General features: G+C 37.7%; 5 protein-coding genes and 1 pseudogene across 13 annotated transcripts; 2 read left to right on the top strand and 4 right to left on the bottom strand.

Annotated features, from left to right (window-relative positions):
• The first annotated feature begins 22,563 nt into the window (after nt 1-22,563).
• LOC121399436 (protein kinase C theta type-like) lies at nt 22,564-37,211 on the top strand. The gene is made up of 10 exons (XM_041580143.1): nt 22,564-24,718; nt 26,107-26,196; nt 26,905-27,011; nt 29,154-29,318; nt 30,907-30,998; nt 32,575-32,637; nt 32,994-33,132; nt 34,253-34,444; nt 35,269-35,397; nt 36,597-37,211. Exons 1-10 carry the CDS (start codon nt 24,670-24,672, stop codon nt 36,705-36,707), a joined length of 1,137 nt encoding a protein of 378 aa, XP_041436077.1. The 5' UTR covers nt 22,564-24,669; the 3' UTR covers nt 36,708-37,211.
• Nucleotides 37,212-49,484: 12,273 nt separating this feature from the next.
• On the bottom strand, nt 49,485-51,432 carry foxd4l1.1.S (forkhead box D4 like 1, gene 1 S homeolog). Of its 2 annotated transcripts, XM_041573791.1 has the most exons (2): nt 50,199-51,432; nt 49,485-49,545 (listed from the first exon to the last, which is right to left on the bottom strand). In XM_041573791.1, exon 1 carries the CDS (start codon nt 51,256-51,258, stop codon nt 50,200-50,202), a length of 1,059 nt encoding a protein of 352 aa, XP_041429725.1. In that variant the 5' UTR covers nt 51,259-51,432; the 3' UTR covers nt 49,485-49,545; nt 50,199.
• An 18,774-nt stretch (nt 51,433-70,206) lies between these two features.
• XB5815362.S (provisional ortholog of cytochrome P450, family 2, subfamily j, polypeptide 6 S homeolog) lies at nt 70,207-81,738 on the top strand. 6 transcript variants are annotated; one of them, XM_041575417.1, is made up of 10 exons: nt 70,207-70,590; nt 71,758-71,920; nt 72,566-72,715; nt 74,028-74,188; nt 74,267-74,443; nt 76,174-76,315; nt 76,509-76,735; nt 77,952-78,093; nt 79,435-79,545; nt 80,346-80,538. In XM_041575417.1, exons 1-9 carry the CDS (start codon nt 70,393-70,395, stop codon nt 79,536-79,538), a joined length of 1,464 nt encoding a protein of 487 aa, XP_041431351.1. In that variant the 5' UTR covers nt 70,207-70,392; the 3' UTR covers nt 79,539-79,545; nt 80,346-80,538.
• Nucleotides 81,739-87,777: 6,039 nt separating this feature from the next.
• Nucleotides 87,778-95,688, bottom strand: cbwd1.1.S (COBW domain containing 1, gene 1 S homeolog). Of its 2 annotated transcripts, XM_018239424.2 has the most exons (4): nt 95,412-95,688; nt 95,258-95,325; nt 92,592-93,567; nt 87,778-89,154 (listed from the first exon to the last, which is right to left on the bottom strand). In XM_018239424.2, the coding sequence occupies exons 3-4, from the start codon at nt 93,538-93,540 to the stop codon at nt 88,853-88,855; spliced, it is 1,251 nt and encodes a 416-aa protein (XP_018094913.1). In that variant the 5' UTR covers nt 93,541-93,567; nt 95,258-95,325; nt 95,412-95,688; the 3' UTR covers nt 87,778-88,852.
• A 7,780-nt stretch (nt 95,689-103,468) lies between these two features.
• LOC108704844 lies at nt 103,469-133,617 on the bottom strand (annotated as a pseudogene).
• Nucleotides 133,618-136,688: 3,071 nt separating this feature from the next.
• On the bottom strand, nt 136,689-142,953 carry LOC108706962. 2 transcript variants are annotated; one of them, XM_018243829.2, is made up of 4 exons: nt 142,448-142,953; nt 142,063-142,173; nt 140,502-140,601; nt 136,689-137,425 (listed from the first exon to the last, which is right to left on the bottom strand). In XM_018243829.2, the coding sequence occupies exons 1-3, from the start codon at nt 142,928-142,930 to the stop codon at nt 140,527-140,529; spliced, it is 669 nt and encodes a 222-aa protein (XP_018099318.1). In that variant the 5' UTR covers nt 142,931-142,953; the 3' UTR covers nt 136,689-137,425; nt 140,502-140,526. The 2 variants fall into 2 exon arrangements, with proteins under 2 accessions (XP_018099318.1, XP_018099319.1); XM_018243830.2 differs by having other exon boundaries at nt 136,689-137,284.
• Nucleotides 142,954-144,179: the final 1,226 nt, after the last annotated feature.

The following is a 144,179-nucleotide window of genomic DNA, read 5'->3' as shown; positions in this document are numbered from 1 at the left end:
GGCTTTTGCCCTGGTAAAATGAATGTTTATCTTTCAGACAGTATACTAAGCCCTGAAGAACAGAATTGGTGGCCCTCCTGTAGTTGCATTTTATTTGCCTATTCGCCTACTGTAGCCATTTAATGACTAGCACATTCTCTATGCTTTATACAGTGAGCAGTATGTCAGTGAAGCTGAAATCTTTTTTACACCAAAAGAAGGCTTTGGGCCTATCTCCTGTACCCTGCCAGTGGTTATTACCTAGGAACAAAAGATATTCATAACATATACAACAGAAACAGAGCTGTTGGACAAAAATCTCATTATTTACAGTATTAGGACTGGAACTGGCAGCACAGGCCTAGGACAAATGATGTGGGTGACAGTGGGACCCTAGCTATATACTTGTACTGTACTTGTGAGCAGTTGCAGGGGCGTAACTATAGAGGAAGCAGACCCTGCGGTTGCAGGGGGGCCTAGGAGTGTAGGGGGCCCAGTGAGACCCTAATTAATTAGCAATTTTAATATATCTTGGTAAAATAGGCCAACTTATAAATATTTTGGGGCCCTAAATTGAATTTGCTATGGGGCCCAGTAACAACTAGTTATGCCACTGAGCAGTTGACTGGGGGACAGGTGGTGACTGGGGTGAAAGGAAAGTCGACGACCCAGGGGAAGCGGTCACACCTTAATGGGGGTCTGAATGACCTTAGCTTTTGCCTGGCATTGGTATGTGTAATTTTTCTATAATTTCTAAACATGCAGGTATATTATAGAGCAGGAAAACAGCATCATTTCCTCTTCCCCCAAACCTCAACACTGATAAGGTTTAATTATTGGAACTAGTACACCCTAATGCACCATCAAATTGTTACAGCGCATTCTACAATGTCATGTATTATTAGCATCACACCTGCTGTTGAAGCTCATTTTCGCTTTGAATCAAAGCACATTTCAGATTTGACAAAGATACCTTTTAGCACCTCATTACCAATCAATATGCACTTTAATTATAAACAATGCCTTTATTTTATTCACTTGATAGTCCCTTATAGGTAGGAGCCAAATGCAGACTGAAAACAAAGTCTGTTACAGAAAACCTTTACAGAATATGTTGTTCTTTAAAGGAGACGTGAAGGATAAAAAACATTAGCTTAGGAATGCTGCACTTATGTTTGGGACTTCTGTATAAAGTTGCTGCAACTTCAGCCCTCTAGCAGTAAAGATTTGCGCCTCTGAAGATGCCCCAGTAGCTCCTCATCTTCTGCTGATTCAGTTGTCAGTTCCCTGAGCTTACTACTCACAATATAGAAGTAATGATAAAAGGGTGGTGAGTGATTAATTCAGACTCCATGACAGCACAGAATACATTGCTTTCTGCATATGAATTAAGTAATGATCAGCCCTGTAGCATCAGCACGTCAACACACCAACAAAGTCCTCTCAGAAGTCTAAGAGGCTGATATTTGGGGTGGGGCTGTCAGAAGTCAGGAGATTTGATCTTATCAAGTATGGCTACCCTAACAAAAATATGTTCTAAATATGTCAAGCTGTAAGATGTTACTCTGTTATACTATAAATCAGTGTAAATGGCAACACTGCATGTGAACATTGTTTCCATCAAAGTTGGAGTGCGCATGATGAAGCCAAATCTCCCGAAATAGATAATTTGCATTTAACTGTAAAATTTGATTATTTGGCCACGGTTATTGAAACATATTGATGTAGTGGGTTAATTGGTTTAAATGGTATGACATTTATTATAGCAGGGAAACTGATGTGGCAGTTTGTGCCAGATGCTTTAATTAAGCCTTCATTATATGTACAATGAATTACCCTTTATATTGTCTGAATCCATTTATATGTTCTGAATCCATGCTTGCAAAGATTATTATGAGAGTGGATAGTGATATATGATCCTCCAAATATGTGTGATGGCCATCACCTCTCTGCAGTTTCAAATTAGTACTTGTTAATCAAAGTTAAGATTAAAACATGGATATTCCCCTGACACAGCAGTTTAAGGGAATTAGAACTGCTTTCTTTTTTGGCTTTATATTCACTTGAGCAAAGATAATATTTAAACAAATGTACAAATATCTAATATTTCATAAAACAGTTCATCACGCACATGAAATACACACATTTTAAAGGAGAACTAAAGCTGAACTAAAGAAGTAGAGTATAAATATTGTATATTATGTTTTGGGCTTCTGTATCAGGCAACCACAGCCCTTTAGTAGCAAAGATCTGTGTCTCCAAAGATGCCCCAGTAACTAATCATTTTTTTGCTGATTCACTACACATGCTCCATGATGCTAAAAATACAGTACATTTAGAATATAAATGTCATCATATAAGTGGCAGCAGAGAAACCAGTGCAATTAGCATCAGAATTTAATAATCAGCCCTGTTGCATCAGCTTATTTTACAGGCCAACCTCATTTTTAACTTGATAATTTGAGAAAGTTTAGTTTCTCAACAGCTGCTCAGAGCCCACTGAGCATGTGAGTGTCACAGACACTTTCCAAGATGGTGGCCCCCTGTGACAAGTTTGAAGTCCTGGATCATTGCTGCTAATAAGATGCTGAAACTGGTGCAATAAGTTCAGTATATATCATTTTCAGGTAAATGGTTATAATCATTGAGGGGGTTCCTAACATTTTGGCACCCCGATGATTATATCTTACCTTCTCCTTTGAATCAAAACCTTGAGGAACATAATTATAATTAACTACATTTTAGCATCTGTAGTTTCAATAATACATACATTTGTAAATAATTCTTTGTAACTAGATCCGTATTTGGAAAACTGTTTACACTTTGTAAACAGATATATTGATATATTGTAGATATATTATATATTGTATTCTGATCTCATTCTACAGTGGCATTCTAACTTTTGCATTTATTCGCTTGCTGTGTCTACTGATGAATATCCTGCTCCTATTTACTCTGAAGAAATGAACCCAATCAATACACTCTAATCATTCCTTTAGAAGAGAAAAATTAGATCTAGTTGATCTTACATTTATCACTTTGGCAAATGTGCAGGAAAATGCAGACTCACACATTATACTTGCAATGTCATTATATAAATAAAACAGAGGCCCAGCAGCCTGCTTAGTGGTAGACGTGAATTGGATTTTGTTATTTGTGAAACGATAAAGGTTTATAAGAGTGGCTGATCTTTAGAGAAAAAAAACAGTATTCTTTGAACCTTTTTGGTTAACATTAGTTGCAGTTTTCACATAGAATATATGTGCTTCTATCATTTAATTCTGGGTTCATATAAACCTCTGCCTCATAGGTGCAATGATTCTATAGCAAACCATCTTTGTTCTCTTTATCTTAATATTTATATCACTTGTGAATGACTGTTACATTTTTTATGCCCAAGCCAAATTCGCGAGAAAAACAAATCCATTCAGGAACAGTAACGCCAAAAAAAATATTTTAAAGTAATAAAAATATTATGTACTGTTGGGCTGCACTGTTAAAACTGAGGTGTTTGCTTCAGAAACTCTACAACAGTTTATATAAACAAGCTGCTGTGTAGCTAAAGGGTCAGCCATATAAAGTGGAAAAAGGAGAAAAGGCGCAAGATACACAGCATATATATACATATATATATCTGTAGTATACATTGTGATTGTTCAGAATTTATCTGTTATCCATTGTGTATCCTGTCTGTGAATGGCTGCCTCCCTGGCTACATAGAATATTCTATATTTAAGCTATAGTTGTGTTTCTGAAGCAAACACACCAGTTTTACCAGTGCAGGGTGACAGTAAATTAAATTGTCATTGATTTAAGACACTTTCAGTTTTTGGCGATTCTTTTCCTTTAAGTGCAATAAATATTATCACAATGGCATTCCAGAGAATGAGAAAGAGGTTGGCGAGACCTCCTATGAGTTCCTGGTATGGCTTCTACCATTTTTCACAACTGGTACTTGTCTAGTATTGTCTTTGTTCTCGTAATAAATGATCTAGTAATTTCCAAAACTAAGAAAATTTATCAAGGTGCTGCTGGAATTTCTACCTGATACAATAGCTGGAATTTCTGCCTGATACAATACTGACCATCATGCAAGAAAAGGTATTCCATAGAAATCAACATGACACCTTTACAGCTGTATAATATACTGTAGGTTGAGCTTTCCATTATTGTGAATTAAACTGCAGGGTTTGGTCCTCATTCTTTATTCCCATGGGCCTAGTGCTGGTACAAATTGGTAAGCAAGGGGTCCCACATATTTGCTATTTTAATTCATATACTTTAGAGCATGTCTTGGTCACTAAATAAAGAATACACTGTAATAGTTATTTACTTAATTGAAAATTGAATTGCTTACGGCAGATATGGCGCATGGTTGAGTTTTGCAAGGTTGCGGGTTGACCAAGATGTTTGATTAAGAATAATAGGCACTGAGAAAGTGTGCCTCTGCAACATAATCAATCAATAAATATCAAACCTGATGCAGCTCTGGTACCAACAAATCATATACTTCTTTGGAAAGTGCCAGCTGATAGAATGGGTATAAGTTCCTTAGGATATTTGCAACAACTTCTTTATTTACTTGATTTGGGAAGGTAATGTGCTGTTTTCTTCTTTATAAAGTCTGCTCTAGCTGAGACCTACCAATGGATACAGATAGACTGTGTAGCTGCGCTTTATTGCTGTAATTAGATATCGACTGGGAACAATAAAAATTTCCAGGTTACAGTATTTGTCAGGATGGGCCAGAAAGGCTGCAGGGTATATTAGAACAAATTATCTTGAAGCTTTAACAATTACATATTTTTACTAATGGACAAAAAATACAACTGCAATTGTTAATTTGGTTCAGAGAACTGCAGCTCCTATTTAAAGCTTCAAAGAACCCCCACCCCTCTTTCCCTGCTCTTATCAGGACCATAGCAGGACTGTTGGCCACCCACATTAAAGGAATACTGTCATGATTTTTTTGGTGTGGTTTTTACTTCTAAATGACACTGTTTACACTGCAACTAATTCACTCTACCATATAAAATTTTATTCCTGAACCAAGAAGTATATATTATTTTTTACTTGTAATATTGGTGTGTAGATGTATATAAAATGTAATTCCTGAATCAACAAGTGTTTTTTTAGTTTAGTAATATTGGTGTGTAGGCAGCCATCTCAGGTCATTTTGCTTGGTCATGTGCTTTTAGAAAGAGCCAGCATGTCATGATGGAACTGCTTTCATGCAGGCTATTATTTCTCCTACTCAGTGTAACTGGAGGAGTTGCAGTGGGACTTGGATTTTTACTATTGAGTGCTCTCCTTATATCTACCAGGGAGCTGTTGTCTTGTGTTAGGGAGCTGTTATCTGGTTACCTCCCCATTGTTCTGCTGATAGGTTGCTGGGGGGGGGGAGAAGGGAGAGGGTGATATCATTCTAACTTGCACTGCAGCAGTAAAGAGTGATTGAAGTTTATAAGAGCACAAGTCACATAACCGGGGATACCTGGGAAACAATATAGACAATATGTCTAGCCCCATGTTAGATTTTAAAATTCATAAAAAAATCAGTTTGCTCTTACTCTTACTTTGTTATCAATATAAGGAATGGTTTAACCATAGTATTTTGTGTTTGTATTTAGTAAAAGGTAGATACACATAGGGGCAGATTTATTGTTCAGCAGCTCTCCAGTTTGGAATTTAAGCAGTTTTCTGGTTGCTAGGGTCAATTCTACAATATCAACAAGGCAGTGGCTGGAATAAGAACTTGGAATATGAATAGAAGCAGTAAGAATAAAATTTTAATGAAAAATGAAGACCAATTGAAAAGTTGCTAAATTAGGACATTGTATAACATACTGTATGTAAAGTTCCTTTAAAAATAAACTATTCCTATAAGGCATTTTGGCTCCCTATTGCAGTAAACGTATTTGATTAGCCCATAACAAGGTTCCAGATATATTAAACCATGTCAGCTGCAGTTAGTTTCTTATAGATGCAAGGATATCTATCATAATTTAGAAGCAATTTTTGCCTATTCAGTTATACTGGGCCTCACCAATCCACTGCTCTAGGAACCCCAAAAAACGGCATCCCCGTTGTTTGCAAGCCACTAGAGTGTAGCGTTTATCCACTGTATTTAATTTCCTGGTGGAATACAGGGCAGGAGGCAAGTTTAGGCAAAGGCTTTGAAAACTACAGAAGCCCTTTCATTAGGTGATTGTTGTAAGCTCTTGTGAGAAATACCCTGTAATTCTGTAACTCTTGTTTGTTCATTTATTGTGAGACCCCCAATTTATGATAATATTGTAAACTTGCCAACATTGGGGCAAATTTACTAAGCGCCGAAAATTCGCCAGTAACGGCTTTGCAGGCAGGTGAAAATTTTGCTCAGACAACGCTAATTCACTAACATGCGAAGTTGCGTCCAGTGCACCGAGCACTGGTGAAGTTGCGCAACCGTTAATTCGGCAAGCCGAGCGAAGTTGCAATAGAGTTGGCTAATTTGCGTACGGCGGAAAGTTTAAAGTTGAACGGACAGCGTTAGTCCCTTCGCCCTTCAGTTAGTTTGCCCCATTAGATCAATAAATATATGATGAGAGACATTTATAGTTATTTCTAGCCTGCAACATTCATTGTACCCTAACAAAACACTTATTGTATCAATTACCCACAACCCTCCATAAACTTTAGAAATGACAGGTTTCCATTGAGAAGCATTTTGTGCTAATTTGAGGAAGCAATTAACCCTGGGCTAAATGAAATACTGAATGGTAAGAACAAATTACCCAGTAACAACAGTGAAGTGAAACCCACTGTGTGAATGGACTGAATTGCCACATTTAGTCATTGAGCACATTAACATCTAGAAAGTCTTCTAACTCAGCCTTAACCCTTTATTGTGCTCCATGGCTGATGCCTGTCTAGACATTCAGGGAAGACGTTTGCTTTTTAAATAATGTTTTGGAATCTTTTCTCTATCTAGTGATGGTGAACAATCTTCAACCTTGTGATGCTCACAAAACAAGTATCCATCACCACCTTGTGGCTGAAAAAAACCCAAAGTTCTTCTTCAATACCCACAACTGAGCAATGGCTACACTTCCTGCCCATTCCCTTATTTGCTCATTCCAAACCTGACTGTCCAGCAGCTACAACTTAATAAGGTTCCTATTGTACAATAATTAGTCTCATGCAATGGAAAGCCTGCATGGCTCTCCTACTTATTACACAGAGAACAATGTTGAGAATGGACTTGTCTGCATGGGAACATGAGAAAAAATTCATTTTCCCATGTGGAAAAAATATATAAAAAACGATTGAGAATTTTTCCTCCCAGGTGTTAAGAAATCTGCCTGTCAATCATGTACGTATTTGTTACTTCTTCACAAAATAAAAAAGATATATAACTACTGTTACAATATTTTTTATATAAATAGTCCATTGTATGTAACATCAGCTTCCAATTTATATGAAAGGGCAAGTAATAATTATTTCTGATAGCAGTGTTATTAATAGGGAAACAAGACAAGACAGATCTACAGGCAAGTAATTCTTTGCATAAAGCTGACAAGTGGCAACTGTAGAACATATACAAACTAAGTGTTACCACTTCAGCCACAAGTTGGTGTATGATTCCTATTTTGCTTCATCAAACTGTTGGAAATTATTTGCCTGTATTTGTTTCTTTATGACGAGGAAAGGTCAGTCCCCAAACATTCCATATAGTGTTCTCTACAGTAACCCTTTGCAGTTTCTTTCTGTTACCTAAAGATATTACCTTACAAAATGGCCAAATCTAAGCAAATTTTCAATTGGTCTTTTATTCATAGTTTTTTAATTATTTGCCTCCTTCTGTCTCTGACCCCATCTAAAAAAATGTTCTGTAAGGCTACACATTGTGGGGTCTATTTATTAAAGGTTCAATTTTGTTTTCTCAAAAAAAAAAAAAATAGTTTTTTCCCCTAAAAAAACTTTCGAATTTTTAGAGGGAAAAAAACTCAAATATTTCAAGATTTCTAATGCCCTCAATGCTGCAAAAAAATTCTAAATCTGAAAATACCCTTTTCCATTCATATTCCAGTCTTTTATTCAAATCAATGCATAGTTGCTAGGGTAATTTGGACCCTAGCAACAAAATTGGTGAAATTGCAAACTAGAGAGCTGCTGAATAATTGTCTCAGAACATTACTAAAATGTAACTCAAAGGTGAATAACCCCTTTAAAGCATAGTTGTACTTTCTGCTCTGCCCCCTATTGTGTATTTGCATATGTGTGCATATATACAGTATCCCAGAAAGTCAGAGGTGTTTGGCTACTGACAGTATAGACATTTATCCCAGTATTCAAATCTACTGTACAATAATTACCATAAAAGCTCAATCCAATCAATCTGCAAAAAAAGTGGTGTTTTACATGTTTACATATTGGAGGTAAATGTAACTGTGCAGCTTCATGGTGTGTTTAATTGCATCATATCTACAACACACTCACTGCTTTGCTTAGCTTGTAAGAGTGCTGTGTATAAAGACTAGTTTACAGGTCTTTAGTATGAAAATATTAATTTATTTTGCAGGGCAAGATGCCTGTCTATTCACAAAAAAAGTTATACATCAAAAAAAAAAAGGTAAGGGATGGACAGTCTTTGTTGCTCTATCTGTTGCAGAACTACAGCTAGCAACACGATCATGTAAGCTCAGCTGCAGAGAACCAAATGTTCTGACCCCCTTGGTACTAATAGTAAAACCTTTCTCTCCAATGAGCAAAGCAAAATATCCTGCTGTGTGCTCTTTGGATGCTATTTTTTCTGAGGATGGATCATTTAAAGTGTTACCTGCCTGCAATGTTCATTGCCTTCTAACAAAACTCTTTGTGCCACTTACAATTACCCATTAGCCTTCGTGTAATGTAGCAGAACTGTTGGGTTTACAAGGAGCAGCACTGGGTGTAAATAGGAGGAAGTCATTGGCCTTAACACCTCAAACTCCTACTGGTAAGAACAAATCGCAAAGTAACAAAAGAGAACTGAAACCCATTGTAAGAATGCATTGGATTGCCCATATACTGTTACTAAAGACCCCTAAAATAATGCCAAACTACTAACTGCACCTGTATTTGTTTAGAGACCCCCCAAATGAACAAGTGACTTCTAGATATTGCGGAAAGCAGTATCTTCCTTATAAAAGGCACATTATAAATACTGAGGAAATGGTTGGGTATTGGTTTGTATAATATCACTTTCCCTTACATTATGGGGCAGATGCACTAACCCTCGACTGTTTTTTTACTTCGACTTCGACCTTCGATTCGAACGATCGATCGATCCTCCGATCAGGTGAATAGTCAAATTCGATAATCGAAGTGGACAAGTACGATTATCGAAGGATGTATTAGTTCGCCTATTCGACTAGACTCGAAGGATACCTTATTTATGAAATCTTCACCCGAAGTTTTATTAGTACCCCATCTTTGACCTACCGAAGTTCATTTTAGACTTCGACATTCGAATAGTCGAGGAAAAATAATCGAACAGTCGAGGTAAAAATCATTAGACTATTCGATTTTCTTCTATTTTCTTTGCTGGTGCTCTCCACTGTTGTGGGTGTATAGTGACACCTAGGGATCACTTTATAAACTGTTTCTTTAGTTCTGGCTGCACTAGAGGTTTGCTGAATTTCATTAAAATAAATACTGACACCAGAAACATGTTTGTTTTTGCATCAATCAGAATATAACCTAAGATTTTCAAGTAGCAATGGCTTAAAAAAGTCTAACATTATTTTTTAGTTCTATTTTTTTTCCACATCACTTCAAATATTAATTGGCCCTATCTATCCTTACGCTTCACTAAATGATTAAGGGGCCGATTCACTAAGCTCGAGTGAAGGATTCGAATGAAAAATACTTCGAATTTCGAAGTATTTTTTGGGTACTTCGACCATCGAATGGGCTACTTCGACCTTCGACTACGACCTTCGACTTCGATTCGAACGAAAAATCGTTCGACTATTCGACCATTCGATAGTCGAAGTACTTTCCCTTTAAAAAAATCTTCGACCCCCTACTTCGGCAGATAAAACCTACCGAAGTCAATGTTAGCCTATGGGGAAGGTCCCCATAGGCTTGCTAAACTTTTTTTGATCGAAGGATTTTCCTTCGATCGTTGGATTAAAATCCTTCGAATCGTTCGATTCGAAGGATTTAATCGTTCGATCGAACGAAAAATCCTTCGATCGATCGAACGAACGTTTAGCGCTAAATCCTTCGACTTCAATATTCGAAGTCGAAGGATTTCAATTCGAGGGTCGAATTTCGAAGTATTTTTTACTTCGAAATTCGACCCTTAGTGAATCTGCCCCTAAATGTTTAAAAGCTGCATGGAATGCTGGGAAACACTGGCTTACTTATAAACCCCCCCCCCCCCCACAAAGGCCCGTTCTATGTGGGCAAAGAATCTGGAACAAGTCATTGAGGATTACATTCCCAGAAAAATAAATAAATAAATAAATATTTAATAAAACTTAAAAGGTCTGGATGACTTCAGAATAGGTCTCTCTAGAGCTTGTCCAGCTGTCAGCTTGCTCTTTGTCATTGAAGTTGCAGCACAGCGCCCTTTGGGTTAAAATATGGTTTGCAGATACTGGCTCCAGGAATTTCTTTGCAAGATGCCTTTTGAAGGGAAAGGATTATTTGGGAAAGCCTTAGGTGACATGGTCTCCAAGTATTCAGGGGGAAGAGTACTTTTCTTTCCCAAGCAAGACAGTTCCATGACAATTCCAGGAACATTTGTAGGTCATCTCCAGAAGAAGGCAGGACTCCAAAAATTTCAGAGAATAATTTAGATTTTCATCTTGGCGATCAGGACAAGGTTCTTTCAGGTCCAGAGTTATAGTCCCAAGATCTCCCAAACCTTCCTCAAAAGCTCGTTTACAGTCACTCCGTCCAGCCTACCCCAGGTTGCTCACCTTTCAGGAAGTCTCGGCTAGAAAGGTTCAAGATTCAGGGGTGAAAGCTTATGTATCTTTCAATTATTTGTTCCTACTGCAATTCCTCAAGACGTAGGGGAAAAGGACATTTCTTGCCAGTGTTTCCAGGGCTGTTGTTAAGAGAGCAATTTCAGTGGTTCCATCTCCGAAAGAACGAAATTTAAAGCTGCACAGTCCTATAATGGATTGTTTAAATGAAATGTAATCTAGTTGGATGAGTAAAAACCTTGCTCACCCTGTAACAGACGTGATCTGGGTGTAAAGACCCCAGGTCTGGCGCTTAAACGTAATGTTCAAATAGAAGTCGCTGATGAACAAATGGGAAAAACACTCACCCGAAGTCTTGAGTGGTCCGGGTGCATCGCCCCGAACCCGTAGCAGGGGGTGTGTACACTTTCAAGTATAAGAAAAATCGGCAAGCACTTCCGGACGCCACTTCAAATAGGTAAAACTCAACTTTTATTTCAAATGCATTAAAACCATAATGTCCTGACGCGTTTCGTATCTATGCGATACGTAATCATAGGCATCTTGCCAGTGTTTCCAGGGCTGTTGTTAAGAGAGCAATTTCAGTGGTTCCATCTCCGAAATAAGGAAGAGTTTTCAATTCTCTGCTATTTGCTACTGGAGACTTATGTCCCATATTAGACCTTGAGGAATGACCAGGGCCGGAATTACCCTCCTTGCCCCCCTAGGCCCAGCTATTGTGCCGCGCCCCCCCGCGCGCATTTTCTGGATGTGAATCTTTTTCCAATCAGGACATTTATGCAAAAGTGGATCAGATGGATCAACTAGCAGTTCAGCTTGTTTGAGATATATCTATAAATATTCTCTATATATTGACACCTTTTTATACATAGATGCAGAGAGAGATGTGTCCCTTGTTTTGATAAGTTTGTCAATTGTGCTCCAGTGGGCAGCCACAGCATCAGTTAAATACTTATTATAAAATAAAAAAGTTAAATCTTGGCAGCAGCATAATCTTTGTAGTTCCTATTTCTCAGCAGACATTATCCCTTATAATACATGAGTGACACTCAGAGTTCCCTGTATAACTCAGCCTGCAGCCTTGTGCCTTTATATGGTCACAGAACAGCCCCTCAGTGACTTCTAATATCCTTATCATTTACAGTAGAGGGTACATAATCCATTATAATACATGAGTGATACTCAGAGTTCCCTGTATAACTCAGCCTGCAGCCTTGTGCCTTTATATGGTCACAGAACAACCCCTCAGTGACTTCTAATATCCTTATCATTTACAGTAGGGGGTACATTATCCCTTATAATACATGAGTGATACTCAGAGTTCCCTGTATAACTCAGCCTGCAGCCTTGTGCCTTTATATGGTCACAGAACAACCCCTCAGTGACTTCTAATATCCTTATCATTTACAGTAGGGGGTACATTATCCCTTATAATACATGAGTGATTCCTGCTTTATTTTGTAGGAAGCAGGAAAGGGACATAAAAACATCTGTAACAGGTTTAGAACACTTGTGATTCTGCACTTCCAGCAAATCTGCAAGTTGACTATGACATATTTCTCTAGATGGCCGATATACAGCAGATCTGCAGGGGAAATGTTAAATGTACAGTGGGAGGGGGCGGAGCCACAGCGGGAGATAGGCTGGAGGAGCGGTCCTAAAACCAGCCGGATCTATCAGGAGCAGCCGACTTACACAAGATGTTAGGGGGCGCCTTCTTGCCGCCCCTAACATCTTGCCGCCCTAGGCCCGGGCCTTGGGGGCCTTTCCCTAAATCCGGGCCTGGGAATGACAGATTCCCGAAGAGCCAAACTTTGACTGAGACCCTTGCTACTATAAAGTTTGTAGTTTGTCCAAGAGATTGGCTACAAACATTTATTTAGAATTTATTATGCAATTTGCACCTTATTTATTTACTAAAGTACTACTAAAATTTATCAAAGCACTGTCATTATGTTAAAATGGATCATGTCGATCCACACTAAACCGCATATGCACCTATTATTATAAGTCCCAAAACAATTGTTAAGAACCCCTGGTTTAACTCCTTTCATGCCGACAATTGTTTTTTGTGCTGCATATTGCCATGTAGACTATCGCACAGTGCTTATCAAAGAGCTGACCAGAAACATCTATTTTGCCAAGGTGGCCTTTTTGTGTGGATGCTGTAGAGTCTACTATGGAGTGTAATGCTATTGTTGGCATTGTTAAGATAGAGCATGTTATGTCCAACTATATACAGTAGAGCAAGGGTTACATTCAGGAATGGGCCTTCACTAGGTGGAAGGTATGACGGGGAGGTGAAGTAGAACTGAAACTCACTTCGGCTACTGTGTATAAAAATAAAATAAGACTCCAGGAGGTTCTTGCAGCAAACAAACACTTGCTTCCCAACTGTCTCGGTTTCTGCGGAACAGTACTGATTTTGACAGCTCAGCACCCACTTTCATTTTTATCTGAGCTGACACCAGAAAATGATACATTTCTAAAAATTAATTAAATAAGCGGCCTTTGGCCGAGAGTCCAGAAGACTCAGCACCTGCACTTACATACAAGATAAAAAAAAAGTCTCTTGGGAGAACTGTGACTCCCAGCTTAAAGGACAATTTCACCTTCATTAGCGAAACTATTATAACATATAAAACATAACCCTAATACTCCCAGAACTTTTATAACCTGTCAAATTTTGTAAAATGGACATGGCATTTAGGGGGTATGACCATAAAACGTGAGTGGATCTTTTTTAGGGATGCAACTAATCCACTATTTTGGATTTGGCCGAACCCCTGATTCCTTCGCGAAAGATTCGGCTGATTTGCAAATGCAAATTAGGGGTGGGAAGTGGAAAGCATTTTTTACTTCCTTGATTTGTGACAAAAAGGCAAGCGATTGTCCCTCCCAGCCCCTAATTTACATATGCAAATTCGGATTCAGTTTGGCCGGTCAAAAGGATTCAGCCGAATCCGAATCCTGCTGAAAAAGGCAGAATCCTGTATTCAGTGCATCCCTAATCTTTTTGTCCCTCTTTTCATTTTTCAGATGTTGGGAGGTACACAAACAAACCCAATTTTCCACATAGGCAATGCATGCCAGATGGTAAATGCCAGAACAGTCTAGCAGAGACACCATGCTGCGTAGACCACCTTGAGTGGAAAAATGGCAAGGATTGCCCCTGATGCTGTGACACCATGTGGAGACTGCTAGGGAAGTTGTAGGGGCACATTTACTAAGTTCGAGTGAAGGATTAGAATTAAAAAAACTTCGAATTTCAAAGTTTTTTTGGCTACTTCGACTTTCGACTACAACTTCGAATCGAACGATTCGAACTAAAAATCGTTCGACTATTCGACCATTCGTTAGTCCAAGGACTGTCGCTTTAAAAAAAACTTTGACCACCTACTTCGCCACCTAAAACCTACTGAGCATCAAGTTAGCCTATGGGGAAGGTCCCCATAGGCTTTCTAGACAATTTGTGTTCTACGGAAAATCGTTCAATCGATGGATTAAAATCCTTCGAATCGTTCGTTTGAAGGATTTAATCGTTCGATCGAACGATTATTCCTTCAATCGAATGAATAGCACTAAATCCTTCGACTTCGATATTCGAAGGATTTAACTTCGAGGGTCAAATATCGAGGGGTTAATTAACCCTCGATATTCGACCATTAGTAAATGTGCCCCTAAGTGTCAGTCCTAGGTTCAAGATGCCCCTTGTGGTCTGGATACCATACAGAGTCACTTTATGCAAATCAAAGCCTAGGGTAGAGCTACTCCTTGCTATGAATCCATGTTGGAGCACAGGCTTCCCATTCTATCTAGATTTGACTCTCTCACTATCCTAGAAAGTACTATAAAATTAATTAATATTATGGCTACAAATATCAAAGTGCTGGAATGGCTGCTGTTGCCTAACACCAAGGACATACACAAAAAAATCATGTAAATGTTCCACTGAAGGAGCTTAATTAAAAAGGCTGTCTTACTTGCCAGCACAAGAATAAGGAATGTGAGGCAGTAAACTGATATAAAGTAGTGTGAGAGATGAAGCAGAATATACTGTAGTTACCAGTGAGGGTTCTAAATAATGTGGAGCCCTAAACTCTTTTACTTTAGGGTCTAGCAACTGCTACTGATGTCAGTTACTTTTCTTCATATAAAGATACATCATTTCTATGCAGAAGTAACATGTAGTTTATGTTCATGAGTTCCTGCAATTCCCTGTGCAAATGAAAGTACGAGCACTATGTGCACAACTTGTGCTGTTTCTCTCCAGTTGCACTTTCCAATCCTTGCTGTATATCTCTCCAAGGAATGTGACACTTACCCTGCTGGAGAGAACATTTGCTGCTGCCAAGAAATCAACATGCCTGCAGTTGCTGATACTGTATATTATAGGAAAGGGCTCAGTGTAACTTGAAATGGTTTATACTTCCCTATATGGCTGCAAAGTCTTGCAGTGTACTGAAACATTTTGGAAAGGGGTTGTCACAAACTGCAGCTGTGAAATGAAACGACACACTGAATGAAAAAAAAATGGATATATCCAATATGATTTCACATGCCCTGGAGGGACACACTGGCATCTAAGTAATATGTACTTAATATAGTCTTTAAGGGATAGCCAAACTCTTTTCAGTTTTCTTCAGCTCAAGGAAACCATCAACCAGCATATTCAGCACATATAGTTCAGCAACTCTTAAAATTGCAATTTTTGAGAATAATACGTTTTTTTGGTGAACAGGTTGGCTAATGTTTACATGGGATCTAGTAACAATACATGGATATTGTGCAGCTTACATTTACATGCTAGCCTATTTAAATTGGCAGAGGTCTATGGTATTTGCTCCAGGTTGGCACAGAATGCCAAATGGGAGTAGGGTTTCTGAGCTGTGTGACTCAGAAGTTCCATCTGTACTGATTAATACCTTCAGTTTCAGCTCAGTATCTCTCATCCTAGAAGACAATGGCATTTAGCAGCTTTTACATGCAGAATTCTATCATCCCAGATGACATAGTTTGGAGGTCATGTATCTAATATAAATGTATCATTCTAAAAAGTATTTTCCCCTACAGCTTCCAGATAGCATGCAGGAACTACCTAACCCACAATGCATTGCAAAGTGATGTTCTGTTCCTTATTGAAATCACTTGTGCAGTGAATTGTGAGGTTTGGAGGATGCAGTCTAAGGACAGATGACTGCTGATACAAAGTAACAGTAGTCAGACAGCTCAGCAAAGTAGTCAGAAATATCAGCAGAAGAGCAGGGGGCTAGGCTTAGGGAACGGTCAGAAACCATTAAAAATCATGAAAAGTCTACATATTTTTTAATTGACGTATATTACAAAGTTGCTTGAAATTATGTTTACTTTTCAAAAAGCTTAAGTTATGTTTTTGTGGAGTTCCCCTTTAAGTAGCACTATCCAATTACAGCAAAATAATTGCTGTGTAGCAAATGTCCTGCCTGCTCTGATCCTGCTTCCACTTGCCCAGAATGCACCATTTCAACATAGAACAATGGAAGTGAATGGTTGAATGATTCTGCTAGCTTGAGGAGTTTGGCGAAATGATCAGAAAATGAATCAGAGGCAGACTATCATGGTTTCCCTCAAATATGAACTTAAAAGGGGGTATTTTTCCTTCTAAACAGATTAGACTAGGTACAAACAACAGGGATATTAGCATTTCTAGTGGCTGCTGATTTTTTAAAGAATATCCTATAGAATGGACCTGATCTACCCATTGGGTGGATAACCTGCATGGCATGATGCATCTTCTGTAAACTCCCAAACAAGGAGATAACAGAGCAGTTACAATAAACACTAAGTAAATCCAGTAATATGCTAATACTAAAATTCCGGGCCAAGACAAAGTGATAGCTACAAATTATTTTATATAAATAAATTAGGTAATGTGAAGAAGTGTAGCTACAATGTAGCCTTTAATCCTGTGAAATTGAGCTTGTACTGCTCAATAAAATGCCTCAGCTTTGTGTTCTGTGTTGAACCAAGTTTAAAGTACTCCAGATGAAGAAAATACAAGCAATGCCAAAATACTTAGACTGAATGAGAATGACTGAAACAAGCATGAAGCCAGTAATGTAATTATGCATTCACTAATCAACAATATGTTGCATTAAAGGGAAAATCAGTATAAGAAATAATAAATATTCACACATGGGGGAACAATTAAATACTGTAATCTATCTCGTGTGCATAAATACATGTCAACGCCTCTCTGAACCATGATAAAAAAAACATAATGCTTTCAGGTAAAATCCAGTGGAAAACATAAAAACGTAAATAAAAAGGGGCAGTGCTAACTCTTCAGTTCTCCAGGATTGATTTAGAATGTTCATTTGCTTCTTATTGTGTCACCTATAGAATTGACTCTAGGCCTCAACCCATTGGCTCCCCAACTGTGTTCCCATTGGCTCCCCAACTGTGTTACCTATATTTAACCATTTAACCTCTAGCCAGACTCTGCCAAGGGATACTGGTGTTAGAAGTCCAATGACAGAAAGAACTACTTTATCTGGGTGCCACATATCCTGATGTTTAGACCAGAGCATTTATCACTGTAAGTGCTGGGAGCCCACAACCCCTGGCACTGGATTGATACAAGGACAGAAATACTCATATGCTTTTACAACATTTTATCAACTCTGTAATGTGAGCAGTTGCATCCACCCCCTATGACCCATTAATTGTTAATGGGATAGTGGGATAGCTTCAAATTTCCATTACTTGCCTGTGGCATAACAACAGAGGAAACAAAGTCTGCGATTGTGGGTGAGGTCTCAGGGCAAAAGAGGTCCAGAAAGCTTCTTCCTTTCCTTTTTTTATGTGTGCAATTTATACCCCTGGTTGTATTCTACATGTAAATACAGTCATTCTAGAAGAGTAAATATTAAAACTACTGTAGCAAGTAGCCTGAGAGTCCAATGAGGAGTATAGTGGGTTATTTTTCATCTATGAGTGCATCATCAATTGAGGGACTCAGCTATGGACAAAGAAGGTTCCCTTGGTAGATTAAGTTCTGGGGGCTCAGACTGTGCTGCTGTTTAAACCCTAATACTATGACTTAAAACATTTATTCTGTGAACCTGAATTTGCCTTATTTCTGTTATTAAACCAGTAAAACTGCAAAAGCATGAGATAGAGCTAATTTTGAGTTACAGTCTGATTAGGAGGAATGTATTAGTTACGTTTTTGACACTTAGATGAGCACATATCAAAATCAAAGAAGAAATGCTAATGCGCTTTAGACCAAAGACAAACCAAATAGGTGCATACGTGCAGCGAATGGAAGAAGTAACTACTGGCAGCACAAGGGAAAAGATTGATCTACTGAGCAATATTCCATAGCAAGGGTGTTTCACAGTAATATAGGAAAAAGAAGGTGTTACTTAGCTTTCAAAGCAAGTAAAACCTTGTCCTGGTGTCACATGTCTCTTCAGATCAGGTATTTTTGTACACAGATCTGCACTCACTCAATTCTTTGCAGTTGGGGATATGACCCCTCTTTTTATTATAATACTTTTTATTATAATATCACCAACAGTATCAACATTTCAGGGGGGGTTTCAACTTTTTTTTTTTCACTGTGAGTATTGGACTGTGGGTGAAGAGACAGGGCTATGGTTTTAGGAGATTGTTGCACTTGAGATTGTATCGCGAAGGGAGGGTGAAACCCCCCTGAAACGTTGATACTGTTGGTGATATTATTATAAAAAGAGGGGTCATATCCCCAACTGCAAAGAATTGAGTGATTGCGGATCCGTGTACAAAAATTGCTGTTGCTAAGGGACCTTGCCGGGTCAACAGAGGACCAGCACCACCATTGCAGTAGGATTGAACTGCAGGAGTGTGGTAGATACAACACATTACTCTCAAAATCAGATCCCACTGGTTACCTATGATGTGGGTTAAAGCATCCGACCAAATGATCTCTGCACGAAAACCATAGGCAGAGCCCTAAAGAGATTAATCGAACAGACTGATCAATTTAGTACTTAATATAGGAAGACACGGGTAATTCCCACCCAGTACAAGTCTTTTATACCACTGCCTATAAATAAGGAAACATCCATTGCAGGAGCTACAATTTCTTCCATCCTCAGTCACATATTTGCTGATGCTTTCAGATAGCTAAAGAGCCTTGGCAGAAAAGCTGTGAAAAGATCTCAATACAGAACTACAAGCTCTTTGGGTCAGGAACCTTACACCAACTGTATATTTAAAATAACCAGCATTTGCATATTTAGTCTCACTGATTAAAGTACTGCATACGTTCATGGTGCATATAAGACAAAAAGCTGCTCTATCATAAAGAAAGGTGGATAAATGGCTGATTATATAAATGCAATGGTCCGGGTATGTAAAACTCCAAACTCTATATGCTAGGCAGCACTTTCAATTAAACTATGGCTCGCCTGATAACGGAATTGACCCATACCTCCCAACTGTCCTTTTTCGGAGGGACAGTCCCTCTTTTGACAGCTCAACCCGCCAGTCCCTCATTTGTACTGGAAAGTCCTCTTTTCTATGCACTGAACAGCCAGAAAAAGAAACAAAGTTTCTCACTTAATAGCTTTTAGCAGAGAGCCCAGAACAGCTAACAGGTGCAAATAAGATACTTTGTAACAATTTTGAGACACAAAACACAGTTTAGATGAGGAGAAATATTTTCAAACTTTCATAACCTGACAAATTTTGTAAAACAAACATGGTAATTAGGGGTGTGGCCCACAGAAAGGGGTGTGGTCAAGAAATTGCTGTGCTACGTGCGGAAAAAAAAATGTTGTCCCTCTTTTTACTTCCAAAATGTTGGGAGGTATGTTGACCTGGGTGTATGTACCCATGTCAGTCACTTTCGGGACCAATCCACTCAGAAAATCAATCATACAAGGCGTAACAATTAGAGTTCGCACTCATCAATGTCGGTGAATGGCACGGGTGCTGCGCGCCCAACCCGTAGCTTGAGGTGGCAATGCAGGAATAAATAAAATGAGCATGAACCTCTGACCAGCCAGATGAAGATAAAAACTTGACTTTATTTCATATTAATAAAACCGCATGTCCTGACGCGTTTCGTATCTACTAATATGTAATCATAGGCACATATGATTACGTATCAGTCCTAAAATGAATTCAAAACAATAAATACATAAATGGTATGGCATGATACACAATCCATTTAAAAAACAAAATTGTCTATTAGTCGTGTTATATTCACACAGCACCCCCTGCTGTCCAAATGCAGACATGTAACCACCAGTTTCCTTTCACTGTTTTATTCCTTTGTTTTTTGCACTGAAATATAAATCTACATTTATTTTATTATATAAGTATATATATTTCTTTTTGTTACTATGTAACAGCATCATCCAGGTAAATGACGCATATTAAAGACATGGAAAGTAATCGAGTAGCACTCGCACACCCTGGCCTTCAATCAGGCCCGGACTGGCAATCTGTGGGTTCAGGCAAATGACAGAGGGGCTGCTGTATGGCTCCATAGAAAGTTACCATATAGTGGGCTGGTAGAGGGCTGTTTGGGCCTCTGTGTACTTGGAATGACAGGGCCTATTTTGACTCCCAGTCCAGGACTGCCTTCAATTAGGATAATCCCTGGTGCACAGCAATGGAGGAATCGGCGTCCCACCTTGTAACAACGGATCATAAGAAATTCACTGGCACACAGGTACTGCAGTACCTGTGTGCCAGTGAATTTCTTCTGATGCATTTTAAAGACATACCATTTTTTTGTGTTTAACCCTGTGTAAAGCCTTTGACAGTTAATATGTTGCAGAGAGGCCCTTATACTTTCAAAGTTTGCATGTTACAGTTATTCCCTTGTTCCTGCAAGTATGATGAGCTTTTGGTAAGACTTAAAGTTACTGTATCCTTACAATTTAGAGCAGAATTGCTCTTAATACAAGGGGCATATAGCAAAGAACATATTTATTATAAGTAATGCCCCTGTATGCAGATCTGTCTTTCTAATGTTTTATAAGAATCCTAAAAAGTTTGCTGTGATGTGTGTTCATTGCACCTTTGGTTTCATGAGTGGGGGGTGGCCCTTTGCACATTTTTGTTTGTTGTTCCCTTTGAAAGTGGATATGTAGTACAATGCACCCTAAAGCCCCTATGCAAAGGTGGCTTCTAATAAATCATTTAAACACCCTTTTTGCATTGTGTTTGTGCAAATCTACTTTTGCAAATGCTTTGAATAGCTTGTACTTTGCCAAATTGCCAAGCAAATGTTAACTCACAGAAAAGTGTTCAGCGGTCTGAAGTTTAAGCTCGTCTGTATATGGCACATGCATGTGCCGGCGCGTGCTGAGGGGGTGTGGGGGGCCTGCCGGGTTGTCTGAGGCTCCTGCTAGCATCCTGCTCCTGTGCATTCTTTGAGGCACCTAAAAGAAGCCATATTATAACTGTTTCTGGTAGATAATTGAAGGAGGGGATAGTGCTCTGCACTTACTTCCCTAGGAGTAGAAGATACCTGCAGTATGTGAAGTGAAAAGGCCCTGGATAAATAAGTGTTGTGCCAAGGATCATAGGGCACTCAAATAAAGCATGGCACCACACCATTCCTGATTTTTTCTGCACCAGAGATGTCATTCATCCACCCCCCCCCCCACTTGTGCCTGCCTCCTCTAGTGGTTTGGCTGGACTGGGGTTCTAAGTGATAGTTGCACAATGGGTCAGGTTAGGTCTGGTTTAATAGGTGGAATTAGGGTTGCTGTGGATAGGGTGAGTTAGGGTTGATATAAATATAACCAGAGTTATATACAATTTGCTTCAGCCATCTTAGCTGTGCAGTCAGAGTGAATGGCTATTTTGTAACCTTTAGTGCAGGAGGACTTCAGATCAGTGACATGTTGAATCTGTATAGCTAGTCAACTGTTGCTGAGTGAAAACCACCTCTACAACTCTATAGTTTTCACTGCAGGAAATCTCCACCCTGTTCTTCTGAGAAGTATGTTTGCAGGCAGGAGCAGCAGCAACCATTTGAGCACTTTTTAGAAACATGTTGTGTCAGTCACAGTCAGTTCAGCCATCACAGAGTTCTAAGACCCTGCTGTACATTGGTAGCTGTGATGCTTGTCCCCTCCACTTCTTACCAGGATCTGCACCCAGTAACTACAGCCATGTACTTAGGGCCCGATGGCAGCCGTGAGTAAAAGATTCAGACTCATGCAAACGTGTTTTTTATTTGGAATAATAGTCATTCAGACATATTTAATCAGGCAAAGTGTAGCTAGCTGAGGTACTCATAATACATGCAGGCCTCGCAATAGGGCCTCACTAACTAACTTGCTAGCACAATCTGTCTAGCTAACTAAAAAGGCAAAGTCCCTTAATGTTCTTTAATAGTCTGTTTATCTTCAGCGCTCTTTAGGGTACTGTCCCTTTAAACAGGATACTCACACAAATCCTCTTGGGATACTTTAGAGCTCTCTTCAAGCGAGTCCAGCACATTCAGACATACAGTGCGACTACCAGTTCCTTTGGATGCTCAGATAGGAATCTCCTGCTGGTTGTTCCTCCAGTCTGTATTCCTTTCACAGTCTCTGTCTTTCCAGGCACAGTATGTGGCTTCCCTGTGCCAGCCTGATCCAAATGAATGCTTTTGGTGCAGCATCTCAGCTCTCTGGGCCCACCAGCAGCTCTCTGGTCTCTTTCTCTGTCCATCATGTGGTTCTCTATGCCAGGCTCTCTTCTTTTGCCAGTCTCTGTGACTTCCTCTTCCTGCCAGCCACTCACTAGCTGCTGTGTCACTTCCTACTGCACTCAACAGCTGGTTGCTAGGTAACAGCTTACATTACACAGACAAAGGCTCTGTGTTTCTGCCCTTACAGGGATAAGAGCAAGGGGTTTGCACTAATTCCCTACACATATTACAGACAGGAGTTCATGTAGTGCCTATTATCCCACTTCCCCTGTGTCATACTTGCAGGCTGGCTCCAGGCAAGCTGTTTTCTGTTTCCTGTTCCTCCTGAGGACCCGAATTATCTGTGCTGTGATTGGACAGGGGTGGGTTCTTCTTGCATTATCCAATGACTGAAGGTCTTTATTGTGCAGGCTGTAGATGAGCAGTCCAGTCTGATGCTTGCAGGAGGCCCAGCTAAATCAAGTGCAGTATGGCCGGGCCCTCCCTCAAGACCCAAAACCCACCGGGCCCGGGACAACTGTCCCCCCTATCTCCCCTTGATGGCAGCCCTGCATAACGTGATCACTCACCAGCATCGCTACTGCACCCGCTGCCAAACAAAGCCCCCCATATTAATTGGCTTTTACACTGCTCACTCTCCCAGCTCCTCTCCACTGTCTCCCACTCTCCTACATGCTTTCCCTGCAATTGTGCCTCCCCAGAAGCACCAGAGACATATACCTCTGCTGTCTGACACCCAAACATCTGTTCATTCAAAACTCCTCCCCGTTATTTGCTGCCAGCACCCCCATTCCATTGCTCCATACAGAGAGGGAGGTGAGGAAGCAGTGGGAACAATGCTATTCTCCCAAATTGCCCCCCCACTTACATTGTACCCTAGGCACCTGACTACCTGTAGTTCTGGCCCTACCCCCCATGTATGTTGTTTTAATGGAGACTTCAATGCCTCAGTCATCACACACCTGTGCAACAAGCAGGTAGAAAAGACAGATTACCATCTAAGTACAAGAAAGTGTGTGCTTCAACCACCTTTCAAAGACCCTTTTCGGGGAGAGTGCAGAGCAGTTCAAAGACCCTTGCCAGGTGGTTAAACATATAATAGAGAAGAAATCACTGCAGCACCTCTTTGTTGCAAAAGTGATAAAGTTGTGTTTATTTGGTCAGTAACCAACAGGCAATGTTTCGGGCTTAATCTTGCCTTTTCTCAAGCCTTGGCTCAAGTAAAATAAACACATCTTTTTCACTTTTGCAACAGAAAGGTTACCATCTGCCACAGCATTACTTCTGGTGAATCACATGCACGGATTGAATGGGGTTTTATAGTTTTTGTTACGCATTGATTGGAGACGGCAATGGAGAGATAAAAACTTTTAATAGGGCAAGCTTCCCATAATGGGTGAAATATTTATTAATATGACCATTGGCTCTATGGCTGATGAATGAGTATATTTCACTTATATCTAGGTCAAAGTGAAATATTTCCCAATTCACCCAAGTGTTTGTTTAATAGAAAAACCCCTGGAGAAAAATGGTTGTAAAAGAGTTGAGCAAGAAAAACACCATAGAATATGATGCCTGCAAGGCCACCAAAAGCAGTCCCACTGTGTGTTTGAATAAAATGTAAGCTTAGACTTGTTAAGAGAGATGTTTATAATTGGTTTCATAAAATCCTATATTGTTTTAAAAGTCTTGTGCAGCTCAGATTAGATTATGGAACCAAAATGATAGTTCATATGTATCCCAATGCATCACTCTATGCACTATACACTGTAAGGCTCAAGCAGCCTCATACCATGCAGGTCCCAACTGTCACTGATGACCAGTAACTGGACCAGTTCACTTCCTGACTTTGTGCCAGTGAGGAGCTTAATTCCTAGGAGATTCTCTTTGGAGATTTGGCAATTATTTTTCATTAGAGAGAGAGAGAGTGAGAGTGAGAGAGAGAGAGAGAGAGAGAGAGTGAGAGAGAGTGAGAGAGAGAGAGAACCTTCTTTTTAGCAGGAAAGTAAGAAGAAAAGGAAAAGAAGAATCTGCTGAGAAGAAGACAACATGGATTTGAAGAGGAAGAGAAGCAGTGGTCCAGAGGAGGATTTCTCTGGTAAGGAGAAAACAAGTATTGCTTTAGCATGTTTTCTTTTTTGCAAATGTAAATATTCTCCTGTTGCTCTGTATGATGTTATTAGGTATGAGAGTAATCACTGCCTCAGTCTCACTTTATACTTCATTTAATTGGGGTGCCAATAACTTCTGGCTTTACTGTTTTATATAGGTGGGGTACCAACATATGACTATATGTAGTGTATAATAACTTATTGAATTATTTTCCACTTCTAATCCAAATATAAAATGTGCTAAATATACAATTTCCAGTACCTGATACTGTGTCAGTTGCTAAGTCATCCAATGTATACTATGCCCACCAAGTACCAGTGTCAGTTGTATATACAGTTTATAACAATTTTTGGTTCAAGTAACCAACAATTCTCTTGGAGTGCTTGTGCTTTTAACTTTATATATTGTATTTGGGTGCTAGTAAATGCTGGCTTTTACTGTTTAATGTGGTTGGGGTACTATTATATGAGTTTATGCTGTGTTATAACTGCCACTTCCCACTGGTACTCCAAATATTTACTTTGCTACATTTACCATGTTGAAGTACTTCACACTGTATATACTGTGCTTTTAGTGGCAGAATCTATGTCTTCCAATATATATTATGCCCCCAGAGTGCCAGTGCCCATTGCTAATCAGTATTGCACTTGGTCTACATTTGCCATATACCTGCAATATTAATGTAACTTGGTGTAATACTTAAGGTGCTAATACCCATTGTGTATCACTGAAAATAACAATCTTATTCATTATTAGTAATAAATAATGATTTTGGGATGCTTGTGTCCATTTCATTTTACTGTAAGTGATGTATTTAGGATGCCAATAATGAATAGGCTGCGTTTACCCAGAAAAGTAGTTTTGATCAGTTTATTTTCAGTTAGAAAATAAAAGTAAGGATGCTGCAGGCTACTGCATTGGTATAATTAAGCCTAAATCTTTGTAAATTAGCCCCACTGTCTTATTGTGCAATGTAGTTGGCGGTACCCACTTCCTTTCACTTTATAAAATGTATTCGATTATCTGCTGCCTCTTACTGTGTAAATGAGGTTATAGTACTTGGATTGCAGTACCCTTCTCAGTACTAAGGTTGGAGCTAAATTGGGCCACAGTAATACATAATTGTGCTTGTGGTAGCTGTATCCAGTCAAGTGCTGCATGCTCAGTAAGGTTTAAGCTATCACATGTCACTCAGAATTTAGTTGTCACATGCCATTTATGATCAAGTTGTCACAGGAATGTTTTCCAAGTGAGGATCAGAATTTCCACCATTTTCATGAGCCTACATTTGGAGATTTAATAGCTAAACTGGACATGGAGAGTTACATACTGGAGAGTTACATAGTGCTCAATTTCACAATTTTGTTGTTGCAGGAAAAATAAGGCACTGCGAGAAGATATTAAATGCAGAAGAAGAATGGTATATAAAGAAGAGATCAAGAAGCCCGGAGGAGTACTCAGCTGGTAAGCAGAATAATCTTTATTCTATATTGTTGTAGCCCTTTATCATTTATGTCTCTCACTGTTTGTAATGTTCTTGGGTTGTGTGACATTGTTTATTGTGGGCTTGGGGTGATTATGTCCTCTACATCTCACTGTATATAATGTCCTTGGGTCCCTGTGGCCACTTCTTGTGACTATACGTAGTGTTCTTCTGGCACTCCAAGTATATAATGCACTAGGGGTTTCCCTAGTATCCAATCCCTTTAATTCACATTAAGCATCTGATAGAAATATAATCCTTTGCTCCTTCGTGAGGCACTTTCATGCCGGGTATGCAAACCCCAAACAAGTGTTTGCCATTATCATTCTATGACAAATCAAAAGAGAATCACTCTCACCTCTACTGTCGAGTATGTTCCACTGATCTTCCATTATATCTGTCAAAAATCCAATAGTTTGATAATGCCAGTTCCATTACCTTTATTTAAGGGGTTTTTTTTAATAAAAGGGCAAAAGGGGCATTTGCCCAGATCCATTATCAGGCCTTTAATTTGATAGACCCCTTGTTTTAATGACCTGGTGCTCCAGCAGTAAAATGCTTCTACCAGTAAAAATAAAAATGCTAAAACTCTGACGTTCATGATTAGTGCTGTTATGACAATGTATTTTTTAAGACATTCAGTGTTTATAGATTTAACTTTGCATAAAACTATTTTTATTACCTTTTAGATGGAAGAGAAGAGAAAAGGAATAGAGTGGATGCAAAAACACCACCGCCACTCAGTATTACAAACTACAGACTCGTGAAACAGCTGGGGAAAGGCAACTTCGGCAAAGTGAGTGATCAACTTCTTAAGGAAAAATCTAACGTTCTGATCTAGTATACAAACCAAAAGAAAATTATGAATTTATGATTTTTATGGTATAGTTTTATCACTAAATGAAACTGTAAATGCAAGTAATTCATTCTACCAATAACTTTTTCCTAAACCAATACATGCATTTTTTTAGTTCTAATATTGGTGTTTAGGCAGCCATCTCAACTCATTTTGCCTGGTCATATGCTTTCAGAAAGAGCCAGCATTTCATAATGTAACTACTTTGAAATTTTTATTATTTTCTATACCCAAAGTAATTAAAGGAGGCTCGACTTGGGTTAGCTGCACTTGGATTTCTACTAATGCTTTTACTATCATATCTTCCGCATTAATATTTTAATAGCTGCTGGCAGAGAAAATACTAATTCTTGCAATGCCTGTTCATAGTGTTCATATTCTTGCAGTGCCTGTTCAAATTATACCCCGAACAATGTAGATGTCTATAAAAATATATTGCGTAAAACAGCTTCTATGTAAAACCCTGCTTCATGTAAACAAACCATTTTCATAATAATATATTTTTTTAGTAGTATGTGCCATTGGTAATCATAAATAGAAAATTGCCAGGAATCCTAGGAATCACAGTGCACACAAACAAACCATACATTTTAGGTCACCTGAGCCAGTTAACAGAGAGAGTTCTGCCTTTTGCTTCCATACTACGGAAGGGATCCCTTCTATATGGACATTAACCCCATTAACTGATTGTATAATCATTTAATACAATCAGTTAATGGGGTTAATGTCCATATAGGATGGATCCCTTCCGTTTAATTTATTTTTAAATGTTTTTAATTCTATTCGACTAAGAATAAAAAAATCACTTTTTATTTTCACTTTGAGGTGTAATTACTCATATTATCTTTAGATCGTTTTGGACGCCTGTATTGTGGAGTTAAAAGTCCCTTGTGGTTCTTGTTTTTATATTGATAAATTTGTGGACACCCCAATACATGTAGCCCGATATAATCATATTAAGCCTTATCTTAGATAATTTGTGTTACCAATAAAAACACTATATTCACTTTTACAATGAGTGTGCTGATCCATTACTACTGTATATTATGAACATTGATCGTGCACCTCTGCTCTACTGGAGATTGAGTGCGGACACCCAAAGCATTTCTATATATATATATATATATATATATATATATATATATATATATATATATATATATATATATATATAACAAATTACCCAGGTGCTACTCGATAACAATCCGCTAATAGTGAGTGCACACTGGGAACCATTCAATAGGTTTATTTAAAACTTCATTTTATTTAAGTTAATTAAAAAACAGGCCTGAGGTTATAGTTTTCCTTTAATGGCATTCACACATGAGGTGTAGCCTGGTCGTCTGAGTGTATGTTGTGACAGGAGGATGCTATTTGTTACAGGGAATAGTATTGGAAATTATCTGCATGTGCATAACCCCTCAAGTGTGCCATTAGTCTGTGTGCCCGTTTATAGCAGATTATATGGGTATTTTAATTTGGTGCATCTTAACTATATTACATTACTAAGACAAACAATGTCTGCTTTGTCTGAAGCCGATGATATTTTCTCTTGACACAAAATAGCTTAATGTTCTTTAATACACTGGTTAAAAGAATCTGCACAATTTATTTACCAAAAGTGCTTGGACACCCTGTCTAAAATGCCATGACAATCAGCAGATTACATTTCTGTACACAGAATAACATTGTAACATAGAACATACTGCAATAGGAGTATAGGATCATAATCACATAGAACATACTGTAATTGGAGGATAGGGTCATAATCAGATGTCATCTTGATCATATATTAAGAGGCAAGTTGGCTCTTGTTGGTTAGAAAATATATTGGAGAAGGAATAATTTTTATTCCTCCAAAACTAGTTGTTTTAACAGAACCTAAGAGTAAACAAAAGAGAATTCATCTGTGAAACTTTTCAGTCATGATATACAGTATTAAAAGCAATTGGATAGTTGCTTTAGACTTAATTCTACAAGAGAATTCACTATCGGCGAATGTATCCCATCAATTGCTGTGGGCAGGACACAAGTGCTGGAACACTAAAGGGCACAATGTAATTTCTTCCTGTTTTTTTCTAGGTGATGTTAGCCTCGTATGCCATAAAGGACCAACTTGTGGCAGTCAAAATCATGCAGAAGAAAACTGGGAAGGAATTCAAATACGTCAGAAGAGAAGCCCAGGTTCTACAGTTAGGCAAAGAATGCCCATTTCTATGCCGGGCATTTACAACCTTTCAAACTCAGGTACAGAATAGTAAATGTAATTTATAGCCGTTATTTTTCTTAAACATGTTATGCTATTAATAAAATGACTTTATATAATATATCTGTATTTACATACAGTCCTGTCACTGCACAATTGAATATATGTAGTTGCAATTAGAGATCTCTCTTGTATACGTGGAACTTTAAGGATAGACCATAGTAGTATATTTAGGGTTAGATTCAGTAAACATATTGATTTGATAAAATGGATAAGAAATGTATCAGTTGTATGGATGTGCAAAATTAACTGAAGGGGTAGTGCAAAACACAACTGTTTGTAAAAATGTAATTCCTTGGGTACATTCCAATTGATTGATCAGGCTTGTGCTAGTCAGGCTGGGTATCATTGTACACCAGGAGCAGGTGTGCAATCTTACTGAAATAAATATGAGAACTTACAAATAAACATTTACCAAATATGACAATTCCACTTTACTAGTAGCAGTCATGTGCAGTTAAGATGTATATATTTTTGGAGTCCAAAGAGTAACATAGCCCAGTAATATGTTTAAAAGTATTAGCTCTATTATCTATTAGGATATCACATTTGGATATTGGCTATATACTGTAACTGTTATTAGAAATGCTAACTGAAATATATTATGGCACAGTATTTTATTTATTCTTATATATAAGAATAAATAAAAGGTCCCTGTGTGGACCGAAACGTCACGTCGGCTTTACATGTGATTTTTTTTTTCAATACACTTTCGACTATTCATGAAATATTTCGGTGTTGCTGGTCATTTCTCCTTTATATAAATATATCCCAGCAGATGACGGCATGCCAAGGAATGTTTAGCCAACAGCAAAAAGGCTAAAAATATACATACACATATGTATACATACACATATGTATACATACACATATATATATATATATATATATATATATATATATATATACATATATATATATATATATATATATATATATATATATATATATATACATATATATATATATATATATATATACACACATAGAAAATATCCAGTGTCCACACTCAGGTGCACAATCAATAATTATGATATAAAGAGATGAAGGATCAGCACACTCCTTAGCTAGTGAATGATGCTTTTTTTAATGACACAGCATCTTATCCGACATTTCAGAAAAATAAATAAATATATAAATATACAGGCCTGGATTTGTGGAAAGGCCACCAAGGCCCGGGCCTAGGGCAGCAGGATTTTAGGGGGTGGCATGAAGCCCAACAACACTCACTTTGGTTCAGAAACACTGGGGATGAACAGGAGATGCACAATAGTTTTTTTTTAATATCCCGTGCGGAGGGGAGACGACAGGGGCGATGAACGGTAGAGGGCCTAGGGCGCCTGCTATGTAAATCCGGCCCTGTAAATATATATATAGATACCTTTACTTATTTACTTGTACCCAAAACAAACAACATTACGACAGCACCTTGTTTACATAATCTATAATATGTTTGTATTAAAAATGTAATAGTAATGATTTTGTTATAAATCGTTAAATAACTTGTGTTCCACTGTCAAGTACTATCCAATCTGCTCACCCTCTTTTTTTTTTTTCTTTTGTAACCAGTCACATCTGTTGATGGTACTTGAGTATGCCAGCGGAGGCACACTTCAAACCGTTATAAAGCGGCAAAAGATCATGAACAGCCAGAAAATACTGTAAGTAACATGCTACTTAAGACAGGATTACAGAGAGGGAGAGAGAGAGAATGAGCAAGTAAAGACAAGAAATACAATACTGATGTTATTGAAAATAATAACAGTTAAATATCCCAACTTCTTAAACTGTTGCTTTCATTTAAAGTCCAGGCTTGTAAATAGAAATTTGTAGCTGCTTTATGAGTTTTTTGTTTGTTTGTTTGTTTTCGCCTTGGTCCCACTTGCATGAGTACTCAAGAGTGTCACCTTCCCTAGTTAGCAGGTGGGGGCTGTGACTGCTGGAAACAAAGCTGGTAACAATAAATACAACATACACACAACATGTTGTGGGCTACAAGTGCCCTTTCTAAAGTGTAACACAGCAGGAAAGGGTTTGTTCACCTTTAAATTAACTTTTAGTATCATCTAGAGAGTGATATTCTGAGACAATCTCCAATTGGCCTTCATTTTTTATCATTTGCCATTTTTAAGTTATTTAGCTTTTTATTCAGCAGCTCTCCAGTTTTCGATGTCAGCAATCTGGTTGATAGGGTCCAAAGTATCCTAGCAACCTTACATTGATTTGAATAAGAGACTGGAATACGAATAGGAGAGAGGCTGAATAGAAAGATGAGTAATAAAGAGTAGCAATAACAATAAATGTGTAGCCTTACAGTGCATTTGTTTTTAGATGGGGTTAGTGACATTTCAAAATCAGAAGGCAAAGTTAAAAAAATCTATAAAAAAAATAAATAGTGAAGACCAATTGAAAAGTTGCTTAGAATTGGCCATTCTATAACATACTAAAAGTTAACTTAAAGGTGAACCACCCCTTTAAGAGCTTTTAACAGTTGAAGTCTATGTATAGAAATCTGAGCATAGGTCACTTTATCTTAGACAAATCAATGTCCCTTAAAACTGAAGATGAAATTGCAGGTTGGATTTTTATGCACTGGGCAGCAGGACTTTACATAAAATGTAATAGCTTCATATACATGCATGCTATTTGCAATATAATACCAATAGACTGTATTGATGTCTTTAAGTCCATCATTATGCTATGAGGCAGGGTATATACCAGTGTATAATGCAGGGTCGGATTGGACACCGGGAAAAAACCCGATGGGCCCCCGGCTCTTGAAGGCCCAGCCGGCACAGATCCATACCCAGAACCAAGGCTTCTTCCTGCCGTGACCTCCCTTTATTGGACTGTCGTGTGCGCCCGTATGCCAGCGCATCAACACAGCAGGGGGTTCTGGAGGGGGGCCTTTGGACAGCAGCTCCAGTGGGCCCCGGGCCCCCTAGTCTGACCATGGTATAATGTTAGATTACTGTTTACAAGAAACAAAAATAGCATAGTCAAATAATTCTCCAAATGGACCATTTTCTGAAGTAGTTTCCAACAAGCTCCTGACAAGTTCATTTCTACACAATAGGAATGTTCCAGTTCTCTCTTTATAGGCTGGCTTTTTTTCTGTGTTTTTTGCGGAAAATTGTTTTTGTCCATTTTTATAAATATGCCCAAAGAGTATCTGTGGGTGTGTATGTTTACATCATGTATTTAATCACATTATTTTTATTCCCTTTGTCTTAAAAGGTTTTATTCATCGGAAATAGCAGTGGGTTTGCAGTTCTTGCATGCTAAAGGGATTGTTCATCGGTAAGAACATTTTCTAAAGTATCACCTTCTTTATACTTTGTTCTATTTCATGGACATAATTCAGATCACTCTTTCAGTGGTGTAAGCTAAGGCGCCTCCCCATAGGTGCAGCTGTTCAACTAAATCAAAAGCATTGCAGACACTTTATTCTAAAATGATGTGTAATTTGCCTGCACTGTATAATAAGTAAAGACAGTGGTAGGCATTATCTAGTTTTAGTTCTCCAAAACTTGCTCATTGTACCCAATGTGCAAGCTGAACCACAATATCTTCCTCACTTCTCAGCCTTTCCTTTCAACTTCATTATGTTAATGGGTTTTGAACCAATGCGATTGTTTTTGACATTTGTCTTACAGAGACCTCAAGCCAGAAAATGTTTTTATTGATAAAGAAGGCCATATTAAGATCGGCGATTTTGGACTCGCCTGTGAAAATACACCTGGCCATAAGACCCGTTATGGGCTTTATGGCACGCCAGGATATATAGCCCCAGAGGTAAGAATCTTATTTCCAATATGTATGTGTATATATATATATAATGACAGAACCCGTGAACTCTGCTGCACTTGCTCTGAAACGAGGGGTAATTACAGGATATGGGGCAATTAATGAAGTTATCACCTGTGCGGGTGGGAGCAGGGAGGGGGGACTATGTAGGGTAGGGGGTAGTGGGTTTTATTATATGGGGGTTTTAACAAATTAGCCTGTATCCTTTGAGAATATTTCCTAATATCCAAACGGATACCACCCTTTTTATTGTAACATTTGCCCTCCTCTGAATATCCTTTGACAGGCATTTCTCGGCACTTTGAAGACAATTTAGAATTCCGCTGACCTACCGCACTTAATTCCACACTTAATGGAAGGTCCCCATAGGCTTTCTAGCCAATTTCTGATTGAAGGAATAATCGTTCGAATGGAACGATTAAATCCTTTGGATCGAACGATTCGATGGATTTTAATTCATCGATCGAACGAATTTTCTTTGATCAGAAATTGGCTAGAAAGCCTATGGGGACCTTCCCCATAGGCTGACATTGATGCTCGGTAGGTTTTAGATGGCAAAGTAGGTGGTCAAAGTTTTTTTTTAAAGAGACAGTACTTCGTCTATGGAATGGCCAATAATCGAACGATTTTCAGTTCAAATCGTTCGATTCGAAGTTGTAGGCGAAGGTCGAAGTAGCCAAAAAATACTTCTAAATTCGAAGTTTTATTCTATTTCTTCACTCGAGCTAAGGAAAGGTGCCCCATTGTGTGGCATGAGTAGAAAGCCCACATATGATTCATTACAATAATTAAAACATATTGCTTAAGGATTCAGAACCAGTAGTGCAGACAGTAAAAATAACAAGACAGACAGTTTTGGTATAGAGATCCAATTTAACAAAGTACTATTCTGATATTCTGAAGGTTGCCAATTATATTTTTTATTTCTATTTTTTGATCTTCATTCAAGCATTGTTTCTCCATTCTGCTATAATTATTAAGGTTCTCGGTCTAATATAACATTGCAAAATATAATATTTGAAGAGTAGGTAATAAATGAAACAGGAATAATATATAATATATATAATATCCTGCTAGTTTGATAAATAATCTGTTCTTTATTTTGAAGATTTTGTCAGAGGACCCATATGACTCAGGTGCAGACTGGTGGTCATTAGGGGTCATTGTATATGAAATGGCCACCAGCAAGTTACCCTTTCCACCAGAGAGAAACTTAAGACAACTGCTGTACACGATCATCTATGAAAAGCCCAGATATCCAAAATCTCTTGAACCTGAATTGCGTGACCTCCTTCAACAAGTAAGTAAAATCAACTTAGATTTTAGAGTTTTTTTAATGTTGAAAATCTACTGTACATTTTTAATTATGCATTTTAACGGTTCTTATACACATATTCACAAAGGTTACAAGAAAGCTGTTTTTTCAATTTAACTATTACTACTAAGGTTGTTCTGCAATGGCAACAGGCACAATTCCAATAGATATTTTAACATATTCTTAAAAGCAAAAGTATAAGCAAAAATATATATACTGTATCTTAGGCTGTCTCTATATTTATTTTGAATCTGATATGTAGGTTTCCATGTATTCAGGCACACTAAGAAATTTTATGGTCTGCTGATCGAGCCCACTGATGATCTGTATAGAGAATCCCAATCTGTGACTGTCATAGAATGGAATATAGTTCTAGGGGAAAGCTGTTTATCTGCCAGATGAGAAGTATGAATGTTAGGGAAAAGGCTCCAAAGTCATTTTAGGGAAGGGATCCAAAGTAAGGTGGATGTGTAAGAGTACAGTAGTATGTGCTGATGTAGCACAAAACATTCAGGGTTATTGAGCAAGGTAACCATGATCATTAATGAAGAATGTTGATGATATTAAAGCCATACTGGCATTTACATAGTACTGAACCGAGAGGTCAATAAGAACCAATCTAGTAAGTGATCCAAGCAACCCCTAGGTGGCCAACAGTTCTATCATGTTTACTTCTGAAGATTTATGTTTTGCATGTTTTCTTTTTGCTCTCCCTCTGTCTTCTGCATTGCAGACTTTTAGAAAAGATCATTATCTGCAGTGCTTAGATATGTGCAGTTTTTGAAATAATTATTTCTTCATTGCTTTAGCTCTTGCAGAAAAACCCTGACACTCGCCTTGGGGTCTATTCCAACATTCGGAACCACCCATTTTTTTCATCGATTGACTGGGTGAAAGTGGAAAGAAGACAACTGGTTCCACCTATGAGACCAAAAATTGTAAGTGCATTACTGTATTGTCATATCGTTGATTAGTGAAAGAGCCCTCAGTGCCCATACTGTGAGTCCATTTTTTATTAAAGTTTTGCACTGTGTTTGCTTTTCTTATCCAAGGATTTATTCATAGGATTGAGAGAAGGAATGCCTAGGAGATTCAAATTTTTAGTTGCACATGCACATTAGTTTAATATATTTTTTTATTACGTTTTCAACATACGTAAAAAGCAGTTGTTACAGTATACTTTCTCATTTTAGATATACGGACTCTATTTCTGTTTAGTATACCATATTGGGGAGGGGGGAGTTGGGGTGTTAGTATGGGAGGGGTATGGGGAAGAAAGATAGAAAGCACCTTGGTTGTAGCTTTGTGGCAATGAATGCCTTGACTTCTTTCAAAAGGGGTTTTATTTTGGAGCAAGGTTTACATAAAACCTTATGTAAAAATGATGATAATGGTTTAGCAATAATTTTCACAGTTTTTTTGCAGACAATGTTATTTCAGGCACTAGATTGTATGCAATATTGTGGAAATTGCTTAGCGCACAGCCAAAGTGTTATTTTCAGTTAAGTATACAATATATACAATTTTGGACTTTGTCTTGTTGGTTCTTACTATGTATATAGTGGGTTGAAGAGATGGACGACCGCGCTTGGAAGTCACGGGATTTAAAGCTGCACCGTTATTGTAGTGGATCCACAGGTCCACTGGTATATAACAGAAAATTGAGCAAGGTACAGTGCGCTGTTGGATTGATTCACTAAAATACCTAAAGTAGAAAATGTTATGTATAAATAGAAAAAAATCCCGATAGTGTATTATCCTTGTATTCAAGGGTAACTTCCGCTACATGAATTATTCACATATGGTTTGTCAGATTTTGCTAGGAACTCCAATGCGCAAAATCTGACAAACCATATGTGAGTGATTCATGTAGTGGAAGTTACCCTTGAATACAAGGATAATACACTCTCGGGATTTTTTCTTTTTCTAGGTATTTTAGTGAATCAATCCAACAGCGCACTGTACCTTGCTCAATTTTCTCTATGTATAGCTTTATCTAGCCTTGCAATAAAAATAATATGGAGGTCCATAGGTGAATTGAGAAATTGCACTAATGGTCAATATAGATTATTTCATATCACCTTGGATAAAGGCAATAATCACTGTACAACTGTGTTTTTTTTATTAATTCCTACAGAGATCAGTTGCAGGGCTCAGCAGTAAGAACATCCCATTCCCAAAAGAAGACCCAAGGGAAACCAGTGTGCTTGAAAACTTCAACTATGTAGATCCGAGCTGGCAAGAATAGTTCATCTTTGTGCCACTGTAGAAGACATTGTTTTCATCCTGAAGCAACCTATTGGGTAAAGTATAACATTCTGGCATTGACTAAGGTAAGTGAATGGTGTGTTTCCATCCCAATGCTGTTTACACCTTCAGCTTCTTGCAGATTTAAGCGCTGTTCTGCATTACCTTAGATACCCAACAGGTTAGGCTGCCACCCAAAAAGGATGTATTCATCTGACGTATTAGATCCAGATTTGTAGGAGTGTAAGGCAGCCACCAACACCGGAACAAGAACTTGTAGCTGCCTTTATTTGTTCTTGTAAAGATTTAAAGCCACTATAAAAATACCAACTGGCTATTTGTTACAGTTCTAAGTTAAAACAAAAACAAAAAAAACAAAAAAAAAATCCCCCCCATGTTACCCGTGTTATCCATCCTCCCCATCCTCCCCATCTTCCCCACCTCCCCTTTATAGTATATGCTATGCAAACCTGTTGCCTCCATACATCTATATATGACCTGTGGTGTCACCAGAGGGGGGGATTGGGGTGGGCATAGCTAGTGGCCTGTTTTCAATCTTTGTCCATTCACAAGCCGCTAGTGGTACCCCTCTAGTGATATCACAACCTACATCTAATAACTATAGAATTCTTACCAACATTGTATGTCTGATAACCTGAGATTTAAAAAATAAGTTAAAACTATTAATAATAATAGCTACCTTACAGGTAAATCCAGACCCATAATTAATATCATTTATGCCGTGTATAGTAAGGAACAACCCCATGTATTGTCAGGTGTAGTGAAAAATATGTAGCATTAATGCCTTAATGACTGCCATAATATACAGAGTATATATTTAGTAGGATTCCTTAGTAAAATCTGGCCTCACTGGCCCCCTTTTAATGCAATAAGAACCCTATAAGAGATAGAGAGATAAAGGAGATTTGTCACCTGTATTCATCTGATGTATTCGATCCAGGTTGTAGGAGTGTGTGTAAGGCGGCCATCAACACTGGAGCAAGAACTTCTTATTTATAGTATAGCCACTAAAAAAAAAAAGCCAAAATTAAATTCCACCAGAGTGCCATAGAGACAGGACACGTACTATTCTGAACCAGGTCCTAATGCCAGTATATATAGTCTGGACTCAACTCACTCATGAAGTTCACCCTTATGACCACTTATGATGTGGCTATTTGTTATAGTTCTAAGGTAAATTATAGTATATGCTATGCACAACCTGCTGCCTCCATACATCAATACATGGCTTGTGATGCCACCAGAGGGGGGGATTGGGGTGGGCATAGCTAGAGGCCTGTGACTGGTCAGTCCATTTACAGGCTACTAGTGGTACCCCTCTAGTGAAATCACAACCTACATCTAATAACTCTTATAAATCTTATTGTTGAACAGCTGATAATTTCAAAAACTTGAAAAAAACTGCTAATAATAGTAACTGTACTTGTACATCCTATGTCAGATGCAGTGTAAAATATGTAGTATTAACATCTACCATGATATACAGAGAATATATTTAATAGAATTCCTTAGTAAAATCTGGTCTCACTGCCCCTTTTAAGTTTATAAGAACCTTATATCTATAACTAATTCAAAATACTGTTGCACAGGTTTTCAGACTGTCATTTTCTCCATAATACCCAGGAAAAAAGCCCTACCCCAAATCATTATAAAATTAAATTCACATAAGAAATAATAAAAAAGAACCTGTAAATCAAGCTTGGAAAATGTAACCTATTTTCTAAAGTTCCCAATTACCCTTTATACCACGTGGTTCCGCAGATTTACTAGGGCAATGTCTCATTCAGTGTCACTAACATGTCATTTGAAAGATATGCCCATAGATAAAAAAATGCACCCAACATTTTGTTTACCATGATCTGTGATATCAGTGAGGGCATAGCTAATAGGTTGTGATTTATTAACCTCCTGACAATCACAAGCCATTAGATCAGCTAGGATTTCAAACTTCCAGGCAAAGATGCTAGAGATACATTTGTAACTCGACCCAAATTAAGGATTAAATTCACAGAGAATATTCTGTTCAATTACCTGTATTTATTGTAATACCATCTTGATATAATTTGTGTTTTTAATCCAGTTAAGCTTTATATTTATTACCAACAGGAATGGAAGTAGCTAAGGTTTTTAATCTTAAAAACATAAGTGGGATCTATTTATGAATTATATTAGTGTGTCTCCTACATGAACTTCCAGAGAGTGGAATAACTACTTATTGGGCCACCAAAGCAAGATCATTGGCACCTGCACTTATGAAATGACAAGACACAGCAGTGTGACATGAGCAGGCAGATGGGTAAGGTTTAAACTAAGAGAAAACTCCTCTGACCCCTAGTTAATTAAATAACTTATCTATCTATATGTATAAATAATGTCATGGGTATGGTGAGACCTACCCTCTCACATCCTACTTTGGGTCTCTTTATTTTCAAGTAATAAAGGTAAGTAAAGACTTCAAAAAGTGGGTTTTAGACTGAAAGGGTGTTAGAGAAAAATAGCAAGTGTATAGAAACAAAATGAAGAAATGGCAGAGCACATATAGAGGAGAATGTCAGCTAGGGACATTTCTTTATAAAACAACTTCTAATTGTTCCACTAGGCTCCCTATAACGGCTCCTCCCAGCAGTCACAGGGCCTACGTCCTCTATAGTTATGACTCCTGACTAATGTTGCTTATCAGATGGAGGCCACAGCCTCAAAAAGTTTAAAAACCTCAGAAGAACTGCATAGTGACGTAGATACTCTGATGAATATTCCTGAACTGTATTTACTGGTAAGTCTCCTTGTGATGAATCATAAAAGGAGATATACTGTAAGTGTGGAAGGCTGTGGCAGTTAATCATATATAGGAATGTTAACCTACCTAAAGCATTTTTTTAATAATCTTCATGGAAAAATATCCTTGTTAACCATTATCTTCTGAGCTTGTATATTCCTAGTGTTGCCATAATGAACCAGGTGCCAATGTTTCCATCATCGCACCGTTGTTCCTGTCAGTGACTCTACTTACAAGGATACAGATTAACAGATACAGGTAAGATTTTTTATTATGCGATTAGTTTGAATTGAGACCTGCTCCATACTGCTTATTGTATTGTCCTTGATAGCAGCCTATATGCTAAACTGGACTCATAAATTAAGATTTGCAAGACAAATATATAAAAAAATCTAGAGCCAGTTGATATATTTACAGGGTTATTGTACCATTATAACAAGATTGTAGATTTCAATATTCGTTCTAAAAGAACAGTCATTTGTAAAAGACTGTATTATAGATTCTGGGGGTATCAAAGAAGGACCGTAATGCCTAATATTGTTCCTAAAATCCCCTCTGCCTGCTTCTAGCAGAATGCGGGTTATATCCTAAAACCCTAAGGCCCCTCCTTTCAGATAATATACCTATCTTGCCCTAGATTCAGATTTGGTTAAGGATTTGGCCGACTCCTTAATGGAAAATTCTGTATTTGGCTGGATCCAGAAAATGTGGATTCAGTGCAGCCCTGGTACGGTCATTATACAATTGATAAATATAACCAGCAGGGGTCAGTCACTTACGTTAAAGTTTCACTTTGTGCTAGAATGAAACAATGGCAACATTTGTACTGAATGGGAATACTCAATGTGTTTAACCAGCAATATATTCTCTGCAAGTGCATATATATTTAAAATCAGCCACTTTATTCAAACATTGAAAATCATAAAATTTATCAGCCACCACACACATAGAAGAAAACCCCAATATTACCTTAGATCATATATTTCAAGACTGGCACCTTCCTGTCTGGCTGGGTTTATTAGTGATGCTTCCATATAGTATATATTTACAGGTCACTAACCATCATGCTCTGCTCTTGTTCTTTAGAACTGTTTGAGTAAGGATATGACAAGCCGGGGCTCAAATATGATCAAACTCTCATCTCTGTATCATTCTCTCTCTCCTTTTCATTCTAGAATTCGTGTCTGGTGAGCAGAAGGTTCTACAAAGATCCGGAAAATTGAATAAAGCCACGGGATACACATTTACCAGCTATGACGGACTTGCCTGAATTAAACGTGTTCCTGGAAAAGACTTTCTGTATATCAGCAAATACTTGTAGCATCCAAAAAATATATTGAATAAACTATTTTAATGTTGAAAACCCTGCAGCCTATTAATCTTTTACAGATACCCATTCTGAATATTCATCATCTTATAAAACACATACAGTATTTATAGTCTCCATTCATATCTGCATATTATTATATAAGATGTATAAATTCAGTGGTGTATATGGAAGTTATTAGGACCCACAGCAAACTCATTTCTGTGTCCCCCTAAAATTTGGGGGACCACATTACTGTGGCTGAATTAGCCCCATGTCTTACCATGATCTTTATAAAAATTAGTGAAGTCCGTTAGATTTTTATTTTCCTGATATTTCTCTTATTTGGGGCAACCCTTTCTTGTCTTTCACTCTGAATACCCTGTGATGTTAACCGTGAAACATTAAATAATTCATTTAGAGGGTACAGAACAGTCAAAACCTAAATCTAAATTCAATGAAAGAATTTGGATTTGCTCATGTTTAAACAACATAAAATATGCTATTTGTTCACTACAGTGAATACAGTAACATGGGCAAAGTTTGGCCTGGGCAAATAACTAAGAGCAAGCATTTAGCAATTCCAGTAGAATAAGTGAAAGAGAATATTATGTCGATATACTGCCCTCTGTCTCTTTCATCTCTAGTGTTTTGCCCATACTACAGAAAAAAGAATTTGTACCTACTACACACAGTACTGTGCCAATAAGATATGCCTTTTGCACAGTAACCTGTGTGCTTGAGTTGGTAGAATTGTTGCAGTTTAATTACTATTAACATGTATTTTTATAGCACCAACATATTTCGCAGCTCTGTGTACAAAGCCATGATGCCATCCGTATACTTACAGACAGTTTTTAGGCAGATGTAGTAACAAGTAAATAAGCAGGTTAAGCACTTACAAGGGCATTGGTGTGTTTAGCTCCTATTTTGTGTTTTTCATTGATATTGAGACATTGCCAGGTGTCCAGGGAATGGCACCACCTGAAATCAGAGGGACCCCTTAGAGGAAGTATACCCCTGTATTAAATGGCTGTATACTGATGATAAAAGTACAGGCTTACAATGTGTACATATATTAATGTGGCTTATCAAATTTTATGATCATAACTTTGTAACTAAAAATCCCTGTTTTTGTAAACACACGCACTTCCATATATACTGAATTACTTATGAGACAGGGGACCAGGGGATGTGCATTGATTAATTGGCCAAATCAGTAGCACTTACATTTTAACTTAGCCTTGGAGTGTACCCACAACCCCCCTTTTTTGTATTGTAGCCAGAAGCTGCAGGCTAAGATTCATGTGATTTGTAGCACCCCCACACCCGCCCCTTTAAACAAATGGTGGTCCTGTGCTTTTAAAAAATGGGTGTTGGTTTGGGCAGTCTTTCTGCAAAAGCTAGTGTCGGGGGAGGATTTAGCCCTGACTGAAACCAAGGTTCAGGAGACACTGATTACAAGTAATGCTACTATGCAGAGAGGTACAAGACTTTTTATACTATGACCAGAGGTAAACAAGTTAGGGACCACCGTGTGACGTAGTATGGTGGCTTATCAACTTTATGATCATAACTTTGTAATTAAAAACCCCTGCTTTTGTAAATACATTCACTTGCATATATACCGAATTACTTGTGAGACAGGGGACCAGAGAATGTGCATTGATTAATTGGCCAAATCAGTAGCACTACTATTGTATTGAAACACATTTTAACTTAGCCTTGGAGTGCTCCCACAACCCCCCCTTTTTGGTATTTTACATATATTAATGCATGGATGTTGGGCTGGGGGCCTGGGGCCCACCGGGGCAGCTGCTTTGGGACCCCACAGGCCCCCTGTGCCCCATTGGCAAAGACAAGCTGGCCGGGCCCTCCCCTACTCCACAGCTGCAACCCCCCTCCGGCCCCCCGCACATACCTTTTTCCTGTTCGCTGCCATAACCGGGGGCCGGGAGGGAGGTAGGAGGGGTGGCGGTAATAGCGGGACTTGGGGCAGCTGGGCCCAGTTTGACCCTGCACATATGTATTTTCAGTTGTAATCCCTATATATGCAGTGCTGAGTAATACAAGTTGGGCACATAGTTATACATATTGGATTTGTATAAAGCTGGCCACAAACGCAAAGATCCGAATTAACTTACGATCGGACTTCCACATCTCCCGACCTGCCACTAACCATTCCGATCAAATAAAGTACAAAAGAACAGATCAGTCGATGTTCTGCCCCTGACAGCAATCGTACGAAAGTTATGTCTGACAAAAGCTAGTGACAGTCTCCCTCTGAAAATTGTACGATTGGCAATACACGCAGAGATATTACCCGCAGCTGACAGAAATCTTTTAACCTGTCCTATCGATCAAACGACCGATCTCCGCCATACGAAAAATGTCGGGACTCTAGACACACGGTCCGAAAATCGTACGAATCCTCGATTCGTATGATCAGATCTTTGCGTCTATGGCCAGCTTAATAGGTTGTCATGCTTTGGTACTACCTTATTATTACTAATAACTCTTAAGTGAGATAGTTGGATACTCCAAAGTCAAGCTATATTTCTGCTAATGATTAATGACCAGCTACTTTCTACTAAGTGATAATCCTGAAGCAACTGGAACTGCCTAAAATACCTTGTAATATGTTTAATTTTCTGTAGCTCCAGTAGGTGTCACTATTATACTGTATATTACAACTTGCACTAATAGTCTAACAAATTTTAATAGAGACCTTGCATCTAGCAGCAGCACATTTCTAGATGCTAGAATTCTGGGAAGCAATACACTCTGGGTATAAAAATATCAATAACTGTGTTATTTATGTATATACTGTTATTATATTTGGCCCGTATAGGAGGATATTCGGCAGAGTTATTTGGACTAGTGATGCATGGCTCAAAATGTATTTGACCAGTTCCAATACTAACCAGTCCTAACCCAACTTGAGCCTGTCCCTCTAATGTAGCTCATGTATATGAATCCCAACTTAAATCTCAAATTCCAACAAAATGTCTCAATCACATATTGTAGCATCTCACAATACACAAACAATGCCAAAATAACTTTGAACAATAATTATTCCTGGGTATATAGTCTGTCTCCAATCCATACAAGTCCAAACTGTCGCCCAATGCACATTTCTCTAAATATTTCTACAGACACCTTCAGAACTGGTATATGTAGCTTATTACTAACAGTGGCCTGTTACAGCCTCTTACTTTGTTAAGGAATGGTTTAACCATAGTATTTTGTGTTTGTATTTAGTAAAAGGTGGATACACATAGGGGAAGATTTATTGTTCAGCAGCTCTCCAGTTTGGAATTTAAGCAGTTCTCTGGTTGCTAGGGTCAATTCTACCCTAGCAACAAGGCAGTGGCTGGAATAAGAACTTGGAATATGAATAGAAGCAGTAAGAATAAAATTTTAATGAAAAATGAAGACCAATTGAAAAGTTGCTAAACTAGGACATTGTATAACATACGTAAAGTTCCTTTAAAGATGAACTATTCCTATAAGGCATTTTGGCTCCCTATTGCAGTAAACATATTTGATTAGCACATAACAAGGTTCCAGATATATTAAACCATGTCCGCTGCAGTTACTTTCTTATAGCTGCAAGGATATCTATCATAATTTAGAAGCAATTTTTGCCTATTCAGTTATACTGGGCCTCACCAATCCACTGCTCTAGGAACCCCAAAACAGGACACCCCCATTGTTTGCAAGCCACTAGAGTGTAGCATTTATCCACTGTATTTAATTTCCTGGTGGAATACAGGGCAGGAGGCAAGTTTAGGCAAAGGCTTTGGAAACTACAGAAGCCCTTTCATTAGGTGATTGTTGTAAGCTCTTGTGAGAAACACCCTGTAATTCTGTAACTCTTGTTTGTTCATTTATTGTGAGACCCCCAATTTATGATAATATTATAAACTTGGCAACATTGGGGCAAATTTACTAAGCGCTGAACATTCGATAGCGACTGCTTCGTAGGCAGAGCAACACTTCGCCAGGCGAAAATTCGCTCAGACAACGCTAATTCACAAACATGCGAAGTTGCGTCCAGGGCACCGAGCACTGGTGAAGTTGCGCAACCGTTAATTCAGCAAGCCAAGCGAAGTTGCATTAGAGTTGGCTAATTTGCGTATGGCGGAAAGTTTAAAGTTGAACGGACGTATATGTTGCAGCAAATACATTACATTACACAAGCCCAGCGAAGCTTAATAAAAGAAAATAAAGTTGTTATATTGCCCTACACATGAGCCGAGTGTATAGTTTATGTGCCATATGTAAGGAAACGTAGGGGGGAAGCAGGGTACCCCAAAAAAAAATTACGCTCATTTGCAGCCTATCATCCTGAAAAAAGGAAAAGATGTCAGTGTTTTTTTGGGACTTAGAAAATGTTTCAACTAAATTTTGAGATCGTCCTATCTACTCTATTGCACTTCGCCTGGTCTGAGGTGGCGGCAAGTCTGGTGCAAGAGGTAACGTCAGTAAGATCTGCATCTTAGTGAATTTGTGTAGTTAAGTCCCTTCACCAGAGCGCAACTTCGCCTGGCGATTGAGTGCGAATGAGCGCCAGCGTCAGTCTCTTTCGCTTGCGAAGTTACTCCTGCTCCCGTTAGTAAATTGGTGAAGTACCGAAATGACATCATGCTCTTTAGTAAATTTGCCCCATTAGATCAATAAATATATGATGAGAGACATTTATAGTTATTTCTAGCCTGCAACATTCATTGTACCCTAACAAAACACTTATTGTACCAATTACCCACAACCCTCCATAAACTTTAGAAATCACAGGTTTCCATTGAGGAGCATTTTGTGTTAATTTGAAGAAGCAATTAACCCTGGGCTAAATGAAATACTGAATGGTAAGAACAAATTACCCAGTAACAACAGTGAAGTGAAACCCATTGTGTGAATGGACTGAATTGCCACATTTAGTCATTGAGCACATTGACATCTAGAAAGTCTTCTAACTCAGCCTTAACCCTTTATTGTGCTCCATGGCTGATGCCTGTCTAGACATTCAGGGAAGACGTTTGCTTTTTAAATAATGTTTTGGAAGCTTTTCTCTATCTAGTGATGGTGAACAATCTTCAACCCTGTGATGCTCACAAAACAAGTATCCATCACCACCTTGTGGCTGAAAAAAAAAACAAAGTTCTTCTTCAATACCCACAAATGAGCAATGGCTACACTCTTTTTATCCCTGCACATTCCCTTATTTGCTCATTCCAAACCTGACTGTCCAGCAACTACAACTTAATAAGGTTCCTATTGTACAATAATTAGTCTCATGCAATGGAAAGCCTGCATGGCTCTCCTACTTATTACACAGAGAACAATGTTGAGAATGGACTTGTCTGCATGGGAACATGAGCAAAAATTCATTTTCCCATGTGGAAAAAATATATAAAAAACGGTTGAGAATTTTTCCTTCCAGGTGTTAAGAAATCTGCCTGTCAGTCATGTACGTATTTGTTACTTCTTCACAAAATAAAAAAGATATATAACTACTGTTACAATATTTTTTTTATAAATAGTCCATTGTATGTAACATCAGCTTCCAATTTATATGAAAGGGCAAGTGATAATTATTTCTGATAGCAGTGTTATTAATAGGGAAACAAGACAAGACAGATCTACAGGCAAGTAATCCTTTGCATAAAGCTGACAAGTGGCAACTGTAGAACATATACAAACTAAGTGTTACCACTTCAGCCACAAGGTGGTGTATGATTCCTATTTTGCTTCATCAAACTCCTGGAAATTATTTGCCTGTATTTGTTTCTATATGATGAGGAAAGGTCAGTCCCCAAACATTCCATATAGTGTTCTCTACAGTAACCCTTTGCAGTTTATTACCTTACAAAATGGCCAAATCTAAGCAAATTTTCAATTGGTATTTTATTCACAATTTTTTAATTATTTGCCTCCTTCTGTCTCTGACCCCATCTAAAAAAAATGTTCTGTAAGGCTACACATTGTGGGGTCTATTTATTAAAGGTTCAGTTTTGTTTTCTCTAAAAAAAAAAGTAGTTTTTTTTACCTAAAAAAACTATTTCGAATTTTTAGAGGGAAAAAAACCTCAAATATTTCAAGATTTATTATGCCCTCAATGCTGCAAAAAAAATCTAAATCTGAAAATACTCCAGCTATAACCTGACAAATTCATGTAAAAGTCAATGCCGGAGGTCCCTTTAACTATTAAAGATGTTTTTTGCCTTCATGATTTTTGGGTGTTTGATTCTGGATTTGGCTAAATTTTGAAGTATTCGAGGTATTTAAGCCTATAAACTAAAAAAAATAGTTAGGTTGAGTTGTTTCTGGTAAAATATGAAAAATTTTTAATAAATGACCCCTTAAGTGTTATTGCTACTTTTTATATTACTTATCTTTCTATGTTGGCCCTCTTCCATTCATATTTCAGTCTTTTATTCAAATCAAATTGGTGAAATTGCAAACTAGAGAGCTGCTGAATAATTGTCTCAGAACATTACTAAAATGTAACTCAAAGGTGAATAACCCCTTTAAAGCATAGTTGTACTTTCTGCTCTGCCCCCTATTGTGTATTTGCATATGTGTGCATATATACAGTATCCCAGAAAGTCAGAGGTGTTTGGCTACTGACAGTATAGACATTTATCCCAGTATTCAAATCTACTGTACAATAATTACCATAAAAGATCAATCCAATCAATCTGCAAAAAAGTGGTGTTTTACATGTTTACATATTGGAGGTAAATGTAACTGTGCAGCTTCACAGTGTGTTTAATTGCATCATATCTACAACACACTCACTGCTTTGCTTAGCTTGTAAGAGTGCTGTGTATAAAGAATATTGTGGTTTGTGTCTCTGAGACTGAGTTAAAAGGCATTTCCCTTTATTCCCTGTGAGATCGCTGCATTGCTTTGACTTTGTGGATGTAAATGTCTTTAGTAACAGTATATGGGCAATCCAATGCATTCTTACAATGGGTTTCAGTTCTCTTTTGTTACTTTGTGATTTGTTCTTACCAGTAGGAGTTTGAGGTGTTAATTTTGCCTAAGGCCAATGACTTCCTCCTATTTACACCCAGTGCTGCTCCTTGTAAACCCAACAGTTCTGCTACATTACACGAAGGCTAATGGGTAATTGTAAGTGGCACAAAGAGTTTTGTTAGAAGGCAATGAACATTGCAGGCAGGTAACACTTTAAATGATCCATCCTCAGAAAAAATAGCATCCAAAGATCACACAGCAGGATATTTTGCTTTGCTCATTGGAGAGAAAGGTTTTACTATTAGTACCAAGGGGGTCGGAACATTTGGTTCTCTGCAGCTGAGCTTACAGGATCGTGTTGATAGCTGTAGTTCTGCAACAGATAGAGCAACAAAGACTGTCCATCCATTCCTTTTTTTTTTTTTTTGATGTATAACTTTTTTTGTGAATAGACAGGCATCTTGCCCTGCAAAATAAATTAATATGTTCATACTAAAGACTTGTAAACTAGTCTATTGCTATTAATCAGCAATTAGCTTTGATCTAACCACTCCAAGTTATCAAATAAATGCAAAGTTCTGATTGGTTGTTACAAGTAAATGCTCTGTTGTAATGTGAATTTGGACCCCTAAAATAATGCCAAACTACTAACTGCGCCTGCATTTTTTTAGAGACCCCCCAAATGAACAAGTGACTGCTAGATAAGGCACATTATAAATACTGAGGATCTTATACTGAGGAAATGGTTGGGTATTGGTTTGTATAATATCACTTTCCCTTACATTTATTGTTTACAAATTAGCATCATTTTCTGCAGTGTGATTTACCCATTTACTGCTACATGTAAGGCAAAGCTGAGAATGTAGAATATTCAATATAAAGTAAAAGGTCTGCAATCAAAAGCAGAATGTATGCCAATTTTTATAGCACATGGTAATGCAATGCAGAGTAATAACAAAAGGATAAATGATTAAATGCATAGCCTTTGCCTTTCTGCTGTATAATCTATTACCAGCTCCATTTACAGCATGTGAAAGCTGTTGCCTACACATTATTTCCATTTGTACCAACAGTTTGTGCAGTATTGTTATTTAACTGAGTGATTTCAGTCTTACATATATTTTAACTTAGGAAGAATGAGTGTATAAGTTATCTAAAATAATATACAGTATATCAAATATGGGTACTGAGTGATAACATTTTATATTAAACAATTACAGGGATACATAATGGTCATTTTACATGTATTATGGTTCTATCTACCTTGTGTAATTTTAAGTAAATATTCCCCAAAATCAATATAATTTAAGTATTATTTTTTATGTAAACAAGGAAACATCTAAAAGAAATACATGAGTTCCCCCCCTTTTTTTTTTACTCTAGGGACTAACTCCCTATTCATTTGCTGTACAGAAAAGATGGGCAGTTCAAGCTACTTATGTTCTTACAATACTAAAGATTTGTATCTTCAGCAACATTTCAAGATCAGCAGGGTTAACCTGGATTTGGAAACACCAGTCCCACATTGCAATACTAATGGAACTAAAGGCTCTAAAGTATATCCTAGAGCAATGATCCCCAACCAGTAGCTCGTGAGCAACATGTTGCTCTCCAACCCTTTGGATGTTGCTCTCAGTGTCCTCAAAGCAGGTGCTTATTTTTGAATTCCTGGCTTGGAATGCTTGTGTTGCTCCCCAACTCTTTTTTTAACATTTGCATGTGGCTCACGGGTAAAAAAGGTTGGGGACCCCTGTCCTAGAGAGATAGATAAGAGAGATAGATAATCGAAAATGAATGTGTATGGAAATAAATATTAGCAGTCTGTATATTCAGGTGAATTATTTTATTTAGCATAAGTAGACTGAAAAGTTGCAATAACTTTTATAATAAATAGTTGAATAGATTACATTTCTATTTACATTATATATTAACAGTAAAATAAGATAAAACAAAAGGATGGTGTTACAAAACTGCATACCCGTTGCCCACTGGGGCCAAGTGACATCCTAAGCCATCCTAAGCCACAATTTCACACACATATACATAAAATCCATAGTGTTTCAAGCGTAATTCAAGCCTCCAGCAGCACATGTGCCACGTTTGGGTTGTCATACAAGTACATATGACTGTCTGGTTATGTATAACCAGTGGTCCTCTAGCTGTTATTGAACTGCAACTTCCGTCCTTCCCGGACAACCTTGTAATTTAGGGGGTGCTAGAAATTTTACTTTAGTACAAAGTGGAGGGTCACAGATTGGATAACCTTGTCTTCGACAATAAATAAAAAATAAAATTAAAGTCTTTGGATTTGGACACAAGAAGGTCCTAGTTGTAGAATCCATGAGCAATAACATATTAAGAAAATGGGAGGGCAATACTGGAGTTGTATGAGACCCAAAGTCACTTACTTCAGTAACACCCAGGGAATTGTATGAGGTTGTATTGCCTGGCACCCTGAGTATTGGCTAGCAGAGGGCCAGTGGATAAGTTAAGCACAGCTGGGAGAAGGCAGGAACTTGGCCTCTGGAATACATGATTATAGTTCCAGTGTGAGTTGAAGCTTTGAATATTTGGCTCTGGCTCCTTGGGTTTCCTCATGATGTTCTCAATACTGAATGAACATTTGCTCTGTGAATTATTGGGATGGTTATCAGCATCCTGGGCTTTAAAACCCCTGTGTACCCCCTGGGCAGGGTAAGAAACCTTCCTCTTTATGTCTGGGTAGGGTGCAAGGTGAGTTGACATGGGCAAGGTCTCTGGTATTGCCATGCATGTCAGTGAAGTCTGCTGGAGCACTGGCTGAGGTTGGATAGCACTGTAGGGTCTGTAGTAAGGCAGAGAGTTGTACATCATGAGTCCATCCTTAAAGAACTCCTGTTGGTGCCTCTTAAACCTTTTCCTCCTTCTAAGGAAGCTTCCGTTATCAAACATGTCCTCAGAAGCAGGGTCCAGTGTCCAATAATTGCCTTTTCCTGGATTTCCTGGTTCCCGTGGTATTTTAATAAAGCAGTCATTAAGGGACAGGTTGTGCCTGATGGAATTCTGCCAAGCAGGGAACTTGTCCTTGTAGTAAGGGAACTTGCTGCTGATAAAATCACAGATGCCACTGAGAGTCAGTTTCTTGTGGGGACTCTGCAGGATAGCCATGGTGATTAGAGCAATGTAAGAGTAAGGAGGCTTTACCAGAGTCCGTTTGGCTTTGCTACCAGTTGGGGTGGTTGAGGAGTCTTTAGAAGTACCTCCTTCACTCTCTCCAGAGGAATCACTCTCACTTTCAGTGCAGCTGAGCTTGGAAGGACTCAGCATCTCACTGTCCCCCATCACTGAATGTGTGGGCTGTAGGTAAAAGTGTGACTTTAGGCTGCAGGGATCATCTTCTCCAAGAATATCAATTTCATCCTCCTCATCAGAAAGTCCTGCATAATCCTGGGGGTGATGATGGGCACCAGACTCCTGGCTAAAGCTCATTGTTAGCACTAATGCTTGGTTGGCAGTAAGTAGTAGACAGCAGGATCTCCAGTGAGAGTTGTGCTTCCCCACTGCTCTCTGTGAATGTGTAGTTTCCAAATGGCTAAGGGGATAACTGATATATCCCTGCTCTCTCCCCCTCCTCTTTATATGAGCACTGGTGTGCCCCAGCAGTCATCTGCACTTGAATTGGAGTTAATCTGTCAAATAACCCTTTGTGTGAGAGGGTCCTGCACCTGGGAGGGAGGGGAAGTCAGACCTTGCATGGGTTGTGCTGTTGCTGAATAAGGATAGGGTCTCTGTTTTATACATTGATAAACTATTACATAAGTCTTGTGTATCTATAGGATGCTAGAATCTGTAATCAAACATGATCTGAAGAACCACAAACTTGCAATCTAACATTAACTGCAATATATGCCATGGTTCAATAATGTAGTATGTGTATGTGTGTGTGTGTGTATATGTATGTGTGTGTATATATATATATATATATATATATATATATATATATATATATATATATATATATATATATATATATATATATATATATATATATAGCATATAATAAAGGTGGTTTGCATTAAAGTGTTTTTATTTAATAAATATATATATATATATATAATATATATATATATATATATATATATATATATATATAATATCAAAACAGGGGGGTTGTGGGAGCACTCTAAAGGCTTTAAAGTATATATATATATAAGTATAATAAATGCTATTGCATATGTACCCAAAACAGGGGTTATTTTGTTACAAAGTTATGATCATAAAATTGATAAGCCACCATACCACGTCAAGGTAAACCCCGAATGGCGGTCCCTAACTTGTTTTATTTATTTTTTATGTGCATTCTAGCATTACCTGTAATCAGTCCATTAAACGCTGTTTTTTCACTGAGGGCTAAATCCTCCCCAGCCAGCAATCAGGCTTTTAAAGGAGAGATATTCCCAAAACAAACGCCCAATTTTAAAAGCATAGGATCACCACTAGTTTAAAGGGGGGGTATGGGGTGCTACAACCACTGAAGCTATGCCACAGCTCCTGGCTAAATATACAATATCAAAACAGGGGGGTTGTGGGAGCACTCTAAAGGCTTTAAAGTATATATATATAAGTATAATAAATGCTATTGCATATGTACCCAAAACAGGGGTTATTTTGTTACAAAGTTATGATCATAAAATTGATAAGCCACCATACCACGTCAAGGTAAACCCCGAATGGCGGTCCCTAACTTGTTTTATTTATTTTTAAGTCAATGGACTGATTACAGGTAATGCTAGAATGCACATAAAAAATAAATAAAACAAGTTAGGGACCGCCATTCGGGGTTTACCTTGACGTGGTATGGTGGCTTATCAATTTTATGATCATAACTTTGTAACAAAATAACCCCTGTTTTGGGTACATATGCAATAGCATTTATTATACTTATATATATATACTTTAAAGCCTTTAGAGTGCTCCCACAACCCCCCTGTTTTGATATTATATATATATATATATATATATATATATATATATATATATATATATATATTTGAAAAGACCAGTAACAGCATGAATTTTGTGAAAATGAAAGAAGTATAGGATATAAAGGATGGCCTCTACATGCTTATATGCATCTATATCTATGTTCTGTTTATGTTTGATTTTTGTGGATTTCCCTGGTTTTGCTGGTCATTTTTCAGCTTTATGTATTTTTTACCTTGCACCTGGTCAACCCTTGTAAATATCATCCATATATCTTAAAATACTATAAACAGTATATCTTTGATTTTACCAATTCTGTCACAAATTGATATATTTTATTTGTAATACCCTCAGCATATTTCTTTCAAGACCAATAGCGAATCATATACAATTTTAGTAGACTCAAATGCGCACATCTTAGGCAGTCCCAATCTCTGTTTACTGAACACTAATCACAAACTCCTATTAAAACAGTGGCATATACAAACATACATAATAACTAGTCGTCCCTGCTTATCAGTGCCGCATGGCTGAAATATATATGTGTGTATGTGTGTATGTGTGTATGTGTGTATGTGTGTATGTGTGTATGTGTGTATGTGTGTATGTGTGTATGTATGTGTGTATGTATATATATTACACAAAAGCCATGAATATCTTGTAAATTATATCCTTATAAACGGTGAGTACTGATATCATCAGTTATAAACGATGAGTAGTGATGTCATTTCTGTCACATGACTCACTGAATCGTGTGTATTATAATAAATAAAGTACCCCCAGTTGCAAAATATGAGGATATTAGAAGTTACCTCGGAGTTCCATGACCTGTATAAAAATACTCGGCCTTCTGCCTCGTGTTTGTATATGGTCATGAAACTCCTCAGTAACTTATATCCTTATAATTTACAAGAGGGGGTACTTTATTCACTATTTATGTATATAAGCAGCAATGGGCTGTATACTTGATATCTAGTTATTCTGCATTATATTCCACAACTCCAAGACATGCAGTATTAAATAATGTCTACCCACCATCATTCAAATATAATTGATTTTGCCCAGAAATAGATACAGTACACATGCTAATTTGCCACTGTCTGAAACTGCCCATGGCTTGCAGGTGGTTTTGGCAATGGAATTGATCAATAGCAGTAGACCCCCATCTGTGATCTGAAAAGAAGGTGTTAGAAGAGACTATTAGCAGCTCTGAATATGAAGGCAGCATAGGAAATGGCTCTGCAGCCTACAGTTTACAGAACACCACAGGGGGGCTTTCAAGGGCAGATAGTGATAACAACTGTAAAACTCTCAATTCCTGAGCTGCTTGCCATTCATGTTTGTGTCAATTATTTGAGGTCCCACTGTTAACATTTTCATTAAAATAATATTCTGACTAAACATGAACACATTCTTGAATTATTGCGTGCTGTACTTGATTACAAGTAAAATATTAAGAGTTGTTTAAAACACTTTATCCTACGTCTATAAAAAAAATCTATATAAAAATCCTACAAATACAGAGATCATAAAAGAGAATATAGTTGGTCTTTAACTGTAGTATATCAAAAGTCATCCGGCAGCTGCTTTATATTCTTGTGGTATAAAATTCTGCCACATATAATTTCATATTCAACCACTATTTTGTTTTTCTCTTTGGTTTGTTCTTTTGGACCAATTTTTTAGCCAATGTTATGCTTTTCTATGGAAACTTAAATAGATTTGTAAGTGTAAATTTATTAAAAGGGTGAAATTAGATTTATCTCTAAAACCCAACTCACTCTGTAATTGACAGATTTTCTGCAGGAGCCAGCAGTTTGTTTATGTACTGGCTGGTAGAATTCCAATAGTCCTGTAAATTATGAATTATTGGGTTTTACTCCTCACCTAAGAGCCCATACACATGTTTGTTGCATTGTGTTTCAGCTGCATTTGAAATTTCATTATAGGGGAATGTGGTGATATAATGGTTGCCCTTCCATATGGTGGAATGCATGTATGAACACCAGTGTGTTAGGGCCTCAAATGGTAATTGTGCATAGGCTCTTTCAGGCAGTCTGATCACTACATTTTTAAGTAGATCAAAAATGCAATGCCCAAGCACCGAAACCAACCCCAATAAACTTGGATCTAAATCACCTGACAATTACTTTTGCCAGCACTTGTCAAGGTGCATTTTCCAATCAACTATCGTTGGCCCATGTGCATGTCAAGCAATATCTATAAAGGAGAACTAAACACCCCTTCATACAAAAGTTCCCACTGGCCCCCCCTCCCTGCCTCCCCTTTGCACAGTCTTACCCCTGAATTGTGTCCCCTCTAGAAATACTGACCGCACATGCAGAGTTAGTGCAGCGGAGTCCACAGGCGCCATCTTCCGTGCTTCGGTATTCTTCGTAATGTGAGTGGCGTATTGGCACATGCGCAGTTGGAGCAATCTTCTGGTTCACGACAACTGCGCATGTGCCAAAAGTTAATGGAAATTGCAGAAGGGACCCGAAGAATACCAAAAATGCCAGAGGATGGAGCCCGTGAGCTCCACTGCGCTGACTCTGCATGTGCGGTCAGTATTTCTAGCTATCTGATAGGCCAATGATGTGCCTGTCATGTGCATAGACAAATGGGGTGCACTGGAACATATGGGTCTTTTCTTCCCTAGCTTAGTACAACCAGCTATTTCAGATCTTCATCATGTTTCTAATTTATAAAGGTAATTTTTCTCTTCTACCCTTAAAGTTGTAAAGATTATATTTTTGTGTATTTATGTTTGCATCTATTTGGAAACAAACACACCAGTTTTGCATCTCAGGATGCATTTTGTGCACAGAATATACTTGCTTATTGCCAAAACAAAAACGTGGAATCGACAGGAAGATGCCAGATGATAGTAAGAAAGATTCCCTATGTGTATGAATTTAATTGGAACCAACCTTCCCAGATGCTTTTGTCATGTTAGTGGGAGAGCACAAGGGGAAACACTATGCACACAAACAGGAATCGGCCACTGTTGTCCCACTTGATTTGTTTGCTTTGAGGAAAGCTTTGTTATCCTTTTAAACGATAATGTAACCACACAGAGGCCACGCTGCTTTTTCATTGAAAGGAAAGTTCAGTTGCCAGTGCTGCCTTCATGGGCAATGAGCAGCCCCTCTGTGCTAGCTGCCCTCATGGGGTCTTCCTGCACAGTTACCATACTAATGACTGTCTTAGGCAGGTTTAAGCTCTGCAAAGATGCAGGTGTTAATCTGTGAATAGCCATTCTCATGATGAGAAAATTAACCCCAGCTTGTTACTTTTGTCATTGAGAGGTTAGAAAGTTGATTTTCTTCCACACTAGGTTAATGTATACTCTTTGTAAGGGGGGGAGGTCAGTGTAGGAAATTTGTTTATTGAAAGGCCTTCTGTGGGAAACTGCTCAGTACAGGAAGGGGAGGCTTTAAGGAGTTTCAAAAGAAAACATTCCCCCACTTGTAATTTTAATTACCCTTATTTGTTCATGGAATATAGGGGCATGTTTACTAACATTGGAGATTAATATCTGGTGAGATTTCTGGAGATGTCGCCCATGGCAACCAATCGGCAATTAGATTTAAACAGCCACCTAAAAGTTAGAAAACAAAAGCAAAGATCTTATAGGTTGCTATGGGCAACATCTTCAGAAATCTCTCCAGATATTTATCTCCAATTTTAGTAAACATGCCCCGTAATTCTATAAAAAAAATCCCCACAATTCAACTATGCATCATTATCACTGCAATGACATGGAAGTTGCATAGATATTTACGATGTCTGTTCTAGTGTATACTATTTATGTCAAACATTATTATAAAATCTACATTCATCATTAAGGCCTATAGCCTACATGCTTTACCTACCCCAGTGTTCATGTAGCAAACTAGTTCTGTACAAATTTATCTAAAGGACAGTAGCAGTTGGCTGGCTATATATTATTTGCCCTCCAAAGATATTGGTTGATAGGACCTCATTTCCTAAAGAGAGGACCCCACTGGGCTCTCTTTATTCTAGGCAATCCCCCAAGAAGCAATTTGTCTGGTTTTTGTATTGGTTCACACCCAGGAAATATATATATATTTTTAACAATTGTTTTTTATTGAATTTTCTAAAGGTGCATACATTTGTAAATATCCATATTGCAGTAAAGTAACAATGAGTGTTGTATTTTTTATTACAGTACACAGTAATATTCAGTATCAAACATATAGACATAAATCTGGATTGACAGTCCCCGTGTTAGATCCTGGTCCTGCAAATATTTTAGGTAGTCTTCTGTAACCATGCTTTACTGAAAATAAATGTTTGGGAACCAAATATTTTTTACTGTTTCACATCCCTTCCCATTATAGATTATGGGAACTATTGTGCACACCAAACAACTAATTACAAGTTGTGCATAATGCCCACCATTTTGTCACTGCTTCTTTTACTGGGGGGAAAACACACAACTAGATAATTCCATATATGTTCTTGCCATTAGAATAGCAACATATAGCATTATTTCATGATTGGTTCACTATATAATTTAGATAACTAATTTAACTTATTTGAGAGTGCGGGGGCTCTTACTATCTTTTTCTCATTTTTTGAATAGTTGTTAACAGTAATTCACGCCTCTGATTCTCCACGAGGTAACATTTAAACTTAAAGGACTGCCTTCCTTCTTTGTATTTATATACTGTAGCATTATTTGCCATACTATTCTATATGTCAGAGCTTAGAAGTCAATAGGACACACTTAATCTATGGCTCGTATGACCGAGTACTGCAAAATAATTCAGACTTGTGGCACTTTGGGTGGTAAATCCCTTCCTGAGACATCTAAATGTTCTATTAACAACAACGTGCAGTTATCTTCAGTATTCATCCACTTTTCTAAAGGAAAACATGCGCAAGCTCCGTGTACATTAACCTAAGGCATCCAGTTTGGATAAAATTCCATAAGATAAATGTTTTCATTTTACAGCTCATTTACTTAAATATGCCATTTACTTTAATATGTGTGCAGTGCTCAAATTTTTTAAAATTTACCAAATAAATGATCATAGGTAATAGACAATTCAATTAAATGTATGTATTTTTTATGCATAGACTGTGTATTTGGGCCGGGGTAATGTGCAGGGGTATTATTATTTTATAACTACTGTAACTGGGTTCCTGTGATATGTTTCAGAGGTAGTTTGAGTTGTACCACTTATTTGAGGATGGGCTGTGGAGCTGTGCAATGTGATATAAGCGTCTGGGGTTTGTGCAGTGTGCTTGTAAGACATTGAGGCTGATTTGTGTAAAGTTGTGTGACATGCAGTGTTATTTTCCTATTGCCAGGGCTGGAACTGGGGGTAGGCAAAAGAGGCACATGCTTGGGGAGGGCCAGGCAGGTACCTCAAACCCATAGGCGGAGGGTGAATTTTTTGTTTGGGGAGGCTAAAGAGGGACCTAAAGCTAATCTCAGACATTGATCTGTTGGCGTAAAAATTATTGTTCCTCCCCCAAATCACTTCAAGCAGTGTCTACTAACTTTCAGGAAAACTGTGCAGAAGTGCAGGTGATAGTGCTTTTGGTAGTGGTAGTGCTTTTCTAAAATGCTCAGGATGTAAAAGTACTAACGCGTGCACTTCCATGAGATTCCAACTGAGGTTACATAAAAGGGGTTATCCATCTGTCTTTGTTCACAGTTAGTCCCCTTAATTCTAATAAAGGGGACATCGTTTTGTGGAGTATTAAATTTAAATCGTTTTTAAATTGAAAATGTGCTGTAGACTGAAATCTGGTTTGTTTGTATGGGTTCTCAGCCTAAATCAAACACTGCAACAATTACTATATTTTTTAACCCTAAGGGCTAAAAAAAAGTATAAACTGTTGGCACATTAAAGGGGTTGTTCACCTTTGAGTTAACTGTTAACATGATGTAAAGAGGGATATTCTGAGATAATTTGCAATGGTTTTCATTTTTTTTGAGTTATTTAGCTTTTTATTCAGCAGCTCTCCAGTTTGCTATTTCAGCCATCTGGTTGCTAGTGTCCAAATTCCCCTAGCAACCATGCATTGATTTGAATAAGAGACTGGAATATGAATAGGAGAGGCCTGAATAGAAAGATGAGGTATAAAAGTAGCAATAACGGTACATTTGTAGCCTTAGAGCATTTGTTGTTAGATGGGGTCAGTGACCCCTGTTGGAAAGCTGGAAAGAGTCAGAAGAAGAACGCAAATAATTAAAAAATTATTTAAAATAAATTTTGAAGTCCAGTTGAAAAGTTGCTTAGAATTAGCCATTCTATAACATACTAAAAGTTAATTGAAATGCGAACCACCTAGCATTGTGTCCTAGGTAAGTTAGCTTAAATGAATTTTTTTTTTACTGACAGGAAGATACCCCAGGAACATTATATGCAGTGAGATGCAATGGACAGTGACACCCCATACATTTATATGCAGTGAGATGCATACAGTGAAAAGCAGTAGGTAGGCACCCAGACATATTATATACAGTGGGTACTGATGCCCGACATTCAGATCCCCCCCCCCACACACACATTGTCACGCTACGCTGAAACATAGGGTTATAGCCCATCCATGCAGTTTCATGAGAACTCTGCCTTAACTAACCAAAAATTAACAAAACAATGACAAAAAAAACGCAAAAAAAAAATTTTCAGGGGAAAAGAGTTCATTTAGGACTACTGCAAGGGTGATAGGAATATTACTGATGCTAGGTGACAAAATGTTAAATCCAGCAAGTGAGGCAGCTTTCAGAAGGTAAACAGTATAGTACCTTAGAACTGTGAGAGTGGGATGAAATCTGCAGCACATGAGCTAGTGGGGTGCTTTGGCAAAGGTTACAGCATACACATCGTTTCTACAGTCCCTTCAATAAGATAAGCTCTCTCCAGCCCCACCTACATCTGTAGCCTTAATTGGTACATTTTACTGTCTGTCAAGAGAGCTGTGCTCTGATTGGAGGAGTCATGAGGAGAATGATCCAATCAGAGCACAGCTGGTTGCAGCAGAACCGGGAAGGACTGCAGTAAGCTTTCCACTCCTTTTAAAATAGCAGCGCAGCGCAGGTCAGTAAGGGAGCAAGTTTTTTTTTAAATTTTATTAGGGTGCCAGACAGGTTTGGGGAGGCTTAGCCTCCCCAAGCCTTATTGAAAATCCGCCTATGCTCAAACCCACTAGTCCGCCACTGAAAAATCTCTTTTGCGCACGGCAGTGCACGCGCGTCCTTGTTTGCGCACGGTTACGCACACGCGTCCTCTTTTGTGCATGGTTACGCACGCGCGTCCTCATTTGCGCACGGAGATGCGGGGTGCTTGGGGCTCCCAGCCGGCGTTGATCGGCACTGCGTATTACACACACACACAAGACAAAAGAATCAGTATGTGTATAGACATTAGGGGGCATCCATGGTACCTGGAGGAAACCAACACAAATACATGAATAATATACAAACTCCCCACAGATTGTCCCATGAAATTAGACACAAGCAAGTCAGCAATAATAACTATGCTATTATAATTTATACATGTTCAATTTCAGCTTAGCAGTATTAGGTTAGTTCACATGGGGAGATTTTGTTGCCTGGCGACTAATCGCCTCGTCTTCTGAGAGACAAACTCCCTGAACTGCCTCAGCGTGATTTCCCATAGGCTATAATGAAAAGTCGCCTGCGCTAATGCACACGCTGCGATGCGTTTTCCATAGTCGCCCGAAGTTGGCTGTTGTAGCTATGTAAAACGCATTGCCGCATGTGCATTAGCGCAGGCGACTTTTCATTATAGCCTATGGGAAAACACGCTGAGGCAGTTCGGGGCGATTAGTTGCTAGGCGGCAAAATCTCCCCGAATCTCCTTGTGTGAACTAACCCTTAAGGAACATGTCCCCAATTTAGACAACTGACTTTGCAGATGGAACCTTTGATGTACTAATATGTGCAGTCTCCATATTTATATTACTCTCTTGGTAATAGATCCATCCTTACACCCAGGCAATGGCTCAATTGTGTGGGGGGTGAGACTGCACCAAGACCCACACCTCCTCTGATTTTTGCCTTGTGAGTGCAGCGCTGTTGAAAAATTGAGTGTCTGGAGCAGGGGGCCCAGTTGCACATTCTGTACCAAGGCTAGTTACAATAATGCCACCAGGGAGGGTTGTAACTATAGAGAAAGCTTCTATGACTGCTGGGGGCCCAGTAGAACACTAGTTGATACACAGCTTCAATTAAATGATTTTGCTGTCTGGTCCAGTAACTTCACCACTGCAGCCCGGTTAAAATGTACCCTCTTTAAAAAAAAAAAGGTGTGGTACCTGTTTCAAACATGCATGCAGGAAACACTGTATGTGCCTGCGAGAGGTTTATCTTAAAACTTTTTTTTTCGTGGAAAACTCAAACAAGCCGTCTCATGGCTCTTTGTCCACTAGAGGTCACTGTTTTACATTAGACCCCAGGCATGAGCCACCAGTTCAGCCCAAAGGAGGTGATATCATTAGGGGTGTAGCAGGGGCAACGCTAAAGAGTTTATGACCTGAGCAGAGAGATGCAATAAATATATATCAGCATAAGTACTCCTCCTGTTCTAAGCACAAAAAAAATTTAGAGGTAGTGTGGTGTTTATACAAATGGCCTGTAGATGTCACTGTGCCCAGACTTATACTATGCATACTTCCTGACAGCTTAAAAGTGAAAGTTACTGTTGTGTAATGGCTGACTGACTCTGCTAATAAAGCACTGTTATACTCTGCTCCTCCTCGGCTACCCAAAACATAACAGATTGACGACGAGATGGATCTTCTACCTCTGCAGCAGCCTGCACCTTTTCTTCCAAACCCTGGTGAGCCTACCATACCTTTTACTACTTAAATTCGTATGTTTGAAAACGACATTATTGCCGCTGACCAAGGGGAGATTTCTGCTGCTAGAAAGCGTGCTTTACTTATTCACTGCCTGGGACCAGAGGGACAGCGTATATTCTATACATTACCATTACCTGGTGATACTTATGAAACTGCTCTTACTGCTATAAAGAACTATTTCGCAAGAGTAAATGTGGTTGCTGAAAGATATAAATTCCACCAACGTGGACAGCATAATGGCGAATCCACAGAACAATTTGTAGCTGCTTTGAGAGAGCTGGTTGTTACCTGTGAGTTTGGGAATCTAACAGATGAAATGCTAAGAGACCAAATAGTGGAAAAAACAAACTCACCTCGCATTAGAGAGAGACTGCTCCTAGAGCAGGATTTAACCCTTGCAAAGGCTATTACATTTGCTAGCCAAATTAAAACAGCAGTGGCAGAGGCTAAAACTCTCAGTCAGGGAACTGCTGGGAATGTACAGATTGTGAATTCAGCACTGAGGTCTAATAATGCACAGTCACAGGCAAAATACAGTGCTAAGGAAAGGGATTCACCTACACTGCAAAACCGTGCAGCAAATACAAATAAAAAATACTGCTTTTGCTGTGGTTCAACACAATACACTGAAAAATCATGTTACATGTCCTGCAAAAGCTAAACGGTGCCGCAAATGCACAAAGGTAGGACATTTTGCTAAGATCTGCCGTAGTTCTGCTAAAGATGTTCATGAAGTCACTACTACAAATGTCAAAGTATTAAGTGTGGATAAAGCTGGTACATTTATTCCAGACAAGTTTATATGTACTGTCAGTGTCAGTACTGCTTCTGCTGACAAGGGACACTCCATTAACCTGATGCTTGATACAGGTTCAGCTGTTTCTATACTACCAAAGGATATTTTCTTGAAATACTTTGCAAAAGATCCGCTTGTTGCACCTGCCCTGAAACTGGTCAGTTACTTAAAGGATCCAATCCCTGTGCTTGGTTGCTTGCCAGTGACTGTACAATTTGAATCAAATACTGCAAAATGTGACTTTTACATTGTGAATAAGGGTACTACTATACTTGGAAGCGATCTCTTTGCTGCATTAAACCTACAATTAGTTGATGGTCTCATTACAACAGCACCAGTGCCTGCCACACAGCCAGTGTAAAATTTCACCACAAAGCAACACTTCACTTGGCTGTGCAAAGAACCTTGTACATAAGAGATCAGATGTAAAACCAAAATCATTCCCTGATTCAGCATGGGAAAAACTTGCAACTGATATTGTCGGTCCTTTTACAGATGCTCCTATAGACTGTAGATTTGCTATAACCTTGATAGAATATTAAAGTAAATGGCCTGACATTGCATTTGTTTCTCATATAACATCAGCTACAGTAATAACATTTCTGTCTACAGTCTTCAGCAGAGAAGGTAATCCAAAGGAGTTAATATCAGACAACGGACCACAGTCTGTATCATATGAGTTTGAATCCTTTCTGAGAGAGAGGAAGATTGTGCACAGGAAATCTTCAGTGTATTACCCACAAGCAAATGCGATTCAACAGAAGTCTGAAAGAAGCACTACAGACATGTTGCCTATAAAATCATCTATTGCTGACATTGTTAAATGTCAACAAGCCAAATGCAAGGCTTATACTGACAGAAAACGTGGTGCAAGAGAAGTACACTTTCAACCTGGATCTTTAGTCAGAATTAAGAAACCAGGAATCAGTGTCTGACTGGCCCGACGGGACAGCGGGAAAATACCCGGTGGGCCCCGACCCTAGTGGGCCCCCGCCGGGCCAGACCCCCTCTCCCAAACAGTTTTTTTTTAAAAAAAAGTGATCTTTGCACATACGTGATGCGCCGCCTGGGCAAGTATGCCGAGCGGTGCTTCGCATAACAGTAGGTAGCGGGGGCTCTGCACAGCAGGCCCCCCAGTCCGCCCCTGCCAGGAATACTGAAACAAGAACAATCTAAATTTACTACACTTGAAGTGAGACGCCAGTGAGGACCATACACATATGAACTGTCTGATGGACGCATATGGAATGCAAGTTGTCTTGCTCCTGTTAGATATGACTTTGGAGAAGCTCCATTTGATGAAGGACATTTTTCTACTCCTGATGTCAACTGCAATAGGCCTGAAGAAAGTGAACCTATAAGGCGTGCTGAGAGAATCAGAAAACTACCTGCATGAACCCAGGACTATGGTATGTGAATAATGTATATTATTGCTTTAAGATGCATTATTGTTGTTTATTACATTTGCCCAAATGCTTTCCTACTATAGGGGGAATATGTGGTGTTTATACAAATGGCCTGTAGATGTCACTGTGCCCAGACTTATACTATGCATAGTTCCTGACAGCTTAAAAGTGAAAGTTACTGTTGTGTAATGGCTGCATGAGCCTGCTAATAAAGCACTGTTATACTCTCCTTATCCTCGGCTACCCAAAACATAACAGGTAGGGTGTCCCTGCATATGCCAGTACAGTAAAATGGTCTATGGGTTAAACTAACAAAATAGTCTATATAATTTCTTCCATATGCTAGGACACAGGGCCCATGCAGGGCTTTATTGTTGGCTTTGACTTACACTGTATGGATCAGAAGCAAAAGGTCCATTAGGTAATAAATACAGCATTTTTTTGTTGTTCAAAGATTATAACAATGTATCGACCAAATTTTTACATACCATACAAGATTGCCTGAGCCAAAGGTAATATTTAACTCACTGTTAAGCTCTTGGTGACGGATAGCTTTTTTGTCAAATTACTTTCTCCTAATAAAGGTCATTAATGGAAATGATATATATATATATATATATATATATATATATATATATATATATATATATATATATATATATATATATATGTGTGTGTGTATACAGTTTATCCAAAAAAATAAATAAAATAAATTTAGACTGATCAGTTTAATGAGAATGAGCTTTATAACCACCTGATCCTGTAAACTCGCTTCAACTCAGGTGTCAAGTTCCAGTTGCATTGAACTGAAAAAATGCTGCAACAACATCCACTGGAAGCTTTCTTCATTCTTGATTTTGGAATGGAAAGTTCCAGGAACTTATTAAATGAAATTTAGAATTTTGATTACATGACATTTAGAAAGTATATGTTTATTAGAAACAACCTTAAAAATAACTATAGGGTCTTTATGAGAACAATAAGCAAATCTTGTAAAGAATTTGTCTTGCTTTTATTATTATCCATTAACATATAAATGAACTGATTCAATTGAACTGAATCTACCCTGTGTTTTTCAGAAAAGGGCTGTGACCTGAAATCAAGCTTCAAGGTCAGTTAAGGAATGCTATGGGGTTAAAAACCTTCTACTGTATAAAATCTATCTCTCTTGAAACTATGTAATTTATATAGTGAATAAAGTACCCCCTCTTGTAAAATATAAGGATATTATAAGTTACCGAGGAGTTTCATGACCATATAAAAGTACGAGGCCGAAGGCCGAGTGTTTTTATACAGGTCATGAAACTCCGAGGTAACATCTAATATCCTTATATTTTACAACAGGGGGTACTTTATTTATTATAATACACAAGTTTAACTGAGTCATGTGACAGAAATGACATCAGAACTCACCGTTTATAACTGATGACATCAGAACTCACCGTTTATAAGGATATAATTTACAAGATATTCATGGCTTTTGTGTATTATATGCCAATACAGATATAAGATCTTTTATCCGGAATGCTTGTTACTTGAAAGATAAAAAGATCTGTAATTTGTATCACTATACTTTGTCTGCTAAAAAAACATGTAAACATTAAATAAACCGAATAGGATTGTTTTGCCACCAATCTGGATTCATGCAGCTTAGTTGCCAAATTCAAGGTACTGTTCAAGTCACTGACTAACACAGTTAGAGAGCTGAAAATCAGGAAGTAGTGTTCTGGCTATTATATTAGACATCCAGTCACTCCAGTCTTTATACATTACATTTTTGGCTATCTATATTAGAAACATTCTTTATTTTGCACAGCCTATTTGCCCAGTTTTACTTTTTACACAGAACTGTTCCTTTAAAGGTAGATCCTTCCTTCCTTAGATCCTTATTATTATTGCAGAAATAAGGAAACCATTTTTTAAATTGTGAATTATTTGCTTAAAATGGATAGTAGATGGCCTTCCTGTAATTCAGAACTTTTTAGATAACAGAAATGCAGATAAGGGAACCCATACTTGTATAACTACTTCAAAGAGGGTATTCCACAACTCTTCTCATATTAAAATATGCTTTGTGTTTCTGGAAGGATCTACCTTTAAAGGAACAGTTCTGTGTAAAAAGTAAAACTGGGCAAATAGGCTGTGCAAAATAAAGAATGTTTCTAATATAGATAGCCAAAAATGTAATGTATAAAGACTGGAGTGACTGGATGTCTAATATAATAGCCAGAACACTACTTCCTGATTTTCAGCTCTCTAACTGTGTTAGTCAGTGACTTTAAGGGGGGCCACTTGGGACATACGTAATTGTTTACTGAGTTTGCAATTGATCCTTAGCATGCAGCTAAAGCAACAGTTATGACCCATATGGCCCTCAAATCTCTGATTGGTTACTGCCTGGTAACCAATCAATGGAAACCAAGAGAGCTGCAAAGCTGGAAGTAGTGTTCTGACTATTATGTTAGACATCCAGTCACCTTTATAACATATACATTTATAACATTACTATATTAGAAACATTTTTTATTTTGCACAGCCTATCTATATACCCAGTTTTTATTTTTATACTGAACAATTCCTTTAAGTAAATCAGCAATTTATTGCATGTATCCATAGTTATTATATCTCCCTTATGCACCATTTCTCCAGTGTAAAGCCTTGGATGGATTTTCTTTGGATCTGAGACCTTCAATAGGTTTACTTTAGTCTGTAGATGCAGTGAGTAAAGTGAACACAAGGGTTTTTTGGACACACTTACCTTGATGTCTTCTTTGCGTCATTTCCAGTATTTGGGGTGCAGGTAACATCTGTGCCCAATTCCTTAGGCATGTGTATGCATACTGACACTTGGCATGAGATAACGCCTGGTCAAGAGATGGTGAAGCTTGCACTGCTCAATTTGGATAGAAGGCAGAAAGGACTGAGTGGTGCAAAATATGGAAGTACAAGAGCACATATTTGGCTCAAGTACCTTTAATGAAAATTGTTTCACGTGCAACTGACTACAGGGGTTAATTGTGTGGCCGCAACTTTACTAGTAGATGTAAGTGAGCCTTTATTTGTCAGCTACTGACCTCTAGTTTGAACAGTCATCTGTACTACAACAGAATGGTCCCTGCAACCCTGCCTCCTTTACTGAACATCTGATTAAGCATATGCCTTCTCAGAGATTTCTGTAGCCATAACAAAAATAATTAAAAAAAAAAAGTATCAAAATCAGATATGTATCACAAGTATAAATCAGTGCTTTTGTATATCACAACCAGGATCTAAAATAATATCCTGCATCACAAACAGTATGTACTGTAAGTATTACACTGTTATTTTTATTTACTATTTTGTTACTCAGCATTTCAATAATCATACACCCCCTGTAACATTTGACAACTTCTTTTACACACTTGAATATTTTGTCCCAGAGCATTTTTGGATTGTTAAAAGGAAAGCATACCCTTATGTTTAACAATACGGCTTCTGCTAAGCATACCTTTTGCCTACAGTTTTGTTCATTAAAAATGTTTTTTTGGTAGATAATTAGATTACCAGAGGTAATCTCCCTGCACAATAGACTCCAATGGAAACACTCACTGATGATTGATAAGTCACAACAATGGGTAAAAGGAGAGGGTTGTCTTAGATGTGCATTTTCAGTTCAGTTCAGTTTCCTACCAACATTTCTGCAGAGCTTTAGTAAAAACAGATGCTCATATGAATGTATTTTTCACACTGCTTTATTATTAAACACAAGCCTTATTCATTGAATTAATGTTGAAAAGGTGGCATAGTGCCATTTTCAAGCCTTAAAACATAGCATATACCCTACTGAAAAGTGAATTTTTGACTAGGCAGTGTGCAGCTCCATAAACTGCAAAATAACTTCCCTATAAACTGACTTCAACTTAGGGTTAAAATGTAACCTGAAAAACCTGAGTTTCATACCTGAGTTGAAGCGAGTTTATATTTATAGGTTATCCTGCAATCTTTTTATAGTCAATCACTGTTTGTCTGAGTTTTTTAGTAGGGGTTATAGAAACAAACAGTGTTTATCAAAAAAAGGTTCATCTGAGTTTTAAAGTAGGGTGTAGCTGCTGTCAGATTATCTAAAGCAATGTGGAATTCATTTTAATGTTCATCATTGTTAAACCTGCCAACAAACTTGGCAAAATAACACCATGCCCAGATGCAAACCATATCTGTCTGAAACCTCAGTTGCTTGGGGGATAGCAATGTAGGAGTGTCCTGCAGTAAGTGGGATCAGTGGAAGGTATGTGGACCTATTTCACACCAGGAAATGATCTAGCACTAATAAGGCATGCAGAAAAGGATAGTGATAACTCATAAACTTTGGATTCAGCCAAATACAGAATCCTCAATAAAAGAAATACGCCACATACCAAATGGAGTTAAGAACCCTTGAAATCTGAGCAAAATGCTAAAATTACAAAAATACTCCATGATACCTTGATATTCTGCAGTGTTCTAGAACTACTGGTGGTTTGGTGGTCAGCAGTGAAGACCTGGTCTCCGATGGAAGAAGCTAATTAATAATTTATGAATATTTTAAGGATATTTATGAATATTTTAAGTTGCTAGATGATTTTCTTCCTTGATTTGTATTGCCCTAAAAATTAAAGCATGTCCTACATTTGCATCTTATGAACCTACCTACATATGAAAAAGGGAATCAGCTTAATGTGTCAGATGCTTGATGCACTGGAACAAGGATGAGGCAGAGCACACTCTTCAAAGGATTTCAAAAGATAGCCCGGTGCATAGAGTAGAGGGTACGGCAACCCCCAAACAGATACTTCAAGTAAAGATACACTGGCACACAGGGCAATTGCAGTGAAGGGTGACCCCTTGCTGTTTATTTGTGTGGACGTGCGACGTTTCGGGCAAACCCCTTTCTCAAGCATAGCTTTTTCTGTCACTTCTTAGTCAACAACTGAAAATACTGTGGGTCACTGACCCAGGTAACTATTTCTGTTCAAGCTCTCTCCTATTCATCTTCCATTTCTGGCAGTTGCCTGATTACTAGGGTATTTAATCCCTGGCAACTAGCACTTTAAACTCTAAAGGTCCCCATAGATGCAAAGATTTCGATTGCTGAACGACCGATTTTAGTGAAGTCCGGTCCCAGTGCAATCTATCTATGTCTACAGGGACAAGCAAGCAGCTACCCATTGTTTTCCTGGCAAATTGGTCATTTTAGTTGATGGACAATTCGTATGATCGTTCCGAGATAATCGTGGACTCACGATGATGAATGGATCTTTTAGAAATCTCAACATCTATGGCCAGCTTAAGCCTGAAAGTTGCACAGCAAAAAAAAACTTATCTTAAAATAACACCAAAACTAAAAGTAAACATGCTTAAAATAGGTTATATCCCCTTACAGTTCCAGTAAACTGTTGGTGATGAATGCCAGCCTTGCCAGCTGAAACTGCACCCTGCATTCCTTGTGTTACTACCTGCAATTTTATAATACCAGAGTACACAGCAAGATCTTACCTTATGAGTCAGTTGCATAAGCTATGTTCTGGCAGGGATACGGGAATTGTACGGTTTGCTGTGATGTGATAATGGATCTTAACTATTAGAAATCTCATATTGCACAATCCTAGTGAAAAGTGTAGCCTTTTCTAGTATTGTTCCAAAATTATATTGCTATTATTAAAATATAGCTTATATAGCAAATAATATTATTTATTCAATAAACAGAAGTTGTCAGTTGGTTCTTTTTAAAATGTACCATAACAAATTATACTGAAAATAAATACTATATGCAGTATTGCTAAACTATACAGCTGGGGAGACTTGAGGCTTCAAACAGGGTTTTTTGCCTTCCTCTGGATCAACTAGCAGTTAGGCAGGTTATATACAGACTTAAGATTGAACTTGATGGACGTGTCTTTTTTTCAACTGTGTTACTTATAATTCAGTCATATCAGAGTCAAATGATATTGAGGGCTTAAACACACATACACAGTAAAAGGAAATAATATAGTACGTAGGACTATAAACAAAAATTCTTGAACCAATGTATTTTAATATTTCCATTTGTATTTGAGGCTGGTATAGGGTTTTTTTTTTTGCAAATATATATTGTCAGAACTTGTAACTTCATTGCTAACAGAAATAGCAGCAAATATTTGACTTACTACAGTAAATAAAGTTGGGAGCCACATGTAATAGAACAATGATAAGGGCATGAAGGCTGCAAAATAGAGAAGAGAACATGCAGTTTGAAAAACACCAATGTGACATGCCTGTTCTTGTTTCTGCACCACTGCAATTTAAGAGAAAGTCAATGTGTAACTTCTCTCCTCCTCTTGAACCAGTGCGCATGTTTATGTGAATCCTTGGTTACACAACAGAAAGGAGTAGTTTGTATGCATTCATGTGTAAAGGAGGACACCCCTTACATGCATAATTAGCTGACAATACATAAAAAAGATATAATACTGAGCAGGGTTCTCAGCTGGAAGAAAGACAACCTAGAGCCAGAGCGAAGGACGAAGCACGAATGCTGAAACTTTAGATTCTTTAAACTGCACTGGAATCTTAACTTTAATGTTGAATATGTCTTTTACACAGGAGACATGGAGTTTGCAGCAGATCCTCCTGGCATTTTTGGTCTGTGTTATTGCTGTTAAGTACATAAAGATGAGATGGGCAGCAAGGAGCCTTCCTCCTGGGCCCACTCCACTACCACTCATAGGGAACCTATGGGCCCTGCAGTTCAAATTGCATCCAAAGACACTTCGAAAAGTGAGTATCTCTTGGGCAAGTGTCCGTTCTCTCTATTACCAACAGCAACATTAGGATGCCATACATGCCCAGATTTGGCCAGGCACTTTGGCTTATTTGTTGGTGCATTGAGTACATTGTGCATTGGCGGAGAAGCAACCAAGGCTTCTTTTCATCTTCTGCAGATTGTTCGTGCACTAAAAATATGGACCAAGAGAATGTGGGTATATACATATGTGGCCAGTTGTCCAGTATCCATGGAAGGTCAACCAGTGTATTTAAGAAGGATAAAACATTTAACCTGATTTATAGATGATGAGTTGTAATTATTCCAAACAGAAAGGGAAACACATGTACCATTTATAGTTGTTTGTTTTTTATTTACCTTCTGTGTTACAGGGATTCTTTTTTTATCTGTTATTTATATAGAACCAACACACAGGCAGAGTGTTCATCATTAACATCAGCCTCAACAGAGATTACAAGCTAAGGTCCCTATCACATTCACACACAACGGTCAATTTAGTCAGAAGCCAATTAAACTGCTTGTATGATTTTGGAGTGTGGGAGGAAACCAGAGCACACCCAAGCAGACTTGGGAATAACATACAAACTCCTTGCAGATCCAGAGCGGGACGAAATTCAGGATCCCAGTGCTTCAAGGAAATGTTTTTAAATACCTGTGTGATAAACCTGTGAATGTTTTTTAATGTATTTTTTTTGTTTGTTTGGTCTGTTGGGGAGCAGGATGGAGGAGATCGATACAGTGTTGTTTTGTAGCCAAGGAAAAGGTGACACCCTTACTTAAGGCAACACTTTCAAAGGGGTATAAATAGCTGCCCCTATTTACTTTCAGAACCGAAAGTGCTCAGCCTGATAAACCTGCCTACCCTTTAAGTGACTGGTATTGTACCTGCACTGACCTCAGCCTGTCTATAAGAATGTAGGAATCTTATGAAGTCACAGGCAAGCAAGTTGCATAGCAAGCCAACAGGTTGTGTAACTTTGAGCACAGATTCACATTATTAAAAGAAATTCTGTTTATTCTGTCAAAAAATGGGGCTTGTGAATTAAAGGTACTGTATTATTATTAACATGTCAAAAGGCCTTTATATACATTTATTAACAGAAATATACCGTTTTCCATGCGGATTTCAAGTTTAGAAATGAATCTTTTGTTATTTCTAGATAGCTGTATCGTATGGGGATATCTACACATTATGGTTGGGTCACACCCCACTTGTAGTGTTGAGCGGGTGCAGATCTGTAAGGAATGGCCTCATCTCCCATTCTGAGGAGCTTTCAGGACGCCCTGTTGATGGCCTTATGCAGGCTCTCACAAATGAAAGAGGTAACCATTGGCATAAGTGCCCAAGAATGAACACTGATTTTATTTTCATATTAAAAAGACTGGAAATTGAATATATAGTATTGAGGAAATGTGGTGTGTTTTTGACATCAATAAATAAAAGGATGTTGGTGTAAAATAACTTGTGAATTTATTGCACAGGTTTTATTAAAATAAACAGATCTAAGTACCCACGGTGCTGGCTACCACATACTGTATGGGCAGATTTATCAAGGGTTGAATTGAAAATCTGAATTTCTATTTTTTTTAATACATTTCGATTGGTCGAATTTCAAGTTCATGGAAGTTGTTTTAAAAATTCAACCCTTGATAAATCTGCCCCTTAATGTCCTATAGGACATTTCTATATAGTGTCTGAATAAAGATATCTCCTGTTAATGGGAATTATAGGCTGTAGTTGAGGGTTAATTAGTTTTACCCCAAGGAAATTACAGCAGTTGAAGTGCAAAGGGTATCACTGCACTCTCCAAATGACCTACCAGAAAAACGACAAATATTTTCAAATACAAATGTCATGTTTTTATAAAATGGTGCTGGAATTTTAAAAGTGCAACTTAAGTGACTTAAATGCTGTTTAATATAGTATTTTGTGCTCATTTATTGTGCTCACGTCTTATTGCAAAATAGGAATTGGATCTACTAATGGCCACACCTGGAAACAGCAGAGGCGATTTGGACTGATGACTTTAAGGAACCTGGGACTTGGGAAACGTGGATTGGAATCCAGGATCCAAGAAGAGGCTCAGTGTCTGGTGGAGTCCTTAGCTGCCAAGAATGGTCAGCATTCACAGTGAAAAAGAAAATACAAATTCATTTAAAAAGAATCTTAAATAGGCTCAATTAGGAACTTTATTTTATTGTAATTAATTTATTTTATAAAGCAAAAGACCACAAAGGTTGGTAGACTTAGATTTCTGAAATATTTCAGATGTTGCAATATTAGCTGCTGTGTATACAATCAATTATGTACTCGTATAAAATCTTAAGATTGTAAGAAATGCGCCAGGACTAAACTAAACAGTAAACATCTAAGTTCAGCATTTTAGTGCAGTTTCTTGGGTACAGTCCCCAGTGGGAGAAAAATAGAGAAGAACCAATTCTTCTAACTTGTGTGGAATACACAAAAAAGCTGCCAAATGGAACAGAATGGGAGTGCAGGGTAAAAGACTGTGTAAGAGTCCATGAACCAAGACTTGTAGTTTATACGGATAATTAATATACTGTATATAGTAATAGAAATAACCACAGAGCTCTGTGACCCTTATAAAAGCAGGACTCTAAAGTAATTCCCAGTCTCTTTATAAATTATAGTATAATGTTCATTCTATCATATATACCATAGTAATGGAGGGCGCATAAAAAAATCCACCAACTGCCTGGTTACCAAGTATTTCAGCAAGCACATCCACAGTAATAACTCAGCACTTCCAGGACTTGCTTAAAAAACCCTTTTTATTTTGTAAAATCAATGTTTCAGTCCCATTATTGTGAACGAAATCTATACACTGCTTTATTGATAAAGATTCTGGCACCCAGGCTCTTGCTGGTATTTATTGCTATGGGACCTGATTTCCAGAATGCCCAGGATATGGGGTTTTCCATGTCATTTGGATCTCCATACCAGAGATTCTGGATAAGGGGTTCCCTGATAACAGATCATATAACTGTAGTTTATAAATGATGATGTATTGCCTGATAACATTTGCAAGGATATTAGAAATAACTGCAGAGTTCTGAGACCCTTATAAAAGCAGGAGGACAGTCACAGAATTCTGAAGTAATTTTCAATATATTTTATAAATTACAGTGTAATGGTCATTTCTCTCTATTTATATAAATATATATATATATTTATAGAAACTTGTGCATTGTAAAAATAACATACCCCCTGTTTTATTAGTTTCATGACTTTTGAAATGTTTAAGAGATATAAATATATATGGGAGATGGCCTTCCTGTAATTCTGAGCTATCTGGTTTTCCGGATAATAGATCCCATACCTGTATTTCAGATAGATAGAGAGACAGAAAGATGATAGCTAGAGCAATTAAGACTCCTTACTGAATTACATTTCTCTTCTGCTACTTAGGAGAACCAGTTAACCCTTCGGATCTCATTGTCCATGCTGTGGCAAATGTAATTTCTGCTGTGGTATTTGGGCACCGTTTCTCTATTGAAGATCCCACATTCCAGGAAATGGTTAGATGCAACGGCTGTATAGTTACAAACTTGGGCACAGCTTGGGGAAGGGTATGTAAAAATTACGCTAATGTTTATCATTTTCAGAAATTAGCCTAAGAGCAAAGCAGCAATATTGTCTCTTTTTAGATCTATGATGCTTTTCCTTGGCTCATGCGATATGTACCAGGTCCACATCAAAGCTCCTTTGCTGCTATGGCTTATCTGACAACATTTATAAAGAAGGAAATAAAGTTGCATGAATTGAACGGCCCAAACGAACAACCTCAAGATCTAATTGAATACTACCTGGCACAGATTGCAAAGGTAAGCACCTACATGAACATTTCTTTACATAATATATTTATGTAGAACAGCTAATATTATCCAGAATGATACAGAGAATTATTGGTACACAGTATTCTATTGGCTATATCTGCCTAATCCTAGGCATATATTGAAAGATCCATTGATTTTGCCAGGTCACTGAACAAGATTGGTCACTTATTTGGTCAACTACATTTTGGGAACAGGGAAGGGTTATAGCAGTGATCCCCCAACCAGTAGCTCGCGAGCAACATGTTGCTCACCAACCACATGGATGTTGCTCCTTGTGGCCTCAAAGCAGCATTTTTGAATTTCTGGCTAGATTTGGCTGCATAAAAACCAGATGTAGTGCCAAACAGAGCCTCTTGTAGTCTACTAGTCCATATAGAGGCTACAAAACAGCAGTTTTTTGGCATCCCCATGAACTTTTTCATGCTAATGTTGCTCTCTGAGTCTTTTTACATTTAAAGGAATAGTTCAGTGTGAAAATAAAAACTGGGTAAATAGATAGGCTGTGCAAAATAAAAAATGTTTCTAATATAGTTAGTTAGCCAAAAATGTAATGTATAAAGGCTGGAGTGAACAGATGTCTAATAAAACAGCCAGAATCCAACTTCCTGCTTTTCAGCTCTATAACTCTGAGTTAGTCAGCGACTTGAAGGGGGGCCACATGGTACATTTCTGTTCAGTGAGTTTTTAATTGATCCTCAGCATTCAGCTCAGATTCAAAAGCAACAGATATGACCCAAGTGGCCCCCCCTCAAGTCTCTGATTGGTTACTGCCTGGTAACCACGGTAACCAGTCAGTGTAAACCAAGAGAGCTTGAAAAGCAGGAAGTAGTGTCCTGACTGACCTGTTATACATAAAATCACTCCAGCCTTTATACATTACATTTTTGGCTAACTAACTATATTAGAAATATTTTTTATTTTGCACAGCCTATCTATTTACCCAGTTTTTATTTTTACACTGAACAATTCCTTTAAATGTGGCTCACGAGTAAAAAAGGTTGGGGACCCTTGGGTGATAGCATGGCTAATCAGAGTACATACATGGGCTTAGCCAGGTCTTTTTCCGTCTGGATTTTTTTGCCCTGTCCCATTGATATCTCCATAACTTCACATGCAGATATCAATTGAGAAAGGTAGCTTTGTCATGTACACAATCCTTTATTGAACCAATTCACACAAGAAAAGCTGGACCTATATCCTCTTTTGTATAAGAATCTTAGGTTCAGTGAGAAAGTTGCCACTAATCTGCACATTCTGGCCAATTAGACTGATCTATAGCAATTTTATGAGAAGGAAAGTGCCAATCAATCTACATAAAGATGATTATAGTCATAAATCAACAGAAAGAAGACCTGAAGACTGACTGAAGACCAATACAATGTCCTTATCCTTATTGCAACCAATTAGCTTGTAGTATTTACCCATCACCAGCAAGCATCTCATTAGCTGCTATAGGCTAATATGCAAACTCTTTGCCATTTATTACATATGGGGATATATCCATTAACGCTGCATTCAGCATCCATGCACATTTCTGTGGAATGAATACTACCAATTACACCATGCAATTCAGTGTGCAGGAATGACTTATGTATTACATGACAACTGCAAGTTCAAATGTTTGTAACGACTTGTCTAGGTCTAAGGAAGCTTATACAGCCAGAACATTTTAGGGCAATGCCACATGGAACAATGTTCATTCTTTTTATGGTTTGCAGACTAAACTTGAGCCTGACACCACATTTGATGAGGCCAACATGATTCAGATGGTGATTGATCTGTTTATAGCTGGCACCGAGACTACAGCCACAAGTCTTCAGTGGGCTTTGCTATACATGGTGGCGTTTCCTGAAATACAAAGTAAGTACAACAATAGACTCATGGCACAGAAAAAACAGCAACCATTTTACAGGGTTACACGTTTCCATTGAGTTTGGATTTTACATACAAATATCACAAATGGAGAAAGAAAAGATCAACAATTGGCAATTATTATTTTGAGTCAATATCTTTCTTTTGTTAAAAGTTTTTCTTGAAATGTTGTGCCTTGGAGATTTTTTTTCTAAAGGCAAGTGGATTGTCACTCTTACAGAGAAGGTGCAGGAAGAGTTGGATACAGTTCTTGATGGTTCTCAGCTGGCTTATTATGAAGACAAGAAAAGACTTCCGTTCACCAATGCAGTCATTCATGAGGTTCAGCGTTATGGGAACATTGCATCTGTGGGTATGCTCAGAAGTTGTATAAGGAAAGTTACCGTTAATGGCTATCAGTTAGAGAAGGTAAGGGATGTATCTAACGTAAAACAATGCTTTATTAGATCATTTTTGTATTTATTGTGCCAGAATGACATACAATTACATGCCATACAGTATGTGATAGAGTTAAGGCACAGATTAGTTATATGCAGCATTTTCAAGAACTGCCATTGGCTCTTCCAAGGAACAGGTCAATCAAAGAAAAGGTCTCTGGCCAGTCAACCCCGCTGCTACTAAACCTACAACCAGGAAATTAATACAAGATGATATTACTATATAACTGCACATATTTATGTAGTTTGATGGAAAAAGAAACCTGAATTCAAAATTCTAAATCTTTGGATAGTGGGGTGGCAATGTTTGAGACATTCATGGTCAATTAAAACCCTAAGTTCCCCTCCCTTCTATTTTTTATTCATTTAAGTTTGCCAATATATCAGTCTAAACTGTAGACTAAATTTTAGCAAGGAAACAGTGGTGCAACTATAGATGTGCTTCCTCTGTAGAGATCCCCCCTCCCCAGCTGCTTTCTTACTGGTTTAGTATCACAATAGCCTTGGATATTATGTCTGTCCAAAAAATCATCCAAGCCATTCTTATAGTCATTAACTGAATCAGCCATCACAACATCACCCGGCAGTGCATTCCACAACCTCACTGTCCTGACTGTGAAGAACCCTCTACGTTGCTTCAAATGAAAGTTCTTTTCTTCTAGTCTAAAGGGGTGGCCTCTGGTACGGTGATCCACTTTATGGGTAAAAAGGTCCCCTGCCATTTGTCTATAATGTCCTCTAATGTACTTGTAAAGTGTAATCATGTCCCCTCGCAAGCACCTTTTTTCCAGAGAAAACAACCCCAACCTTGACAGTCTACCCTCATAATTTAAGTCTTCCGTCCCTCTAACCAATTTAGTTGCACGTCTCTGCACTCTCTCCAGCTCATTTATATCCCTCTTAAGGACTGGAGTCCAAAACTGAACTGCATACTCCAGATGAGGCCTCACCAAGGACCTATAAAGAGGCATAATTATGTTTTCATCCCTTGAGTTAATGCCCTTTTTTATGCAAGACAGAACTTTATTTGCTTTAGTAGTCACAGAATGACACTGCACTGACACTGTGGTGAGTTCTGAGCCCCTCTGATTTCTGTGTGGCGGTACCCGGATCTGAGTAGTTATGCTACTGCACAAAAAGTAATATTTAAATGATCTCCATTCTTCTTTTTTAATACAATATCTCAGAATACAATGGTTTTGCCAAACTTGGACTCTGTACTGCATGACCAACATCAGTGGGAGACCCCTTACAAATTCAACCCTAACCACTTTTTGGACAAGAACGGAAACTTTTGTACAAGTGAGGCATTTCTGCCATTCTCTGCAGGTTAGTATTTTTTCCCTTGTCTCTGGTTGAAAAATAGCAAAAATAAAACAATATAAAGCTGCCTGTAGGAAATACCAAACCTAAACACAGGTATTATTATAAAAATACACCAATGTGGATGAAAGTGTCATTGAAAACCTGAGACCTTCAGAGAGCTGTTTTGTTTTATGAAAACAAATTGGTGATGAGATGAATGAATCCCCATCCTCTGGTAATTGATCAAAAAAACACTTCCTCTGCTTAAACTTACATTTATTGCTAGAGGTGCTTCTGGGAAGATTTGGCTTCCAGTGCTGGAGACCAATCCAGCGGTAACGCTCCCCCAATCCCATTGATTACTCCACCCTGAAGCTATCATAAACTGGTAAAATAACTTGTTATATAACATTATTGCATATGCAGTTGTGTTCTGAAAAATAGTGAAATATTATATTTTTACATGACAAATAATTTACTAGACGTTGTAGTAGAGAATTAGAAAAACAATAGACCCAACAGTGATGACATGCATACTGCTGACTCTGTGTAACTGAATTGTAAAAGAAAATGTAATTGTAAAAAAATGTAATTGTAAACAAATATGTCAATTGCGGCCATTATTAAAGGAAGGAAGGCAGCAAATGTTGTGCATGCTGGTTATAGTGCATTTTTCTGAAAATCTCAAAAATGGGTAATTCCAAAAATTGTTCAGAAGAACTACTTACTTCAATAAAAAAAAGTTGATTGGAGAGGTGAAAACACAAAAAGAAGTGCAGAAAATGATAGGCTGCTCAGCTAAAATGATCTCCAAAATGGCAAAGACTCAGCCAATGATCAGCTCCAGGAAGATCAAAGAAGGTGTAAAGTTACAATTAGAAGATGCCTATGTGAAGCCAAGCTATTGGCAAGAAGCCTCCGCAAAGTCGGCAAAAGAGTGCTGAAGGGGTTACCATTTGCCAAAGAACATATTGACTGGCCTAAAAGAAATGGAGCAACATTTTGTAGACTGATGAAAGCAAGATTGTTCTTTTTGGGTCTAGGGTCCCCAGATGACCACCAAGTACACTGTGAATGAATGTTTCTCATACTATGGCGTTGGGCCTATTTATCACATACCAGGGATCATAGATCATTTTCAATACATCAAAATACTTAAAGAGGTCATGTTGCCTTAAGCTGAAGAGGAAATGCCTTTGAAATGGGTGTTTCAACAAGACAGCGACCCCAAACATACCAGCAGATAAGCAACATCTTGGTTTTAGGCCAACAAGATTGACATTATGGAGTGGCCAGCCCAATCTTTGGACCTTAATCCAATACAAAACTTGTGGGGTGACATCAAAATTTTGTTTGTTTTTTTAGACAAAACCAAGAAATGCAGTATAATTGTGGAATATAACAGGTACCTGAAGTTAGTCGACTCCATGCAACACAGCAGTTCTCAGAAACAGTGGTTATACAACTAAATATTAGTTTAGTGATTCAAAGGAAAGCAAAATCTTGAAACGTATTTCAGTTTATACAGTGAACGTTTGAGTAAAATACAGACACTGCTATTTTTTTGGAACAGCCAAATAATCAATTTTCTTCACTTTCTGTAAAGGAATAACACAAATGTGATAACTTTTTCTTTGTTTTGATTTGGAATAGAATATGAAGTTTTCCCAACTCATGTGTATGGAAATAAAAGATATTATAAGGATTTTGAGCTTTATTCACTTTTTTTAAACACCCTGTATCATGGAGTATTTCTAGCAATACAATACAGTCCCCAGCTCCCAACGCTTTCCCGACCTTTTCTTGACAGTCAGGAACATTTTACTAAAATAGACACAATTATGAAACCTGATACCTAGGTCCATTCATGAGAATGTCCATCTTATTTCAGCTGTTAAACTGCTCGTTTCTGCCCAGAGCAAAGCCAATCCCTTTGCTCCCAAATATGTATCAAATGTGGAGAGTAAGGATTTGGACACTTATTTTCAAAAAATCCTTACATTTTAAAGTGTTGGTAAAGTTACACCACTTAATAAATCAACCCCTTAGCAGCAGGTACAGTATGTTATGGACCAATGGTTACCTCTTGGCAAAAAACAAAACTTTAGGCAGATGGCCCTCACTAGTACCTTAAATTTGACACATTTCAAAGAGCTCATCACAAAAATGATAACTGTAATAAGGCTTTCATTGTAATTGTGGTTAGAAAATTACACCTTCAAAAGAAAAAAAAAATTCAAAGTTATTGAATGACATTTCTTTCTCTTCTTCTACAGGGCACAGGGTATGTTTGGGAGAACAACTGGCCCGCTTTGAGCTGTTCATATTCTTCACCACTCTTCTCCACAGATTCAACATTGAGCTGCCAGAAGGAATAACAGAAGTCAACACAAAATATGTTTTTAAGATGACACTGCAGCCGCATCCCTATGAAATTTGTGCTGTCCCCCGTTAAATGCCATTATACAATCTACCTGTGTTATTCTTCTGTGAAAGATGTTCGGGTTATTCAAGATGTCGTCTTGAAAAATTAGCCTTAATTCGTATGGTTAAACCAGTCTACACATCTGTGATATGTCTAGGCAATCTTAGCATCCCTGCTTCATTTTCTAGTCCTGAAAGCAGCACAAAAATAGATCATTTAAGATACAGACGTATATATTATTCTGTTAATCCAGATTTAAGTGACTTGCATGAATATACATATGTTAAGAGAGTGATGGACTGTATTCACAAATGAACTACCCATGTTTTATATCTTATTATATGTACTTTTTTTGAACATAACAATTTAGGGATCTAAAGGATTCTGGGGTTTTCGGTTCAAGATCCCTCTTTGGAATCCAGCATTTAAGGAACCCCTTATATCTTGTCACTCTGCTGTAAATGTTCATTAACCATCAGTATCAGACTATCATTCACCCCATATCTTATCCATTAAAACTAGGCAACCCCCTCCAACACTTTAGGTTTCCCTGGTGGGGTAGCCTCATGGTTTAGGAACCTCTAAGTTATGTCAACAACTGGTTTCTGATAAGTAGCCACTGTAATTAAATATTCTTATGAAGGTAGGTAGCATCTGATCCAGAATGCCTGATGGGATTGCTAACGTACAAGAGAAGGGACAACTATGTGAATATAAATATATCCTTCATTTTTTCTTAAACTGAGTATCTTGCAATGCAATATAATGGTGTAGTAGGATTCTTATCTCAATGATATAAGATTCTAAAAGCTATTGGCTTTTAGGTTCAAGCTCCCTCTTTGCAGTCCAGCATATAAGGAACCCCTTAAATCCTCACATTCTGCTGTAAATATTCCATGATCACGAGCAGACTAGCCTCCCTCCAGAGCTGATCCATTTAATGTGGCCTCGCCCTCTCTACACCTTTAGGTCCCCTGGTGGTGCAACCTCAAGGTTAATACATAGTAATGTCAACAACTGGTTACTTAGTAGCAGGCATTGTAATAAAATAATATGAAGGTAGGTGAAATCTGAACTCTGATGCCAGGGCATGGGATTGCTATCATACAAGAGAAGGGACAACTAACTGAATGTAAAATTTTCTTAAACTGAATATCTAGCAAAACAGTTTAATTGTCAAAAAAGTTTTATATATTGTAGCCTCTGGATGCATGTATCCTTTAATAAAGTATTTTTAAACAACAGAAATGTCATATGCCTTCAAGTAACATAGGATTTGATGTACCCACAGTAAGTTAAATTGCAGCAAACGTTGTTTAATTGGAAGAAATAATAGGTAAATGTGCTGTTTTTAACTAGCAACACACATGCAGTTCAAAATTTGGTTAGAAATAAGATTTTTTTTTTCCACTTCAGATTTGCAGAATCTTTATTAGACTAAGCAACTATACACTATCTCCTTTTGCTCACAAATATACTTTATATGGTCCAAAGTTATGTGGATAACCTAATTATTGTAATTTAAGCTACACCAACCATTGCCAATAGAGATGCAACTCCATCTTTCTTGAGAATTCTGTGCTTCTTACTTAATGGTGACAGTTTGGTGGGAGGCCCTTTGCTATTTCAGCACCTTGAAGCCTCACTTTAAAAAGTAAAGATCTGTCAGTCTGTCTCTCTGCAGCTGTGTGTCACAGTTAGGGATGGGCGAATTTTTTCGCCTCGTTTCGTCGAAAAAATGACGCCCATAGACTTGTATGGCTGCGTGCGTCAAAAAAAAAAGACGCGCGTCGAAATAATTTTGTTGCGCGGCAATTTTTTTGCGCCCATAGACTTTAATGGGTGTCTGCGACATTTCGCCGGCGGCGAATTTTTGGCGAAGCGAAACGGGTCAAATTCGCCCATCCCTGGTCACAGTCACTTATTTTGAAAATTCATATACGTTGTCTAGGCAATGGGAGCACACCCCAATGTACAGGCTCTCAGTGAAATAAGAAAATCCTACTGAACTGCTAATTCAATTCCTGATTTGGTTTGTTATTCAGCAGGTGTTGCAACAAATATAGGAACTGCACCGATTTGAATTTTATAAGCACTTTGCTTCTTAAAATGACCAGTTTGTACATGCATTTATGTCCATTACCTTAACATAAATATAAATATACAAACACACAAATACACCAAGCTCTTTGTGCAGACCAACAAATGCTTCTATGTTGTAAGGCACTACAGCTCAAGTAGGGGTGAAGGGATTGCCTGGGTGCTCAAAAAACACAATGTGTAATACAAAGTTTGGTGCACAGGGCAGAAACTATGGGGGTCTGGAAGCATTTGTGGGTTGGTGTAGATATTGTGAAAAGTTTACATTTTTGTTTACATTTTTGCAGTATTTAGACAGACCCAAGTAAAACAAATCCTCAGGATAAAGGTCTGAAGAAGGATGGAAATGTTGGACATACACAAGATAGGGTTTAAAAAAGGATTTTCACCTAATAAAGTCCTGGTCCACTTCAAGGAGTGTGTTCAGAATAAAAGTAGTGTGTTTAAAAAAGTGAATAAAGTTCAAAATAGCTTTTATTTCCATAAACACATGCATTGGGAACACTGCATATTCTATTCCAAATTAAAATGTATCAAATTTGTGTTATTCCCTTACAGAAAGTGAAGAAAGGGGAATATTAGGCTGTTCTAAAAAATAGCAGTGTCTGCAATCTTTACAAACTCAACCACTGTATAAACTGAATAATGTTTCAAGATTTTGCTTTCCTTTGAATCACTGAACTAATATTTAGTTGTTTAAACACTGTTTCTGAGAACTGCTGCACATCTGTGTTACTTCTGGCACCTTTTACATTCCACAATTCTTCAGTATTTCTTGCCTCAGAAACCACATTTATGATGTCACAACACAAGTTTTCTATTGGATTGAGGTCCTGGGATTGGGCTGGCCACTGCATAACATCAATCTTGTTGGTATAGAACCAAGATGTTGCTCATTTACTGGTGTGTTTGGGGTCGTTATCTTGTTGTAACACCCATTTCAAAGGCCTTCCTCTTCAGCATAAGGCAACATGACCTCTTCAAGTATTTTGATGTATTGAAACTGATTCATGATCCCTGATATGTGATAAATAGGCCCAACATTATAGTATGCGAAACATCCCCATATCATGATGCTTGTGCCGCCATGTTTCACTGTCTTCACACTGTACTGTGACTTCAATTCAGTGTTTGGGGTCGTCTGACAAACTGTCTAGACTCAAAGAACAATCTTGCTTTCATAAGTCCACAAAATTTTGCGCCATTTCTATTTAGGCCAGTCCATTTGAATTGTAGTTTTCTTCCATGTCTTCCAGGTTTTGGTTGCCATTTTAAAGCATTTACGATAATTTTAGCTGAGCAGCCTATCATTTTCTGCACTTATATATATGTTTCCCCCCCTCCAGTCAACTTTTTAATCAATATATGATGTTCTTCTGGACAATGTCTGGAATGAGCCATTTTGCTGAAATAGACACCTGTTTTTTCACAGAATGAATGGCCTCACTAATTGAACTCCACACTGCTATTATTTGGAACAAGCCTCAATGAATGATTAACTTACATAAATCAGCAGCATAAATGTCATAACTGTTGGGTTTGTTGGTTTTCTATTTCACGTACTAGTAAATTTCCATGTAGAAATATAATTTCTACCAAAAACAGTGATCAGATTAGGGACGTCGGACTGATCTTATTCTGAACACAACTGTACCAGTTTTTTTAAAGGGTTGGTTTATTTTTCAGTGAACCTTTATGTTATAGAATGGACAATTATAAGCTACTTTTTAGCTGGTCTTCATTTAGTTATTATTGTTTAATTATTTGGCTTTTACTTCTGAATCTTTACAACTTTCAAATGGGGGTCACTGACCCCAGCATCAAAAAACTATTGCTCTGTGATGCTTCAATTGTATTGTTATTACCTATCTTTCTATTTACGCTGCCTTGCAAAATTATTCACCCCCTTGGCTTTTCACCTATTTTGTTACATTCAAACCTGTAATTTAAAGGTTTCTTAATTGTATTTTATGTGATGGATCTGCATAAAATAGTCTAAGGGGTCCGTTTACTAAAGTGCGGTAAATCTGACTTTAAGTTTCCGCATGTTATCGCTGAGAATATTTTTACGCCAGAATATTCGCAGCGACTAAGTTTACTAAACAGCGATACACTCAGAAGTCATTGCGATCACTTGCGGTAACTACGTTAAGGAACCAGCTTACGTTAGCGGTAATTTTAGCGAGTTGCGAATTTTCTGGCGAAAAATTAAGTTTTTGCGAATATTTATGCTATAAAATAGTCTTGTTTTATGGCGGTTATTATGGCAATTTTTACTGTGACATTTATGGCCAGAAATGCACCTTCAAAACTCATAAACTTTATTGACTGATGATTATACCATCCAACAACATCACCAGAGTAACACCAATCAAACAAGTCTGCATCATATAAACCCTTATAGCCAATAGAATCATATGAACAAGAAATGATACCAGTCAATCTCTTTGTTCACAGAAATGCACAGTTTAATGTAGCCAATCACAATGAAACCAAAAAAGTGTAGAGGCTGACGAATCCTTGGACTTTGATGCCGCTGCCAATAATACACCTCTGAGCTGAAACTGCTGCTGTTGCAACAGAAAGAAGCAGAAGCCAAAACATCCTGTCAGCAATAGCTACAGATCTCTCTATCCTGTCAGCAAAGAATGATGGGTAAAAAATAACAGTATTATGGGATATTTCCTGCCCCTTGAGAATTTTCTGGCGAAAATAATACTTTTACGCCACTACATAGGTGGCGGTAAAAGTTTGCGAATATTCTGGCGTTAATTTTGTCTTTAGCACATTTCGCTGTTTAGTAAACCATGCGTTAATGTGTACGTAGCGTTATTTTCAGCAAATGTGATAACTGGCGAACAATTATTCTTGTGCAAGAAAATTCGCAAATTTATATTTACCGCAGGTTAGTAAACTGGCGATAACATATTTGGCGAAAATTCTGTCTATATATTGTGCGAATATTTTTAACGCACTTTAGTAAACGGACCCCTAAGTTGGTTAAGTGAAATGAGAAATAAATATATATATATATATATATATATATATATATAAAACAAAACACTGAAAATTGGAATGTGCCATGAAGCCCCTAAAAAATCCTAGTGTAACCAATTACTTTTAAAAGTCACATTAGTGAAATGAAGTCCACCTGTGTGCAATCTAAGTGTCACATGACCTGTCAGTATAAACACACCTTTTCTGAAAGTCCCCAGAGGCTTCAAAATTGTACCACAACAAACCTGCCAAGAGAGGGCCGCCCACCAAAACTCACAGACCAGGCAAGGAGGGCATTAAGCACAGAGACCAAAGGTAACCCTGAAGGAGTTGCAGATTTCCACAGCAAATACTGGAGTATCTTTTCATAGGACTACAATAAGCCGTACACTCCATAGAGCTGGGCTTTATGGAAGAGTGGCCAGAAAAAAAGCCATTACTTGAAGTTAAAAATAAGAAGGCACGTTTTGAGTTTCACCACGATTTTTTGGTGTTGAATTCACAGTTGTGTTACAAGCTTGCAGTGTAGTGGAACACATGTACTGAATTAAGCTCAACTATTCCCAAAAGGCATGTGGGCGACCCCCACAAATGTATGGAGGAAGGTGCTCTGGTCTGATGAGACTTAAATTGGACTTTTCGGCCACCAAGGAAAATGCTATGTCTGGTGCAAACCCAACACATCCCATCACCCCAAGAACACCATTGCCACAGTGAAACATGGTGCTGGCAGCATCATGCTGTGGGGATGTTTTTCAGCAGCCAGGACTGGGAAACTGGTCCAAGTCAAGGGAAAGATGTATGGTGCTAAATACAGGGATATTCTTGAATATAACCTGTGTCAGTCTGACTGTGATTTGGGCAGGCTCGGATTTGCGGCGAGGCCACGTAGACCTGGGCCTAGGGTGGCATCAATTAAGGGGCGGCATGCTGCCCAGCCGCACAATCGATTTTCTTGCCGGAGCACTATTGCCGAACTGCTAGTGCTCTTGAATCAAGGTGACAGGAGCCGCATGAGCAATCTTCAAGCTGAAAGGATGCGCATGCACCATCTTCAAGCTTGACACGATGTGCATGTGTGCAATCTTCTGAGAGGGAGGGCCGACAGAGGACACCAGCCTCCATCAGTGAAAATCTGTCCCTGGATTTGAGGCTGGGACGGAGGTTCACCTTCCAGCAGGACAATGACCCGAAGCATACTGCTAAAGCAACACTTGAGTGGTTTAAGGGGAAACATTTAAATGTGTTGAAATGGCCTAGTCCAGACCTCAATCCAATTGAGAATCTGTGGTTAGACTTGAAGATTGCTGTTCACAAGTGAAAACCATCCAACATGAAGGAGCTCGAGCAGTTTTGCCTTGAGCAATGGGCAAAAATCCCAGTGGCAAGCTGATAGAGACTTATCCAAAGCGACTTGCAGCTATAATTAACGCAAAAGGTGGTTTTACAAAGTACTGACTTTAGGGGGGTGAACAGTTCTGAACACTGAAGATTACTGTTATTTTGTCCTATTTGTTATTTATTTTTGTCTATTTTTGCCTACAACATCTTCAAAGTTATAGGCATGTTCTGTAAATTAAATGGTGCAAACTCTTAAACAATCCATTTTAATTCCAGGTTGTAAGGCGGCAAAACATGAAAAATGCCAAGGGGGGGGTGAAGACTTCTGCAAGGCACTGTATATTCATATTCTGGTTGCTAAGGTAATTTAAACCCTAGAAGCCAGATAGCTGCTAAACAAAAAAAAAATATATACTTTTTTTTTTTTTTTTAAAACAACAGACATTGAAAAACAATTGCAGACTGTTTTAGAATATTACTCTCTACATCATGGTAAAGGTTAACTGAAAGCTGAAAAACCTTTTCAATGAGTTTATACTAATGGAGTGCTGAGGAAATGTTGGTCTTGATATCATTTAACCATGTCTTGTGGACCCAAAATTACCTTTTAAAACTATACAACTAACAACAATATTGATGTGTGTATACCATTTCTATTTATCTATAACAATCATATAAGTTATGAATTCCCTCTGTAAACTTGAAAATTATTGAATATAAGGGATGCAAAAAACAAAATTTTCCCATCAAAGGCCTGAAACTTTATTTTCAATAATAATTAGGATTCTTTTTTTTTTTAATTTTTTTTTTTTTTTTTACAATATCCTTATTTACAAACATTGAAAAAAAACAAAACAATAAAAATGACATAGCCTTAAACTGAAATAAAACAAAAGCAGTGACTTTGTTTGCTTTTTTTTTTCTTTTGTTGATTTTTTTCCTTTACATGTTATATCTCTGATCATGGGGACGCCTGAACGCAAGTATTATACTTGGAGCAATACATTACTTGGCCCTTAATGCATGCAGATCAGACTGAACATTCAGAATATATCATTGCAGTTTCCAATTTATTCAGAAGCCACCGACTTATCGCAGTTTTTAGAAATTTTTAATGTAAAAGTACATTTATCATTTAAGCCTTTTAGGAGGTCATATAAGGCTAGAAAATATTAATTAAATTGTACTACAGGCACCAAACATGGCATTTATAGGAGCAGCTTCTCTTCGAAAGGGTAAGTCAGTTGTGTGCAAGATCCATGGCCATCCAGCTAACTGGTCAATAACATCCATATTGCCTCCAAACAAAATCTCTATGCAGCCCTCTATTACTAAAAAATATGGGGCTAAATGTCATTACAATGACATCTTTTTGTATAAAAAAATTGGCAGCTTTAAAGCAATTATTCAAGGCACATTCTGATCTGTTTCGATCTGTTACTACTTTATGGTTTTCCGGTCAATTTATATAGGCACTGCTCATTTTCAGCAGAGTATTGTATAGCGTCAGTCAAGAAAAGTCCTTTTCTTCTTCTACTAGACTTTCCAAATGCTTATACGTAACATTTGCAAAATTTCAAGAGGCTTTTTTTTCTCAGTTTTGTGTTAAAAACCGAGTCCTACACTTGTTACAAGCTTTCAGACATATGACAAAGACAGAAGATCCACGTATAAATGCCCATTCTTACTCTTGTACGGACAAAGCAGCAGTTCTGTTGTGCACTACCTCTGTAAACTCAGACAGGTCATTCCAGTCATGTGCAAGTCAAGAGCAGCTACTTTTAGGAGCTGAAAACAAATCTCTTCAGGATGATATATGCAGGTTTCATATCACAGCTTTCTACAAATGGAGTCCTCTTGGTAGTTGCTCTAAAGTGCACTGGTGGGTAATTTAAAGAAAACTACATGAGTAGAGGGACTTTATAAAACAGTCTCACCGGCCTGCGGGAGCAACATGCATGAAGACGACACACTGCATGACCTCTCTTGCAGAACATCATTGTTATTCATACAGTGAATGGTGGCACTAATGGTGGGTGTCATGAACTGGCGATTCTTAGGAGTACAGCCCCAAGGCCACAGTTTCCGTCCCAGTTGTCGAAATTTCTGCCGGAAGCTTTTGTTTATCCAGAAGTAGACAAAGCAGTTGAGGAAACCATTTCCACATGGAAGCCAAAGAGCCGCAAACTCTACCCATTCTGGAACACGATCCTGAGTGATGGCTGTTAAACAAAAAACAAGGGGTTAAAAAAACTGTTATAGAAATTGTCTAGGCTAGTAAATTGTCCCCCCTTGTTTCCCTTCCGCCTATTAAAGAAGTGGTAAAGACAAGTGGCCCTTGGGAAGTAGTTGGAAGCCATGTGTCTGTGATAGTTCTTGTATCTGGACCACCATGTGCTCCTCCTCCCCATCTTGGGCCACATGGCAGTCATCCATCAACAGCTGTGGCCAACCTGCTGCCTCGGTCTGTACACAAGTAAGTGGTACACAAAATGTTCACACTAAACAAAAACACACTCACAGCTGATCATCATACACATGTAAGTTAATTCAACAACTGCACACATATACACATGGTTTACTGTACTGGGTTTTATCTTTGTCTTTAAAGTCATCCTACATCCAAAAATCTTTTTGTATAGTGGAAGAATTCAAAGTAACTTTCTAATACACAGTAAGTACAAATTTCTAATGGTTTTCAAGTTATTTGTAACGCAACAGCTATCAAAAGTAGTGCCTGCCTGTGTACATTTTTTGCACTTCTGGCTTTCTGAAACCTGCACTTCTGTACCTCCATGTTGCAAGTCAACTGATAAAAGTTCATTGAAAGACCAGCAGGAGGCCGGACTTATTATTGTTTTAAGAGTAAACAAATACAATCACAACTTTTACAAATAATTCTAATAATAAATTGATGAAATTTTTAAAATAATGTATAATGGTAAGTTATTTAGAATTACATTGCCTTTCATTAAAAATAGTTTGAGTGATAGACCCCTTAAAGTTTTTTTTTTTGTAAATTGGTGGAGCTTCTATGCTAGTCACAGTATCATTTTTTTTTATTTTATCAATTTTATTTACTTATCTTATTACATTTTCACTCCACTTGCTGTAGAATGCTTTTTTGTGCCCATAAACATCCTTTAGAAACTAGCGAAACAGAATTTTGACAACTGAACTCTTCTGCATATTTTAATTTTGAGGTCTTGAGTCATGTATGCACAGCGTTGGATTGGAGGCTTCCCCGCCCCCCTCCTGGCCCCCTACCTTAGCCACCACCCCACTAGAGGCCATGTGTGATTCTCATTCTTGCCGGCGGGAAGGCATTTCAGGGAGATTAGTCGTCTACAGTAGAGAAGATTTGTTGCTGGACAACTAATCTCCCCTTCTGCCACCACCCTTACAGTTACAAGACTGCAGTTTGAGTGTACGTTTCAAATGCATATAGTTTTCTAGTGTTCTAGTGTAGATTAGGAATATTCATAAAACAATTTGTTTGGTATCGATGTGCTCAGGAAACATGGGACTTTCAAAATTGGGTTAGCACATATTAAAGAAAGGCATTTTTCCCCAAAATTACCAAAACTATAAAGCACATGTGCCCTCATGCCTCGTTTTTTTCTAATAAGTTTAAAAAAAAAAACACACATTTTTTACAGTCAATCCCAGATTTTACATTTTTCCAGGTAACCCTGGGAAAAAAAAATGTAAAAAAGTAAATTCTGGACGAACATAAAATGGGGGTACTTTTCAATGTAAAAACAGTGTAAACTACATATTTACTCACATTTACAAGGGGAAGCAGGGTTTTTTAAGGGAAATTGGGTAAAATAAATATTTTTACATTAAGTACATTTACTTGTATTCTAAGCATTAAATTTTTTTTTTACTGTATATATATGGAGCACCATGCAGATTCAAGTCTCAAAGCTTCGTATGGGGAACATCATATTTTCTAATTAATATCATGCTTGTATTCATTCAGATTAAATATCAGCATCTACATGATCAGACTTTACAGTCTCATTTACATTTCATTTTTAAAAAGAGTATATAGTCATAGTTTCACTACAGAATTTAATTCCCTATTTGTGAATCTGCCTTTTGGTAAGGCCCCCCACATGCCTTTCCTAAAATGAGTTTACAGACATGAAAATATACCTTCAGTATGGTATCCCAAACAGCAATCTCCCAAATCTCACATTCACTGGCATCTGAAGTGTCCCCAATATCCACTGCAGTGCACCCTATAGGGATGTGCCCCATCGTTTGGGAAACTCTGTACTACATAATGTTACTGTATTTTACTTTTGTTGTGATGTATCCTGTATGGGAGCACAAGGCTGGATAGAAGAGGCACAGGGAACTGGATGATTCCATCTAAAAGATGACTAAGAAATATCAAGTGTTATGTTGTCAAATAATGTAATATACAGGATAGTAGGCAGCAGTTTCTCTACTTAGCCTGATGTAAGCTTAGCATCATCTAATGACTGCAAGGTTGTAAGCCTCAGCGCAATAAGGAACATTAACCCCTGAGCTGCTGATTGCAAGCTGAGCCATGTTTCTGGGCAATATATTCTCCTTTTGACTAAACAAGTACCCAGAAATGTAGAACCTTTACCACCATATATTTTGTATCCTACAGCCAGGCTACACCTTGCCTATGTGTCCCCTGCTTCTAAAGTGTACAGCCAATACATACTGAGAAGGTTCTCTGTTTAAAACTCAATAAATAGTATACCTGTTTGTAGAGCGCTTCATAATTGGGATTAAATATTTGCATGCACACATTGCATTCATTTTTCTACATGTAAGTAGGACTTATCTGAGAGACTTGTTTATGAGTCCATGCTCAAAATAACCAACAGATAAAAAGCCAAAGACAAAAATAATGTATCAATACATTATATCAATCTATGGAAAATGGCATTTTTAGGAGACAAATTCTGTATTTGCTGAATGCAAGAAGGGGGTGTTATGGACATAAAGGATGTAGAAGGGAAAGTCAGCTTTATACTCAGGGACACTCCTGACATGAAGCAAGGTGAGAACCTTGCCTTAGATGGCAGCGAGCGGCCAGTTACAATGGGAGGCAAAAAGCCGCCTCTTGTAACTTTAAGAGCCGAATTTCCGGGTTTTAAACCGGAAATTCGTCTCCACTAGTGCAAAGAGCGCAATTGCACTAAATACACTAGCAATGCTGCCCCCTTTTGACCCGATCCAATGCTGATTTTTAAGCGTGGAGAAGGAGGAAGGATCTGCGCTGCTGCCTCAGGCGGCAGCAGCCCCAGGGTCGGCGCTGCTTGTACTGTACCCTAAAGAGCCTTCTCCCTTTACTTATATTAATAAAAAATAACATGCCCCATTTGCCCATATATCCATGGGTTTTGTTGTTGTTTGGGCCTATTTATGTAATTATTTTGATTAACTAAGTATTTTCAACCCACTAATCATTCAATATAGTATAATACCTCTAATTCTTTACTGTACTCCCACCATCTAGCTGCTACTGAATAAGGCTGCAGGACACTTACTTTTTCTCTCATTTGTGATGCATTCACAGCATGTCATGTTGTCTGCTAAAGGAAGTAAACAGCATTGTCCATAATAATGGTACAATAGATTAAAGAGATACATATTTAAAAAGTGCTTTTACCGTTATACAGGATAGTAATCATGCAGGGTGCCCAGCACATGTAGAACACAATGACAACAGGAACAAGTACTCTAGATGCAGCATCTCCCTTACGTGGGCCTTTGTCTCCCATGTCCTTATTCAGGCCTTTATTCGGTCCAGACTCTCTATTTTGGGCCAGTCTCCCACACACAGTGGGCAGACACAGGCCCTGGCTTTTTGCAGCCCAGCCCACACTCATTCGCCTGCTTTGCCTCCTTGCTACTCGCCATAGTCTCAGGTTGGCAAAGGTGACTATAGCCGAGCAAGGGAAGAAGATGACAGCAGTGAGAAGAAGAGAGTAAGCAACATTGCTAGCATAGTCTGGGTTGCAGATAAGGGAAGCTCGGGAGAAGTAGACCCTTATAAATCGCCCACCAGGGATAGAGATTGGGCACAGAAAGATGGGCGGCAACAGCCAGGCTGCAGCAATCAACAACTTGACCCGTCGACGACTCATAACCCGACTGTAGTGCAGAGGGAAGAATACTGCCACGTAACGTTCCAAGCTTATGGTGGTGAGGGAGTAAATAGAAGAGGCAAACACTGAAGAGTTCAGAAAAGCCACTATGTGGCAGTAACGGCTAATCGGAGACTCTTCATCATCCTCTTCCCCAGGTTCTAGGGCAAGACTTCCATATAAGTTGAGAGGCACCACAACAAGAGCTAGTGTAACATCTGTTCCAGTCAATGAGATAAGGATGTAGCGGCTGTTGCTGGACCAGCCAGACACTGAGGAGGCAATGACTAGCAGTACAAAGGAATTCCCCAAGATGATCAAACAACCAAGAGCTGTAATAATTCCAATCTTCAGAGCATGATCCCTGACAGGGAATGACCAGCTTTCTGCCATCTGCTCCTGGTCTGCCCCCATAGTACTTAAATTCCAGAGAGAAACATTAGACAAGGCCTTGAGTAGAAACATTACCATTATGAGAGAAGTGCTGCGTTTTGTGGCCTATAAAAGAATAAGAAGACACGTTAGGTTAAAATCTTTTTTCAAAGGCAGTTTGTCTCACATTAACAGTTAATTGCAATTGCCAATCACAAAATAACACATGCACTGCAACCCAAACTGCCATTAGAATTCAATGAGCCGTATCCAGGAACTGGAAATTTCCACTAGTCAGTGACAAGTAGAAAAAAAAAACTCATTGATGGTAAAAATGTGGAGTTGCCCATACTATACATCAATTGTAGTAACGCTTTTAGTTTTCTTCATTCTTTTAATAAAAGGCATACTGCCATTTTTTTCTTTTATTAGAAAGACGTGTACTTGCCAATGCTAGTCTAATGATCTAATGAGAAGAAATCATGCAGTATTTATTACTGTACTATTATGAAAGGGAACCTATGCACCCAATACACACAGACCTCAATTCTGGTTGGTGGACATGTATGTAGCAGCTATTGTTAAACAAATTGAGGTGGAGGTATGCCTCATGATGGACCATATTGACACAGTGAAGTAAAGTGAAACTGATGTAGAAGAGAAAATTCAACTTTTAAAAATCATAGTAATAAGAGCACCATTCACAAACACCCAATTTTAATTTTATGAATTGGAAGTTTGTACACTTTGGTGTTAAACAATTTCTATGTGTGCCATTTTTATGAAATGAAGCAAAAATCAAACTTAAACTTTTGCTTTTGTTTAGCACCATTTGCCTTGCATTATTAAAAAACAAATGTAAAACTATCGGGTTACTAAAATAACCAAATTAAAAAAAAAATAAAAAATACATGCTCTGCAATTTGTAATCCAACTGCTTTACCTCTTAGAAAACAAAGAAAGCTGGCCCGGTGTAATTGTTGTTTTATATAGGAAATGACAGCAAGGACAACAAAACTCCCCAACAAATTCCCATAGAGCTGGAAAATTGTAAGGCACCTCCCAGTAACTGCCAATTAGGGACCTAGGAACAGTGCTCCATTAGACTGCCATCTTTTTTGATTTTTCTGTTCACCACTGTAAAGTCAGAGTAAGCACGTGTGCCAACCAAATGTATAGTTTCCCTTTAAAACTATACCACTACACAGCACTTTTAAGATGCATGAACATTCGAGGGAATGCTAAATTAATTAAATTTAAAACTAGGAGACGCAAAAGTTATTTCATTTGAAACGGATAAAACTGGAGTTACTAAGCAATCTACTGCTATATGGTTGGTATGAGTAACTGCTCTATGTAAAATACAAATACACCTGCTTGTGAATTTCACCATGCACTAATCAGTTCTAGCCCTATTCTTCTGCAGTCCTGTGATTAATAGGTTTCATTATTTTCTATGGGGCAGGCCAGACAGACTACATATGTCAGCACACAGCCCTGCAGGAAGATTTATGAACAACAGGGCAGCTGATACAATGGCAGGTATTTTTTTTTCAAGGACTTTTTTACAGGACTCACATTTGTTTCTTACGCATGTATTCAGGTTTTTAATCAATAACAAGCAGTTCACAGCTAGTAGCATTTGTACAATGTGGCTATAACATCTAAAGAACCGAGGCTATGATTAAATTATTATATGTTCTATAATGTTCTGTGCACATACATGAGTCCATAATGCACATACTATGAATTTTATTGTTATATTATTCTATCTGTGCTCTTACTTTCTGATGACGTTTACCAAGCAGAGTCTTACCTGAAACCCTAGAGCAGTCTGTACATTGAAGGGGAGACAGCTGGAGTTAATTGCCTTTTATAGAAAACCTGTAGAGGCAGAAGAAGTCCCAGTTTGCTTCAAAAGGATTTTGAGATTCTTAAAACAAACCAACAAATAAATGAAAGAGCTTAACTGTAGCTGTGTAGAAAGGAATCCAGAATGGTTAGCAGGTTCTTCTTGCTTTTACTATAATATCTAATGACAGAGCAAAGGCATATAAGCTCTCCATGGTTTAAAATGAGTATCCCAGGCAAGTTAACCACGAGCCCCTTCTTGTGTTAGGATTCAGGAAATCCTCATTGAGAGGACAGGTGGATTGATTAGTGCAGGGGCGTAACTATAGAGGAAGCAGAGCCTGCGGCTGCAGGGGGCCCCATGAGATGCGGGGTCCCCATGAGGTCCTAATTTATATACAATTTAAATAAGTATTGTTAAAACTGGTCAACCTGGGGGCCTTAAAAATAATCTGCTGTGGGGCCCAGTAATATCTAGTTACGCCACTGGATCAGTGGTTCTAATACAACTGTCAGTGTTTATATGTAGGTGTTTCTTAATCATGTGCCCCCACACTCTGCATCATGTAATCAAGCATGCATATTGTATTCTCTCAGTATCCCAGGACCAAAGCATGGCACATAGACTACAAACTGTTGCAAAAAGTGTTCCGATAGAAGACTATGGAAACTGCCACTTGATTCCTTCCTAAAATCTTCAGGCTGAATGACTTATTAGAGATTCATTAGATGAATGCTACTTGGCTGCACAGAAACCACTGGGTTTTTTTTTTGCCATGCAAAATATTGGCTTAATGTGTGTTCTGATTTCAAGGTGGGAGATGGTATACTTACTGGCTCATCTGCCTTTAGGCAAGTAGAGAATATCCTGCAGCAGGGATGGGCAATTGGGCATAGAGTTACTCAACCGGAAGTTTCTTGTGTTCCAACAGTGTTCAGGTAAAGTTAAGAGCTGAATTTGTTTCTTTTTTTCTTTAACTGCAGGTTCAGCTTGCACAAGACTGTACATAAGTTTAGTTTCATGGAAGTGTATGTAATTTCTGCTGTAGGCAGCTCTTTCTAGCTGGAGCAGGAGTGTTCTCATCTCACATGGATGCTGCTGGTCACCATAGAATATTTTTAACTCAAAAGCAATGATTTGATTTGAATACATGACTACATCACCTATAGTTTATTTAGGGCTCTTACACACGGCCGTTTTTGCCTGCACTCCCCTGCATTGCACTTTCTTCCGTTCAGCCGCAGGAGTAGACGCAGTCAATTATTTTGAAGGGGGCTGTACTCACACAGATGCATGTATGCACCAAACGCAGGGGAAATGCAACATGCTGCGTCCCACCTGCGATTGCCGCTTACATGCGTCTGTGTGAGTACAGCCCCCTACACAATAAATGACTGTGTCTACTCCTGCGCTGCCCTGCGGCTGAACGGGGAGCATAGGCAAAAACGTCCGTGTGTAAGAGCCCTTAGTGTTTCCAGCTACTATGGTGATATAATCATATTAATTTATTTGTGAATGCTGTGTGGATTGGGCCTGTGAGGGTTTACATGCTGGATATGCTTCAATCCCTCCACTTGCACAGGTAGAGAAGGCATATGTGGCATCATTCACCTTGGGGTTGTTCACCTTTAAATTAGCTTTTAGTATGATGTAGAGAGTGATGTTCTGAAACCATTTGCAATTTGTTTTGATTGTGCTCAGTGACAACAGGAAGCAGAATTTGACTTTCATTTCAAATGTTGCATATTTCTTAAAGCCCTTTTCATTGAACAAGGGGGGGGGGTATACTGCCCCTTCAATCCCTGTTTAACAAGTAGGAGAGATTAACTGTCTCCCAATTTGGTACTCCAATTTCCAACACCAAAGCATACAAACCCATCATATTGGAGTAAGGCTTTTGTAAACCCAATGTTCTATACAGTACCTTGTACTTGATCCCAACTAAGATATAATTAATCCTTCTTTGAAACAAAACCAGCCTATTGGGTTTATTTAATGTTTACATCATTTTCTAGTAGACTTAAGGTATGAAGATCCAAATTACAGAAAGATCCATTATCCCGGAAACCCCAGGTCCCGAGCATTCTGGATAACAGGTCCAATACCTTTATTGAATTTTCAATTTAAAACACTATCCAATGTTTCTTTATAGCCCCTCATCCCTCTTTTCCAGTCAGTCGTGCAACCCACTGCCTGGTTGCTAGGGTAAGTTAGCCCATAGCAACCAGATGCTGCCATGTTGTCATGACAAGCTGACATGCTAAGCTCAAGAGCTGCAAAACAAAAAGTTCACCTTTGTGGTAACTTTTACTGTGATATTGTATATACATACTGTACACACACACACCTCCAATTCCTCACAACTTTGCAACTAGTCTTCATTGTTTATTCTAAGTTTCTTTGCCGTGCTCTCCGGCCTCATTCCAGCTTTTACATGGTGGTCACTGACCTTTTTCTTATTTTAACTATTCTACATCTCTCCAATTCATATTTCAGTCTCTAATTCAAACTAGTACATGGTTGCTAGGGAAAATAAGACCCTAGCAATCAGCTGCTGAAATCCCAAACTGGACAGCTGCTAAGCAAGAGCTAAATAACTAAAAAAATGTACATCTTCAATTGAAGTTGAGAACAAGAAGTACCTCTTTACAAATGGTTGTTATAGGCAAGGGACATAATTAGTTTGGGGCCAGTACCAAATCTCCTTACCTAGTACTGAAACTTTTAAATGGATTCTGTCATGATTTTTATGGCGTAGTTTTTATTTTTAGATTACACTGTTTACACTGCAAATAATTCACTCTACAATATAAAAGTTAATTTCTAACCCAACAAGTGTATTTTTTTAGTTGTAATATTAATGTGTAGGCAGCAATCTCAAGTCATTTTGCCTGGTCATGTGATTTCAGAAACAGACATTGCTGCACAATGGAACTGCTTTCTGGCAGGTTATTGTTTCTCCTACTCAATGTAACTGAAGGAGTCACAGTGGGACCTGGATTTTTACTATTGAGTGTTGTTCTTAGATCTACCAGGGAGCTGTTATCTGGTCACCTTCCCATTGTTCTGATGATGGGCTGCTGGGGGTTATATCACTCAATAACAATAAAGAGTGACTGAAGTTTATTAGAGCACAAGTTACATGACTGGGGGCACCTGGAAAACTGACAATGTCAGATTTCAAAATGAAATATAAAAAATCAGTTTGCTCTTTTGAAAAAATAATTTCAGTGCAGAAGTCTGCTGGAGCAGCAACTGATGCATTTGAAAAACATATTTTTTTATAGTCATCCCTTTAAGGTCTGGCATATTCTTCTGAAATCAAGTTGGGATCATTACCTGGGCAAATTAGTCTGCACTTCTGGCTTCTTCAGAAGGCTCAGCATCAAATTAGCAAGGCCCCTATAAGGCTGCACTGAATCCAGGTTGTAAGCCAATTTCAGCAATTTAGTAGGGTTTCCGATTTGGTTTGGGTGAATACTTAGGGCATTATTTATCAAAATCCGAAAATTTCTCACTATTATCTGAAAACGACTCCAACCAAATCCGCACAGACTTTTCCCCCTTATTTATCACTAAATTTTCAAAATTATTTTGTCCAGAAAAGTCACAATATAATTGTAAAAAAATCTGAATCCTACAATTTTTTAGGATTTCGCACCTGAAAGCTACGATTTTTTTAGCAACCCGGTCCAACTAGAAAAATTCAGAGCTTTATAAATAACCCCATAAAAGTAATTACTTTTAATTAAGTTAAGACAACTGAATATGCTAGAATTGCTCACAGATAATGCAGTTTTTTAATCTTGTGTTTGAATATGCAAATTAGCTTTCAGATTTGGTTTGATACTTGGCCACATATCTTGTGGACGTTAAGGGCAGAGACACACGCTTAGATTCGGGGAGATTAATCTCCTCTTCTTCGGGGCGACTAATCTCCCCGAACTGCCTGCGCACCGGCTAGAATGTAAATCAGTTTTTTGTCTTCAGTTGGGAGTCCATAATTCCTGCAGTTCATTCTTACTAACTCTGGTTGTGCCAAGTTATGTTTCCTGTGGCTAAAACAGATTTAATTAATCATTCATTATTATAGCATTAGATCTTATTGTGATTCCCAGGGTTCATTTAGTTAAACATTTAGTGGACTATGCCATGTTATCCAAGATTTGGTCAATCATTTACAATTAGTAAGGTTACTACTGAAAACAGAATGTTTCGGAAAATGTAAAATATTCACCAGACGTCATATGCACTGTCCACAGGTTCTCCATTTTGGGCCCTTCTGACATATACTACTCAGCAGGGCTTAATGTTGATTTTCACAATTAATTGACACATTACTGAAAGTCACTGGGTCTAGAGTGGAACTAATATATGCTGTGTAGAACTAATATATGCTGTGTAAATGTATCAGTTGGGGATATCGAGTGACAGCTGCTTAGATTCAGTTAGGATGTATTACATTAGCTTGATTAGGGGGAACACGTCAGAGTGGGAGGGAACTAGGGATTTCGCCCCATCTTCCTGGTATTTAAGGGCGATTTCTATTGCAATTTGTAACTTTGACTAAGGCTGGGATGCAGCCGAAACGTTAGTTTCTTAAATAAACGGTTTATACATTTGGACAAGACCTGTGAGTGCGGCTTCTTCATTGGAGGATGATGATCGTATATATATATATATATATATATATATATATATATATATATATATATCCAAAAGAATAAAGAAGCCACATTTTTTAAATGTGGGGGAGAGGTTTTGCGCCGAAAGGGTTTCCTTCTCCTTTAAGGCCCCTGGGTGTAACAGTGTCTAGTGTAAATATCCAAAAGGCTTCTTTTCTGAAGAGGGATTTTTGATGTTTCACATGCTTCTAACAAGACCCAATTAATGTGGATTTTAACCAAAGATCTTCTGAACAATATCTGGAATGACCCATTTTACTCAGATTTTCAGAGAGAAATACATTATAACCAGTATGCACAACATTTGCTGCCTTCCTTCCTTAGATAAGGGTCGTAATGGACACCTGTTTTTTCACAGACTGAATGACCTCACTTATTGAACTCCACACATTATTTTGAACAATCCTGAATTAATTCAATTACACAGAATCAGCAGCATGTCATGACTGTTGGGTCTGTTGGTTTTCTATTACTACACCTACTAGTAAATCATTTGTTATGTAGAAATATAATTTCTGCTAAAAACAGTGATTGATCAGGTTAGTGATGTCTGTAACTTTAGTGCCAGAGATGTAGATACTGTATTGTTAGCATGCAATAGGAAAAAGAACATAACGTTTATCTGCATATTGTTTAATCACATACTGGATCACAAGAGAAGCAGAAGGAACACAGGTGAATCTAAGGAAAATCAGAGGAAGACCCTCCAATTAACTTCTTTCAAATAAGCCATTCGCTTTTCCTCACACATCCTGACAAGCCACCATAATCATGTGGTCTCCAAAAACTGCTGTTGCCATAAAGATGAAATGAATTGCAACAAGCTTTCCTCCAGTCTGACTTAACTTTGGATTCCACTTCACAGTCTAGACGCAGTGAATAAGGTGCTGTTTGCAGTACTAAAGGGGTTGTTCACCTTTACATTAACTTTTAGTATGATGTAGAGCAGGGATCCCCAACCTTTTGAACCCGTGAGCAACATTCAGAAGTAAAAGGAGTTGGGAAGCAACACTAGCATGAAAAATGTTCTTGGGGTGCCAAATAAGGGCTGTGATTGGCCATTTGGTAGCACCTATGTGGATTGTCAACCTACATTGAGGCTCTGTTTGGCAGTACACCTGGTATTTATGCAACCAAAACTTCTCCTCCAGGTCACCAAGCCTGGAATTCGAAAAAAAGCACCTGCTTTAAGGCCACTGGGAGCAACATCCAAGGGGTTGGAGAGCAACATGTTGCTCACGAGCCACTGGTTGGGGACCACTGATGTAGAGAGTGATATTCTGAGACTATTTGTAATTGGTAATTTTTTTGTTATTTAGCAGCTCTCCAGTGGGCTATTTCAGCAATCTTCTTGCTATGGTCCAATTTACCCTAGCAACCGTGCATTGATTTGAACAAGAGACTGGAGGGCCTGAGTAGAAAGATGATTGATAAAAAGTATCAATGACAATAAATATCTAGCGATATACAGAGCATTTGTTTTTAGATTGGTTCAGTGACCCCCATTTGAAAGCTAGAAAGAAGGAGGCAAATAATTCAAAAACTATAAAAAAAGAAAAAATTAACACTGATTGAAAAATTTCTTAGAACTATAACAATCTATAACAGACTAAAAATTACCTTAAAGGTGAACCACCCTTTTAAGTTGATTTTGGAGATCAGTGCACTTGCTTGGGGGCAATTTTGGCACCAGAGCCAATGCAAATTGTATTAGGAGCCAATTAAACTCTCCTTGCTTAGTGACCCATACTTTAGTGGGATTCAATGTATCTGACCACTGGATTAATTAATTTCACCAGCAATTATTTTTTAAACCAATTGCATATTGCTTATTTATACTGGCAACAGGGACATATCCCCAAGAGATAACCATCCTATTTCAGTGTTCTATGTTAGGGTCTGGCCACAGGGGCATATTCAGGGAGATTAGTCGCCAGGTGACAAATCTCCTCTTCTTCGCAGGGACTAATCTCCCCAATCTGCCTTCTGCTGGCTAATATGTACATCAACTGGGGGCAGGCACATGGAACGCTTTGTTTTCCGAAGTCGCCCATAATTGCCTCACGAGGAAACTTCAGACGACTTCGGAAAACGGATCGCTCTTTGTGTCTGCCCCCAGGCGATTTACATTTTAGCCGGCCTGTCGACTCATCTCCCAGAATCTACCCGCGTGGGCAGATGTTAAGTGTGCTCTGCATGCAATTACTGGGGGTCATTTATAAAGTTTGTGCAGCGCATATTTTGCAAATGTTTGTATTGTGCATGTTTTTTCCTTGAACGCTAATATATTGCACTGCTCTGCCTGTCTTTACGTTTTTTGTGAATTTGCAGTGTGAATTAATTTTTGCAAATAGCGCGCAAATGAGATGGGAGTTTGCGCGAGTGCACCCAATGTGCGAGATTGTTGTGTACGAAAATAGCGTTGACAGTAACTTAAATTTGCAGTTTGCAAAACTGTTTTGCGAATATTTTATCCGCCACCAAAGTTGTGGCGTAATTGAGTCGCAGAGCGGGCGCATAAATATTTGCAGTTTGCAAATTGTGACATATTTAAAAAGCTCATATAGACATTCGCATTGTGAAAAAAAAATTTGCAATTCTGTTTGCACCCTCTTATTCAGCGTTATAAATATAACCATGGGCAGGGCAAATATATTCACTTTGCGAACCAATCTGCCCTGCACGAAGTTTATAAATGACCAATTTAAAGATATAAGAAACAGACCAGGAACAGGCAGTACTTTAGTCTGCAAACACCAATAAAGGGTGTTTGCAGACTAAAGTACTGCCTGTTCCTAGTCTGTTTCTTATATCTTTAAATTGAATGCTTATCACATGATGGATAGTGTGTGTTGAAACTGCAGGTCTACACGTATCTGATTTTGTTCGCTCACTTAGTTCTTTATAAATGACCCCACTGTCTCTTCTTTCCTGCTATTAGCTTGTTTTGTATATACCCTATGACATCCCTCATATGTAATAAAGGCACTTTGCCCAAGTGCAGTAATTCATAGCAACCAATAAGATGTTTGCTTTTAAACAGGTAACTAGCAAATGTAACCTGCTCATCAGTTGCTATAAATGATTAGACCAGTAGCAAACGTTTGCTGGTTTGTTACTGATGCAACTCAAGTTCGGCACAAATTATTAATCTCCTCATTTGTTCTGCTAGTCATTAGTGATGAGCAAAATTGTTGCACATCAAAAACAATTGGTTGCCCATTGACTTCAATGCATTTGGTGGATTTTTCACCGTTTTGTGAATTTTTCAGCTAAACTACTAGTGATATGATGGTGATGCTTTAGAAACTCACATGTTCAACTGTTCTTTTTTTTCAGACACCATCTATAGCAGTTTCCTATTTCAAAATCATTCTGTTCAAATGATAGTTTGCTTCATCAAGATATCTATCCCTTTGCATATGTACAAATCCCACTCTGGCCACACACTCTGATCTCGCCTAGAGCAGGACTCACATGTACAGTAATATCAAGTATTCAGAGCTGACAGAAACATCTGCTTGAGAATCTTCTTATCCAGATGTCTACTTGCAGTAAGCAAAGGTAAATGGTTGTTTTCAGTTGTCGTCACAGATCACATTAGCATGTACAATTACTAATAAAACCAAAAGCATTAGGGAGAACACGTAAGGATAAAATAATCATGTTCCCTTGAAGGTTACAACATGAGCAATCATTTTCAATTAGTCAACTGTATCATTCTCTACTGATAGCGGCAATTATCTGTCTTTTGCAAATACTCCTACCTAGGTACTATGGCTTGTTTACCAATGAAGGGCAGAAGCCCTATAAACAAAGCCAGGATTCAAAAGCAATACTATTTGGCCCAATGCTCTGCTTGCAATATCAGCAGAGCTTGTGGGCACCATCTTCAGGATGTTCAAATTTTTTCGGGTCCTCTTCAGCAATTTCCAGGCACTTTTTACCCACGCACAGTCGGTATGAAACGGAAGACTGCTCCAACTGCATGCGCCAGTACGGCGCTCTATTACAGATGAAGACTAGTGATCCAGAAGATGGCGCCCACAAGATCCACTGCACTTACTCTGCACTGTTAGGAAATATTTTAGGGACATTTTCAGACCTATTAAAGTATGCGGGGGGGGGGACTATCCTACTTAGTAGGTAGGGGCTTTCCTTAATTGGGAGTTGAGTTCTTCTTTAAAGCTGTATAGACAACGTCTAAATGTGCTAGGTTATCTTATGGGTAAGGAAAAAAGGTGTACTTTTGCTTCTATTTGCAGCACTATTTACCTATAGCAATTTCACTGTGATGTGATTTAATTTCAAAGGACATTTATAACTAGGCAAAATGTTTTCCGCCCATATTGCTTGGGCTTACAATTAACAAGTTCTACAATTGCAAGTTTATTTTGTTACAGCACTGTCATTTACCTATATAAACCATGCGGTTCACTCTGTCACTGCTGTCCTGCCAGCTCATTTGGGTCTCTTCCAAATCATACAGTTCATGGACAACTTGCATAATCCCCTGCTGTTGCTTGTCCTTAACTGATACCAATCCCTGTAAAAACAGGTTATATTTTAAGAAATGGGTGAAGGATTATATTCGTATTGAAGAAGCATTGTACCAAAGGGCAAAAAGCTGATCAACTGATAAAATTGTTTGTTCAGTTTCAGTGTTTATGGATTTAAATGTGGAATTTCATATGTAGAAAGGATAAGAGCCGCTTAAAAGTAAGTTACTGTATGTGTTGACCTAACAGATATTATTCAAATAACATCCCCAACATAATAATGTTTAAAGCTAATAAAAAATAACTTATAGGACACCCTTCCCTCACCGAGGTGCAAGCGAATACAGCCACACTCTGGTTGGGGGAAACATTAGTACTTTCCCATCAAAAACACAAAAAAGTGAAAGCACTATTATTAGTGCCACAACAGGGCCACTAGTGCTCAGGGGGGATTTTGGAAAAACAATTGCCCCCCCCAATCAGGATGTGGGCTCTATTAGCCTGCACCTCTGGTTCGGTCATAGGTGCCCTTTAAAGGGGAAGGAAACCTAGTTGACGCATGCGCAGTAGATCCGTACCGGCGAATTGCTCCTACTGCGAATGCGCCAAAACGCCGTTCAAAGCAGGAAGAAGATCGCGTGGATGAAGATGTTGTCTGTGAACTCCCTGGACTGGACCTGCGCAGAAGGGTAAGTAACAAGTTAGGGGCATTTGCCAGGGGGGAGGAGGGAGGGTGGGCAACACACGGGAGGGGGGGGTTTGCGCCAACTAGGTTTCCTTCCCCTTTAAGCACTTAACTACCCAAGCAAGAACGCATAACAACCAGTTGCCAATTTGATCAGGTAGTTGTAGCTGTCCCTTAAACTTTTTGTAGGCTTTGACTAAAATGCCTTTTCAATCCCTAAATAATTTAAATATAAGATTTGCTTTTAAGCAAGTGAACAGCAAATGCTGACTAATTTCTGTAGATGCCTAGGCCAGAAATAAATATTGCACCTTTTGTTACATAACCCCATACATGTCTATGCACACACAAGCATTATTTACCTTCAGTCTGATAACCTCCATGGGATTCCCATTCATGTTCAATACATTCTTCTCCCAAAAAACAGGGGAAAACCATTCAATTTAACTATAAAATATACAAATATTTTCCCCCAGCATTTACGTTTTTTAACCTGTACATACAAATTCAGGTTGTCTTCAGTTATACTGCCAGGCACTTCAAACATCACTGTCACAATGCTCTGAAAGAGATCAAGAGAGATTAAAAAAAAAAGAACTGTAGTGCAAAGAAGTTGATTACAGAGGGATATATCTGCAGTGATAGATCAGTAATGGCGTCTAATTATGAAATGGTACATTAACGTACAATTTTATTTCTAAGTACCTACTATTGCAAGAATCAAGTTGTCGTTATCAAGGAGGTTTGGTTCTAGGGTACACTGATAAGCAAATTTTAGTGTGGGGAAGAGTTATATACTCTGTGGCACATTCATGGTTGGAAACAAATATTTCTAGAAATGCTGGATATTTTACTAAGTTGCTATCCCTGCACCTACTGGAACATCAGCAGAAAAATTTACCTGTTGTCGATGGAGTGCAAATTGCAATGCAACATCATAGAGGCATTCTTTAAGCTGAACTCCTACCTCACCGATCTTTATATCCTTATGGTACATGACCAGCACAGAACTACCAGAATCCCACAATTTCCAGCAGTCTGTGATTATTGTGCTGTGCTTCCTGCAGGTAAGTTACCAAGTCATCACAGGACACAGAAGCACATTTGTGAAGGCTTTTCCTAGTTGGGATCAAGTACAATGTACTTTTCTATTATTACAGAGAAAAAGGAAATGATTTTTAAAAAATTGGATTATTTGGATAAAATTGAGCCTATGGGGGACAGCCTGTACATAATCTGAACTTTCTGGATAACAGGTTTCCAGATAATGGATTCCATACCTGTACTGCCATTTCCACATGGCCACTCAACTGTTGGCTTATTATGAATATAATAGAGAGTCTATAATTATGTACTTTCAAATTATTTAAAGCTATGTTTCTCTGTTCATGTACCTTATAGAGGCTACAAGCTACATCCAACAAGTTCTGCTCAATGCCCCCATCAAGCAGCAGATGTTTCTCTTTCTTGCCGTGTGTGTGAGAGACAATACGTAACCAGGAAGTAGAGCTGTTGTTGTTGAGTAGCTGCTAAAGGTCCATGAAAGTGGTCACACTTTGGACATACAGAGCAGTTTATTGCTTTGTTGATGTTTATAGTCACTTGCCAGCAGTGTTTGCCTTTTATGCTTCCTTTTATAAGTAATTAACAGCTCTCCTTTTCACTTCATATGTTGCATTAGTGTTCTTTAATCTGCACAGTGTTGACCTAAACACTGCCTTCTTACTCATGAGCCTGTTTCCAAAGCGAGAAATGCAATTCTCCCTCCTAACAGTTCCCTGCTGAATAAACAATAATCATTTTCTCAAGAAGATGCAATGGCTTTGTTTCCCTTTGAGGATCTGTTTGTTTCATTTTTATTTTGTTTTCTATACAAATATACTTCAAATAACCCTGCACGCAATGTGAGAGAACTTCAGAAGTTAGAAGTAGGCCAATTAAAAACATTTGCACGTTCTAATCTCTACCACTCAACACTTTGTTTACTGAAAATACACACCTTAAATTCAACAACCGTTTGGTGGGAAAAATCACCCAATTCCTTTTAATTGGCCTGTATCACAATAACATTTATCTTTTGTCTAGGGTTGCCAATTTCCCTGGATAAAAATACAGTCCTTCCTATAAAGTCTCTCGTATTGATAAAATTGGCATGAATCATTAGTTTTATTGGACAAGGTCAGTAAAATTCCAGCCAGAACACTATAAATGTAATCCAAAAACAAGAGATGTGTTAATCACATATACCATTGTGACTAAGGGGCACATTTATCAAGGGTCGAATATCGAGGGTTAATAAACCCTCAAATTCGACCCTCAAATTTAAATCCTTAGAATTCGAATATCGAATTGGAAGGATTTAGCACAAATCCTTCGATTCGAACGATAAAATCCTTCGATTTGAACGATTTTAAGCGACCGATTGAAGGATTTAGTAAAGTAAATGTGCCCCCAAGTGTATACTAAAGAGTGATGGAATGCTGTATTTTTAGTAATGTTTAAATAGGAGTAACACAAAAAATAAAACACAAACAGGGTATTTTTTCAAGTTCAGTATGACAAGTAATTATCTGATCGCCAATTTCTGCAGATCAGAAATATATAGTGCAGGTATGGGATCCCGTATCCAAAAACCCATTATCCAGATATCACCAAATTATAGAAGGCCACCTCCCATCGACTACATTGTAATCGATTCTAATGTTTAACATCCCTTTTCTCTTTAATAATAAAACAGTACCTTGTACTTGATGATATGAAGATATAATTAGTCCTTAATAGAGGCAAACCAATCCTACTGTTAATAAATGAATGTTTAAATGATTTTTAGTAGACTTAAAGGAACAGTAACACCAAAAAATGAAAGTGTTTTAAAGTAATGAAAATATCATGTAGTGTTGCCCTGCACTGGGAAAACTGATAGAAACACTACTATAGTTCATATAAACAAGCTTCTGTGTAGCAATGGAGAAAATTGAAAAAAAGCTATATGGCACAGGTTAAATAGCGGATAACAGAAACACCATTATATTCTACAGAGCTTATCTGCTATCTGCTGTGTAACCTGAGCCTTTTCTCCTTTGAATGGCTGCCCCCATTGCTGCACAGCATCTTATTTATATAAACAACAGTTGTGTTTCTGAAGCAAACACACCAGTTTTACCAGTGCAGGACAACACTGCATTACTTTTTTATTAATCTAAAAACATTTTCATTTTTTGATGTTACTGTTCCTTTAAGGTATGGAAATCCAAATGATGGAAAGATCCCTTAACCTGGAAAACCCCAGGTCCAGAGCATTTCAATATCTGATAACTAAACTCAAAAGGAATGATAAATGAGGTCCAAGCTCCAGTCCTTTAAAAAGCAGACCAGTTCAGAATTGTGTAATAAAATGTAAGATTTTAATTGTGGATAGGGATAATTAAAACGTAGCTTTTTATCGCGTCATTTGCATAAAAAATGTAAAGATGCATAAATATTACAGGCTTTTGGTGAGGGGCATGCTCCTGAAAACTAATATGAAAGGTGGATGGATGGTAGAAAATTTAAATCAAAATTTTATTCTACAGATCACTAATTTTTGCCAAAAATACACAAGAAATATAGGGAAACCACAAAGTTTTCGAGATTTGGGAGAGAAATTGCTATTTGATTGTTAGTAAATGGGGCCCATAGTGTAGAGCACTACATCCTATTATATAATTCCTTTTCATATAAGGCACTATTCCATCAATGATCAAATGACTCAAATAAATATTATGCATCTACCCAAACATGGCTAGATTAAAGAAATGGACTAAATGTAAATTCTTCATTAAGTCCATTTGTGCTTCTTGTCTTTAGAAGGTATATCCACATTGTAGAAACGTTATCTTCTCTATCATGGCAGCTGATTGTTTATATTCAGCTGGATAAAGTTTGTCATATTTGCATTGCCACCATCTTCATTATTCAAATGATCAGATACAATTGTATTTCTTTTCTATGTTCCCCTACATGTTCAAGTATATATATTATCTCATTTTTCACATTGTTTTGTCAACATATGTCTTGCCACAGTCACACTCCATACATGTATCACTCCATATGTTTTATAACTGATCAAGTCTTCTACATCAAAGATCTTACTAGTAATTCTATCATGACCAACCAATGTATTTTATTTTTTGACACATGCCTCACGGGGAAACTTCGGGCGACTTCGAAGAAAACGAAGAGGCGCGTGTGCCTTCCCCCAGGCGATCTTCATTTAAGCCAGCGGAGGGCAGGGGAAAGCAGTTCAGGGAGATTGTCACCCCTAAGAAGAGGAGATTTGTCGCTGGGGCGACTGATCTCCCCGAATCTGCTCTTCTAAAATCAGCACATCTATATCACCCCTTCATTTTTCCTGTTAACCAAGTGTGTTTTGAAGGTGTAACATAATGGTCTCTGTACTAGTTTATTTGTACATTTGGACTGCAAGAAAGTGATTTTTTGGCTTTTCTGGCAACAACATCTTGTTTTAAAATATACCAATGGTTTTTGAAGGGCTAGGGCTTGGACCTAGTTCATTATCATCTTTGAGTTCAGTATTTCTCCAATCTCTAACCTAGTTATGGAAAAATATAGTCATTGCTGTTACAAGCTCTTATTTTTGAGTGGAATATAGAAAATCAATACAAATTAAAGGGAGAAAGCGTTATCACAGAAACACCTACATTTGATTCTATAGCATATTAACACTTTCATGATTTGGTCACACTACTAGGAAGAAAGCTCCCGGGATTCACTAAACCCATAGACATTGTAAATGAGAATGCATTTGCACACAGGAAGTTCACTATGCTAAATAAACTGCAGGGTTACTTCTGATGTTTTTCCCCTTTGACAACCGAAAAACTTTTTTTTTTTTTTTAAATGGAGTAGGAATATGCTACCAAGGGCTGTATATTTGTATAGTTGTGACTTACTGGATCATCCCAGGGCTATACATATGTATTGCTCCTCCATTGGGTTTGATTAAATTGCATAGTTTTATCTGTTTGGGACAATTGGCCAAATAAGCAGATCTGATAAGAAGAGAACAGATACTGTAGGACTGCAGGATGGTCTGTTAAAACTTCTCTCCTAGATACTCTACATGTTCAGACGGTTGGGAAGTATGATGTCAATTGGCCTGGCCAAATCTAAGTATACATGGATAGCTTAAGTTTAGCAATGAATCTCATCTGAAAACGTCACATTCCTTAAATGAAACAATATAATGGCCCCGAAAAGAAAACGAGGGGGAGTTTGCAGTTGGCGGGACTAATAAATTGATGCTAAGAATATTTGCATTATGCAATATTAAATCCCCAAAATGACTTAGTTTAAACTTGACTACTGAATAATACTGTTATGAAAAACATGACAGAACATACTGAATGTTGATGATTTAAGAGAAACAATAATATAATGGTATACTCAATCTCAACTTATTTTCACCAATAGCCAATAAGATAAATGCCAGGGAATAAAACACTTATGGGGAATGTAATATGTTTTGTTAGCGTAAAAAAAGTTAGCAAAAGACCAATTCAAATGTTTGAGTCCTTTTTGACCGATTACAGACCTCAATGACCTCCTCTCAAAGTTTGCGACCAAACGGTTTATGTAATAAAATTTCGCAATTGCAAAGCGTATTTTGCAACAAAATAATTATTGAAATATTCGCCAGCGAAATATTCTACATTGCACGCAGCCCTAAACATTTGCAAAAACTGCATTTTAAATAACCCTTGCGATTTTTACTTTCATTCCCCCTTTATTGTGTTAGCTGAAATACTGACGCTGCATTGAAATGCAAAATATCATTTCCAGTGTACAATGTATTTGGCTTGCCATCTGCATTTGTACATACTTAGGGTAGAGAGCTGTTAACTCACAGAGCATTTCCATTCCCAAATAACAAGTGGTCATTTCAATGAAAAAGAACAACTAGCTGTTTCCCAGCAAGGTTCCCTATTGTGATAATGGCATTGTTTTGAAGACATTTGGTTCTTTCAAAAGCTAATTTACTAACTAGTGGATGCTTGGAGAAAGAAAAGGTTTTCTTGCAGCTATTTTATTTACATTTGATGTGACTTTAAGCTTATATACAAAAAACAAGACATTTAAAAACACAGAGGAAGACTTATTTCTTTATGAACCTGGTTTGTTTGATTAGTAGCATGGGAAGAAGTAATCCCTGCAAATCAGAAGTGAAAATTAGCTTACACACATAGCTGTGAACATTGTCAGCTGTCTCACTAAAAACAGAGCAGCAATCAGGGCTGGATTTATACATAGGGTGCCCCAAGCCAGGATCACTTATGCCCCCCATCCACCTCCCCCTTCATATGTGCAAGTCTCGTCACGTCAGGTTCAGAGCATGGAAATTGGCGAGTTGGAGATTTAAAGAACTATCAATTCTCCAGCATTTCCCCAGTGTTTCCAAACCCATTGCAATGTGGCTGGGCTGCATGCCGTCCCTAAAATTCTCTCCCCCTAGGCCCAGATCTTTGTGGCCTTTCCACAAATCTGGGCCTGGCTGCAATATACGGAAAATGTACACAGATAAATAAATGTATTATATATAATAAAAAATGCCATGATAGAAAAGTGGGAGATGAATGCAAAAATGTCTAAATACTGCTGATCTATGGACTATCTGCCAGCCTGGTAGAAATTCCACATTTTTCCTACAAGGTTGGTCCATAAACACAAGAGCATATTTACATTACTACTCAATTCAGTTACTTTTAAATTTAAAAAAAAACAAAAAAAACTTCTCATACGGTATAACATTTTCCTTCATTTTGTCTTGACCAGTAACAATGTATTTAAAGAACAGGTCGGATAATGGGTCTTTCCATAATTTGGATCTCCGTGTCTTTACGTCTACTAAAAAATAACTAACATTAATTAAGCCCAATAGGATTGTTTTGCCTCCAATAAGGATTAATTATATCTTAGTTGGGATCATTTTACAAGGTACAGTTTTATTATTACAGAGAAAAAGAAAATACTTTTTAAAAACTTGAATTATTTCATTATAATGGAGTCTAAGGGAGATGACCTTCCTGTAATTTGGGGCTTTCTGGATAATAAATCCTATACCTGTAATAGCATTTACTTAATGCCCATTAAATTGTAAAAAACATTTGCAGAAACATTATTATCTGTATTTTGTACAGTACAGCATATATTATTCCCAGTAGGCCAGTAACTGTTTTTTATGTGATTATAGACTCAAAGTGGGTTAAACATAATATTTAGGAATTCATTGTGTTTTTGGTTACCAAACATCAGCCAATCATTTGTCACATTGTAATCATTATTCATATGAAAACAATATATTTAGAGCTTTAAAGATTCTAGATAGTGTTCATGTTCATTTTGACATAGCTAATACAGACTTATGGGGTATAACTTAAGGTGGCCATAGACTGCAAGATCCGCTCGTTTGGCGACATCGCCAAACGAGCGGATCTTTCCCCGATATGCCACTAAACTGCATGGCTATATCGGGGGTAATTCAAACGTTCGGCCGTATGGCCGAACGATCGAATTACGATGCACCAAGCGGCTCCGACGGGTCGGTCGGGTAAAAATCCAACCTTCCCGATCGATATAGTGGCCAGATATCGATCGGGAAGACCCGTCGGAAGCCCCCATACACGGGCAGATAAGCTGTCATATCGGTCCAAACGACCAATATCGGCAGCTTTATCTGCCCGTGTATGGCCACCTTTACTTTGTGCCACAATACTGCTTGCCCTCGTTGATGAGCAGCTCCATCTAGTGGCTGACTAACATTGTAACATACCTTGAGTATAGAAAACCTCACAATCTAGCTATGTGACATTGTTGGACCCAAATTTTTGTATATTTGCAAAATTTGGTCACGATAAATGTATAAAAATAAATTGAGCCAATCAGCAGTGTAAAAGTGCACCTGCAAGCAGTTCAAGGTCAACAAATCGAGCAATACACACAAATAACTGGGTGGCAGCATTTTTTTTTTATTTCTCTCTGATTAAGGTATCAGGTGAGATCCCAAAATGTACCCAAACAATACAGTTCAGTCTGATATTGTGGCCATCTTTAAAAATACTGATTAGATTTCTTAATTGAAAATTCCTTAAAGACAGGATACTTATTAGACACAGGAGTCTTATGGGTTCCCTATGGAGTTGTTATTATTAGTATTTATCTAAGATGCACTAAAACAAAATAGTCTTATTTATATATCTTCATAACATGCAAATATTTAGTAAAAACTGTTGATACCTTATCAAGATGAGGATGGCCTGTACTGGTCACCAGTTTTTCCTGCAAACTGAATTACAAAAAAACTATTTAAAATACATTGCACCGACATATGTAACAAGTTAGCGCCTAAAATCTCCAACACTGGTAATCATAAGCATATACATTACAAAAGACACATTTTTGATTATACTGCAAGGCAACACCGACTGGAGGATAAAAAAAATGACTGTGAACAAAGCGTCCAAAAACTTCCCACCTGTTTATTATCACAGAAAAAGCAACATCTACAAGAATCTGCTTGCATTAAACACTGATGGAATTCAGGTAACTATAGCGTCATATGAGCAATACTCACTGCAGACAAGGTGTAAGGTACCAGGTAGTGGTGCATCCCAAAATGCTGGGCCAAAGCTTTAGATGTTATAAGAAAGCTTTTTATATTAAAGATATGTTACCTGTTAGCCAGAATGCTTGGGTTCCGGGGTTCTCCGGATAAAGTATACTTTCCATAATTTGGATCTTCATACTTTATGGGGCCCATTCACTAAGCTCGAGTGAAGGAATAGAGGAAAACAGAGGAAAAATAGTTCGAATTTCGAATGTTTTTTTTTGGCTACTTCGACTATTGAATTGGCTACTTCGACCTTCGACTACGACCCTCGACTTCGAATCGAACGATTCGAACTAAAAATCGTTCGACTATTCGACCATTCAATAATCAAAGTACTGTCTCTTAAAAAAAAACTTCTACCCCATAGTTCGCCACCTAAAAGGATAATCCTTCGATCGATGGATTAAAATCCTTTGAATCATTCGATTCGAAGGATTTAATCGTTCAATCGAATGATTATTCCTTCGATCGTTCGATCAAACAAATTGCCCTAAATCCTTTGACTTCGATATTCGAAGTCGAAGGATTTCAGTTCGGCAGTCAAATATCGAGGGTTAATTAACCCTCGATATTCGACCCTAGGTAAATGTGCCCCTAAGTCTACTAGAAAATCATATAAACATGGCTTAGCTTCCTATAAGCATTAATTATATCTTAGTTTTATATCTTAATTTTTGAATTAATTGGGTAAAATGGAGTCTATGAGAAATGCCCCTTTCCGTAATTCTGAGCTTCTGGATAACTGATCCCATACCTGTATTTTATTGGGGCAGTTAAGCTTCAGAAAATGTATGGTTTCCAAATAGTAGACCTTCATTTATGAGATTTTTCATAAACTATAAAAATTTCCCCCTCCCATGTTTTCCAGTAGTAGCTTAGTAAGCCAGGTTTCTAAATTGTTATAATTAGGCACATTAGTTGATACATTTAACATTAGCTTCAGCCCCTACTGAACATGCTTAAACTGGTCATTACTAAAACTGGTCACAGAACAATAGTTCTGATACTTTAGCTGTTGGCATTTATGTCATATAAATGAAACTAAATCATTTTATAAACCAAAAAAAAGTGCTAAAATAGAAAGGAATCATCACTTTTACAGTATGTGTTGAAAGTGAAATGCCCCTTCAAATGGAAGTACAAGCAGTAGATGGGATGGGACCATCCAGTATTCCTTATTTCTTTTCCACGCTGGAATGATTTGGTAAAGTGTTAATGATTTGCAAGGGTGTTATTATTTAGTGCTGCAGCTGAGCTGGGTCAAACACCGTACTGAAAAAAAGATGTATTCAATTGCTAACAGCAGTCAAACACATTTAAACGAATTGACACATTCAGTAGCTTTGATAAACGTGTCAATGTGCTCAGAAATGTTAGGAAAGTGTTGCTAAACAGGAAAAATAATTAACCTTCAAATGATACTTCTGAATTCCCCAGCATAATTTTTCATATATCTACCTGATATTGTTTTAAAATAGGAGTCCCCAAATAATGACTTTTTTAAACGGCTATTTTTCCTACATTTTTTAATTAGTTTATTTTCCCCCTTTGTTTCTCAGTAGCAGCTCAGTAGACCTGAGCCCCTAACCCTTTTACCTGTTAACCATATTCACATCTAGGGGGTAACTTGCTCAACTCCGGTCAGGCTTTTGGGGCAAAACTCAAAATTTTCTGTTTTTTTTTAATCTCGAATTTTTCTAGATTTGTTAAAGCCCTATGCCCGAATCCGAAAATCCTCAATCTCAGACCTGCTCAGACCTGTACAAGTCAATGGCAGAATTCCTATTTTGAAGTTTCTGTGGTCTGTGCGGGAATTATCCCAAAAATCTGAACTTTTCGGGCAAAAAGCCTGGAAAAAACAAAACGATTCGGGAAAAAACTCAGACAAAAACGTACCATTCACTGTGTTTCTTTGATTTTATCTTTCTTTTCTTTGAGTTTTTACCCAAACCGATTAAGCCAAGCTTTTTTTTTTAATAATAAATAAGGTCAAATAGTGGATTCTAGTTTGGTCTGACTTTTTTTATTTAAAAAATCAGAAAAAAATGGATTTTGATAAATAACCCTCATAGAGTATTGTAGAGAAGTCCAAGTGTGAAAAAAGTTATTGGTTGGTGCAAAATATGTGATATAATTAGTAATACAACACTAAAATTAAAATGTAAGTGTGAACTGTCCCTATGTAACACTAATGTACTTTGTTTTGAGGACCTTTGCCAGAACCCTGTAACTGAGTGTAGAAGAAACGTATCCTGATAAAATAATTATCTCATAGTCTACTCTAGAATTAAGGACACATTCTTCTTCCTTTATGTGCACCAGTTGTATTTGTGTCACACTATTTGTTATTCTCCAGCATTTGTACAGTACAATAGAAAATGTTTGCCACTTCTGAATTAACAATAAAGAAAATATTTAAAGGATTTGCATAGTCCTTTAGGAGTGACAAAACAATTAGTCTGATATACTAATAAAATAACTATTGGTAGCAACAACAGTTGCTTCATGTCCCTTTTAATATAACATTTCCAAATAATAAAATTATAAATGACTGATACTTAACATACAAAATCATTTCCTTTTGGATTGTGAGACAGGTGTTTTAACCTTTGTAGGCAAATAGTGTCACAGCCTAATCAAATGCCTAAGCAGACATTAATGAGACATTTGGAGAAGATTTACAGCCAAATATTGTTTAACAGATTACGTTCCCTGTCAATTGTTACACATACTCATCTGTATGGGGTCTGGCAGGGACTTCAAAACAAAACATCTGCAAGGTTTTAAGAGGGTCGGCATGGGGTAAATTGGTAACAGTGGGCATGAAAGAAGGGAGGGAAAGTGTGTGTGTAGACAAGCGGCTGGAAAGAATGGGAAACTATAGGGGTTGTGGCAGGAAGGGTGTCAAGTATAATCCCTCGCAGCTGGTTAATCTTGAAAGGATTGCTTTAGCTATTTACTACCTGTGCTTACAGCAAATCCGTGCTAAAGAGGGAATCAAAGGCCCATTATTAAATAGTTCATTAAGTAGTAGTATGACACCCACAAGCTAACAATCTCAGCCTTACAGAGGAAAGAAACTTGAACAAATATTTGAATGAAACACGAAATGAAGTGGCGGTGGGGCAATTAATAGAAGTGTAAGAAAAACTACTTTGATTTTTAATTCAGAAAATAACAATGGCCATGGAAACTAAAGATAGACAGACTTCAAAAGGGTGACAAATGATGGTGACATGTGATGCTGTTCTTTCTATTGTACAGCATACAAGCTGATCTTGCAGCCTGTTGAGTAAACTGGCAATTCAAAAACTGTAGTTAAGAGCAGACAAAAATGTTTTAATAACAAAAACATAGAATAAAAAGAAACATATGCAGTACTTAAATGTATTCCATTAAGTCAACCCTTGGGGAAAATGGAGAGTCAACTGTTACATGTAAACAGAAATGTCTAATTTTCAAAATGTTCTCTGAAACAATGGAAGGATTTTATTTTATTTGAGAGTGTGGGGATTGTTCTTTGTAATATACTTAAGTGACTATAAAAATGGATCTGTAATAATAGGATGACACTGTTATTGATATTACACAAATATTTCTTAAATGAACAGTTCAGTGTGAAAACTGGGTAAATAGATAGGCTGTGCAAAATAAAAAATGTTTCTAATATAGTTAGTTAGCCAAAAATGTAATGTATAAAGGTTGGAGTCACTGGGTGACTATCATAATAGACAGAATCCAACTTCCTGCTTTTCAGCTCTCTAACTCTGAGTTAGTCAGTGACTTTAAGGGGGGACACTTGGGACATACATAATTGTTTGAGTTTGCAATTGATCCTTAGCATGCAGCTCAGATTCAAAAGCAACAGTTATGACCCATGTGGCCCCCCGCAAGTCACTGATTGGTTACTGCCTGGTAAGTGGAATCCAAGACTGATGAAAAGTAGTGTTCTGGCTATTATGTTACACATGCAGTCATTCCAGCCTTTATACATTACATTTTTGGCTAACTCACTATATTGAATTTCTTTTTTATTTTTCGCAGCCTTTCTATATACCCAGTTTTTATTTTTATCACTATATTATATTCTTATCATCATTATAACAATTCCTTTAATTAATTTCCTAGGTATCGCTGGAAAGCAATAAAGGAAGCAAATTTATTTAGGTTTCTGTACCGTGGTCCAATTGTGTTAAATGTTTCAGTCCACAGCAAAAACAAATGTACAAATAAATATGTAAGCAAAGGTAATTATTTTATAAATGGAAGAACTGTTCATCAGTAAATACAAGGGGGAAATCACAAGCATAATTCAGAACAAACCTAAGCAGCAATTAAGTTTATACATTCAAGCTCTCTTTTTTTTTTTGCAGAAAAAAATACACACATAACTATGCAAAGCAACTAATGGCATGTTTAGTGTTCCCTTCAGTATCCACTATATTGAGTGTTGTTTGAGTGTGAACTAAGTTTTGTTTAGCTTCGATCTGTACATGTTTAAAGAGCGAACAGTTTTCATGTAGCTTGATTTCTTCAATACAAGGAGAATGTTATTGATAGTGGGTTATAATGAAGCACTAAGCACATCTAAGTCTGACATGACAGTCATTACTAGGAGTGACCGAGACACTGAAACCACTTTCCAGCAGGGAGCTGCTTTACTAGCGAGTTGTAGGTTACGGATACCATTCAAAGCAGGATGCCTTAGTATTAACTACCCAGCAGAAAGCAATACTAAGCTCCATCCCACACAATTTCCTATTTCAATCACCTTTTCATCTGTAAAAGGGGGTCAGCCCTGCTCAACGGGAAATACAAACACTTCCAAAGAAACACAACAGTTGCTTGAAAAGGAAAATGTGATGCGGTTTCCTTTTCTGTGCACCCATTATAATGCAAAATCAGTTTTTCCCTTCGTTTCCATTCCCTAATGCTTCTTACTTTTATCATAAATAAAATTACTTTGGTGCATGTTTCACATTTCTTGATAAAGCTCATACAATAAAGTTGACAGACATGCAGCCTGATTAGAAATTAAATGCTTTCTTCGACTGTCCAATCTATTATATTTACTATACAGTATATATTTTACAACTAGTATACAAATGACCAGCACATGTCCAAATTACAATTAACATAATTTTAGAACTATGATTTACCTTGTAAACTATACATTTTATTGAGATGCTACATATTACAGCGTAGAAATGTAACTAAAGAAAACAGTTTGCAATAGCTTGTGAAGAAGCACAGAAAAATAATATTTACTGTGCAACCCATACCCTATAATACACAAAATAAGATTCAAGCCCATATAATAATTTTCTTAAAAAAAAATATGAATTAAAAATGTTACAGATTTAAACAAGTTTATTCAAATGAGGACAAGCGTGATGCAGTTTCTATTTTAGTACATTTCATCTATATGGTAAATGAACTGCTTTTTAATTACCTTGATCTCTGGGTCTTCAGAAGTCCATTGATTAAGCTTAAATAGAGGAAGGAAACATTAAATAAAGTGCATGTATTCATTTACTTCTTATGTTTAGCAAGGATTACAAATAAACAGTGATAACATATTTAAGAGTATATATCTTTTGTCTTTATAGCAATAAAATATTTACTATTCAGACTGCCTTTATTGTAATTTGCTAAAAGTGGCAGTGGCATTCTGCCTCGGAGAAATTATAATAATTGAATTTTTCACAGCTTTCTTTGTAGTTCTTGCATTTACACTGTAGATCACAGAAAATGTAAGGGCAAGAACTTTTGCAGTTCATTATAGTATCCGTGATACCTTTTGAATTGTTATTAATAAAACAGCACTTAAATCTTATTTGAAACTTTTTTTTGTAGTATTTACAATCTTCACATTTCTCTCTGCATTCTCTCACAGTTAAAGAGGAATATTATTTACTTAATTTATTTTATAAAACAACCAAATATTTTACACCATATATTTTTTCCCAAGTAGAATAGTGAGTAATAATTTTTAGTTACATTCTAGCTTAAAAAAACCTGGTATCATTTGTTACCAACATATCTATCAGTGTCAATTCATAATATAAGCAGCAGTCACCTTATTGCTTTTATTTACTCTATTTTAAGAATGAATAAAGCAGATGTACAAGAGAATACTTGTGAGAACAGACACAAAATATTTTTACTCATCTGTGTTAATATAAGAGGGGGCTGCAATAATATTTATTCCAAGGATATTTCAGTTACATTACAGAAGTGGCCAATTTTTATATAAAATGGATCCTGTTAATCCTAGGTGTTAATATATTCGAGGGTCTAAACAATTTTGAAACAAAAATAGAGTACTCAGATGTCTGAAAACCTCAACTTTTTATCAAATCAAGGAGACAGGTTTAATACATTCTCAACAAGTTTACCAGGGATGTCTTCCCCCTGTGCTTTGCATCACAGGTACATGTGGTTCAAAGCACAGGGCATGCTGCAACTGTGCACTTTACATTTCGCCCTGCACTTTGTAAATGAGACCTTGGACTTGTTTTAGGGCTCAAAATTACAAACAGGGACATACCGGTGATTTCATAATTAAAGTTTAAAATCATCCTTCAAATTTAAGAACTAAAATGGGAGGAGCAAAATGACAGAGAGAAGAGTACACTGTCATCCTAGTGTGTCTAGAGTGGCAGGAACTCCAAATATACCACTGCCTATACAAAAAGATGCAAAAATCTTTGAACATTATGAAAACAGCCACTTGTTTTTTTTAACTGTGACAAGTACAATTAACCTTTCCATTTTTTGCAGTAGTTATAAACATAGTTTAATTATGCATAGATGTTTCTATATATGTGGAGACGTTTATGCCAATAACAATATATAGAATATTACTAGGTGGAATTTACCTAACAGCTCATCTCACGGCATCCAGTTCCTCCTGAGAGACATAATTAATACAGAATACCGATGAAGTACTTACATATTTTGTATATTACATATATAAGCACAGTTAAATGCACAAATATAAAATAATAAAGAGGAGGATGACAATACCTATCCAGGCTGTATAACACAGATTACCCACTAGCAGAGAACGGTATGGTCAAGGATAAATTTAATATTAGTTTCAAAGTGAATCCTACACTTTTGAAATATTGGTACTATCATTTTGCCTATATGTTGTGATATTAATGTCAAAAATTTTTGTTTGACATTTTTTGGTTTCCTGACTCACTTCTCCTTGTTGTCAGCTAAGTTGTACTGTATTGGTCTGGGTTCTAGAAAAAACTTTCTGATGAGTCTAGACGCACCATGGATTCGGTAAGAGATGTAACAGCAATAATATAGTTGGTAAAAGAAAAAGCAGAGTTTTTACTACTTTTTAAAACTTAGTTGTTTCAGACTTAACAAACAAAACAGTTTATACTCATTTTAATAGCTGTACATTTTACCTTGCTGCTTCATTGATAAGGTTTTTCCTCTTGAAGGTGCTAATAACAGAGAAAAAAAAGAAGTGTGCGTGTGTCACCAAGATTTAAAAAGTGCTTTAAAAAAGCTTAAATTTGTAACAGTGCTACACATGCTGGTGCTTTATAAATACTTTATAAACATACAGATGCATTGAAGAAAAAATATGAACATTCTCAAATTATTGTTATTTTCTCATAGCCAGGCAGGCTCTACATATAACTATATCCAGTTAGAAATCAAGTAAAATGTTGTGTTGTCCATGATAAAAATGAATATTTCCGATCTCTGGGTGACATTCCCATTAAGCTGATCGTTCATGATATCAATTACCACTTCACTTTCAATTTAGCAGTGTAGCTGTGCAGTGACATCCTGGAGATGGGTCTGTGGTTGATCCAGGCCTGTGAAGCATGACACTCTTTAAATTGCTCCCTATTCTTCTAATGTCACTGCTTGTTTTCCCTTAAATGAAACCCAGCTATTGAGGTCAAGACTCAGTGGCAGAGGAATGAACAAGCAAGCAGAGCAGCTGCACAAAAGCACAAAGTTACTCATTCTGTGCCATGGTAAAATGGAAAGTTTCTATTATACTGACAGTCTGTCAGATGTGTGAGAGATTCATTTATTTTTATAATGCGAAAAGACTTATTAGCTTACAAAGCAGTTCAACATTTTTCATTTACATCATTTGCTTTTCCATTCTTTTACAGGATTTATTAAACATCTGCAAAAGATGATATTTTGCATTTCATGTCTTTTTGCCTTCTACATAGTGAGACAAGACTAAATGTCACAGAAGTGCATGCTATGCTAGCAAGGTGAGAACTAAAATCTGATTAAACAAATCTGAGCCCAGAGCTATTAGTGAGCAGGGAGAGAATCAGGCAGGAAGTGATGTTACACCAAGCTAATATGGCAGCAGCTATCCTGCAAGAAATATTGTTTGGCAGTAAAGAGGCTGTTTACATTGCATAAACATTATTTTAATTAAAATAACTATAGCCAAGTGTCACATGTGATATGGCAGATTCTTGGTTTACGGATAAACTCAGACCTAGAATCTGCTTCTAAAAGCTTCTTGATGTACCTGCACTCTGAGCCATTGCATCAGGCTAGGTGCATCAGCCTAGGTCCACTTCAAGTGCCTGCACCTGGGCCCTCACTTTAGTTTTCCTGCTGCATTGGACTTTTTGGAAGTGTCAGGGGTTTATTCCTGTTAATGTAGGGCATATATATATATATAACGTAGGACATTATACTACTAAGGCAATATTACAAAGAACAAAGCAGAGGCAAGACAATTCAAGGACACAAATTAAAGTGTAACCTAAAGTGGCCCTTATACAAAATATGAGAGAGATTATTGCAATATCATATATATCTTTAAAGTGGCTTTTTTGTGTCACTGTACTCATTTCAGTTCTACAAAACTGAGACACAAAGAAAACTACACTCTTTTAGCCATTCACACTTCCAATCAACAGTTCTCTTACCTGCAGTGCATATTTAGCATCAATTATAGATACAATGCCTGTAAAGTACAAATGAACACAGGTAAAATGGTACATTACCTAGCCATAAATAAGGCCTATAATCAAACTATCAACAAAATAAATGCAAACATCAAAACTGAATGAAATCAATGAAACTTTCCTTTATTTTTTGGAGAGGGTGATGCTTTTTGTTTGTCAAATTTGGCAACAAAAATTCAGCAGCATACAGCAGGGATAATTTTCCATAATACAATATAGGACAGCAGCTAGGTTTACAGACTAGTCTCTTGTAAAACTATTCCTGTTGTAAAACTATGACTTAATTTCAGTGATATAGCATTGTCAGAGATGTGAAAACCTAAAGTTTGCTGTGCAGGGGCTGATCTGCCCATTGACAACAAACAGAATGAGCAACGTTGGTTAATACAGGCCTACAGTATATCTAACTGTTCAGTACTCAGATAGCACAGAGTATCACTGTACACAATTGAAACACTTATGCTTTTAACCGGTATTTACACTGTATTTCAGATGTTTGCTTGCCATCTAAGTATATGTCACTTCCCAGTTCAGCATCAACCCGAAACATAGAGGCTACAGCACCTATAAGAAGACATAAAAGTGCAAAGTCCAAAGTGCAAGTTAATTACAAGGTAAAATTATATCAGGGACATGTGCCAACAATATCATCATTAGAGAAAAAAAAATGTAGGAAAGCCTGTTGATGTACAGCAATGTTACAGTAAGAGACGGCCAGAGTAAATTTCTTCTGCATTCTTTACTGCATGCCCAGTGCAGACCACCCTCAACCCCCTAAGCACTGAATGTCAAAAAGGCTAACATTTGCATAAAAAGTAAAATATATTAAAAGTTGTGCTCCTTTTTAGCACTGTTTCTGTCAAAAGAAACATTAGCATTGGAATGAGAATAAATATTGCACATTCTCAAACCCTTCAGCAGACTTCTACATGACAGGGCTGTCTTAAGGCATGAAGAACTAGTAGGAAAGCAATGATAACAGGGCTTGCTGAGATGTTTTGAGCTGTCTCTCAGACATGATGAGATGTGGCCTTCCAGGCATCACTGTATGTCAACATTGTAATACTTGTCAGCTACTGGAAATGCTCAGCGAAGCAAGATATAGCAAGGGCCAAAGGACCTAATGGCTTTCTGATACCTATTGATTTGATTCCCAAAAAGCTTAATAGTTTTCCAATTTGGCTGAAATGTGGTTTGCCACGAACAAGCATTGAATCAATGTCCTCCCTTCAAGAAATTACTTTAGCATGACAATTATTTAGCCTTGAACGAGAGTGTGTCAGGCTGCCAAATACAAATAAGGGAATTGTCAGTAACATTTCTCCATTTCTGACTTTGTAACTTCAGTTTGCCAGAACAAATGTAAAAACACAGGGAAAGTCCAATTAATCTGCAATGATTTTAAATTAAGTCAAATGAAATTAAGGATACCCTACATAACCATGAAAGCAGTTTAAAAAAAAAAAATCAATATAATATAACACATTTACACACAAACTGAAAAATAAATGGCTTTGCTTCTAAGAAAGTGCCATTTAAAGAAACATTTCTTTAAACTAAACTATGCAGTATATTACAATATATGAGATGATACAAAATGTGTGTCTTTTTTGCTGAATGTGACAAATATTTAAATCAATAAATCTAAACATTTTAACACTTTTTTTATCCTAATTTGGTCAATGGAAGGTATGGATTTCTTTAAGATATTTGTTTAAGTTTTATGTATATAAGTAAACATAGATAAACAAAATAATCAGGCTCGCCGAGGCTCCTGTGAAGAATCACCTAGGCCAATATACAGGCCAATGATAATTAATTGACTTATAGCTAAAGACTTCTCCACAGCACTTCCTGTGAACAGAACATTTTCATATTACATTAGTTAATGAAACACCACTGCTTTTTAACATATTTTGGTCATTTTTAAATCAATGTTCTAGTCTTATATGTACTAACGCCTTAAGGAGAAGGAATGGTTGAATCCATGGGGATGTGTCAAATGTTAGGGCACCCCTTCAAGGATTGTAATCACTTACCTGATACCCTGGGCCGGTGCTCGTTAGCAAAAAAAAACAGCCTGGGGTACATGCAAGAGAGTGATCTTCTTCCTTCTTTGTTTTTGCATCTGTGAATGCACAGTACAGTTAAAAGCTGGACCTATTTGCTCAACTGCACTGGTTTTTGAAGAAAGAAGAAGGGAGGAAGAAGATCACTAGCTTGCAAATAACCTGGACCAATGCAGTCTTTTACAGGAGCACTGGCCGGGGTATCAGGTAAGTGATTACAATCCTTGTGTGGTGCCCTAACATTCAGTACCCACCATGGGTTGAACCTTTTCTTCTACTTTAACACAACATCAGTAATATCAAATACACATAGGGGCCGATTCACTAACTTCGAGTGAAGGATTAGAAGGTAAAAAACTTAGAATTTCGAAGTTTTTTTGGGCTACTTCGACCATCGAATGGGCTACTTCAACCTTCGACTATGACTACGACTTAAAAATCGTTCGACTATTCGACCATTCGATAGTCAAAGTACTGTCTCTTTAAAAAAAACTTCGAACCCCTAGTTCGCCATCTAAAAGCTACCGAAGTCAATGTTAGCCTATGGGGAAGGTCCCCATAGGCTCGGCTAACTTTTTTTGATCGAAGGATATTCCTTCGATCGTTGGTTTAAAATCCTTCGAATCGTTTGATTCGAAGGATTTTATCGTTCGATCGAAGGAATTATCCTTCGATCGTTCGGTCGAACTATCTGCGCTAAATCCTTCGACTTCGATATTCGAAGTAGAAGGATTTTAATTCCTAGTCGAATATCGAGGGATAATTAACTCTCGATATTCGACCCTTAGTGAATCGGCCCCGTAGTTTATGTAGGTGTTATTGCATGCATTATTACATCCAGCACATGCTTCCTGGACAAACTTTTGCTTGCTCCAGCTCCTTCCTTGAGGTTCAGTCAGAACACTGGCACAGCCATTCAGTGATAAGCCCATGCAGGGCCGGATTTACATAGTGGGCGCCCCTAGGCCCACTACCGGTCGTCACCCCTGTCCCCTCTAGGGGGACTGGAGCAATGGGGATTGGCACACGGGAAATTTATTAAATTATTGTATCTCCAGCGCATCCCCAGTGTTTTTGAACAAATGTGGGTGTGGTTGGGCAGCATGCCGCCCCCCTAAAATCCTGCCACCCTAGGCCCGGGCCTTTCCACAAATCCAGGCCTGAGCCCATGTGCAAGATCCCTAAGGGAAATATAAATCCTGGGTGGGTCGGTTTTGAACTAATAGCTAGCAGATATATGTTTGTTTTAATATTAAAACAGGCCATTCAGGACAATGGCATCCGCTGTGTTTCCAAGCTTGGGGCAGTTGAACTCTTGGCTACTAACACAAAGGAGCAGATTTATCGAAGTGTGAATTTAGAACTCACCACAGAAAGACTCAACCATGTTCTATTCATTTCTATGGGGTTTTTATCAAATGGTAAACTCCATTGATAAATACGATTCTAAAACTCCCATAGGAATAAATACAAAGTGGATGAGTTCTAAATTCCCATTTCGATAAATCTTCCCCAAAATGTGTGAACAGTGTTTAGTGGGTAAGTCACTATATGGTCTATGCTATGTTACATAATTTATCAACTATTTCATTCATTATTCTGAAATCAGCACATTCTTTACCTTCCCCAAATTCATTGATAATGACAGCAATTCTTTTGTTGTGCTGTTCTGTCAGAATATAGTTCAACAGCATAGTCTTTCCTGCACCTTTAAAATAAGAGGCATAAAAATAAACATTAGATCATGCATTTCTATAACTATCTCATAAACTATTATTTACATATAATAGGCTAAAATAGAGCTGATTTTATAATTAAAGTAAACAGAAACCACATATAGAACTAGATAATATTGTAGGAAGGACATAATATTTTTAAACAAATTTCAATTTAAATTAAAATTTTTCATTTATAGCCATGATGCACAAAAAAGGTTGTTGATAGTCGTACTTGTTGTTGCTACGCTCCCAAAACGTGGCCAATAGTTATTATTCTTTTCTCTGTTCACGTCTTAAACTAATATTTGTCCCAAAATCAAAATGTTCATTAGTTTGCTCGCAGTTCATATTTGTGACAAGGAACAAAGAGGAAAAAATACTTTAAAGGGGTTGTTCGCCTTTGAGTTTTAGTATGATGTAGAGACTGATATTCTGAGACAATTTGCAATTCGTTTTCAGTTCGGTTTTTGAGTTGTTTAGCTTTTTATTCAGCAGCTCTACAATTGACATTTTAAGCAACCTGGTTGCTAGGGTCCAAATTACCGTAGCAACCATGCACTGACTTGAATAAGAGACTGGAATATGAATAGGAGAGGCCTGAATAGAAAGATGAGTAATAAACACTAGCAATAACAATACATTTGTAGCCTTACAGAGCATTTGGTTTTTAGAAGGGGTCAGCGACATCCATTTGAAAGCTGCAAAGAGTCAGAAGAAAAAGGCAAATAATTATAAAACTATTAAAAAATAAATAATGAAAACCAATTGAAAAGTTGCTTAGAATTGGCCATTCTATAACATACTAAAAGTTACCTTAAAGGTGAACCACCCCTTTAATTGCTGCTGATTACAGATAACACCATCTCCAGTGTGTCCATTTCCAATATTTAACCAACTGTATGAGTCAATTATTTGTCTGCTCAGAACTTCAGTTTGTGCCAGGGATAAGGGAACTAACAAAAAATAATATGTTTCTAGGTTAGCATACCTCCCAACATTTTATAAATAAAAAGAGGGACACAAACTTTGACCACGACCATTTTTAGACCACACCCCTAATTAACTTGTTCATTTTACAAAATTTGGCAGGTTATGAAAGTTTGAACATATTTCTGTGCCAATTTCTGACTGCTCAGTGCAGAGACAGTTGGGACTTTCCAGTAGAAACGCAGGTCAAAAGCGGGAGTATCTGGCTGAAAATGTGACAGTTGGGAGGTTTTGGTTAGCAACAGTATGTGCTGCCATCAGAAACGATTCTTCCGATATGACAAAATAATTGGTCAAATTGACAAAAAGGTAATGTGGAATTTTTCAGCACTATAAAGTAGAACCCCCATTTTACATTTTTCAGGGGGAAAAAATGGTGTAAAAAAATGGTGTAAAATCCAGGAAAATGTAAAATCAGAGAAATATATTATGCATAATATATCGGTGGGACCAGAAAACAACAATGTAATATGAGGGAAAACTTAAAATCAAGGAATGTAAAATGGGGGTTCTACTGTATTTGTATTGTGCCGTTAGAGGGTTCCAGTGTTACTTGTGCAAACAAGGACCAGAGTTTTCTCAATGTAGGAACAAAGAAAGGCAAGTTTAGCAGAACCAAATGGATAAATATACCAGCTGTAACATTGAGTCCTGAAAATAGAGCCATATTTTTCACAATGTATAGACAAAACATGGGCTAATTTAGTAGAAGACAGTAGGTGAAATTAACTGAACATAATGGCCATATTTTTGACAAAATAGGGACAAAAGAGGGGTTAATTTAGGAGAAAAGAAATGGTGAAATTACCAAAAGTAATATTGTGTTTTTAGGTTGTATTTTTGAGGGATTGCATTATTTGAGTGTTTTAGCAAAGATAATTCTCAGTATTGTCTATGGCAGGGTATATTCTAGCTTTTTATAGTCCTGACAAATCACAGCTAACACGTATGTTTCATTGCCCTTTGAGTTCTCACAATGTAGAGGAAAAAACAAAGGTTAATTTTGGAGAAGACAATAGGTAAATTGATTAAATCTATTCTATGAAACAATGCATGAAATTACCAAAAGTAATCTTGAGTTTTTAGCTTTTTTTTTTTTTTTGCGTACTGGCATCAGAGGTTCCGTGTTTTTTTTTGCAAACAAGGGCCAGAATTTGTACAATGTTGAACAATTTAGGACAAAATAATGGGTATATTAACCAAAAGTAATCTTGAGTCCTGGTCCAGTGATTTATGTGGAAACAAGGGCCGCTTTTTCAAAATATAGGAACAAAACTTGGCCTAATTTAGGAGAAGACAATGGGTGAAATCACCAAACATTGAATTTTATGCTCTTATTTTATGCTGGCTTCAGATGGTCCCCAGTATTTGTTTGTTTTTCGCAAACAAGGGCCAGAGTTTTCACAATGTAGGGACAAAACAAGAAATTATTTAAGAGAAGTCAATGGGTAAATTGACCAAGAATTATTTTGAGTTTTAGGGTCTAGAGTATTTTCACTGTGGCAGAGGGATTTGGTATTTTTGTGCAATGAAGGGCCAGAATGTTCATAATGTAGGGACAATACAAAGGTTCATTTAGTAGAAGACAATGGGTAAATTGACCAGAGATAATCTACATTCCTGGTTTAGTGCTTTATGTGGAAACGACAGCCATATTTTTTACAAAATAGGTAAAAAAGAAGGTTTAATTCAGGAGAAGACAATGGGTGAGATGACCAAAAGTAATCTTGAGTTTTTGCACTAGTCCCAGTGGGTGACAATGTGTGAAATCCACCAAAAGTTTGTAGGCTCTTTTTTTACTCTTGCATAAGAGAACCCCAGTATTTTTGGGCACACAGAGGCCATATTTCTTATGAGTTAGGTGCAAACAGGGCTAATTAAGACAAAGACAGTGGCTGAAATTGACAAAAGTTTTCTTGAGTTTTTAGTCTTTTTTTGCATCAGCGGTTCTGAGTGTTTCTGTTCTAGAAATGGGGTCGATTTTTCACAAGTTAGAGACAAAAAAGGGCCAATTTAGGAGAAGACGTTGAGTGAAATGTGGATTCAGAGAGTCCTAGAAATGTATTTTAAAACAAGGACTAGATTTTTCACAACATAGATTACAGACTCCACTGGTGGAGAAAACATCATGTGCAACATAGCTCTTAGTATACCAATGGGTCAGCCCAAGTTACCAGAAGTCCTATTGTATTGACCCATTGGGGCAGATTTACTCAGGGGCGAAGTGGCTAACGATATTCCTGCGGGTGGTAACGATAGCATTACCACCCACAGGGATATCGCCAATTTACTAACAGGTGGAGGTGTCACTTCGCTAGGCATTCGCACTCTATCACAAGGCAACAATTCACTCTGGCAAATGGACGTTACTCCGCAAATTCAATGAAATGAGGATTTTACTGAATGTTACCTCTTTCGCCAGACTTGCCTTCGCCAGCTCAGACCAGTTGAAGTGCACTTGAGTGCATAGATCTTTCTCAATCTTCTGTTACTTACATCATATTTTTTAGGGGAAAAAGCTTCTAAGTCCAAAAAACGCTGGCGTTATTTCCTTTAGTGATAGCCTATAAAAGTCCTCAAAAATGTTTTGGGTAACCGAGTTCCCCCATACATTTTCTAACATATGGAACATTAACTATACAGTGGACTCATGTGTATGGCATTATAACAACTCTATTTTCTTTATTAAGGAATCAAGGAATTGTTTATTGTAATGTATTTGCTGCAATACATACACCCATTCAACTTTAAATTTCCTGCCTTATGCAAGACCTCCTGAGTGCAAGACCTCTAGCGAATTTGTGCAAGGCAGAAATGAACACTAGCGCATCTTCACTTTCAATTGCTCGCATTACCGAAGTAACGCTAGCAAAATGTTTCCAGCATTCAGCACCCACGACGAAACTTCACATTAACGATGTCTGAGCTAATTTTCCCCATGGCAAAGTGTAGCGATGGGTGCGAAGTGATCGCTGGCGAATTTTCACCCTCGAGTACATCTGCCATATGGTATTAAATCTGCAGCTCTGTAGAACTCCACTGGAGGGACACAAGTGCCTGGAACATTAAAGGAGGTGATGCAAAACCTAAAGAAGAGTGGACCTGTGTTGCATTAGCAGGTTTACAGTTTCTGAACTGAGTGAAAATACTTTTTCAAAAAGCATAGTGAGTGCTTAAAATGAAAACAGTCTGCATTTTGCCTTTATGATCACATCTAAGGGAGATAAACATTGTATTCTTTGTATAGAGCTCACATTCTACTGTTTTGTACAGAGATTATTCATCGCATCAGTCTTTGCAACGCTGGAGCTTGCAGTCTAAGGTCCCTGTTGCATTAACACATGTGATGGCCAGTTTGGACAAGATGTCTGTATGTTTTTGGTATGTGTGAGGAAATCTGTGTACAAGAGTGCTGCAAGACAGCAATATTAAACAAAACTGTTGAAAACTGTTGCCTTTGTGAACACTTTGACCCTAACACAAGAGTAGGATAGCGAATTTTAGAGTTAAATGTTTTATCACAGATAAATCAATTATGTTGGCAGAAGGCGTTATGGACAAAATGAAATAACCCTCATTTAAAGTGCAGATTTTTAGATAACTGGTCTCTTTTCTTCCAACAAATTGATCCTAGTCATGAAATTGAAATCTTAGGGATATTACAAATCTGATAGTTCTACATATAAAGTTTAAATCTTTCTTTCCCTTTTATTTTATATGCTTTGTTTATTTTATATGCTTTGTTTATTTTATATATGTTTGTTGAATCTATTTTCCTTTGGATTCATATACTATAAGTATATGTACTTACTTGTTCAATTCCTTGGTGTGTCATGCAGCAATGTATATTCTTCTTTTATGCTTGACATATTTAATATGTAATAGGAAAGAAATCCACGGCACACAGGCTGCTGCAAGCAAGGAACCCCTTGCACGTTTAATGCGGAAGTGAGCAACGTTTCGGGGTCACACCCCTTTGTCAAGCCTCAGGCTTGACAAAGGGGTGTGACCCCGAAACGTTGCTCACTTCCGCATTAAACGTGCAAGGGGTTCCTTGCTTGCAGCAGCCTGTGTGCCGTGGATTTCTTTCCTATTGGATTCTACTGTGAGGTGGCCGAACCTCTACCACTGAGCACCAGACTTCGCATCTCTACACTGGGTGTGCGAGAGCCAGCTATTGTTTTAATATTTAATATGTAAACCATAATCTGTTGTGTTTATGAAAACCTAATAAAACATTGTTGGAAAAATAAAAATTTTAGAGTTTGTGAAAGTGTGCAGTGTTTGTAATAAAACTTCTTAATGAAAAACTTATTACATTTGTGTAACACTATTATGGCCTAAAGGCTTTATGACCAGCTATAGTAATAGAGCACAGGCTACATTTGACCCTAACACAACAGGCTGTGCCTGCGCTATGTGGAAGATATGAAGTAATGAGGTAGTTGAGCTACAACTCACTAAGGCTACTATGCTCAGAATGAATAAAATGATGCCAGGGGGTTCTTGCAGTAACAAATCAGAACACAATTTATTTGTCCAAGACAAATGATCCACAGTGTTATACAATCCACAGAGGCACGGTATTGGCAAATGGTAATATGCCAGGACAGTTAGAGACAGCAAGATGTGACACCATGTGGAAGCAGTTAGGGTAGCGGAAGGTACGCTTCTGGGATAGAATGCACAGGTGTTGTATGGATCCCATACAGTGGAATGATTAGGGAGAATAAATCTAAATCTGATTCCCTATCCAGCTGTGGTCCCTACACTTTGACAGACTCAGAGCATAGGGGAGAGGTACTCCCTACTTCAATCCTTTTAGGAGCACAAACTGCTTGTGCTAATTAACCCCTCTATGTTACTCTCCTAGAGAGTACTATTAAAGGAACAGTTCAGTGTAAAAATAAAAACTGGGTAAATAGATAGGCTGTGCAAAATAAAAAAAATCTTTCTGATATAGTTAGTTAGCCAAAAATGTAATGTATAAAGGCTGGAGTGACTGGATGTCTAACATAACAGAACACTACTTCCTGCTTTGCAGCTCTCTAACTCTGAGTTTAAGCAAGTTAAGCAACTTTAAGGGGGGCCACATGGGACATAACTGTTCAGTGAGTTTGCAATTGATACTTACAATGCAGCTCAGATTCAGAATCAAACAATTATGACCCATGTGCCCCTCCCTCAAGTCACTGATTGGTTACTGCCTGGTAACCAATTAGTTGAAACCAAGAGAGCTGCAAAGTAGGACATTGTGTTCTGGCTATTATGTTATATATTACATTTTTGGCTAACTAACTATATTAGAATTTTTTTTATATTTTGTGCAGCCTATCTATTTATCCAGTTTTTATTTTTATACTGAAAAATTCCTTTAAAGAGTTAACATATCTCTGGCTAAGCCTCACTCACAGGGTACCTGATCCCTGACCAAGGAGTTATCCAAACTTGATTTGAGTTGTTTTAAAAAAATTTAAATAAAATTTTCAAGATTTATCATGCCATGGCCCTTTAAGAATTCAAATTTGACTATTCACCACCTAAAACCTGCCGAACTGCTGTTTAAGTCAAAGGGAGAGGTCCAGGGATCAATTTGGTGATTTTTGCAGCCTTCCTGACATGTGAGTTTTTTTGCAGAGAAAAAACTGGAATTGAGTTTGATCGAATTCGATTCGAGTTTTCAGTTGTTTAAATTAGTCCGAATTGGAAATATTTTATTTTATTAATACATTTTGATTAGTCGAATTTTGAATTTATGGGAGCAAAGGGGAGTTTTAAAAAACTCCCACGAATTCTAAATTCGACCCTTGATAAATGTGCCTCTGCCTGTGAACATTTTCTTTAAACAGGTACAGTATTTAAAATGCTTTATTGTTTAGTTTTACTTCATGCTTGCCTAATCAACATGCAAAGAAGTGAATGTATGGCCTTTTCAGTGGTTGTAGCTCGTATGATGTTACTGTCTCACCTTGCATTAAACTTTGCTCAAGTTGCTTTTGCTTCTCAGGTTGGATATTCAGATTCTTCTTTATAATCATCCTTAGTATAATAGATTTTATTTACATATTAGAAATCTGGTGCTAGGTGCAGAGCACTGGTAGGTGCAAGGCATCCAAAGGGCAAACGGTAGGTTTGGGGCTCCATTGCAGCTTGTGCCCGTTGTTGGCCCCTAACTTGTGCATCTGAATGCAGAAAAGTGCAGGGCATGGAACAAGTATGCATTTTATGTTATCAGATCATTTAGGGGGCTGTGCAAATTACACTATTGATATTTGAATGGACCCTGACCAGCTATTGATCACATACATGTCCCAGGCATTTTCACAGACTACATAAATATATTATTGTTTGTCTGATTTTGTAGTAGTGTACATTGTGGTATTTTTACCTTTGTCAGGAAGGAGACGAGCTAAGTGATTTAGATTTATTCAAACATCTAGCAGGCTATAAATGATCAACTTCACAAAGGAGAATCAAATCTATACCAGGTGAGGGCAGCAAAGCTGCATGCATTTATGACAAGTAATGATTCTAAATTCAGTACAACATGTCATTTTTGCTTGTAATATTTTAATATCATAGATATATGTTTTTATTTTGCTCAGCCCTTAGATGGCCCAGTAAAATTACACTCAAGGGGGTAAATTTATCAAAGAGTGAAGTTCCGCCACTAGAGTGAAATTCCGCAGCTCACAATTCATTTCTATGGGATTTTGAAAGTCATATTTATCAATGGATGAAAGTGAAAGTTCACCGTTTGATAAATATGCCTTTAAAAATCCCATAGAAATGAATGGAAAGTAGCGGAATTTCACTCTAGTGGCGGAACTTCACTATTAACTTCACTCTTTGATGAATATACCCCAAGGAGTTCTACGAGGCTTGGTGAGCAGAACAGTTTAGGCCTCTACAGCATCATTCAATGATTTGGGGGCCGATTCACTAAATTCGAGTGAAGGATTCGAAGAAAAAAAACTTCAAATTTCGAAGTATTTTTTGGGCTACTTCGACCATCGAATGGGCTACTTCGACCTTCGACTACGACTTCGAATCGAAGGATTCGAACTAAAAATCGTTCGACTATTCGACCATTCGATAGTTGAAGTACTGTCTCTTTAAAAAAAACTTCGACCCCCTAGTTCGGCAGCTAAAAGCTACCGAAGTCAATGTTAGCCTATGGGGAAGGTCCCCATAGGCTTTCCTAAGTTTTTTTGATCGAAGGATATTCCTTCGATCGTTGGATTTAAATCCTTCGAATCGTTCGATTCGAAGGATTTAATCGTTCGATCGAAGGAATAATCCTTCGATCGTACGATCGCAGAATTTGCGCTAAATCCTTCGACTTCGATATTCGAAGTCGAAGGATTTCAATTCCTAGTCGAATATCGAGGGTTAATTAACCCTCGATATTCGACCCTTAATGAATCAGCCCCTTGGTGTTGTGCAAAATTCCATAGAAGGCTTGGGTGATAAAATGATGGATTAATTAAATTCTTGTGGTCTAGGCATTTTTTAGACCTCTATCAGTTAATAGCAATACAAGCGATATACAAACAGGCAGAAAAGCCATCTGCCAACAGGGCTTGTTAGAGTATCACAATGTCCTCTTGTTCCACTGAGTTAACGTTTTGTAGCTTAGAAATGGTAGGTTTATATTTTGATCTGGGAGTCACCTTGATTTCCTCCGTCACCTGCAGTGACATAATGATAATTACAATATAAGGTCATGACAAAATGTATGACAATGTAAAAAAAAAAACATTGCACACAGATTTAGCAAGAAAATGCCAGTTGATTAACTGCAATGCCTGTGTAACCTCCAGGCCTGGATTTGCGAAAGGCCAAAAAAACCCAGGCCTAGGGGCAGCAAAAATGGCGCTCCTGGTACTTTAAGAGCCCGAATTTCCGGTTTTCAAACCCGAAATGTGGCTCTGCTAGCGCAGAGAGCGCAGTTTGGCTCTCTGCGCTAGCGTACTGGACCACTCTGCCACCATCGTGGACCCCCCTGGACCCCCTCAGGCGCAAAAAAGTAAGCGCACCAGAATTTTACCATTGTCACTTTATGACTGAATACAGGAGGGTATTAGAAGTAATTTCATCATCTATATAAAAGAACTCAGTCTGCAACCTTGTGCCTTTGTGGAACTCCTTGGTACATTTGTAATTTCCATACCTAGTATCTAAATGTGTTTTGCTTTCAGTTTTACCATGCTCCCATATCAAGGCTTAATCATGTTTTGTCCCATCATATTAAACAGCAAAAGAAATCTTCCCATGCCTGCCATTCATATGCATATTCTGCATTTTGACTAACGTTAACCTATGCGACACAATAAAGCCTCTCATAAAAATCTGCTGCTGGTGGGGAGATTAGAATAAACTTTCCTAACAAATGGACAATTAATTAATCTATCTAGGCTAAAGGTCCCTGCATTCACTGTTATTGTTTTTTGTTATTCTTCATTCTGCTTAGTCTAGATCAAAGTGACCAGTTAAATCACAACTGAATGTGCACTTTGCCCTAGTTGGAAGGGAAGCCTTATTTCCCCTCTCCTGTTGTATCTACAAACTCATTGAATAAAAGGAAAAAAAGGGGGGTAAAATTGGGTGTATTCACTGATATAATTATACATTTAAGAAATATATTTTGTACATTTGTTTATGTTTCCCCAATGTGGATATAAACATAATACACACAGTTTTTTTTTCTACTAGAGATGAGTGTATAGAATTTATGGGTTTAAATTTACCTAGCAACATTAGTGGTCTTGCAGGAAATGCAGAAAATGGGGGATATCTGCAGCATGTACTTTTTGAGGGGTAACAGCTGGTGGTTTGCATCTGATACAGATGTTGCATGTTTTATAGTAAATAAGTGATGTATATATAATAAAAAGTTCACATGTGGCATATTTGGTAATTCAGGTGTGCCTGTGTCAAGACTGCTGTCGAGGGGTAACCACTTGCATAGAGAGTGCAATTGAACTCTTTACACTAAAAGAGACACATTTCTAGTTTAAAAAAGTGCAGCTCATAGGTACATCAGGAGCTGTTCTTCAGTGCCTAATGGCAAAAGCACCTCATGGGAACAACCATGCTTGGGGTAATTTTTTATTTTCTAGAACTCTCCAAACCCTTTTATTTGAATTCTAGACTGTAACAATATAACAAACAAAATATTCCTGGTACCTTGAATATAGAAGAATCTAAGCTACTTACCATGTTGCAAGTCTGTCCCATACATAACATTTTAAGTCACAGAAATGAACACAAGTACAACTGATACATATATATTTTTATGTGCAGTACAGTATAAAGTTCTTGCTATTCTTCTAGCTGAAATCAGCAACTATATAGTAATATAGTAGGTCTGCTCTACAGCAGTTTCATAACCACATGTCAAAATTCTCCATTCTTAAATGTACAGCAGTAATAATAAGCAATTGTGAAGCATAACAGAGATTTAAAGAGGAGTGCAGACAACAGGTGGGCAAGGAGAGAATATATGGGGGCATTAATCAGGTACTTGTTTAAGCATGTGAAAGGAACATGTGTAAATCAGTGCATATTTAAAACTAGGATAAACAAATGGTGATTGATATCTACTGTATAAATAAAAAAATATTTTCATGGAGAGACAAGCAGGAAAGTCCATGAAAAAAGGCAAATGCAGCTGTCAGTTTGCTGACTGTTTTGCAGGATTTCCTGTAAGCAAAATAAACAACAATTTTCTTGAATGTAACGGGACTTCATTGCACTTTATTCATGTTAAGTAACAGAACAGCTGAATGTTGGTCATAGATCTGGATAAGCAGTTTGCCAGTCTCAACCAAACTCCCCAACCATCTGAGGAAATGAGAACAATTGTCAGTCGAAAGATGGAGGGACAGTAGAATGTGGCCTTCAGGCTAATGAATCAAATACAGTATCTATAAGGTTATGCAGTGTATAGCTTAGTAAGAAATAACTCTCCAGTGCTTGCTCTGGACCACTTAAGGGACCAGTAAGAACAAAAATTAGAATTATTAATTCATTTATTTATATATAGTACATGTAAAAATCTTTTCTTTGGAGCAGAAGCCCTGGTTTATATTGCAGTATGGTTCTGCTGTATTTAGCCATCTATTATCTGTTTAAACAAAATCACACTTTTTATTGTATTCAGTGAGACTTTAGACAATATATATTCATGACTTGCACCTTGATACATCTATTTGCTAAGATATTTTTATCGTTTGAGTTTTATTTCTATTGCTCAACTGCTCTCTTTGATAAATATACCCCTAGGCCTTCAAAGAGTTAAGTTAGAGATCACCACAGTCCGCTAATGTGAAATACCGTCTCTCTCCATTCATTTCTATGACCTTCCCCATAGGCTAACATTGAGTTCGGTAGCTTTTAGATGGCGAACTAGGGGGTCGAAGTTTTTTCTTAAAGACACAGTACTTTGACTATCGAATGGTCGAACGATTTTTAGTTCGAATAGTTCGATTCGAAGTCGTAGTCGAAGGTTGTAGTAGCCCATTCGATGGTCGAAGTAGCCCAAAAAACACTTCGAAATTCGAAGTTTTTTTACTTCGAATCCTTCACTCGAAGTTAGTGAATCGGCCCCTAACTGTCTATACCTGGTATATGCACTGGAATCATTTAACCCTAAGGTTCCTAAGTCTAAGTTGAGCCAGCCCAGTATTAAAAATCGAATACAGGTATGGGATCCATTATCTGGAAACCTGTTATCCAGAAAGCTCTGAATTACGGAAGGACCTTCTCCCATAGGGGTATATATATCAAAAAGTGAAGTTAGAGATCGCCACAGTCGCCTAGAGTGAATTCCGCCACTCTCATTTCTATGGGATTTTTAAAAGAGTATTTATCAATGGGTGAAAGTGAGTTCATCCTTTGATAAATACGCCTTTCAAAATCCCATAGAAATGGAAAATCCCATAGAAATGGAAAATCCCATAGAAATGGAGAGTGGCAGAATTTCACTTTAGAGGACTGTGGCGATCGCTAACTTCACTCTTTGATAAATATACCCCTTAGACTCCATTTTATCCAAATAATTCAAATGTTTAAAAATTATTTCCTTTTCTCTGTAATAATAAAACTGTACCTTGAAATTGACTAAGATACAATTGATCCTTATTGTAAGCAAAACTAGCATATAGGGATGTAGCGAACTGTTCGCCGGCGAACTAGTTCGCGCGAACTTCGACTGTTCGCGTCCGCCGCAAGTTCGCGAACGTCGCGCGACGTTCGCCAATAGGCGTTCGCGTCAAAATCGGTCGCCCATTCGACCATTCGATCGCTAAAATCGAACGATTTTCGTTCGATTCGAACGAAAATCGTTCGATCGAACGATTAAAATCCTTCGATCGTTCGAATCGAACGATTTTCGGATGATCGAAGTTAAGTTCGCGAACAGTTCGCAAATTTTGCCGGTGTTCGCGAACGGCGTTCGCGAACACATCGGCGGCGGTTCGCTACATCCCTACTAGCATATTGGGTTTATTAAATGTTTACATGATTTTGTAGTAGACTTATGGTATAAAGATTCAAATTATAGATAGATCTGTTATCCTGATAACCCTAGGTACCGATCATTCTGGATAACAGGTCCTATACCTATAATGCAAATATCTCTGAAACTGTTAAAAATGGAAAATGAATGTAAATCAGAAAATTGCACAGAGAAGCACCCTAAGTAAGTTCACATAAAATCATTTTTGGGGTTTAGATCAAAAAATTTATTTCAGAAATTAATTTCTTATTTTTAAGCATACCATTTTTATTAATAGACTATGGGGCAGATTTACTAAAGGGTGAAGTGGCCATCGCTAGCGAAAATTCGCCAGCAATCTCATCTGCATGGGACATCGCAAATTTAAAAACAGGTGTAGAGGACAATTCACTAGCAAAAAAGACTATCGCTACAGCAATTTCGCACCCTATCACCAGGCCAATTTTTGCTCGGGCAAATTGTTACTCCACAAATTCATTGGGTGATAAGATGAACCTACATCCTCCTCAATCTTATGTCAGTGACATCATATTCTGTATGTCGGAAACTCATAAAAGTTGTAAAAAACGCTGGTATTTTTTCATTTTTAAAGCTGGATTGCCTTCAAAAGTCCTAAGTTTTTGTTTTAACAATTTTTTTAACCAATTTGAGGGGCATGCCACATTTGTTTTAGGGTGGGCTCATGTCTAACTCATCAGAGGATCTCTTTTGTCTTTATTATGCTTCCTTGGAGATAATATAATATAATAATCTAATAAGTAGCAACTTCAATTATTTGCACCAATATCTCTAATAAAGATGTCCATACGACCTATATGTACCCGCCCTATTCAAATTGACCTAAAAGTAAGAGTACAAAGGAAATTTCGTGAAACTAGGGTTGCGATCTTTTCACCCGGTGGAATCCGGGCAGGGGGTAGGACCGTGATGTGTCGGGGCCTTGACGTGTCAGGGATTGACGAGATTGCCACGTCAACCATAGGAAATCCTGCTTGGAAAACCGGGCACGCAGTTTTGACCCTGGTAGTCTTTCAAAAAAACGGGCTGTTCGGGTCAAAACCGTGCAGGTGGCAACCCTAGACGAAACTTCACATTTTAGAGAATTAGCGTAGTGGTAACAAATTTACGCCTGGCGAAGTGGTGCGAAGTGTGGTGGACCGTTCACTGGTGAAAACTTGCCCTTCAGTGAATTTGCCCCCTTTTGTCCCTGTGTTAATCGACTTTAAATAGATCTTATGCGGTGCAGTGAGTTTGTCCCCAGAGGACCAGAAGATAATACCAAAACAAAGAATAATACATTCAGATTTTGTTTCCATCAGTTAGCCTATGCATTGCATTTCTGGCAATTAAAGTTCACCAGTAATGTAAAGAAGAAAGGTTCTTTTCTTTTAGAATACTTACAATAGTTGATGGGTATATAATGGAACTACAGTATAGCTACAGTTTTTTCTCTAGCCCTTTCATTATTCTTTTCTTTACTTTTCTTTTTTCTTAGTCCAGTCTGTATAAAAAAAAAAACCCATTAGGATTGACAGTAATCAAATTATTTGAAAATCTATTTTATTTAAAGGGCAAGTCAACCCCAAAATAAAAAGCTGCCTAATAAAAGAAAACATAATTCTAAGCAACTTTCCAATATACATTAAAAAAAAAAAAGCTTTTAAAATTATTTGTAAAAACAATTGTTATTGAAAGTAGCATTTGCTTAACTCCTTGTCTTTTTTGTTCCCGAGCAAAAGACAGGTCTGTTAATCAGCTGCCTTGTCTTACATTGTTTCAAAAGTCTAAGCCACCAAGGCAGAGAATAGACAGACAAACACTGTTTTCAATAGCAATACGTATACAAATAATTAAAAAAAAAAATATTGGTTCTACACCTGATGAACTGCAACTCACAGAATCTGCTGACTTTTTATGTAATAACATCTGGAGGGAGGTTTGGTGCCTATTACTCATGTGGTAATCTTAGGGGCACATTTACTATTGGTCGAATATCGAGGGTTAATTAACCCTCGATATTCGACCCTCGAAGTAAAATCCTTCGACTTCAAATATCAAAGCCGAAGGATTTACCGCAAATGCTTTGATCGAACGATTGAAGGAAAAATCGTTCGATCGAACGCTTAAATCCTTCGAATCGAAAGATTCGAAGGATTTTAATCCATCGATCAAAGGATTTTCCTTCAATCAAAAAAGCTTAGAAAGCTTATAGGGAAGGTCCCCATAGGCTAACATTGGTGCTCGGTAGGTTTTAGGTGGCGAAGTAGGTAGTCAAAGTTTTTTTTAAAGAGACAGTACTTCGACTATCGAATGGTCGAATAGTCAAACAATTTTTCGTTTGAATCGTTCGATTCGAAGTCGTAGTCTAAGGTCGAAGTAGCCAAAAAAAACCTTCGAAATTTGATGTATTTTTCATTCTAATCCTTCACTCGAGCTAAGCAAATGTGCCCCTTAATCTTCCAAAGCATCCAAAAACAGTTTTTGCATATGTAATTCTAAGCAACTTTCAGTATATGTTGAACATTTTCTGCGGTTTTTAATTTTTTTTGTAAATGTTATTGCTCTTAAAAGCAGTAGCTATGTTTATATTCTCTGCACCACTGGTTCTTATTCCTGAAACAATGTGGTATAAAACAGCTAACAGACCAGAGAAATGGCATCTACTGCATTGTTTCAAGAAAACTAGAGAGGCATAAACAAATACTACTTTCAGCTCAATTATATTTACAATCATTTTAAAACCACTGAAATGTATAATTAATGTATTAGTTACCTAGAGTTACATTTCAGTATAAAAAAATAGTTTTTGGTGAAGGACTCAGTAACAATATTGTAACTTGTAACATAGTCCGGCTGTGTTATATTTAACCACCACACATCTTACTAGCTACTCCACCACACCCATCAATAAACTAAAGTGTTTTTAAATACATGCTTTTTAATGCTAAAATCTTTTACATACCTTCCTCAATAATCTTTGAATTTTTGCTTCCTGGGTATTGATCCGCTTTTGATGGATGTCCACAACTGCCATGAGTGCCTCTATTCGGATATTTTGCCTTTCAAGGAAGGACTGTAAGGGGGTTGGGGTGGTTAACTTTTGCTGAACATGCCAAGCAATTTTATAATTTTTGCTTAAATAATGCAAGTAATACACATTTTTGGGTTTAGTACTAAGAATAACAATCCTACTCAGTGCTTAATAGCCTATAATGCAGAAAATACCATAAGCTTTTAAACTACATTTTTGTGGCATGAATCATGTTTCATTCTTAAACAGCACTGGAAAACAAAGGATTCGAATTTGCTGAAACAAAGGGAAATTTCATTAAAAGAACACAAGTTACCAAAATCTCAGCAGTGCTGGACAAGGAATTACTCTTTTTTCTCATATTCACAGCTTTTCGCATTCTTCTTTCCAAAGGCTTGATCTTGTCCTCCAAAGATGCTCCATGTAGCTGCACTCTGGCAATCTCTTCGCTCAACTCATCAACAAGCTGGGGCATAGTGTCATTGCTAATGTGGCTTTTTGCTTTTATGGTAAGATTCTCTCCAGCTGTAGCAATCTGGATCACCTTCCTGGACATTTCTGCCAGAGACATGTTGAAAATATCCAGCTGCTCAAAAATATTCGTAATACTTTCCTTTGTGTAGTTTACTTCTTTGTTGAGCATGGAACCAAATTGAAGAAGACTTTCTGAGAGCAAACCAACTTCATCTCCATGATAAGGCAATTGTGAGCCTTGTAGTATATGAATGCCATGGGAGGCTATACTTTGAAGGTGCAGAGAATAAAGCAGAATGAATGTGCAGCAGCATCCCATTGTCATCCCTCAGAACTATTTGAAACACAAGAGAGTCTGGAGAATTGGACCCTCTAGGTAGAGTAGCAGGAGGTGTTCGAATAACACTCAGTGACAGGAAGAGAGACAGAATAGCAGAATTTTTTTTTTCTCCTTTCAAAATTCCACAGGGTAACTCTTTGCTTGCTAAAGCATCTTTAGATCCTGGAACCTTTATACCACTTTTGAAACATATCAGCTTCGCTGAAAGCATCTCGTTCATATACAAAATAAAAACATAATCTGACTTCAGAGTAGTACATTTCAATGAGTACATATTACTGCATACCATTTGGAGAAATCAGTAGTATTGTATTTCCTATAGAACAGCTATATTTTATTATGAGTGTTAATTGCTTTTCAGTAGTTTTTAAAACTTATACTTATGATATTTACAATTGCCATAAGTGTTTTAAATGTAATTTTGGTATACTTTTATTCCAGTTAAATAAAGCAATGTGGGTTTTTATTTTAAACTTTAGATTTATCGAACAACGTTCAAAATGTATTTACCACTACAGGTAATAGACATTTATATATTACATTTAATATATACTGTGCTTTTGTGTATATCTAATTTTATGTGTGTATTAGTGATAATAATTCCTTTTGCATGTCACTTTAATTTGGGCTAAAGTGATACAAACTAGGGATGTACCAAATCCACTTTTTGGGATACGGCCGAATCCCCAAATGCTTCGTAAAAAATTAGGCGGAATATCAAACCAAATCCTAATTTGCATATGCATATGCAAATTAGGGGAAGGAAAGTTAAAATGTGAACATTTATTTTTTTTCATTCCATGTCACGTGATTTCCCTCCCACTCCTAATTTACATATATTGTACTGGGTCGGTTTGAAAGGCAAGTGTGGGTTTGGTGAATTCCAAGAGAACGCAACCTGCCCAAAAGTATGAAGTTTGGGTTATTTTTGTGTATTGAACTTGAGACTCTAGTTTCAGTGCAAATTTTTACAATTTCGTGTTGCCTATGGCAATTATTTGTGGAAGGCTTTCCTTTTTTAACACAGTAGTGCAACTGTACACAAACTGAGATCTGTACACAATTTGTTTGCTAGGATGGGACTGGTAGAACTTCATTAGCCTGCACAAAGCCATAACTTCAACGAAACTGTGGTATGAACGTGAGTGCTGGATGCAAGCCAGGCCTGATCACTCAGCTACAGCCCAGCCTGTGGCTGAATTTAAGCAAATGTCAACAGCAACGTTCCAACATT

The sequence above is a fragment of the Xenopus laevis genome, chromosome 1S (assembly GCF_017654675.1).
Source record: "Xenopus laevis strain J_2021 chromosome 1S, Xenopus_laevis_v10.1, whole genome shotgun sequence".
NCBI lineage: Eukaryota > Metazoa > Chordata > Amphibia > Anura > Pipidae > Xenopus > Xenopus laevis.
This window is presented reverse-complemented; position numbering and strand designations above follow the sequence as displayed.

Excerpts from the sequence above, each read along its gene's own strand:
- LOC121399436 (XM_041580143.1), top strand. The coding sequence starts at position 24,670 with ATGGATTTGAAGAGGAAGAGAAGCAGTGGTCCAGAGGAGGATTTCTCT. Across the intron at positions 26,197-26,904 it reads CCCGGAGGAGTACTCAGCTG|ATGGAAGAGAAGAGAAAAGG; the intron begins GTAAGCAGAATA and ends ATTACCTTTTAG. Across the intron at positions 30,999-32,574 it reads ATGAACAGCCAGAAAATACT|GTTTTATTCATCGGAAATAG; the intron begins GTAAGTAACATG and ends TTGTCTTAAAAG.
- foxd4l1.1.S (XM_041573791.1), bottom strand. The coding sequence starts at position 51,258 with ATGAGCTTTAGCCAGGAGTCTGGTGCCCATCATCACCCCCAGGATTAT.
- XB5815362.S (XM_018237091.2), top strand. The coding sequence starts at position 70,393 with ATGTTGAATATGTCTTTTACACAGGAGACATGGAGTTTGCAGCAGATC. Across the intron at positions 70,591-71,757 it reads ATCCAAAGACACTTCGAAAA|ATAGCTGTATCGTATGGGGA; the intron begins GTGAGTATCTCT and ends TGTTATTTCTAG. Across the intron at positions 78,094-80,345 it reads ATTTCTGCCATTCTCTGCAG|GGCACAGGGTATGTTTGGGA; the intron begins GTTAGTATTTTT and ends CTTCTTCTACAG.
- cbwd1.1.S (XM_018239424.2), bottom strand. The coding sequence starts at position 93,540 with ATGGTAATGTTTCTACTCAAGGCCTTGTCTAATGTTTCTCTCTGGAAT. Across the intron at positions 89,155-92,591 it reads GATTACTATCCTGTATAACG|CCATCACTCAGGATCGTGTT; the intron begins GTAAAAGCACTT and ends TTTGTTTAACAG.
- LOC108706962 (XM_018243829.2), bottom strand. The coding sequence starts at position 142,930 with ATGACAATGGGATGCTGCTGCACATTCATTCTGCTTTATTCTCTGCAC. Across the intron at positions 142,174-142,447 it reads CCAGCACTGCTGAGATTTTG|TCCTTCCTTGAAAGGCAAAA; the intron begins GTAACTTGTGTT and ends ACCCCCTTACAG. Across the intron at positions 140,602-142,062 it reads TTCAAAGATTATTGAGGAAG|ACTGGACTAAGAAAAAAGAA; the intron begins GTATGTAAAAGA and ends TTTTTTATACAG.